Below are 144,179 nucleotides of genomic sequence, written 5' to 3'. Positions count from 1 at the left end.
AAGAATGTTTCCTTATATTTATTCACCAGCCAGTAAGCCGGGCGTTTATTTCAGCAAGGTAATTCCCAAACTGGTTTAAACCTCTCTATTATAAGCATGGTCTCACCTGGATGTTGCCAGGTGGCCTGATATTCTGAGCAATGAGTCCTCCACGATTGACTACTTTGAGGCTGTAAAGCAGAATGCTCAAAATAACAATGTTTACTTTAGTTCAACATGTTTTGATGTTTTACATTGGCATGAGTGAGGTCAATTAATGCCTTGCACGATTCATCAGCTGCTCTTGCTGCAGGGTCGTAGCCCTTTTGGAATTGAGAAACCAAGTTCCACTTTGTGGGACGCTGCCAGTGCTCATTCTACAGAGATGCTGGCATCTGTCATAAGAATGTGGAATTTTTCGTTCTGGCTTGAGGCCATCAGTGGAGATGAGCTCATTTTAATGGGAAGGCCTTTTAAATTCCATCTTATTTATAAGTGTTGGTGAACTTGATGCGATTTGTTTTTACATGCGTCTATGTAGAGGATGCAACCGTTCTCCTCTGCAACTCTATCTAAGCACAGTGACAGATCGCTGGTGGCAGCAGCAGAAATCTCTCTTTACAGTCCCCTTTGTTGAAAAAGCCCACAAAATTAAGGGCGAAACTACATTTTGCACTGTTGCACACAATGTGTGTATTTTCTACACAAGTTGTTGGTCTGAGCCTACCAAACCCCACAGGCTCAAAGACAATGTTTCATTCTTGGCCAACTGCCCAAAGACTAATCCCAGGATCTCAAACATACAACGCTATTCTGATGCTAATTATTTGGTGATGTTTTGTTGGCCAGTGGTGCGCAAGCACAAATAACAAAAAGTAAACTTTACACGTTTGTCAACAACACTGCCTTCTAAAGAAAAATTATATAAGAGGTGACGTTTCGGGCAATGGCTCATCTTCACAGCACAGAGATGCTAGAGGTAGAGTCACTCTAAAGTTACTCTACCTCTCTGGCCTCTCTATCTGTTGAGTTTTATTTATTTCTGATGCAAACTGATCTCAATACAGATCTTCTGTACTACCACCACACCGCTCGCCCCTGTTTTGGCTGGTTTCATCTCATCTCACAGTGCAAGTGTTAAACTTTATAATCACATGAGCAAAGTACTCTTGGTCACTGAAACCATTCTCGCACATGTTTGTGTACATTTTTGGGCTTTTGTTAAATTAATATGAGGCAGTGGAGTTACTCTGAGCAACGCTTCCCCTTGGGGCACTTGTATCCTGCGCATATTTCTACTTGCCATGTGCTTGGTGGATACAACTTTAAGATAATAAAATAACATGTTCAGCATTTGAACTCTTGTTTCACTTGCAGGTATTATCCACTCGTGTTGCACTTTTTAAGCCTCAGAGTGCTGCATGGAATATACTGCGGTTTCTCATTTGGCTGACCTCACTGTTTGGCCACGTTAACAAAAGGGGCCCTTATGCAACTTTGGGTCTTGTTAATAATGAGACTTTGTCTAGTTCCTTGGCGTTGGCAGAGAGGCACAGAGCTAATCACCAGCTCGTCTGCATGGCTAAAGTGCTTCGAGAGCTCGTAGAAATAGACCACAGACGGATATCCAGAGGTCTGCATTACTTTGGTGATACATTTTAAGATGTTTCACTCATGTAGAAATTCCATATTTGTTGGGAATTGTAATATTAAATGTGCACAACTGAGCGGAGCATAAATCTGAAGGTGCTATGTTTTGTGCATTCCTACTGCATTCACGTGTCCCTTTGTGTTCAAAGCCAGTGTATAATTCCCCCCCATCCCTGACATCAGACTTGGCTCATCCACAGCCATGTATGCAGGCATCTTCAATGGAAAGCATTAAATTAATCTTTAAAGTTTAGAACATAATGTGGTTTTAGGATTGGGTCGGAAATTTTAACCAATTCAGATGCTATCGTATACAAGTAATAGTATAGAAACAGGTTATTGCAGAGACTGGCCATTGTGTTATCCTTTGATGACTGTGCAGTGCTGTGGGAAATTAAAACAGGCGTAAGTGAGTTGGCAGTGTTGGTGTTGGAAAGCATTGTGGGGAGCGGTGGTGCAGCGGTTAGCATGCTGCGCTATGAACCCAGCAACCCAAATTCGATTCCCACTCAGGGCCAACACCAGTGACCATTATCTGAACCGGGCCTGGGCCTCTACCAAGTTCACTCAGCCTCATATGAGTACCTGTGTGATGTGAAAACATCGCCACTAGCAAGACAAAGGCTGGCAACCCACCCCCTCATATGTCATGCCAGCCTTCATAGGTGCTCGCACTTGCCCAAAAGTCTGTTGGAGTGTGGGGATGTTGTTGGTCTCATGATATACATTGCATAAGTGACGTCTACCTGCTGGGGGGGATATATACATGTTTAGGCTGCAAGTACGGGCAGGACGTATTTGCAGTTGTGAAGGGCATGGATAGATGAGTGTGCATGGTGGCCTACAGAGAGTATGCCCGAACATGAGGAGAGTGATAACAGTACGTTTGGAAGAACACATGGAGGTGACCGCACGCTCCCATTCAAAGTATATACGTGTTTACATGCAGGGACATCCCCTCATTCTTTACAGATACGTGCCTGGACGGCATATCATGGGCCGTCCTACTGCAGTTTGAAGCTTTGTTGAGAAGAAAAAATTAACCCGTAAAAACAAAGTTTTTCACTATAAATCCTTTATATGCGTGGCGGCTAGAGTCCTCTCGTCCTCTGGCTTGAGATGGCTGCCACATATGGGTCAGATGATTGCCTGCCACCATTAAGCAATTGGTAATTAAATATAAAAAAAAAATTCCTAACATGTGTAAAAATTTGGAAAAAAAATTTCACGAAAATTAATTGTCACGCACAACGAGTCTGTGTGCAAAATGTCAGCTCAATTGGATCACGGGAAGTGGGTTAAAAAACGACCGAAAGATTTGCACGGTCGTAAGCGCGCAAGCAAGCAAGTGAACTTAATATAAAGGATTTAAAAATAGACTTTAGAGTCACCATTTATTTTGGGTTGAGCACATTAACCACAGCACCACCCAGCCGGATATGCTAACAAATGAAAATATGTCATACTGTACGAATATATAGTATAACAAAACAATATCCTGAACCTATAACAAAATGAAAGCGTTGCGTCTCATTGTCTCGTGCATTTGCAGCCTGCTACGCGAAGAACTTTGGCCCCAAAGGCGTGGGTTACGGCCTGGGTGCTGGAACCCTCATGCATTCCCAGTGAGGCTGCTCTCCAGAGTGAAGATCGCCTCTTCGACACGCACGCATTCCCCCACAGCCTGGTGCAGGCCTTAGCTCCATACTTCACCGCTCGAGGCAGCCACATCTCCGCCCCCACAAGGGTTGCCGCAAAATGCCGATATCCACGATTTATTGCAAAAAGGTCCACGATAATCGTATGGCGTCTGTTCTACAAAATATTGTCATATCATGGTTATCAATGTTTTTAAATATTTGATTCCTCACAAAAACCTTTTTTTTTATATAACCTTCTCAAGTTTGACATATCCGAGCTCACAGTGGCTTTATTTACATGCAGTTAACAGTTTTTATTAGGTGTTTAAATCCTTGAGTGTTACCCTGGACAATAGCATTGTCAATCGTTTTAGGATACTCTCTAGTGCTTGTGCTCTTAAACGGTAACTCAGAGATGGCCACTGCCGTTTAACCGTGCACATTTTATAGTAGTTTTATTTTTTTATTCGAGTAAAACCTACGACCAAGTTGTTTTTGGTTTATAAAAAAACAGTGATCTCTAGGAATCGTATAGCCCTAAAACAAATATGATGTTCTTTGTAGGTTTTAAATAAAAATTCTAATGAAATGTCCTGGCATATTGTGTTCATGTCCACACCTTTGCTTATAACTTATATGTTAGAGGTATTATAAATATGGGCTTTCAAATATCTACCACCAAATACAGTATACATTAAAACGTAAATTAAGTCACCTCTGAATTGGAGTATTAATTAGAGATGGCAAACAATTCAAACATGATTTTTAAAACATAATTCCAGCATTAACAATTCTACCATGCATTTGTATCAACCTGTGGATCCAGCTAAGTTGCTGTCAATAATGCAAGTGCCTCGTCACACCAGACACATTTAATCAAAAGGTAAATGGAGCCCTTTTCCTGCTTTATCAATGCGGCCGAGCACTGCACTCGAAGCCAGGTTGCAATTGTCTGCACCCACACAGCTTTCTTCAATGTTTTACCTTGTTGCACATAACAGCGGTGCTGTGATTGGCTGCAAAGCATTTATCATGGTAGTGAGAAAAACAATCCCAACATATTTTTGTATGCATGGATTGTATATTTACTGGGACACCTGGATTAATGTGTTTAAGGTACTTGACATAAATGAAGGGATCAACGAGTGAAGCTTTGTAGAAACGGTAAGAATACCGTGTTAAAGTATAGGTGGAGTTTTATATGCAGGGACTCCTCTACTTATGAACGAGTTTCGAGGTCTATTCATAAGTCGATTTGTCCAACTTTACTCCTGTCGATTCCAAACATGTACAGCATGGACACTAAACACGGGGAATGGCTTTAAAGGTTGTAACATCTCCTGTAGATGCCACTGGTTCTTCATGTTCTGCAGATGTAGATACCACCACTGCCATCTATTGCGCGACGGTTGAACTTGCTACTCTCGTTCCGAGCAAGCAACTCAACATACGGACGGGTTTCTTCATATCTCTGAACGTTCGTAAGTCAAATGCTCGTAAGTAGAGTGGTGTCCTGCATATCTTTAGGTAATATTATCTTTGAAGTAAAACAAAAAAAAAACCCACTTGGATTCAAAAGTAATAATGCATTTTTTTGTAATCAAGTGTCACGTATTTATGAGTCGAATTTATTCAAAATCTAGTGTGCCTCTGTGGCCATGTCACACATGGCAAACATCTGCAAGACGCCTTAAGAGTGCGTACAGGTTATTACACACTATCTACGGAGAAAATCCAGAGACATCCAGTGTTGTAATGTTCATTGTGGTTATCAATATGATCATTAGTGTCTATCCGCTGCTGAATGGACTCATGCCATTGACACCCCCTTTACATAGACGAATCTCATCACTCCGCACCTGCGGTGGCTGTAGTCTTGGATCCCTTCTCTTCTTTGGTGTCCAGTCTGTCGCTCATCCCATCCATCAGCCATCCATTCCGGAGATGTGTCCTTTGCAAGCTCATTTTACTTGCCCTCAACATTCAATCTGAGGTCTCTGAATTGCATTTGTTGAGTGATCCATGCGTACGCTCCATGTGGCACCATGTAAATGACGCGTGACATTGTTGCAAATTCTTCAATATCTGTCCTGAGGGCATCGTGTCAAGTTGACTTGGCAATGCAAGCTTCGTAAATGTCCATCGCATAGAAGTGTGGCTGCGTGTCTGTCGATTTCGTTGCACGATTATAAAAGTGTAAAAAGAGAACAAACATTCCATATATAAAGCCTCAACGAAAAATGTAATGATTTTCAGTTTTAATTAACAAGATACAAAAACCCAAGGCAACTACATAACTCTCAATTCATAAGCCACCTAGCAGATTTATGAGCCCATTATAGACATTAAATTACCAACAATAAAAACAAAATCATTACATTGGCAATTTTGTAAAGTAACATTTCCAACTCAACATCCTGGTACCGACTTCTTCCAGGCAGAAAGATTTAGGTCTCTTCACCGAGGACCCTCGAAGGCCACCACGTGAACATTCACAGAGAACAGCCTGACGACGATGGCTGAGTGAGCACTTTCATTTTTCTTTGTTTCTAAAAGTTCAAACAGTGAAACAAAAAAAGTTGGATTATTATGATACGATACATTGACGACCATGTTCAACAGGTACTTGTGATTTCGATTTAAAGCTTTCGTGACTGCAGGGATTCATCTTCTTGGTTCTTTTGGTAAAGTCACGTAGAAGGGAAATAATAAAACAATACAAATAAAACATAATAAAATACAATTCTCACAACGTTTCGGCCACAACGCAAGCAGCCGTCCTCAGGTGAAGAACAGGTCTGTCGGAAAGACAGCGTCTGAATGACAAACCTGTTCTTCACCTCAGGACGGCTGCTTACGTTGTGGTCGAAACGTCGTGAGAATTATTTTATTATGTTTTATTTTTATTATTTTATTACTTTTCTTCTACGTGACTTTACCGAAAGAACCAAGAAGAGGTACTTGTGAATTAAATTGCTAATGTTGTGGGTTTACCTTTGAACACAACCGGTGTGTTGTACTAGTAACGAATTGGCACGTTCTGTTTACGTGACAAACCTTACTAACTGGCTGTGTCGGGTGCTGGCGGGTATAACGACACATTTACACTTACGCAATCTAACCCAAAAACCTCATGGATAATACTGGTCGCAAAAGCTTACGTGTTAAAGTTACATCTTGCAATGGATCATTTATGCAAACAAGTTGAGAGTCTGGGCGAGCGGCTCACACTGTGACGTGAGGCCGCCCCATTGTGCGCACCGCCACATTAAATACACAACAGCAATGACCGTGGTGATTTACGAGAAGGCTCGGAGAGCAACAACTGTGCTCGTGTACTTCCCCCCACGGTTTTGGCTCTCTCGGCCAGCTCTGCACATTGCACAAAAGTCTGGTGGAAACTGCAATGCAATGCCCGGCACTTTGCATGGTTGCTTGACAAACGGTTTCCGTAATGCACAGTATTTATGTGAAATCCGGTTGCATTCAGATGATTTACAAAACGAACTATTATATTGTATAAATGCACAGGCATCATTTATTTCAGAGAGAACAGGTGTGAATGCTTTAGTGGTTGGATTACTTGCACATTTTTTTAAAAATATCGTGGTCGCTGAGCATGCTCAGCGGCCAACAACAGCACAATGAACCGGGTTAATGATTCCATTTTGTAGAACAAACGGGACCACGGCCAGCATACGACGTGAGCGACAAGGCCCGAATGAGCGGAGCGGTGTTCTCACTTGTGAAGCGGTGGCATGTGGGGATGCGTCCCGTGCTCATGGTGGCAGCTCTTTTTACTGACGTACTCTTCTACCGTCATCCTCAGAACAAATATCTGTCAAGTATAAAAAGTCGGATCGGATAGGAAGCTTTACAAAACGATTTTCAACACACGTATGAAAAAATAAGAATAGGTTTTAATTTGATACTGGTAAAAAGGTCACATTTTTTAAAAACACAAACTGGTGGAGAATGTTATCCTTTCTGATGTGATAAACTCAATTTAAAACACAAACTATTGTCGAGTAAATTCAATGAACCTTACAACGGACTGAGGCACGCCGACATCAACCCAATCGCACCATGTGACTGAAGCTTTCGCTATGTATACGCTGATTTAAATCACATCACGCATATATTTGTTCATTTAATGTTCACTTAATGTTAAAGCTGAGGATAGCTGTATTCAATACAGTCGTAAGTTTCAGTTACATCGCTGGCTGGATTTTGTCCACGGGCTGCAGTTTGAATATCTCAGATCTAGTCTGAAGAGCACACGCTGAATGAGCTGCAATTAAGGTTTGTGATTAAATGGTTACATTTGGCGCCAATGAGAGGTTCCCCCAGCACTCCTGCATGTGTTCGTGCGCGCATTGAAGCACACCAAAACAAAGATCCCCCGTTCGAGCCTACGTATGCCTGTTGGGGCGAGTGCTGTTAGCGAGCGCCTCTGATGGCGGGCACGGCACGCGCGAGGCGGCGGCGTGGCTCGCGGGCCACTCTCGCCCACTTTGCCTTCGCGACTCGCCGCACGCACGACGCCACGGACAAACCTGGTAGAGCTGCGTGCTCAGCGCAGTCATCAACCACATGATGTGGAAGGCTGCGTTGAAGGCGGTCCAGGTGACCCACGGGGAGCAGGTGGTGATGCGCGCCACTCGGTTCCACGTGCCGTCCGGCCCTGAGGGGCCCCAACCCCCACACTCTGCATTCCAGACTGAGGGACCCCCCCTGCGTTCAACACTTCTGAGAAATGATGCGGCTGGATGTGGTATAATACGTAATTTTAAGAAACATTTTTGGGTCAACATGTTTTTGCTCAAATCTATGTTTTTGAGCACAGGGCCAAAGGCCCAAAAAAACCCAGCAATAAACAGCACTATTCAAGGCGTAATAGATGTGTTCATACGTTTCTTGAATTGAGAAAGGTTAGAAGAACTTGGGGAAAGACGTAGTACATTTGTGAAGCCGTAGAGTAGTGGTTAGTGCACTGCACCACGAACCTATGGACCTGAATTAGATTCCTAGCCATGGCTAATGTCAGTGCTAAGTGATATTTAAACAGGTCATGGTTGCTTGCTCCACAAACCCCACTTCATCAAATGACCCTCACCATTATGGCAAAGCATGGCCAAACAACCCCTGTGACCGACACGGCGTGTGGAGGCCTTCATCCATCAGTGGATTGACAAATGATTGTACCACCACACTGGTCAGTGTGAATTGATGGCGGGGATCATATGTAGGAGCGTAGAAGTGCAATACAACTGCTAATGAAACAACTTATAGACACTTCTACACTCCATCATTGTATCCTTTTAAACCCTATCTTTGTCCCATTACTTCACCAGCACTCCTTCCAAACTTCATTCTGCTCTTAAAAATAACACCATCTGCGAGCTGCTGCTATTCGTCCAAAGTTCGTCGCTCTTCATCCTTTCACAGAAAATACCTGTGCAAACTATTAATTCTACTTTTCTTATTTCTGGGTGGTATTGAGCTTCATCCTGGCCCAAATGTAAAGAACTCATATAATTCTGTAGATTTTTCTGGCAGAAAAGGTGTTGGTGTTCTACATGTCAACATCAGAGGGCTTTTGATTAAATTAAGTCAACTAAAACTAGAAGTAGCAAATCTTGACCCGGACATATTTTGCCTAACAGAAACATTTCTCACTCCTGCCGTCAATGACTTGCAGATTACGATTGACAACTACAACCTTTTTCGGCTTGACCGAGGATCTAAAGGAGGTGGAATTGCCATCTATGTTCGTAATACTATTGCATGTTCACCAGCTCACTCCTTGTTTAAAAAATGTTGCTTTGAAGGTCTGGCTCTCAGAATAACTCTCCCTAATAATCAACACATATTGGTAGTGTGCTGCTATAGACCGCCTAGTGGTAAGGATGTTGAAGCTGCATCTGCACTGAGAGAGCTTCTTGGGGGCCTCCCTAAAGGTGAAATAGTTTTAGTGGGTGATCTAAATTGGAATTGGCTAAACCCGCCGGCCGTGGCCACAAATTTTGCAGATGAATTTAACCTGTTTCAATTAATAAATGTCCCCACAAGACCCAACCTAAAAAATCCGGGACAGTCATCTCTGCTTGACGTCCTATTGACAAATGCCCCTCACAATTTCGCACTGACTGGTGTTCTAGGTAATAACCTTAGTGATCACTCATTCATTTTTGGGGTGAGATCATCAGCCAGACACAAAGCCCCCCCTAAATTGGTTGAGAAGCACTCCATGAGACACTTCAGCATACAGGCATTTACTAATGATGTGCTTCACTCGGATATTGACAAGGTCTGTGATATTCCAAACCTGACTACGGCTTGGGAGACCTTCAGGTACACGTTTCTACAAATTCTTAACAAACATGCTCCGTTGGTTAAATTTAAAACTAAAGGCAATCGTCCACCATGGTTTGATCCTTTGATTACAAAACTCATGAAAACTAGAGACAAGGCTTGGGCATGTGCTCAGAAAAGTAATTTGGTTAATGACTGGCTAGAATACAGGATTTTAAGGAATAGATGCGTCAAAAAAATACGGCATGCAAAAAATGACTACTTCTCTTCTACTCTCCTTGAATCTCATGGAAATGCCAGGATTTTCTGGAAAACAATCAAATGTATCGAAAAGGCATCCAAAACAGATCATCTGCCCGTTCAGCTTAACCGAAATGGGGAATATTTTTCAGATCCCCAAAAAATAGTTGACAATTTTAACCTTCATTTTTCTGAAGCTGGTACCCTATTTGATAATCTATTGGGAGTCACCCCTGCTCATGCAAATTCCTACACCCCTATCCAAACATTAAGCGAATTTAGTTTTCAGCCAATCCACGAAAGTAATGTTCTGAAACAACTGTCCTTCCTCAAAGGGTCCTCCTCTACCGGAGCAGATAGTATTCCCGTCTTTGCTCTACTAAGTGTTGGTCACCTAATATACAAACCTATAGCCCATATTTTCAACCTGTCCATCAAAGAAGCATCAGTTCCTCTAGAATGGAAACATTCCTATGTTCGTCCACTTCACAAAGGGGGCCCTAAAGATGATCCAAATAACTACCGACCTATCTCAATTTTGTCCCCGTTGATGAAAATTTTTGAAAAATTATTGAACTACCAAATTATCAGTTTCCTGTCCGCCAACAATCTATTACATCTAAAACAATCTGGGTTCCGAAAAAAATACAGCACCACATCTGCTGCATTAGACTCTATGAATCACATTTACAGTAGCCTTGATAATAAGCAGTACTGCGCCTGTCTTTTTCTTGACTTGTCCAAAGCTTTTGATACAGTAGACCACAACATCCTGCTTAGTAAAATAAGTTGCCTCGGTTTTTCCGAAAACACAGTAAAATGGTTAAAAAATTACCTCTTTTCTCGCACCCAAACTGTATTCACAGATGGTTGGAGGTCAAACAGTGTTAAGATAACAAAAGGGGTTCCACAGGGTTCCATTCTCGGCCCCCTCTTGTTCTCTCTTTATGTAAATGACTTGGGCACTGAACTGGATTATTCCAGGGTAAATCTTTTTGCAGATGACACGGTACTAATTACTGCTGGCCGCTCTCCGGATGACGTGATTGCTAAGCTCCAGAGTGATTTCAACAAACTACAACATCAGCTAGTTGCTCTTAAACTAGTCCTAAATCCTGCCAAAACCAAGGTGCTATGCTTCTCACCAGGACTAAAGCGGGAAGTTATTTTCCCCAAATTACATTCCTTAAATAATGATCAAATAGAGCAAGTTAAGATCTATAAGTATCTTGGGATCATCCTGGATTCAAAACTGAATTTTGAAGATCACATTGATTATATTGGGAAAAAGACAAAAATTAAAATTGGTTTTCTATATCGACACAAGCACTGCTTCCCCCCTATGTTCCGTTTGGAATTGATTAAAGCTACCATACTGCCTCTACTTGATTACTGTGACATTGTTTATAAATCAGCCCCAAGTACTGTACTGAAGAAGCTTGACTCAATGTATCACTCGGCCTTAAGATTTGCATTGAACTGCCCATATAGGACTCACCACTGTGACCTCTACATTGGGTCAAACTTAACATCTCTGAATGTTCGACGGCTTGTGCACCAGATCTTATTTATTCATGATGTACTTGCAAAAGAATCTGCAGATTACCTGCTGGATCTCATCTCTGTTTCAAAGAACAAATTTGACCTAAGGTCTACACTCATTTACCAGCTTAATATTCCCTATTGCCGTACATATACTGGAGGAAGGTCCTTTGCTATTGATGCCCCCAGGGTCTGGAATGCTGTTGCCAATAAATTGAAACTTGAGTCACTACCTATGAGATCTTCACTCAAAACTGCTCTAGAGGAGTTGTACACCCCTAGCTGCCAGTGCTATTCAGTGACCTAAAATAAAATGTTTCGCTCCGGATGATCGCTACAAAGTATGACCTGTGTTTTGATTTAGTGTGCTGATCTTAAAGGTGGAGTGACTCATGCAGCCAGCTATGGCTGCAGGGTTTTGGTAGTACATGTTGTTTATGCCATTTATTGTGAAAATTCTGTCACAGTTCCTATGATTGCTTTTTCATTGCTTTCATGGCTTTATTTTGGTGATTTCGAAAAGTGTATTGGTTTAGCCATGTTTGTTTGTTGTAGTACAGAGTTAGACTGATGGCCTTAATCTAAGCTGTCTTGTGGTTGTTGTTGTTGTTGTTTGACTTGCATCCCACTGGGATTTTTGCACACAGCGTTGGTGTACGGTGTTTTTTCTGCAATATTTTGCTGTCTTTTCTTGGATTTTCTGTTTGCACTTAGTCACATATTCACTTTAAGATGTTTTTTGTTCATGTTTTTGTTTTTTGTTTGTTGCGGTTGCACCCGATTCAAGAGCTGAATGGCTCACAGGGCTATACCTAATAAATGAACTTGAACTTGAATGTCTCTGCACTGCCCTCTGCTGCCCACCATGTAGCCCCGTAGCAACCTTCTGTGCATGGTTGCAGGACACCCATCCACGCACTGTCCACTGCTCAGCGTCCGAGATCTGACGAGACTGGGCTAGTTCCGGGTGCAATTTGGTCATAGGCAGAGTGACGACGATGAACCAACCGTTCATGACTCTGCGGTGTGTGAAGATGCACTCGATGGAACGAGGAAAAATGATCCGATCACAGTCTCTTGGTTCAAGAGGCACCATAATATGATAAAATCATACACCCGACAAAATAACTAATCAGAGATTTGCCCTCTCCCATGCACGGAAGGAACCGGGCGTGTGTTTGCCCACATATGGTCATTGCGGATCATTAATCGAGATCAATTGTATCGATTGCGCTCAGCCGACCCACAATTTACGCGCATCAAAATTATTTGGGAAAATCATAATTTGCGTGGTTAATCGTTGCGTCGATTTCATTGCGAATCGATCCACGGACCGAGTAATATTGGATTGGCTAATATCGGTGAGATCGGTAATTCCATCGCAGTCCACTTTCATTGTGACCACAGAGCGCATCACGCTCGAGCCACCAGAGAGTCCTTCCGACTCGTCACGCGTCACGGATGAAGGGCCGCCTCTACGCCACGCGGGGGCGCGCGCACGCGCGGGATCCTGCGCTCGTTACGTCAAGAAACAAACACAAGCAGCAGCAGTAGCAGCAGCAGGCACCACTGGCTATGGCCATTTCAACGCCTATCCATCGACTCAATGTGGCAGAGTTGGGGAATGTTATGTGGCACAAGGATGAGACAATAACTTGCACCCATATTAATATTTTGTATACATCGTGTCACTCGTGTGTGTGAATTGCAATGTTTGCCCGTGCACGGGCAACACATCATGCACTGGATTTCAAATAGGAAGGTGGAATAACAACGCAGATTATTCGAATCAATATGTACTCTAAGTCAAGTAAATTGTTCATCAACCTTTCGCCTCCCTTGTATGATGTTTAACTATTGCTGATATTTGTCTTTCTACATTATCCTGTTGTTTTGTTCAACTCTGCACGCGATTGTTTCATTTATCTACCGATGTAACTTGCTCTGTGATTTTATGTCACTGTCGACCAACCAGCTTGAGCTGGACACCTTAAGTAAATCTTCCATGAAAATAAACATTTATCAACTTGTATGCACTTAAAATATACGCCAGCGACCGTTGTGTTATCTAGACGCGACACAGGACCTCGCAGTTTAATTCAGAACATTTTGTGCAGAAGCATGTAACACATTCAACAGAATTTTCTCAACTCACAAAAGACGCATCCCCCAAGGAGCCATGTCAACCATGCCAGTGAAGACAGCATCAAGCCAAAGTAGTGCCTCCAATTCTTTGCACCTAACACAAACAAACAAACAAGCATGTTAGTTATCCCTCGTCACCAGGACACACAATTTTAATGTCCACATTCACCTCAACGAAACGTTTCCATCTAAAAATAAATCCCACATTTTTGAGCAAAGCTCATGCAATTGCAGCAGGAGCGTAAAGCAAGCACATGTCCTATCTGCAATCAGAGCATCACTGGGTGCCGCACTGCGATGTGTCCATGACTTCACACCGGTGTTAATTTTGTAAGTGAAATTGTAGTGGGAACATTCGTAAAAAACGTTCTATTTTAACTTTAGTCAACGATAGCTCTAAGTGGGTGTAAATAAATTAGGCTGAACGAAGGCGCAGACCAAGATAATTTAGCAATGGTATTTGAAACAGCAGTGCTCTGAGGGACACAATAATTGATCATTCGTTTTATAAATACATTTAACGTGAACGCCGATTGGCGGACGTGATGATATGTGGAATGGGGGGGGGTGGGGGATAATATTGTCTGCCGAAATGTTTTGACTGCTTAAGTTGGCTAGACGAAGGGGAATTACTACATAAATCCACAGACTAAGACTTGACTAAAGTTCCACAGGCTGTCGTCAACTAGGCTAAGACTCGGAACTAAATACAACAAAGTGTGGAGGAACCTCACACTTCCTCCGCACTCACCAACACAGTTTCCGATCCACCAGCAGTGGCTGTCGTAGCCCTCGATGCATCTGCCACACATGGGGCAGTGCTTGGAGAAGGGGGGCCTGGGTGCCTGGGTTGTGAAACGCAGCAGACAAGGGGGGGCGCCGAGTCACGTGACGCACGCCAACACGAGTAAAGCAGGGCGTGCGAATGAACATCTTGCAGCCACATAACATGTAAGAATTAAGGAGCCGGCGTATAGTTTAAATAGTCAAAATGTCAGATATGTTCGGTACACCAATGAACGTTGTGCGGTGGGTCATGTTTATTGTCGGTCCTGAGGCAATGGTCAAAATCTCACAAATCGGTATGGGAATCGGTCCATTCATTAGACCACCACTGTCGATTTCCCACAAAGTGGTACGCGTTTTATTGACCCCAGAGGAATGATGCCCTCAGGGATTTGACCTCACAACTTGTAAATGAGTCACACTCTTCCACAGCGCCACCCCGATTGCCTCTCCCGTGATTTATATAAATGCTGATCGTCACTGAAGGCGCCCTCTTCAGCAGGCTTGATGATTTAAGTAAAACAGTTTGGGTTTCTGGGAGAGCAGATTTTTTTTCGTGGTTTGTGAACCCCACCTTGAAATGGATAACAAGCATGTGGTACTCGTCCACTCTTAATTGCACGTGGAGAGGGAGAACCGGTGGGGAGATCGTGATGGGAAGATTGTGTTTGTGCAATGACAGCACAGCCGGATGCCATGCTCGCCTGGCCGCCCTCCACAGGGAGTACCCGGTAGAGCCCTGTAATTATGCCATGACTGAGACGGGAAGTTCGGCAGTGAGTGGCCTTGATTGACCCAACTCTCGCCTTACGTTTCTTCTCATATGGGCCCCAAATGTGCTTTATAAAGCTCAGCCAAACATTCCACTTTGCTTATTCAAGGTCGCTAAGTGTCCCCCCGCTCCCATCGCTGGCCCGCCCAGCGTTCAGCCTCGTCAAGAGACAGAGTGAAGGATGGAGTTAAGGATTGAGCAAGCGAAGGACTGAGAGCAGAGAGTATCATGCTGGGACTGAACCGTTCGGGGTGAACATACCAGGCAAATTATGCAATACGTGGACGCCGTGAATGTTCCAGCCTCAGCCATTTTGATGACCGTCTGCAAACCACGCACGCAATCGTAGTTTAATGCAACACACAAACACACCAACACAAATACACATCAATTTGAAAATACGCACGGCAAGTTTACCATCTTCACCATCATCATCAACGTCGTCAGTCCCATAACCATGGAGCTCGTGGGGGAACCAGTGATGCTTTAGCAATCAATTCTCTCCACCTTCTGCGCTCCTTTGCGACCGGCACGTCTACCCTATTTCCTGTTGCGCACAATTAAACTTGCCCACATTGACGCAAAATCAGCTCTGAGAGTGTCACCACTCTCTTGTAACCTTTTATGGTTTGATCGTGGTAAACACGCGAGCCCGGTATAATGAGCCGGTGTTTTCTGGGGGGGGGGGGGGGGGCGAGGACTGTCGGCATTTACTCAGGAATAACCTTAAGCGATAATTTACAGTTATACATCCACTGCTTAACGGAGCCGTCCCTACACCGTATCATTTGACCATACTACTGAAATGAGGGGGGTGAGAGAGGGGTTCCCAGGACCAAGTTAGGTATCAATAAACTCTGCACTAAGCCATGGCCAGGAATCGAACTCAGGCCAGCAGGTTCATATCGCAGTACACAAACCACTGCGCCGCTGATCTCCACGCCACTGCAGCTTCACTCTGAGGCCCGGTTTACTCACGGGTGGCTGAAATCAGGATTTGACGGCAGCTCGGTGCCCCCCGACACGAGCGTCAACCCCCGCGAGCCACCCAGCCAACGCGGCGCGGGCACACGCGCGCACCTCGTTCGAGACGGTGTTGGGTGCACGTGTGCAGACCTGTCTCTGCTCCTGCTGGTTCCTGGCGATGCCGGGTGGAGGGCGTGCCACCTTCGCGAGGCAGTAAAATGCCGCTCCGCTCACAATCACGGCCAGCGGCTGGGACCAAGCGCCACCCACGTGTGCACACGGCCGTCAAAGAAACAATTCACGTGAAGGCGCAAGGAAATACAAATGCCGCTTGGCAGCTAAATAAAGCTTTAACTGGTTGTTCTTTCGTGCCAATGAGCACCATGTGTTCAGCACTCTATAAAAACCCTGGCTTCCGGGCACCTCCAGCCACCACGTTTTTTATGTTTGGAGTTGGTGGGGTCCAATAAAATGTTTACGGCACCGACAAAGTGTTTATGAAAGTGTGTGGAACGTGTAAAATGACTCTACAACATATTGAAAATAACCCTTTAAATTTAGATTTTAATTACATTATACTTAATTCAGCGGGAAGGGCCGTGTAAGCTTTTAGGCTCTATTTCATGGGCGTCCGATGTTATGCAGCACAGATCTTGGTTACAAGGTAATTATTAATTGTGAATCCCGAATTACCATGGATCAGTTACATTTATTAGAGGCACGAAGATCTAGATGCTCTGATTACTTACCTGTGATGAGGTTACGTTGATTTACTCGCCACAAACCTGAGAGATGCATGCCAAGCGTCGGGAGGAGAGTTGACTATTCCCACATGGCTCTCTCTCCCCCTTGCCTCTACTCGCAGCCTTCACCACTCCCAAACTCTCATCCATTTCTCCCACCATGGATCCTCCTCCCCACTTCATCAATCCCTCTCTGCCTCCATCTCTCTCCCCATGCAATATAATTTTTCTGAAAAAGCTAATAACTCAGTGTGCTTTACCTGGTAAAATAAACACACATATATTAGTGACTTGCTTACCTTTCCTATACTTTGCACTCCTATCATGTTTTCATATTGTTTGTCGTTGTAACTTTCTGACCTACCCATGCTGGACATTTGTGAAAAAGCACTTCATAGTTCATCGGAATCCTACAGTATGAAGAGTATGATTCTGCGTTGTTAATTGACTTGCACATTCTATTCCAATAAGCATAATTTTACTGTTTTTTTTATTGTTTTGCGCTAACAATCACACAATTATGGTAACATACCTGCTGACATCGTCACACGTGGTTGTGTAACGCATGCTACAAAACTGCCACCCGTCCACAAATGACATCACCGCGTCAATGTAAGAGCGCCGGCAATACATGAATGCATCTCTGCACTCAAATACACGACGGCAGCCTTGAAGTGCCGTTATTGGCTTCCTCTGCGTGCAATAACGCCACAGCGATGTTTTGCCGAGACTGGAAGTGGCCATCGAGGTGTCGTGCATTGGACGTTGCATCTCGCACCGCCCTCAGCTCTTCCACAGGCGTGAGAGGCATGAGTTTTGACGGGACGACTTAATTCATTTCTGTGCTGAGAGCCACGCGTGCTGTCAATTTTTGAGACCTTTCAATACGAATGCGATCATTTTACCAAGAGGCTTTTGTCATCAAACACTACAACAGCTTTAATTGTAGATTTGAATCTTTCGTGACTGCAAGGATTCATACTCTTTGGTTCTTTCGGTAAAGTCACGTAGGGAAAAAATAAGAATTAAATAATAAATGGAAACAACTACATTAAATCACGACGTTTCGGGCGCAACACAAGCGTCCTTCTTCAGGTGGGGACAACGTAGCAAAAGCACAAACCTTTTAAGTGTGTCTCAGAGATGGCTGTGACACACTTAAGCGGTTGTGCTTTCGCGACGTTGTCCCCAGCTGAAGAAGGACGCTTGTGTTGCGCCCGAAACGTCGTGATTTAATTTAGTTGTTTTCATTTAATTTATTGAATTTTTTACCTACGTGACTTTACCGAAAGAACAAAAGAGTACGACAACAGCTAGCCGTGTCCAGTGTTGGTTGACCTACTAAGATGGAAAAAAACATATAAACAGCCAAAATCAAATGCGGTGCATTGTGGGTGAAAACACAAAGGATATGAGGCCACAGCCAAAAGAACCACGTGAAGTGCGTCCACAGCATGGTGGACGAGAAGGCAGCAAGCTGCGCTACCTTCTGGCTTTCCTGGAAAAACAGGAACCTGAAAAATATCACTGAGATGAGAGACAAAATATTCGCACAGTCTTTGCACACAGTTCGGGTTGCCGCCTGTCCCCTTGTTGAGGCAGCTGCTCGGGGAAGCCTGCGGCATTGTAATGCCAGAGGAAGATAACGGCCCCGGTTTTGCTTAGGCTGGTCCCGGTTTCTTGTCAGTTGTGTAGCAATGCACTTTTTAAGTAAGTCCAGATGCTAGTTATTGCGCACTCTTTTGAGTCCAGTCCATCACAAATGGGCACTGATCACACAGAGTAAGCTCTGTGAAATAACACATTATTTTAAGTCTGTTGCAAAACTGGCTCAGGATCAAGGATGGACACGTAGTTCTCCCCTCTTCCGCTATTGTGAGAAATCCTTCTTCCCACGATACGTCCCGTTTTTATTTTGGCAACCTTGCACACCATAGTTTTACACGATATTTGAAGATTGGAGTCAAATGGCTCTGTTACAGTATTCGATGAGCAAGAATCTAGATGCTGTACAATAACTTATTCGTGGTAAGTTTGTATTCTCTACTCGCCAAAAAAGCTGACAGCACAGCAAAAAGGAACTGCAGTGGTTTGGCTGCACAGGCCGGAATCCCTCTACCCACCCCTTGCCCTCCCTCGCCTAAAATGCAAGTGGAAATATCGTGAGGCAGTCGAGTGCAGTTGTGCATTGACATGGTAATTTTAAAGTCATGTATGAAAAAACACACAAACTAAATTTGAAGTTGATATGATTTTCAGCAAAAGCAGTGAACATGAAAGAAAACTATGCAAATATATTATGTCCTGTTATGGAGCATTATGTGGAATGCCCCAGATAAAAAAACATCTGGAAGCCCAGCAGTATTCACTTAACAAGCCTGACTGCTGATTAGACCCTGAAAATCAAAACTGGTTCAGTATATACCTTTATGTTGAACTTATTTCGCATTCAGTATATACCTTTATGTTGAACTTATTTCGCACCGTACGTATCCAACCGTGCTAATCAGAGGTGCAAAATACTTGTATTGATAACTTAAATCGGGAAAGTCAAGAGGTCGACGGACTAAATACTATGTTGTACAAGTGAATACAAATAACAGCTGGCTGAGAAGGCGAGATCATGTTGTGATCTAGGTCACCGAGGCAGCGGTAGGGTAACGCTGTAGCCATGGCAACTATTCTCCGTCCACTAAATTGTCACAATTCATTGAATTGTTTCTCATTTGTTCTGTGTCATTTGTACGTTCTCTTGCCACCCTGAATAAACCAGTTGGGCAGCACCTGCAACTGATTTTACAATGAGTGTAGTCTTGGGACTTTGAACTGAGCATTGGCAGCTGCATGGTTGGTGAAACAGTTTATGTGTGTATTACTGGTAGGAACCTCCTGGTTACACCAGCCCACAGGGGATTATTGTGTCCGTCCATCGTGCAGGGAGGGGCTGGGTGGGGAGGGATGGGCTGCGTGGGGAGGGGAGGGTGGGGAGGGAGGGGCTGGGTGGGGAGGGGAGGGTGGGGCTGGGTAGGGAGGGGAGGGTGGGGAGGGGCTGGGTGGGGAGGGTGGGGAGGGGCTGGGTGGGGAGGGTGGGGCTGGGTGGGGGGTGGGGAGGGGTGGGGCTGGGTGGGGAGGGGTGGGGCTGGGTGGGGAGGGGTGGGGCTGGGTGGGGAGGGGTGGGGCTGGGTGGGGAGGGGAGGGGCTGGTCACCACGTGGTGCCCTTATAAAACTTAACGTTTAACCTACTCACGCCGGCTTGTGCCCGCCCTCACAGTAGGCCATATTTGCGGAATACACCACGCCGCTATTGACCCTGGCCATTGACCGAGCAACCCAACGTTCCTACCAGCTCCCTCCGCAGGAATGTGTTAATGAACTGCAGTGGCCGGGCTTGGTGGATCAGTCAGGTAACTGAAGCATAGCAACTGGGCTTTGCAGAGTACATGGTGCTAAAGGAAAGGCTGCAGACTGGACCAATGAGTTGGCTGCACCAGGAGGAGCAGATATCTCGAAGCCACATGTTCTTATTTCTGTTCCTCAGCGAGTTTCCAACCGATCACCTCTGTTTGTGCCTATTTCGAACATTTTAGATGTTTTTTTATCCCAGGCCACCTTCAATAATTGTGCTAATGTACCATAAACATACTATAAAATAGCCATTGAAAAGTTGTGGATAAATGCGAGTATTTAACAGGTGAATAGATAGAAGTGAAAGAAGTTGCCTCGATTTCTCATTGCACTCCAGTGACTTGCGATATGGATGATGAGTGTAGAAGGCCGTGGTGAGTAAAATGGTAGTAAGCCTGAGGGGTGCATGTTTTGCCATCGTGGTACCTTGTGACTAAGGCACTGGACCCCCACACGGCAGACAGCAGAGTGCCTTTCAGCAGCCATGATTCAGAATTCAACGTCAGCACGCCGCCCACGAGCCCGAACGACAGCCCAGCAAGGAGCCACACCAGCACCATGCCTAGACTCTGCATGCACCCAGGAGGTAATAGCACTTCATGTTTACACCGGGGGTGTCATGATGTGGCATCGATTAGTAGCGATTCTTAAGCTCACGATGCACGAGACGAACCACTTGTGTAAGAATCGGTGTTTTTCATTCTCTAAATGATCATCTTGTTTATGCTATGGTGGTCACCCTGGCTGGGTACTAATAGCCATTGCTTGAAGAAGATGAAGATGAAAAATAACACAACGTTGACCCGAAACAAATTCAAGATTGGAACAGCCACATATTCCTTAAGCATGTTTTATATTTTCCCCAGGGTTATCCCATTTGAGCTATCTATTTTTTGCTGGTACCACTGCCAGCAAAAGGGCCTCTAGTGGAAAACTGGCCAATTCTTCCAGGCTTGCATGATGTCTCGTAAGAGGTGGGAGGACCCACACATCACTCCTCCACCAAACATGACCTGCAGATCATTGAACTGTTAAACTTTCTTCCCGACAGACCTGTTCTTCACCTGAGAATGGCTGCTTGCGTTGTGGCCGAAATGTCGTGAGAATTATTTTATTATGTTTTATTTTTATTATTTTATTATTTCCCTTCTACATGACTTTACCGAAAGAACCAAGAAGATGAATCCCTGCAGTCACGAAAGCTTTAAATCGAAATGTTAAACATTGGTTACACTATACTCTTTGGTTCTTTCGGTAAAGTCACGTAAGTATAAAATAATAAGAATTCCTTTCCAGTTCAGACCCCGCTTGCTTGCCCATCGCCACATATATAACCTCTTGTTCTGACTGCTCTCTCGCTGGTTCAGCAGTTCCACTGCTGGATTATATTTTTTCCGCCTGAGGACGACCGCTTGTGTTGCGATCGAAACGTCATGATTTATTTTATTTTCTACCTACGTGACTTTACCGAAATAACTAAAGAGTATGGATTCCTGCAGTCACGAAAGCTTCATATCAAGATTGGTTACACTGCATTAATGTGCAAGCCCTTGAATGTGCAAGATTAAACAATGGCAGGAAAACAATACTTGTGCACCTAAATAATGATTTATTGTGAAGTATTTTTATCTTTTCTAATCATTCCATTATTAAACAATGCTTACTGAATTCAGCCATGTGCAAATCTGTCTATACGCCTCATTCTAATAATGCTCTCACTGCCTCCCCTGAGTACCTGCTATGGTTGCCACCTGTTCTGGTTTTCCAAGGACATGTGGCAACCATAATACATTTACATGTAGCGTGTAGTTCATCCCTCTTCTGGAACTGTGAGATATTCTTCTGCCCGTGATATACACCGTTTTTTTGTACCCGAGAGGTGGCGACCCGCGTACACTGGCACACGCGGGTGCTTGTGCGCGTGCAAACACAGCGCAAGCTGCGCGCACGTTCCCCAGCGTGAAACTCGCCTTGCGGGACTTGAGTGCGTACATAAGGCGCGATCCGTGGAGGCCTCGTGTCTTGCGCCCCTCCACCAGCAGCCGGGCCACGAAAGAGGCCTTCATCCGTACGGCCATCGCCAACGGCGTTTCACCCTGAGAGGTCGGGAGGGGCGGGAGGGGGCATCGCGCCTCGTCTAAGGACACACACGGGCACTTGCACAGATGTAATGACAGGGTGCCATCTGTTGACCAGAGTGACAGGGTACCATCTGTTGACCAGGAGGGGTAATCACGAGTATGGGCGCGTTATATAATAACCAACTAGAAGGGGGGCGTAACTGGGTTAAAGGTAAAAGGCGGGGTCAGTTGGGAAGCTCTGGGAAGCTGCTCGAAGGTTCTAGAAGGAGGCGTGGCCGGAGGCGGGGCCTGGCCACGCCGAGGAGTATATAAGGGGGACGTGACCGAAGGTTTGGGGCTGTCGTGGGGTCCGGGTCCTGGCTGCCGTCTCTGTCTTCGCCGTCATCTCTCTTCATCGTCCGGCCACATGGCCGATCCTCTGCACGGCTCCCATCTTCGTCGTCGCTTTGTTAGTCAGCCAGCTATTTCGTTAGACGCTGAAGATGGGGCTGTGTAGATGGGTCAGCCATGCGTAGCCATGTATATATATGTCGCCCAGTGGTTGTGCCTGAAGTGTGAGAAATAAATAAGAAGCCCTCTACACGTTGTATCTCGGAAGTCGCTCACTACACAGGTGTGCACAGCGAAGTGAACTCGACAATTAAGCAGTGCTCGGTTCTGCAGAGATCAATGTGAAATGTCGTAATGGTCCACGTTTTGCTGGTAGACAGCATGAAGCATTTAAAATATTATTAAGTTGTACTTGTCGATCAGACTATGGAGATAAATGTGGGTCAACAAATATAAATAGTTTTTTTTTACACTTTCAAACTTAAGCTGAAAGCATTCATGCTTTAGATTTGTCTGTCTGTAACAGTGGGGGGAGGGGCACTCTTCACTTTTGTGAATATGGTCAAATATCAACCAACTGCCATAGAAAGTTGTATTGCTATTGGCCACTTGCCCTATTGAATTTAAAAGTAGTCAAATTTATCAAAGGGTTACCCAAAACTTGGAGAAACAAAAAGGATTATTTACACATGTAACAGAGCATTCCATACTGCCAATACAATACATTTAAAAGACCTATGCGATGGAAAAGCATTACATGAGCCATGCATGGGCATCATTTACCCACATTTTTGTTGTTGTTACACACAACCAGACCTTGTTTGTGTTACCTAAACTCGTAGCGGCTCGTCCGGCAGGGACCCATGCAGAGCGGTACCTCTTTGTTGACTATGTCGATCGGAGCTCCGGCATCGAGCAGCACCTGTGTGGGCATCCCCGCGCCGCCCTGCACGGCGTAGTGCAGCACCGAGTTGCCGTGCAGCTGGTCCACGCGCCCCAGGGACGCTCCGCACTGCACCAGCATGCGCGTCGGCTCCGGGCTACGTGCGCGTGAGTCCGCGCGTGCAAGACGTGTCGGAGTGGGTTTATACATTACATAGCATGACTTCAAATACGTTTTAAATATATATAAGGGATGACCACAGATGAGGCTGGTGATAGAATGGCAGCCAAATAAAGGAATGCACACCCATGTGGATGACCACTGCATGCGAGATGGATTACGGCATTGCAAGACCGTGGGGGGGCATGGCGACAATGTGGAAAGGGGCCTAATCTGGCAGTCGGTAGATCATGGCTATGCAAGATGATATCGACGATGATGGGAAGATTTACTTGAAGCCTATCGCGCTTCGAGGACAGTGAACATAGCATTCTTTTGTATCACCTTTAAAGGTGTAATTGTTTAGCGCTAATGAGGGAATTGAATAGAGCAGGGTTATACAAACTTTGTAAAATCTACTATTTTGGAGGGAATTCCAAAGTTGGGTGGTATGAGAAAAAAAGCAGAAAGATAAGTGGTGTGACCTGCAGTGTGGTGGTTTGATGCAGTATAGATGAGAGGAAACAGTGTCTGGTAGACTTGAGCCCTCAACATTGGTGGAGGAATCAAGAAGTGGAGTTTATTGGCACGGTAACCATGGTAGTTGTGATAGGATAGTGAAGAAGACGACTGACCACCGGTAAGCCAGTGGTGACTGGAGGGAACCGGTGATGGCTGGATTTGTTCAATCAAATTAGACGGTCGCAGTGCAACATTGGTGTGAGTACAAACTGCATTGTGGGTAATACAGGCTTCCATCAGTCCTTGCACGTAATAAATGTGATGTAACATTGATAAATATACATCATCCATACACTGTCAGTTAATAAATACATTAAGTCTGTGTATTTAACCATAATGCAATAACAACACAATTATTTTTCACCCGATATTGCTTTATTTTGTAATTAACCAGACCCCTTATTTGAAAAGAGAGTGCTCTTGCCAATAATTTCTGGCAACCCACCGATATTTGTTTCACAGGTTCTAACTCTGCTGAGTATGCACAGACAGTCGAAACCATTTAACCAAATATTTGCTCACGTAAGCAAATGCTGCTGGATGAGTCTGGTCTAGAAAGACCAACAGCTGATGAGACGAAAATACTGAAATTTCATGTAGAGACAAACATTTGTTTACTGTTCTGCCTGTACAAATATATTAGCAGCAATTTGAGTGCACGCGAAACAATGTATGTGCTGATAACAGTACACAATGCAGTGCCATGTGTACTGTACAGTGCAATAGTTTCCTGACAATCCACTTTTGCAGCAATATAAATTGTTGCACTGTGTACCCAAATGCTCCCACGGGTCTATGCTCTCCCACTGCACCACCCCATGCACTGTTGAGCATAAAGTATGGTCAATAACGTCAATGACCCGCACAGCGTGGGGAGGATCTCATCCAGCAGTGAACTGACCAAGGGCTGTACATATACATGCGATATTTTACCACGTGAGTTGACAATCCATTGTTGTAAATTAGAGGTACGCCAAAAATGAAAGGAGATACATTTTCGGATGATAGGCCTCACGGTTTCCAATGACAATTTTGTAACTGTGAACCTGGATTATTTTCATACTCCGAAATCATTAGCAAACCATCATAATCACGATCCATGGGCAGATAACCTATAGCTGTCCACTGCACATTTTATCATTTGTTTACACTTTCCTGTCTTGTGCCAATATACTCAAGTAGTGCCACATCTTTCTGGCACCAATATCTTTCGTCGTAAAGTCACTCTATGTTAGGTCTCCCTCGCTTTATAGTTCCTTCCAGACCATACTTGGCTTCAATTCCCTCCCTCCATTCTAGATTTGAAGCTTTCGTGACTGCAATGATTCATATTCTCAGGTTTTTTCGGTAAAGTCACGTAGGTAAAAACATTAAAATTAATGAAAGTAAAATAAAACAAAACAAAAATAAAATTCACGACGTTTCGGAGGCAACACAAGTCTCCGTCATCAGGTGGGACCGTCACAGCCGAATTAGCTGCATCAAGTGAAGCAATGATTCAAGATGTAATCCCTTATAAGCAAGTTGAAGGGAGGTGGAGAGGGGGGGGAGCTTATCAGGCTGTGGTAGCCAATGAATGGAAACGTATCGGGAGGGAGGAGGAGCGGTGATCAAAGACTGCACGCAGTGCTCAACACAATGAATGGAGACGTGTCGGGACGGAGGGCGAGCGGCGATCAAAGACATCACGTAGTGCTCAACACAATGAATGGAAACGTGGCGAGCGGTGATCAAAGAACAATGAAGAGATTACTGTTAAACACTGTGGATGTTAACACTCGGTGAAGTAAATTAAAATAGTGCCTGTCAGATAAGATGGTCCAAAAAGTGTAATTAAGTCTTTTTTGCGTGGTTAATAACATCTTTCCAGTGATTACTGAGTTTGTACCCATCATCACGGTTGAAATTATGTCTGTGTTTGTATATTTGTATGGCTTCGTGTACAAACCTTTGATGGTAGCCCGGAGGTTTGCAGAGAACCTTGGTCTCGGAAAAGACAATTTCATGAGAGCCCGCCGAGTTGTAGCAATGATCGGCAACGGCCGAAGAATCAGTTCTGCCGTGTTTCAGATCTGACTTGTGCTCGCGGACACGATCAGCAACATGACGTTTTGTTTCTCCAATGTAGCAATCACCACAAATGCAACTCAATTTGTAGACTCCAGGATACTGTAAGTCAGGAACGACATCCTTCACAGATGGAATCAGATCACGGATTTTATGCACTGTACTGAATCGGACTTGGATCTTATGTTTGTTTAGAATTTTGGAGATCTTTTTGGTCACGCCTGCTATGTATGGTAACGTGATAGTTTTGGTCGGAGTTTCATGTGGTTGTTTCTGTGTGGTGGGAGAGACAGCTTGGCGGATAGTGCGGTCAGAGTATCCGTTCATCCTGAGGGCCCGATGTACATGTCTTAATTCATCAGTCAGGTGGTGTTGGTCAGAAATGCCATGAGCTCTGTGGTATAGCGTTTTGATGAGAGAATTCTTTTGAGATGGGTGGTGGTGGGAATCCGGTTTCAAGTAGGAATTTGTGTGGGTGGCTTTCCTGTAGACAGAATGTCCCAAGGATCCGTCAAGCCTCCTCTTAAACAGAATATCCAAGAATGGTAGTTTACCGTCTTTCTCCACTTCCATGGTGAATCTGATAGATGGGTGTCTAGAATTGATGTGGTCCAAGAAGTGGTTCAATTCTGGGAGGCCATGTGGCCAGATGACGAAAGTGTCATCCACATATCTCTTCCACAGGGAAGGACGCAGGGTGGATGTCTGGATGGCGTCTGATTCAAACTTTTCCATGAACATGTTGGCTATAACTGGTGACAAGGGGGAGCCCATAGGGGTACCCTCATTCTGTTTGTAGAAGGTGCCATTCCAGGTAAAATAGGTGTTGGTGAGGCAATGCCTAACCAGCACAGGTACATCAGAATTCAATCCATGTTGGACTAAGTCCTCAATTATTGTTAGGGTGTCCGGTACTGGGACTTTGGTAAACAAAGATACTACATCAAAGCTGACGAGGATGTCATCAGGAGATAGTACCATGTCCTTAACCATAGAGACTAATTGGGTTGAGTTGAGTACTGCCGAAGAGGTCTTGCCTGTGAAGGGGAGCAGAGTATCTGATAGAAAACGGGCTAGTTTGTACGTCGGAGAGTTTATCGTCGACACGATGGGTCGTAGCGGGGTGCCTTCTTTATGGATTTTGGGAAGACCATAGAGTCTGGGAGGTCTTGCCGCCGATGGTTTTAGAGAGGGACGTTTGCTTGGTTCGATTAGGGAAGTCGAACTCGTGATGATACTGTTGGTTTTTGTCGTTAGGCTTTTAGTGGGATCATTTTTAATTTTGGAGTAACTCCCATCATTAAGCAGGTCCAGGATTTTGTTGTTGTATGAATCTTTATCCATGATGACCGTGGCATTGCCCTTGTCTGCCGAGAGGATGACTATATCATCTCTCTTTTTTAAATTCGCGAGTTCAGAGCGTTCGTTTTTGCTGATGTTACTAGTGGGTTTCTTAGCATTCTTAAGAATAGTAGCTATTTCAGCTCTTGCTACATCCGCATGGATGTGTCCTATGCCTCTGAGGGCTACATCAATCTGAAAAATCATATCCTCTACTGGTATATATTTAGGGGTGACGGCGAAATTTAGTCCTTTGGCCAGTACCGTTTTTAGATTGTCAGAAATTGGAATGTTACTCTGATTAATCACGGTCTTGTTAACATCCAGCTTTGCGATGTGTGGCTCTGGTTTCTTTTTAGATAGGAGGTTGAATTTAGAAATCAGGTTAGCTTTGCATTTGGCTGACATTGAGTCAGCAGAAGCAGAAGTCATGTTATCAACGTGGTTCCAATCAGAAGGTGACATTTTTTGTGTTAACATTAGATGTGTTTGTAAGAGAGTCTTGTCTAAATTATCGAGTTCAGATCGGAGTAACCTTATTCTCTCCGAGATTAGTGATAGGCTAGCTTTAAATAAGATCAGAGCGTTCAGATCTTATTTAAAGCTAGCCTATCACTAATCTCGGAGAGAATAAGGTTACTCCGATCTGAACTCGATAATTTAGACAAGACTCTCTTACAAACACATCTAATGTTAACACAAAAAATGTCACCTTCTGATTGGAACCACGTTGATAACATGACTTCTGCTTCTGCTGATTCAATGTCAGCTAAATGCAAAGCTAACCTGATTTCTAAATTCAACCTCCTATCTAAAAAGAAACCAGAGCCACACATCGCAAAGCTGGATGTTAACAAGACCGTGATTAATCAGAGTAACATTCCAATTTCTGACAATCTAAAAACGGTACTGGCCAAAGGACTAAATTTCGCCGTCACCCCTAAATATATACCAGTAGAGGATATGATTTCTCAGATTGATGTAGCCCTCAGAGGCATAGGACACATCCATGCGGATGTAGCAAGAGCTGAAATAGCTACTATTCTTAAGAATGCTAAGAAACCCACTAGTAACATCAGCAAAAACGAACGCTCTGAACTCGCGAATTTAAAAAAGAGAGATGATATAGTCATCCTCTCGGCAGACAAGGGCAATGCCACGGTCATCATGGATAAAGATTCATACAACAACAAAATCCTGGACCTGCTTAATGATGGGAGTTACTCCAAAATTAAAAATGATCCCACTAAAAGCCTAACGACAAAAACCAACAGTATCATCACGAGTTCGACTTCCCTAATCGAACCAAGCAAACGTCCCTCTCTAAAACCATCGGCGGCAAGACCTCCCAGACTCTATGGTCTTCCCAAAATCCATAAAGAAGGCACCCCGCTACGACCCATCGTGTCGACGATAAACTCTCCGACGTACAAACTAGCCCGTTTTCTATCAGATACTCTGCTCCCCTTCACAGGCAAGACCTCTTCGGCAGTACTCAACTCAACCCAATTAGTCTCTATGGTTAAGGACATGGTACTATCTCCTGATGACATCCTCGTCAGCTTTGATGTAGTATCTTTGTTTACCAAAGTCCCAGTACCGGACACCCTAACAATAATTGAGGACTTAGTCCAACATGGATTGAATTCTGATGTACCTGTGCTGGTTAGGCATTGCCTCACCAACACCTATTTTACCTGGAATGGCACCTTCTACAAACAGAATGAGGGTACCCCTATGGGCTCCCCCTTGTCACCAGTTATAGCCAACATGTTCATGGAAAAGTTTGAATCAGACGCCATCCAGACATCCACCCTGCGTCCTTCCCTGTGGAAGAGATATGTGGATGACACTTTCGTCATCTGGCCACATGGCCTCCCAGAATTGAACCACTTCTTGGACCACATCAATTCTAGACACCCATCTATCAGATTCACCATGGAAGTGGAGAAAGACGGTAAACTACCATTCTTGGATATTCTGTTTAAGAGGAGGCTTGACGGATCCTTGGGACATTCTGTCTACAGGAAAGCCACCCACACAAATTCCTACTTGAAACCGGATTCCCACCACCACCCATCTCAAAAGAATTCTCTCATCAAAACGCTATACCACAGAGCTCATGGCATTTCTGACCAACACCACCTGACTGATGAATTAAGACATGTACATCGGGCCCTCAGGATGAACGGATACTCTGACCGCACTATCCGCCAAGCTGTCTCTCCCACCACACAGAAACAACCACATGAAACTCCGACCAAAACTATCACGTTACCATACATAGCAGGCGTGACCAAAAAGATCTCCAAAATTCTAAACAAACATAAGATCCAAGTCCGATTCAGTACAGTGCATAAAATCCGTGATCTGATTCCATCTGTGAAGGATGTCGTTCCTGACTTACAGTATCCTGGAGTCTACAAATTGAGTTGCATTTGTGGTGATTGCTACATTGGAGAAACAAAACGTCATGTTGCTGATCGTGTCCGCGAGCACAAGTCAGATCTGAAACACGGCAGAACTGATTCTTCGGCCGTTGCCGATCATTGCTACAACTCGGCGGGCTCTCATGAAATTGTCTTTTCCGAGACCAAGGTTCTCTGCAAACCTCCGGGCTACCATCAAAGGTTTGTACACGAAGCCATACAAATATACAAACACAGACATAATTTCAACCGTGATGATGGGTACAAACTCAGTAATCACTGGAAAGATGTTATTAACCACGCAAAAAAGACTTAATTACACTTTTTGGACCATCTTATCTGACAGGCACTATTTTAATTTACTTCACCGAGTGTTAACATCCACAGTGTTTAACAGTAATCTCTTCATTGTTCTTTGATCACCGCTCGCCACGTTTCCATTCATTGTGTTGAGCACTACGTGATGTCTTTGATCACCGCTCGCCCTCCGTCCCGGCGCGTCTCCATTCATTGTGTTGAGCACTGCGTGCAGTCTTTGATCGCCGCTCGCCCTCCGTCCCGACACGTCTCCATTCATTGTGTTGAGCACTGCGTGCAGTCTTTGATCACCGCTCCTCCTCCCTCCCGATACGTTTCCATTCATTGGCTACCACAGCCTGATAAGCTCTCCCCCCCCCCCTCTCCACCTCCCTTCAACTTGCTTATAAGGGATTACATCTTGAATCATTGCTTCACTTGATGCAGCTAATTCGGCTGTGACGGTCCCACCTGATGACGGAGACTTGTGTTGCCTCCGAAACGTCGTGAATTTTATTTTTGTTTTGTTTTATTTTACTTTCATTAATTTTAATGTTTTTACCTACGTGACTTTACCGAAAAAACCTGAGAATATCCCTCCCTCCAAATAAATACATAAACGTAATAGGCCATACCCAACAACGTGGGGTTTCGTGTAATAAAACCGGCTGTAGGTTTGTTGAAATGCATACGTGTGTCTCTTTCTTCATCAGCTAATAAGATAAACACAGTGTATCTATTATTAATATTTTTCATATTGTGGCTCTAAAGAGGGATTTGGTGATTGCAGTGAAGTCGTCCAATCCCTAATGTCTCCGGCCACCACTATCAACTGGTGCGCTCGCACACTGCCTCCACCCTCTTCCATAACCCCGAGCACGACCCAAATAAGCCCAACCCAGTGTCCTGAGGAAGAGGCAGGGCCTAAACAGAGAGGCGGGGCCGAAAGAAGAAGAGGTGGGTCCTGAAAAGGAAAGGCGCAGAACCAAAAGAGGGAAGTGATGAAAGGGGCCCGATCATGAAGGGTTATTAGGGCCGTATCAGGAAGGGATGGGGGGCCCAAGGAAGAAAGGGAGGTGCAGCAGTACCACAGATGCGGCCACAAGCCAACTAATTTAATATAAATGTAGGCACTAAAAAGAATCAACCTTTTGCTTGGCTCTTGTCATAACAATCTGGCACGTATGTTGGCAATGGACGGCAACATGTATGGCAATCTGGTGGTGGAAGCTGACAATTCCTAATAACGTGAAACTGTTTGCAATGACCGTGGTTCTGTACTCACCCCTGAGTGCGAAGTGCCGCCAACATGATCGGTGTCCGCCCGTGCTTGTCAAGCAGATCAATGTCCTGCACGATAGACACACATTGTCACCGCTAGAGCCCCGCTTATTCCATCACACGTTCAGGATGCACAATCACAAGTACCCGTGGCTCAACATTGCACATTAGAAATTTACTTTGCTTCAGAAAGAAAAACAAACATTGACTTTGCAGACATCTAAACCGAATATTTTAAAAGTAACTTTGTAAGTTAGTTATACACAGATAATAACAATACTGTGCATATTTTATTGTTAATATTGTCCACAGCTTAGAATCATTTTGGTTTGCCCAATAACGAGAAAGCAGATATCATGCATGACGTCATGTACAACCAAACGAGTCAAATGACGAACAACAATCTCCATATTACACTGATACAGGATGTGAAGAATTCCATATTTCTTGAATTACAGTATATATTTATTATATCACCTATTAATGTGAATTACAATCATCAAATTTTATACATATGTAATGGGTTCCGGAGACACTTGTAGAGGTAACTTCTTTATTACAATCCAACACTCCAACAGTCCTTTTACTCTGTTATAGCCTAGGTACACAGCCTAGGTACACAGCCTAGATCCACTACTCTGGCTACGCTCTGGAACTCGCCCTCACAAGGACGTAGAGCCGGGAGTTCCAGAGTTCCACCACTGGCTCTCACAACATCCCAGGGTCCTGAGATGGCTGGTCTTGGCTCTTGGGTCTTGAGCTACAACTGGCCTCGATCGTCCAGGGAGCTGCCCTTTTATGCCTCGTCCCCACGAGGGGTGGGGCTGTGTGCGCCCCCAGATATCCCACAGAGCACACACAGCCCCCCCCCCCCCCCGTTGGTGGCGCCAAGGGGCTTAAGCGTCTGGATTGCCTGGAAACCTAGCGCCTGGCGCCAAGGGGCTTAAGCGTCTGGGTTGCCTGGGAACCCAGTGCCTGGCGCCAAGGGGCTTAAGCGTCTGGGTTGCCTAGGGTCCCAGAGCCCCCAGCAGCCCCTCCCCTCTTATGTCACTGCACATATATATTCTTGGGTCTTTCGGTAAAGTCACGTAGATAGGTTCAGAGAAAATAACAAAAAATAACAAAAAAACTACGACGTTTCGATCGCAACACAAGCAATCGTCATCAGGATTGCATGTCAGGAATCACATCCTTCACAGATGGGATCAGATCGTGAATTTTATGCTCTGCAATCTTACATTGACATGCTAATCTCTCACAATACAATGGCCACCTCTGCAGCTTTGTAGTTGTGGAGGTAGCTCTTCGATCTAACATTTACATTTCTCACTTTAACATCACTAGCCCTGCCCACTTCGATTATGACCCTTGGGCTACACCCATTTCAAACCTTTAAAACATCCTGCCTCAGCAGCTTTCCCGCTATTTTTTTCTCCTGACGATTACTTGTGTTGCGATCAAAACGTCGTAGTATTTTTGTTATTTTTTGTTATTTTATTTGAACCTATCTATGTGACTTTAACGAAAAACCCAAAAATATTAATTCCTGCAGACACGAAAGCTTTAAGTCAAGATTTTATACATATAAATACTGTACAGGGTGTTTAAAAAAGATCGACCCGATTTGAAATCGCTATATCTCTGCAACCACGAACCGCCCATGAATGAAACTCTTACCACTTGAAAGGGCGGGGCATAGAGAGGGCGGGGCACAGTGAGGGCGGGGCATAGAGAGGGCGGGGCATAGATAGAGCGGGGCATAGAGTTTCAAATGATTACCGCTAGATGCCTCTCCCAGCGCACAAACAGCCCCTAGCCTCAGTCATTCACAAGACGCGCTGCCTCAACGTTGGATAGGTCGCACGGGACCCCAAGACTTGGCGCTACACTCTTGGCCCCCAAGATCCTCAGACATCACACCCTGTGACTTTTTCTTGTGGGGATACTTTAAAGATCGTGTTTTTGTGCCACCATTAGCGACTAATCTGGATGACCTCAAGAACAGAATCACGGCAGCAGTGACTTCAGTGGAAGAAGACACTTTGAGAGGCGTTTGGAACGAATTCAACTATCGTCTCGATGTTGTCCATACAGCAGGTGGAGGGAACATAGAGCATTTATAAAATGGTTAGTAAAACTTGATAATTCATTAAACCGTTTGTAACTTTTTGTGTAATTGCAACATTTTGCCCTCGTGAAATATACTGCTTTGAAATTGGGTCCATTCTTCTCAAACACCCTGTATATAAAATCAAAAACCTCTGAATTTCCACAACATGTACGAGAAAGAATATTTCCAAAGGCAATATTATTTTGTGTCAGCATCAATATACTTCAGTGTCTGAAATCTGATCCGTTATAATTAAACTTGGAGGCACGAGCAATGCAAAGGAGCCCAATGGACCCAACTGACCGAGACATCTCTCTCACCTGGCCCTTTGCGAGCAGATAGGCAATGATGTGCGGATGGTCGAACTGCGCGGCTGTGTGCAGGCACGAGCCGCCCTCGTCGTCCCACAGGCCAGGGTCTCCACCAAAGGACATGAGCAATACCGCCATCTCCAGATGTCCCTGCCTGCAATGGACAACGGGCCAATGGGAGGTGGAAAGACAAGCAACGGTTGAGTAAGGGGGTCACCAGGGGGAAGTTAAGAAAAGAAAAAGAACTGCAAGTGATCCAATATAATCAGGAATTGTATTGGACTACTGTTTGTGCAGTTAGTCGATTGGCAGGTTACTTGTGTGTGTGTGGGGGGGAGGGTAAAGTGTGGGCAATCCCATTTCTTTGAATATATCTGACAGCCCAGGCTCAGTGAAAATGATAAAATAAAGGACGTGGAAAAAATATAGAATTATGGGTCGCATGAGCTGAGCACACACTCTGCACTACTGCATATATACCTAAACATTACAAATACAGTAGAATGCATTTGTAGTGACATCGAGGATGCCACTGTATGGTGCTGGCCTGAGAGGGCCAGGGCACACGATGCACTGTCATCACATACACTCTGTGAGCGGGTGTAGTACCAGCCTTAGCGGGGCTTGATGAGCGCTGGATAGCGCAGGCACCACACATGGCGTGCGGTGGGGGCTCCTACAAGAGGGAGCGGGAGAGTGTCAGCCTAAGGGCAGGGTTGCCCCAGGCCATGGCACTCTGGTTGACCCTGCAGACACGTGATCTAGAGTGTCCATAGAGAGGCCCCCAGGTGGGGGGACTAGGGGGTGATCACGTGTCCGGGGAAAGCTCTCGAGAGGTATCGAGAGGTAGCTAGACGGCTCCAGAAGGTGGGCGGAGCCAAGGGCGGAGCAGCCCCGACCGTAGGGGGATATAAGGCGGATCCCTGAGAGGAACCGAGGTCTCTGCATTCTACAAGCTGAAGCTCCACGTCCACCAGCTGAAGCCCTACATCTCAAGCTGGAAGCTCTATGTTTTTGAGGCAAACACGTGATCGCGGACCCGAGTAGGGACCCAACCCTTCGTAGCAGTAACTCCTCTGTATAGAGTAGTTAGCTGGGTGGTCACCACCCTAGGTTGTATCTGGTGAAGGGGCAGTTACCCCTTTGTGTTACAAAAAGGAACGTCTGCGACTCAGTTGGACTCACTACACATTGATGAAATTTTTTTCTAAAATAGATGTGCTGGTAATGTGATATCGTTCATGAGAGTAGAAAGTAAATAGGTTGTGTGGATAAGAGATTAATGTGATAAAAAGAGGAGGCTGGGTAACTCCGATGTGAAATTGCCGAGCTGGCGCCACTGAGACCGTGGAGTTCAATCCAGGCAGCCCCCTGGGATCAAACTGTGTTCTCAAGTCTGATGTGTTGATGGTCAAGTTACCAATCACTTCCTAAAAAAGCACCACGTAAAAAAAGATAGTTTTTTCACTTCATTTGGCCACATTCTAGCTCTGATAACTAAAATCTAGGAACCAAATAATGTTGAAAGAAGGAGAAATCAAGACGAGGAATGCATGAGGGGCCAACAAAACAGGATCTGAGATTAAATCAGATGTGCAAGGGCAATACATGGAGCAGTATCAACACACAGAAATCCAATACAATTCCTGAGACCAGAGGCCTGAAGTTTCCATGAACTGCCTCCTTGGTAAATAATGACCATTGCTCTAAGTGTTACTCTATGAATATTTCAAACTGCCACCAATACGGTGGCATCGGGCAGTAATCACTCCACAAGGATTGCGCTGTTGATGTTAAACAGTGACAATCTCCACAGAACCTTACCTGACAGCCCAGTGCATTGGCGTGGCATTCAAAACCCCCGCAAACTGGTTCACAACAGCTCCTTTCGACAGGTAAAACCTGGACAGGCACAGAAAACAGTGTTATCACCAGAATGGATACCGCTCACATACGCTTACTTTGTATGGCATAGCCGCATTTGTGATACAGAGATGATGGAAGAGTACGAACGTGGAGGGGATGTCACGCGGGAAAAGACGAGGGCATAAGTGTGTGCATGGACAGGTATGTATGTACATGCATGGCTTCAGTGGGTGCTGCTCCTGGAGTTGTGTCTGCCACTCGGCGTGGGCGAGACAGCGTGCGGTGAGACGGCCTGCTGCCAATGCCTCCGATGGGACTCGTGGACAGGCTCAGAGTCAATTCTAGAGATGGGATGGATTCGTCCATTAAGCTGACTAATCGACCCAAAATTGTAAACAGCTACGATTTTGCGATCAACTTCTCATGTACCAACAGCCTGCCTACTGAAGGTGGGAACCCCCCCCCCCCCCCCAGCAAGCCATGCTCAGCATGACGTGACCGTTATCCCAATAATGTAATCAAGCCCCGCCTAGCACCTCCCGTCCAGTGGCACACGTGGAAACAGAAGTGAGATATTTTTTTCCCCCAACTACTTACGTGTTATCCGATTAGTCATGCAACTCAACTGCTTATCGGTGGAAGTCGATTACTTAATTAACCAGATAGCTCAGCTCTAATCAATTCACTGCCTTTTGCATTCAAATACCTACACTGCAGACTTGGCCAACAGTGACGGTGAATGCCCTCTTCACAAAAGAGAATTGCACACTTACTCAAAGACAACCTATTTGTTGCAGGGGAATTAACCATGGTGATAATAAAGTGAAAGCTTGTGAAAAAGATGATGAAATACCATCCCGCATTTCATTGTGTAATTTTGTGGTGAATATTAAGACTAATCACGTCTCTTTAAGTCCGGTTATTTGGATGATAAGCTGGGAATTCTGAGGAGTGCATGAATATCCTCGCAACAGTTAGCCGTAAACAAGCTGGGACATTCAGATTAAATTGGGCTTTTTAGTAATCCCAAATGACACACAAAATCTTGTTTGGAACATGGTGACCCAAGGCATGGGAGGTAATGTTGCCTGACTTATTGGTGAGGAGGGTGAGGAGGGAGATGCATAACAATGCACAAATCAGAGAGCAGAAGTTTCCAGTGAGTTGTTACTTTAAAATAAATACCGACGTTCAATGAACACTGTAGAGTCTAACAGCATTTCAGGGCTACATGGGAGCTAGAAATGTCACGTTATGTTAAACTAGCGGTGTACAATCTACTGCCCACGGGCCGGAAAAAGAGCCCACAGTGTGGTTTTGACGAACACGCGACCAACAGGGGCACACCTATGCTCGGCGGACACCTCGGCGGGCTGATTACTAGGCTACCATGCCCACTTGCACCGAAGAGAGTGAGGTCACGTCTGTGAATATAATCACATGGCCTTCTTGGCCTGCGGGGATCTAAGAGACTCTGTAGGTGGCCCTCGCCTGGAATAGGTTGCACAGCCATATATTAAAACCCGTCGACTAGAATACAATCGGTGGAATCCAACGTTAACTAGCATATGTGTGACATCGTATCCAATTTTCAATTAAAATCAATTATTACGCTACATAATAAATGCATTGAATGGTGCGTGTAAGAATCCAATTGCTCGGATAACTTGTATAAGGCATCAGGTTCATGTGACCCTTGCTACTTCTAGAGAGCACACAACATTTGCTGCAAGAGAAAATTTAAAATAATTATCGATTGTAGAATGAAAAAGGGATCGTGAATCCGTCATCGTCACAGGCCACGAGGCTGCTCTAATCGCAAATGCAAGCCACTTGGACCACATTTGAGGCACACACACGGTAGTACGTGGGCAGTTCTTGCAAGGATGTTTTAAGGAACAGAATGTTGTGTGTGGGGTGGGAGGTTTATTTCACATCGGCTCTCCATACAGTAATAATGAGGTATTAAAAATATATCCGTAGAGATGAATTCCCAACACACTACTTTTTTTGGTATGACTATGTAAAAAAGTATTTGTAATGGTGCAATCTAAGACAGATGTCTGGGTAGAATTTAACGTGTGAGCAAAAGTGAAATGTGGTAAATTTAGTATCGAGACTGCGCCTAACACTGATGCAAAATAAGGCCATGCAAGTACAATTGTGCAGCGCATTGTCAATCCACTGCTGGATGATGGCCTCACCATGCCTTGCCATGCAGACATGAGAGATGTTTTGAATGTGCGGCAGACATGCGATACTGTGTTTGAATGTCCACAATCGCCTACCTAAGCAGATGCTCTTTGGTCTGTTAGAATAAGGAAAACATTTGCAAGGAGAAGGGCACAAGGTACAACAATTATCTGAAGCAGACGATGAAAAGTTGCTGCACTTAAAACATTGGAGCAGGTAAGAGTTTAGTGGGGAGCCAAGACACACGAAGGAACAATATGTTTCGAAAACTGGCGACGAGTAAGCGATAAAACAGCAGCCGGTGAAATAATACCAGATCACACGCTGCCTATCCTGCACCGACCCACACGGGCATCAGAGACTTCACGGGAAAGAGACGGCAACCACCGTGATGGCAAAGGATCGTCGATATCGACAGAGACGAAGAAGAACACACTGCAAAAGCGCACTTGGCCACGTCTATGCGGTTGTTGATGGCGGCCCAGTGAAGCAGGGAGATGCCCTCGGCGTCCGGCTCCCGCACGTCTTTCCCGGCCTCCACGAGCTCGCGACATCGCTCCAGCAAACCATACCTGGCGGGCGGAGAGAAGCGGCACACGCCCACATCTCTCAAATCAAACGTGCTGGGTTTTATTTCGAATCGAGTACTTGAACTCTGTTTAAAAGAGACACAGATCTATGCGGGATACTGAACTCCAAATAATGTCATGCCTCATGCTCAGTCGTCAATGTGCATTGTTATATCCAGATCTTACAGCAGCCAGGGCCACGTGGCACTAGATTACCTCGGCATGCATTTGGATCTGCACACAACTGCCCAAGTGAGTGTGTCCAGTCGGCAGCACATGGTGACCCGATTGGCCCATGCACCAAGACATCCCTCGCAGGCTTTGCGGTGTTCGGCACGTCTACTTGGAACTCGTTACCGGTTGCTCTCGGGAATGTGTCACTGTCAGCCAGTTCCGCAGTAGACTCAAAACGTAAATGTTCTCTGAATCTTACAATGCTTAAAAATAGCACCTTTGCAATAGCGTATGTGCTCTAAGAATGCCAGTGAATATCAAATGTACCGATTCAGGATTATGACGGCTATTTACTGGGTCACATATGTACGGACCTCAAGTGCCAGACTTTAATTCGGTGCTAAAAATCCGAAAACTCTCACACTGGGCTTCTCAGCAGAAATATCCCCATGTGACGTGAAATGGCACACTCTTGATACCTGCAGGGCTGGAATGATTTAATTACAAAAAAATCCCAACCAGCAGAATATGACACACGTGCAGCCTTTATTGCGATTCCAACCATGCGCGATGCCCCATCTACACCGTGCGCCGTGGGGGTTATTTGACAACACGTCACTGTGAGGAGCATAGACGTGGGCGCAAAGCAGTGGTTTTACGCAATGCCCTCTATATAAAGACACAAATACAAACAGCAAGCAATGGAATAATAATAATATACCTTGCTGCACTACAGAAACAGATGATTATTAATTTAACGTCGTCAAATTTGCCTCATTTGCATACGGATACACGATAAGACAATTCACAATCAAAACCTGAAATTATGCATCCCAGGACGTTGTTGTGGATGTAGCTGCAAATTCCAAAGAACTGGAAAACCTGGTTTTTTGCAGCCGCACCAGCTGCTGCAGTGCTTCTATTTAAAGCGCTAAACCTGCCCTCATCACAAGTCAAACATTGCGAAATAGCTGAATACAACAGGGTTTGGGATGGCAACAATTGAACTCACGGGAAGGAAAAAACGTATTTTATTCGCGAGACGTTAACATGCTGTATTCCGATTTAAAGCTTTCATGACTGTAGGGATTCATATTCTTCGTTCTTTCGGTAAAGTTACGTAGAAGGGAAACAATAAAATAATAAAAATATGAAACAATAAAATTATCACGACGTTTCGACTGCAACACAAGCAATCATCATCAGGTGTGAAAAACACAGCAAGAAATTTTGAAAAAAGTGGCGTTTTTTTTTTGCTAACGTTAAGAAAAAACCCGCCACTTTTTTCAAATTTTCTTGCTGTGTTTTTCACACCTGATGATGATTGCTTGTGTTGCAGCCGAAAGGTCTTGAGAATTTAGTTTTATATATGTATTATTTCATTGTTTCCCTTCTACGTGACTTTACCAAAAGAACCACGAATATGCTGTATTCCGTTGTACGTGGTTGGAAAGCCTATCCACAACGCTTAGCAACTGTGATGTCCTTTACTCGGAAAAGGCTCACTGAGCCTTACGATTCATTTACAGCTGGATCCCCGCGTCGAGATAATTGGCCGGTGCGATTAAGGGAGTGGTTTTGCAATTTGGGAGAAAAAAAAGTTCCTTAAAAAGAGCCGATGCAAATGAGGGGGGATACAACTGAAAGCTCCACAGAGAGAGATATGAGACCAAACTAAACACCCACTGCCGCATTCCTAATTCCTGGCCACCTGGCAGCTAAAGTCTACAATACCAAGTTTGCTCAGTTATTAAGATGATATGTTGATCTGCTCCTCTTTCTATCAAATCGGGGTTCTACACTTGAAAATTGTGACATTGGCTGCCATTGTCACAGGCAATATGAAGTGGCCCAAGCGTGAAGGTTGCTGACTTAGTCTCTCCCGGTGATCTGTGGTTAAGGTGAAGTGAGTATCTTTGACATTAAAGTCATGACCAATGTCTACAAGCAATTCGGATCGGATGACATCTGTAGTTTTTGAAAATATTGAATTGCTGATAAAAAAGAACTGAGTGGGGTTTTATGTGTTGCTTATAATGTGTTCTCCATTACAAACCCCTCTTTTCTGTGGCATCTTACTTAGTTACTTTCACAGAAAAGAGACATTTCCTATAAGTAGAATTTCTCTTGGATGGCAAGAAGATATTTTTTGACAAATAGCTGTCTCCCAAGTGGCATCCACATGTCGCCACAGTTAATGACTCACTTGTGCAGAAAGCTATTTTCTGGTAACAACAAAGCAACGTGTGCTATGATCAAATAGTTAGGAGCGTTGGTGACCATGTACATTATAGTTGAACGTGGCCTTTATGTATGTGGAGTTAAACGATGAATCTCGCGCAGCGGTCTTCATTGCAAGGCCTGCAGGTCACTGGTGGCCTTTAGTGCGGCCTATGAGGTGCGGCCGATAACGTGCGGCCCCCGACAATACACAAATGTGAAAACACCCCCATCATGCTGTCAAACCCAATAGTTAAAAATGTGTGGCGGCCCTCAAACTCGTGATGTGTTATCAGCAGAAGTGCCCCTCCTCTATGAAAATTAGTGAAGAACACTGATCTACCGCATTAACGAAGCCAGTTCGTTGTAACCGTGCAGCAGGAATACTCACTGAGTGGCCTTGACAATGTCCCACGTACGGATGTCAACTCCCACTTCCTGCTGCCACCTCTGAGGCTGCTCTTTGTTTCCGTGCTCACAACCCATCTGCACACAGCATCACACAACATCGGCAACACCGGCTTACGCACACGGACAAATTTAAATCAACCACTTAGAGCAAACACACTTCTCTTCCTGCTTCTGTCCTTGTGTCATGGCAATAGAGGCCTTCATGCGGTGTGAGGGGACTCGTCGCCACGGGAGGTAATGACAGGGGAGTCAGTTGTGGGTACGAAGGGACTGGTGGCTATGGGAATATTCGAGAAGGGAGTGTGGTTAGGTGACGGAAGATGACGGTAGAGTCTGCCGGTGGAGCGAGCGTCCAGTCAGCAAGAATGATCGAGAAGGGAGGCGTGGCCTCGGTTGGTAAAAATTAACCCGTAAAAATAAAGTCTTTCACTATAAATCCTTTATATGCGTGGCGGCTAGAGTCCTCTCGTCCTCTGGCTTGAGATGGCTGCCACCTATGGGTCAGATGATTGCCTGCCATCATTAAGCAATTGTTAATTAAATATCATTTATTTTTTCCTAAAAAGTGTAAAATGTTGGAAAAAAAATTTTCACGAAAATAAATTGTCACACACAACGAGTCTGTGTGCAAAATGTCAGCTCGATTGGATCACGGGAAGTGGGTTAAAAAACGACCGAAAGATTTGCACGGTCGTAAGCACGCAAGCAAGCAAGCAAGTGAACTTAATATAAAGGATTTAATGAAAGGGAGATGCGCGGGAGACTCAGGGCTGTTGCAGTGGGGGGGGGGGGGTCTCTGCCTGATGTCAAGTGAACGTGTCTTCAATAAAGTGCCATCTCAAGAGAAGTGTCAAGTCGTCATTACACTTGCACTGGTCGATTTTGGAATTCCCTCCCACGGTCTCTCCCCCCCCCCCCAGTTCTTAGAACCTTGCTCAATTCAAGAAATATATCACCGGTTACACCTTCGATAATGCTGTTTTGTTGTTGGCCCCTTGACATTTGGGGCCTGTGGTACCCTGTGCTCATCAACCATGATTAAAAAAAGAATATATTTCGTTTCAAAACTTTTGTTTTACAATATTTAACCGATGATTACCTATCACCCATCTAATACATTATAATTTACAACGCTTTGTCAATCCACTCGTGGATTAATTCCTCCTCATGCCATGCCCATCTTGAGGGTTGTTTGACCATACTTCGCCACACTGGTCAGTGCTGCTTGGTGAAGGAGGGGGCCCAGGACTGGTTCAGGGTATCACGTGCCATTGATTTTAGTCGTGGCTGGGAGTTAAACTCGGGTTCCCATGTTCAGAGCGCAGTGTGGAAACCAATACTGTATCAGCACCACTCCACCCAGTGAAGACTCATCACGATGGACTCTGATGACAATGTATGATAATGAGAATGATGAAGACGGATGATAGTGACGATGATGATCACGTTAATGACGAGGGTATCACACGCCACACTACTTCCATATCCCTGTTAGCTGCGACCACAAGTCCCGACTGGGCTGTACTGCACCAAGACCCGGCTGAGTGGGGGGGGGTCATTGCTGCTCTTGCATTTGCGTGCCATTTTCGCAGTCCATGGCAATAGCTCTGCGCGTCGCTTTAGCGTGAGGACGCGCAGTTACGGTCAAGAGAGCACTTTCAATAGAAAGCTACAAACAGTACTGGCTAATGCCACGAATTGGGATGTACATTTCAGATACTTAACAAGCGCGGGTGATCACGAGTGCAATCGTGATGTGTTCGTTTTACTCGGGCAATGTATATGACCCATTGGAGGACTGTAATTCAGGTATTACAAAAAATATAATTTGTATCTTTCTCGATGAGGGACAAATGCTCAAAATACAAAGCTGTCAGATGAAGTTGAGTTTTTTTAACTCACGCCTGGATCGTGAACGTGAAATTCAGTTTCGTGAACGCGCGTCAAAAACTACCGGTATATTTTTTCTAAAAATAAAGACGACTGCCTTTGAAGTTCCAACTCCACGTACATTAAAAACAAATGGCTGTTGCGTTCAGAGTAGGGCGTAAGGCATACGAGGCGGCCACCTCAGCCGAACCGTAAAATCGAATCGTAAAAATACATCGGCATGTTCTTTTTAGGAATTTGACGTAAAGATCGCGGAAGTGTTTTACCCCAAAGCTCGTGGACACACTTGGGAGCAGCCGCCCACTGTGCACCGTCTATTGGATACAGGTCACGTAAACTGGCCGCTTCTTTTCCCCAAGCAAATCACACGAGCACCATTTCCACGTGCACCGCATGTCCAGAAAAACGTGTGTGCTGACCCCGTGCGCCAGACTCTGCACGTGCCGTCGCTCGCAATTGCCTTGTGAACGCAGAGGACAACTAACTTGACTTTACAACCCCTTGGTAAATCATAACCTCCCAACCACCACCACCACCACCACAACAACTCCAGACGGTTTACTCCACGATAAGGCCACCCCGTACAGCCACGTGGGTCACAATTGGCCCGCAACATCCTGCCGTGCCAGTGCTCATCACAGGCACGGCTCAAGCCAACGGGTGGCAAACGCGATAATAGCGTGATGCCAGGCACGGCGAATCGTAGAAGTGGGGAACCACGCTCACGACAGCTGTAGGTGTGTGAGACACAGTACACATTAGCCCATCCCAAACATCGTAACCCTAAACTACTGTACAAAGTGCTCCAGATGGTCTTGTGACCCACCCATTTCATTCTCTAAAACGTAATGAAGTTGCATTCCAATGGGTGTGAAAAACAGAAAATGAATAAGCAAAGGGGAAAATAAATGTTAGGGATCAATTAATTGGGGGCCACAAGACAGCTGGACCACACTGTACAGCGCTTTTATTGAGAACCGGCTGGTACACATGCAATGCATTTGCAAGTGGTATTAGGGCCGCGACGATTAATCGATTTAAAATCGAAATAGTTTGAAACAATGCAATTAGCAAATCGCAAAGGCTGCGATTTTTTTGCGATTTGAAAAGTCCTTTTACTTTCTTATTGGAATTGTTTTATTTATTATTATAACTTTACTTATTTAACTTAATTGTTCAATGTTTGATTGTTCTATTGCAATACAGACATTTTAATAAATACATGTTGGAAGCAATTCATATATCTTAAGTTATCATACTTTCATTAGAAGATATAGAGCAGTTCAAATTTTGATGGTACCATGTGGTAATGCTCCATCACGTGTTTTAAATATATTACACACTGAATATTGAACTGAAGTTTAACTTAAACAAATTTAATCGCAAATCAAATCGCAATGTCAGAAAAATCGCAATTAGATATGTTCCCCAAATCGTTGAGCCATAAGTGGTACTACTCTCGTGGTATAAGCATAGTAGGGTAATAGAGACGCACGACAATTGAGACACATGGCGTAGATTGCAATTAAATTTGTTGATCGAGCCCCAGTGCTCGAGACGAGGGCGACACGCCGGCCAGTTCGCTCACCTGTCCCCTTGATGCCGGAGCGCGTGGCTCCTCAGCACACTGGAACCTCACGCCTTGATGGGTCCTCACGCTGAGATCTCACCTTGAGACCCCACTCACGCCGGTGAGGGGGACCTGGATTCACCAATATCTCTGGATCTCACGCCGTGACCTCACGCTGGGACCTCACGCTGGTGGGGGGGGGGTCCTGGATTCCCCAGGATCTCCGGGTTTCACGCCGTGATCTCACGCCTCGTGCCTGGCTGCTGCTGTTGCCGCACGCACTTCCTCGTTTCACTCTGCGTGAGTGGAGGCGGTGGGTGGCCACTCCTCCCCGCAGTGTCACGCCACATGAGAGCATTGCACTCTTTGCTGTTGGGGACAATGAAGATCCAACCCGTCTCGTCGTGACGCGACTGCGAGGAACAACACTGAAAGGCTCGAAGCGACACTTTTTAAAGGGACACGAACCCCCCATTGTGGTCCTGTGGTCAGCAACCGTGGTTATTAAGGAAACAACACAATTGGGGAATGAGTTATATTATAAATAACAGCCATTTGCCAATCCAATGCTGGCTAGATAGCGCGCGCCTTGCATCGTTCAATTAGCGTAACTTTTCCGCGCTTCAGGTAGAGCTTTAAACACGCACACTTAGCGAGGTGTTCGTTTTTAGTTCAGGTAAGAGATGCTTTTGGGGCTATCTTCATGCTGTAACATAGACGCTGACAGTTACAACCACATCACTGCCGATGCGTACGGCTGAGTGGATTCGCCGCCTGTTGTGATGGGAAGGGCAGTCGCGCATGCGGTCCGGTGAAAAGTGTAACGAGTTGTGCCGCGTCACGTGAGCCCCACCACACTGCACATTCACATTGGCGTTCACACGCACGGGCGCGATGATATTGTAGCCACAGCTGATTTAGCAAGCGGGGTTTTTGTTTTGTTTTTTTGCCCCCACCCACCCACCACTGCCCCTCCACCCACCTACTGACCCTCCCCACCTACCCATCCACTGCCCCCCCCACCCACTGCCCCTCCCCCCACCCACCCACTGCCCCTCCACCCACCCACCCACTGCCCCTCCCCCCACCCACCCACTGCCCCTCCACCCACCCACCCACTGCCCCTCCCCCCACCCACCCACTGCCCCTCCACCCACCCACCCACTGCCCCTCCCCCCACCCACCCATCGCCCCTCCCCCCACCCACCCACTGCCCCTCCCCCCACGCACCCACTGCCCCTCCACCCACCCACCCACCGCCCCTCCACCCACCCACCGCCCCTCCCCCACCCACCCACCGCCCCTCCCCCCACCCACCCACCGCCCCTCCACCCACCCACTCACCCACTGCCCCTCCCCCCACCCACCCACTGCCCATCCCCCCACCCACCCACTGCCCCTCCATCCACCCACCCACTGCCCCTCCCCCCACCCACCCACTGCCCCTCCACCCACCCACCCACTGCCCCTCCACCCACCCACCCACTGCCCCTTCACCCACCCACCCACTGCCCCTCCCCCCACCCACCCACTGCCCCTCCCCCCACCCACCCACTGCCCCTCCACCCACTGCCCCTCCCCCCACCCACCCACTGCCCCTCCCTCCCCCCACCCACTGCCCCTCCCCCCACCCACCCACTGCCCCTCCACCCACCCACCCACTGCCCCTCCACCCATCCACCCACTGCCCCTCCCCCCACCCACCCACTGCCCCTCCACCCACCCACCCACTGCCCCTCCACCCACCCACCCACCCACTGCCCCTCCCCCCACCCACCCACTGCCCCTCCACCCACCCACCCACTGCCCCTCCCCCCACCCACCCACTGCCCCTCCACCCACCCACCCACTGCCCCTCCCCCCACCCACCCACTGCCCCTCCCTCCCCCCACCCACTGCCCCTCAAACATCCCAGGACCCTCCTGAAAAACCACCTTGAGACCCTTCGTTACACGACGTCACAAAAAGTCAGACCCCCCCTCAAATATGATGTCACAAAGCTCTGCCCCCCCCTCCCAAAAATAATAAAATATGCTTCAAATCGCTTTAAACTATTGTCATTGTAGTGCGTATTTAATGTGTAAAACGTGTTGTCTATATTTATTTTAAGTTGCGCATTTTGATGTGACGTCACATTTCTCAAACCCCCCCCCTCGTCACACATCGTCACAAATGTCTCACACCCCCCCCCTAGGTGCGTGACGTCATTTATGGACGGCCCCTAGGGGCTGGTCAGAACGTCATTACAACAAACAATACAAAACACGATAGGAATGCAAAGTATATAAAATGTAAGCAAATCACTAAAAACATACTTTTTTTTTACCAAGATAATAGCCCACTGAGCTATTATCTTATTTTTCAGAAGCTACTGGCCACAAATTAAAGGTCAAAAATTGCTTATCATGTGGACATTTATAGCAGTGAAATAACATAAATTATAATCTCAATGCGTGTTTCTAAATGTGGAGGGGAAAAACCGAGGACCTGGAGAAAAAAAGTCCACGCATCCACGGGGAGAGAGACACGGAAACTCCAAATTATACTGGTAGGAACCTCCTGGTGACATCAGCCAACAGGGGATTATTGTGTCCGTCCGTCGTGCATCCAAAAATTGGAGGGGCTGGGTAGAGAGAGGAGGGTGGGGAGGGGCTGGGTGGGGAGGGTGGGAGGGGTGGGGCTGGGTGGGTGGGGAGGGGCTGGTCACCCCGTGGTGCCCTTATAAAACTCAACGTTTAACCTACTCACGCCGGCTTGTGCCCGCCCTCACAGTCGGCCATATTTGCGGAATACACCACGCCGCCGTTGACCCTGGCTATTGACCGAGCAACCCAACGTTCCTACCATTTCCCTCCGCAGGACAATATGTTACAGGCGTCAGGGTCGGGATCGAGCTCCCGTGGCGTGATGTCTTCACAGTTCCATCCCTGCTACCACGCCTTTTATAGTCACTACTGCGGGTGTATTAAAAAAAATAAGTAACATTTAAAAAACTTTTTTTAAAAACACGCTTTAATGAAATGTACCGTACTAGCAATGGAAGAACTCCATGACTCTAGGAAGTGGCTCCGAAGCTTGCCATAAAGTAAGGGACCGTGGTCAATTACAGCCAACGTCAGATGAGCGTGGACAATTAGACCCAAGCCGAAATATAACATCTAAAAAATATGGTTTAAAAATATGTTTTATATTTTTTTATGATAGAATATAGTATTGTCATCAGTATGACATAAGTATACCAAGTTTGCAGTCGATACCACGTTGGGAAGTGGGTTAAAATTGAGTTATAAGATTTGAGGATACGACAACAAACAGAGTGAGTTAAATGATAAAAGCGTGTAATAAAGACACGCTCCATGTATTTCCCAGCGGACGTTATTCGAATAAGAGTAGGCCCACATTTTCCAAGTTTAAAATTACCTTACAAAGTACCTACTTGGATAAAGCCACATACGCATTATTGCCCCGACTGCAAGGCAAGATTCTACACCCTTGTGAAACCTGGTACCTTCGTCATAGCCTGGTGCTGTACTCAAGATGTGATAGGAACGCTGATTTGGGCGGGGGGGGGAATGTAACGTACCAAACAGCCTTTTGTACGGCAAAATGAAATAATATCCAGAGCCACTGCTATTAAAGATCCACAGCGAGAGAGAGAGAAAAGTGCATTACCTTCCTGACCCCGTGGGAGAAGGTTACCTGAAGGAATTTGCAGAAAGCCCGTCTCTATGAAGCCATCTCTTCCCACATAATACAACCCACATGCTCACGAGCAGCAGCCACACTGAACGTCTTACTAAGTCGCACATTTCAAAGGTCACTTGTTTACGATCTCTCCAGTTCTTTAAGATTGAAATTTTCAGCGTAGCACAGTAAATCTGCAACAACGTGCGCTAATATTTGGACAAATGGGCACCAGACGTGAGATCGAGGAAGAAGATATCAGGTGATGGAGTAATTTCGGTTGCACAAGCCTGATTATCATGATGAGTCAATTTAGAAATTCTGGGAATGACCAAAATATTTTTTGTTTAATTGAAAACTCATTTATTTCGAACAGCTTGTTGTGTTTGTTGTTAGCATGCCTGGCTACACCCAGCACACACACATGTTCATATGTTTTCAAATTGTCGCGGCAGCGGTCCCCAACCTTTTTTGGACCAGGGACCGGTTTCGTGGAAGACAGTTTTTTCACGGACCGGGGGGCTGGGGGTCATCATTGGGTCTTTCCTTCTTTTCAAAGAAGCTCTCCAGCGACGTTTGTGTTTTACTCATTGTGGCTAGGGGTTAGCAGCTTGTGGGCTTAGCAAAACTGTGACAAGTGCGCAGTGCGGGAAAGAGGCACGGACGAAGTAGTCAATAACACTAGTCAACACACTTTTTCTGGCACAAGGTATTCCAACGGTTTTAACGTAATTTTGGGGTGCTGATTCCAAATCTGGCATCAGTTTTTGTCTATCACGTCAGGTTTTTGAGATATCAAATATTGCATTTTCAATAAAAACTTCAGAAGAAAAATATTTAAAAAATGTGGATATCTACATAAAATGATATTATAAACACACTATCCTAAAAATACAGCACCATATTTTAACACTAAAGCAGTCACTGACTCGCAACAACTTGCAATCATAAGTGACAGAGTTAATTTTGGGTAAAATCAATTAAAATGGGGTATGCCGATAGCATAAAAATGATGTGATAGAGCAAATCTGAGATCAGATTTGGAATCAGCAGCCTGAAATTAGTCTAAAACAGCTGCAAAAGTCCAGGCCAAAAAAAAATGTTTTTTTTTTGTTGACCAGTCTAATAAAACAATGGGGGCGGGCCACGCGCGGACTCACCGCTCTCACCTCCTGCTGGTTCCTAACAGGCCACGGACCGGTACCGGTCAGCGGCCCGGGGGTTGGGGACCCCTGGTCTGCGGAACACCCAAGCTAACAGAGATTGATCAACGAGGAGTATTTTATACAATGCTTGTTCGTGGGATATGTTCCAAGTTAAAAGGAGGTCCTCTGCTTGGCTAATTAAAAATCATGTTATCATATGGACTGAGAAAGGATCCCACTCCACAGTAGTATGTTTTCCTATAACGCGGTATTTGCGTTCCTGAAAAATCGCGTTCCAGTATAATAAATAATAGAGAGTATAATATAGGCTAAGGAACACGTGAGATGCGTATGCAGGCTGAACAAACACTGAGGCGCGTGGGTAGCATCTAGAATCATCCAGCAATATCCCGCAGTACAACCGCTTATTCCTACTCACGCCACGTAGTTATGTTCACTCAATCGCATTATGTCTAATTCACATCCGCGTTATATCCAATTTGCGTCATGAAAAGACGCGTTAAAGGAAAACACACTGTCTGTACTGGTGTTTGTAGCAAGAGAGCTGTAAGGAGACCACGGTTTTGTGAGCTCTGCCTCCAGCCTTTTCCAAATATTCTTGTCTCAACTAGCCGTGTGAAAGCATCTCAGGCCCCAACCGCAAGGTCATCGAGTTCCTGCAAAAATAGAGGGGTGCCAATCCTTCATTGATTGTTGTAGTCAATTCAAATAGTTGATGCAGATGATGCTATGGATTCTGCCACGGTGTCATGGTTAGCCCGTTAGACTTGTAACCCACGTATCGCCGGTCTGATCTCCTGGTGGGGCAGTTAAAACAATCGGCACGTTTCTTAAATCCCCTGCTACTGTTCACCCAGCAGTATAAATGGGTTGACCACAGTGACTCTCATAATCACATACTTTTGGGTTAGATCCTGTAGGTATGATGGCAGTTTTGACAATGTATACAATTGTCAAAGTTTTACTTGCTTATCAACATTCCGGTTTTCTGAAAAACCAAATCGATGGGCACGTTTGACCACGTGACAACTTGGTTTGATTGGCTCTGTCAGGTAGTGGAGGGTACAGCTGGAAATCGGTATTATACCTACACGATGCTCGAAATCAAAAATAAGTAATTACGAATCATGACATTGTTCGTGAAAGCCTAATGTTATTATTAAAATGTAAGGCAGATTACGTCCGGTGGGGTAGAGAATGGATGCACCAATCACCTCGCAGGAACTCTGGCACGCATAAAAGAGATGGCCAAAATATTCTCAAGAGCGATGTTCTTCACTAATTTTCAGGCAGCGGGGGGGGGGGTCACTTTCGACAATAAGACATCATGAGTGCGAGGGCCGCCACACCGCCACGTGTTGCTGTGTATTGTCAGGGGCTGCGCGCCAGGGGCCGCACTAAAGGCCACCAGGGGCTGCCAGTGGCCCGCGGGCCTTGCAGTAAAGAACGCCGCTCTCGAGGGATTCGCTAGAGGTATGTATAGTTTGAGGCCCTTCCGTCATCAAGTGTTTGCAGGGCCTTTAATGATACTGCCGTGAGTGAGGCGCGTGTACGCCTGCGGCACAGCTTTGTACCAGTAGAGGGCGTCGTGAGAAATATTGGTGAACTTTGACAATTTAAGACGGTGATGTGCGTGTGTGTTCGTTGTGGGCTAATCAGGGAGGGCTAGAGGAGTGATGTGGCTACTGTCCAGGGGACTCCGATGGTTTAGTGGATGTATCGTATATTTAAAATAAATATTTGTTGTGTGGAAAACGTAAAATATGCTTGCTTTTTTATTTAATTTAATTCGAAAACCCTGACATGAGTAAAATGTGTTGGTTTTGCTGAATTGTAACTTGTAACACAATGCGCGCACATTGTTCGTGAATTTGTGACACTTGGTTCTCGGCAATGTCAACCGTGTCTCATGCAGACCCAGGATTCATGGTTCTCGATCACTCCTTAAGAAGCCCTTTAAAACAACCACGTATGTCTTGTGATTGTATTAGGGCGCTTTCCCACTGGAAGAGAGCCTTTAGGGAAGTCTGAATTTATCCAGTTTGTTGTCAGCAATAAAGAGACTCAAAATGTCACGGATGCATTATTCTCACATTATTTCTGTGATATTTGTCTCATGATCATTGCCTAATGGAATACTTCTCAGTGCCCATAGACACTTTGTGCACGACACAAGCTCGTGTTTCACACATTGTATGTATTGTGCACGACCACGGGTAAAACATAACCAAGACAGCCTTTCTATTATTCATAATAAAGGTTGTTGGGGTTAGATTGCATGAGTATGAATGTGTCGTAACCCTCCAGCACCCAACACAGTCAGTAAGGTTTGTCACATAATCAAAACGTGCCAATTAGTGACTACTTCAGCTCACCGGTTTGTTGGAGAGTAAATCCACAACATTTGCCATTTGAGTCGTACGACGTTTTACTGGCAATTACATCTATCGTCATCGGGCGATTTAGCATTCTGGCAAATCATCGATGATGCTGGATGTAAGACCATGGTATTTATTGATACCCTCGTATAACCTAAACGTACACAGAAAAAAAACATTACGAATAAAACGTGTCGCTGCTAGGTATTACTGGGCAGCTACAGTAGATGGTGCTGTACGGACACCTCAAAAAATTGAAACGCATAAATCCACCATTGGCGTTTTGAGTGCAAGTTTAATTTCCAGCCTAATCTCTCAGTCGATTTGGGCGAGTCCGATTTCAAATGGTAAGAGTTGGAGCCCTGCCCTCTCAGTCCGCATAAACAAACCACATTCAGCTGCTTTATACCGCCTCGTGGTGAACAGGGACTCAAAGTCCTTTCCTAACGACACGAAACACTTTGCAGAGTCAACAACATTGCAGCAGTGCGAGGGGGTGCACCCATTGGTGCAGATTCGAATCATATCCCACCTGATATTCCCCCCCCCCTGAAATAACTGAATGATTATACTGGCCATGCATGGATTGGATTGTGATATTTTCAAGGCTGGGGTCACGTCCTGATCATGGCCCTGATATTTAAAGGAAAAAATAAGCACATGTGAGGTAACCACACAGCCCTCTCCACAAAGAAGAAGAAGTTATTAAACCATCGGGCTGCCCTAATCCTCCTCTCCTCTCTCTCCCCTAGCGATTTTTTAAGGCGATATATTTTCACATATGCCTGCTAAAAACATTGAACACCACCCATCATTATCCCAATCACACCTGACTAGAAAACTATTAAAAAAAAAATTACCCTCTAAACTATATTTATTTGACCAGGTATGGCCTCCTGAGCTATATAGCTATTTTTTAGAAGCGACCTGGCCACAAATGATAGCTTAACGAAGTGGCTTATCACGTGGAATATTTCGCAAACAAATACTCTAAACGCATGTTGATTCTAAATGTTGCGGGGAAAACCGGAAGACCCGGAGAAAAATCCACGCGAGTACACAGGGACAGAGACATTCAAACTCCAAATATACAGCAGCAGGCGTCAGGGTCGGGATCGGGATCGGGATCGGGATCGAACCCACGACCTCCTGTATACCAGGCGAGAGTAGTTAACATCTCGCCATTGTGGCACCCAGAAGGTTAACAATTCCTTATAGCTATCGGTTGTGTTATGCAGTATTTTGTTCACACATTTGCAAACGTCTCCAAACACGGGTAGTTGTATCAAACGCATTTGTAGACTTAGCAGGACGTTTTGTTTAACCAACTTCTATAAGGGCAACGTACCTCATACTTTGTCAAGCAAAGAAGTCGAGGGAGCATGCACAAGGAGATCTAGCAACGATCCATGCAAGTGAAAGCCTCTTTTTGTCCAATCCATAAAATAAGCAGCGTTTAAAAAAAAATCTCCTTGAAGAACGGAAAAATGACAAGTACTGGAGCCTACGAAGGAAAATTCAGTTCGTGAGTGCGCAGATGTTTTAGTTCAGGCAGCGAGGTTACACAAATAGAAGAGGCAGAATAACTGCACTCAACACAAGAGGAAGCCGATTGTGAATGATCTTGCATCGTCTGCAACGTGACTTCACGTTGCAGACGATTGTCAAATAGTCGGACACTGATGTCCAACTGGCAAAGTTTGCACGAGACATCAAACCGCACGTATTGTTTGATACGGGAGCGGAAACCCGAAGACAACATTTCGATCCGCAGTATGTCAAACGCAGAAGTTGGTAAAGGTATGTGTGTGGCGCTGCATTTGCGAAATTCGAATTCTGGATGCCATACAAACCGGTGTTTCTGTTCCGCAATTTACCGTGTATTTTGATGAGCTGGAGCATGTCAAATGCCCTTATAAACAACAACAGCTCTAGACTCGTGACATTAACAAGCTACGGCTCGAGAAATTCCTGCAGAGGTTTGTGAGCCTCAGGCGAGGAATGTTGCTGTCAATTGGAATGGACCTCAGCATTCTACTCCTGCCGTACAGAGCATCGCAGCATCACCGAGGGGGCTTATAACAAGGGTACTGGCAGCTACACCGACGTTAGATTTACATATACTTCGTTGAAGGAAAGCTGTATTTTACGTGGCTATAGAGTGAATCGATGCCAAACAACCTCAGGGATTTGTTGGTGGAAGAAAAACAGAGTAACGATGATTAGGAAGAAGCCCCTAAACTCGTGATCATGGCAGATACTATCTTTCAATCTGAATACTAAAGTGACTCGCTGGCTTAATGCACTTTGGTTGAATAATATTGAGACCTTGTTTTAAATGTATTAAAACAAACACTCTTAAAAGTCTTACCGCCTTGTCAAAAAGTATAAGACTTGTGATAAATTTAGGCTCCGAAACTTAACCACAAGGGAGATGCAGTTTTTGATGATGACAGCCACTGGGCCATGAATCTAAAGTTGTATGAATCCTTAGAATCTCCAGCAGTGCAAAAGCAAAAGTAAAACATGACGCATTTTAAATACAGTCATTGTTTTCTGCGTGCACAATTCAATATATATATAGATCGTGTATAAATGTATTAATTTATCATTTCATGCACAATACATACATTTGGGAGAACAGCGGTGCATTGGTGAGTGCACTGTGATATGAATCAGCGATCTGAGTTCGCTCGTGGTATCTGAACTTGTCCCGGCTACCTCGCACACAAACCCGCACTGAGCAGTGTGGTGAAGTATGGTTAAACAACTACATCATCGACACAGCATGGGGAATCTGTCAGCCAGCATTTGCTTTGCAAAGGGCTGTAATTTATTATCTGTTAAATAAGCAGATAATCTGTATATTTGTCATGAAAACTCCTGGACCACTCCAGCAATTTCCACGAATGAATTGTAATGTTTAACCTCACGTTATGTAGTTTATCCAAACCAGGTCAAAATTACGAACACAAATTTGACCTTTGAGCCGATATAATTGGCACTGGCTCTGCTTATCTCTTCCTCCGTTTGAAATCGCCCACGATGTGATGCGAACTACATTCAAGACCATACAACGAATAGGCATGAGTGCCATTGGGGGTGGAGGTTGATGAGATACCCATGACCGCGCACCTCCTGCAAAATCCCAGTACTCAAAAGCAATCCTATTGAAAAAAAACCCCCTAATTTTTCGGAGAACGCCATTGAAGTTATTTATTACCGTCGAATCTCACCGGGTTTCCTGCGGGTTAATTCATAGGTGCTTCCCAGTAATCCCTGATGCAACAGCTGGTGCTGCACTTTTGTGTTATTAACTAGGATGCAACGATCCACTCGTCCACAATTCTAGGAATTGTCATGGTTTAATGTGAAATTATGTGTTTTGCCATTGCAGTGCATGTGCAAAATGCCTAGGTCAGTGGCTTCCAACCTGACGAGATGTTAATTACTTCGCCTGGTATACAGGAGGTTGTGGGTTCGATCCCGACCCTGACGCCTGTATATTTGGAGTTTGCATGTTCTCTCTCTCTCTCCCCGTGGCCGTGTTGATTCTTCTCCGGGTCGTCCTGCTTTTCCCTCCACATTTATAAACGTGCGTTTAGAGTATTTGGCTGCTATAAATTTCCACACGATGATAAACCACTTAATTGAGCTATCATTTGTGATAGCCAGGCCGCTTCTGAAAAAGAGCTACATATCTCAGTGTTCCTTACCTGGTGAAATAACAAAAAAAACTTTTAAAATACCAACTGTCTGCGTACCCCTGCCAGACGTCGAGAGGTGATATACCTTCAGTGAGATTAGAGAGCTCAAAAAATAGATGTGTAGTGATTGAAGACGGCTTCTAGCGATTTTACGAATTGTTCGCGAAGGTTATTGGGAACGCAATAACGAGACATTTTGAGGCCAACCAACCACGGGGTCAAGCAGTTTTGGAAATTATTCTCTACCATCAAACCACACGAATGCTGTTGATCCAATTCTGGGGGGATAAAAAGAATGACTTTCAACGACCGTTATTGTACCGTGCCTTTGAAAACTATGGAAATACAATCGCCTTGGTGGAAATGATGCAGTTTTCAAAGCTGTCACAAACCAAGGCTTAAAAGAAACGGAGAGAGAAATAAGAATACAATATTTATAAAAACAGAACAGACACACTAAAAAGAAAGTACATGAATACCATAGTGATGCAAATTACATGAGGCGTTTTTCTGACAATTGGATCGCAGAAACACAGCCATGAACAAAAATACAGAAAATATTAACCATCTTATATGTGCTGACGATATCAACATTATAACGTCCAATTGGAAGGAATTTACAAGAAATGTTAGAACAGCTGAATAAATAAATAAATAAATGTGTATAGTCGGGCTCGGGATAAATGAGCAAAACAATCAACGTGTCCAACATGTTCGCTAAGCAATTTGAGGTACCTGTTGGAAGGGCACATCTGGTAAACAGTCAAATGTGTGCCTACGATAGCTTTTGAAAGCGGACCGGAATTCAAACGTTGAAATAAAGCGACAGACTTGAGCAGCCTGGAGTGATTTTAGAAACCAGAACTTGCATAATGGCAAGCAATATATCCATTAGACTCAAGAAGAATGTTTTCTAATCAGTGTGCACTAACTGCTATGATACACGGATCAGAAACATGGACTTTAATGAAGAAAATGCAGCAAAAAAACTTAAAAGTGGCAAAGAAGCATGGACATGTGCATGCTTGCAATTACTCAGAGATGAGGGGATTAGAAAACACGTGCAGATCAATTACATAATTTAGCTGCTAATAAAAGTACGCGTGCTTGGGCAGGACATGTCGTGAGAAGGGATGGTGACAGAGGGCCAAGACTAGCGATGGAGTGGCAGCCAAGGGATGGAATGCATCTGAAAGGACATCTACCGGAGAGATGGAGCGATGAAGTCAGCTCATATGCAGTGCAAGTGCCATGTTGATATTTTGTTTGACATTGTGGGATTGGGAGGGTGGCGATGGCTTAGGGAGGCCTTCGTCCAGCAGTAGATTGATCCTGGCTGATGTGATGAAAGTGTTCAGATGAGACGTGGGAGAACGATGGCACCCTGGCTACCCCTCCTACCCCCGTTTGTTTTGTTCCCACAACCAGCAAGTGACTACAACGGTCACGTATACCGTTGCGGCCACTTGCATTAATTAAAACTAATCAAATCAACTAAAGCACAATATATTATTACGTAACTATCCAATTTCACATTCTTTTAGCGTGAATTATTCGCCTGGATCCTTAATGGTAAGAATCGACCAAATATTAGAAGGACCCTGCAGAGAAGTGGGCATTCAGTGCGTCTGTGTGAGACGCGTACTCGGTATGCGCGAATGAGAGCACATCAATGCTGGCCACGCACATGGAGTGGAAGAGTCACCAGATCCAATGTCCTCCTGCCAGCCACCGACCTCCACCGCATTACGTTCGTAGATGCAGCCGGTCTTGAGATGCATCCTTATTTCGACGTTACATAAACTCAAATTGTACTGCGTTGTATGTATTAGCTATGTGTACATTTCTACAGTTCCACTAATAGTAAAAATACAAACGCTGTGTAAATAGTAGTTGATGTTTTTTGTTTCGGTTATATCGCCAAAAAACCTCTATTATGGATGATATTGGTCACGACAGCCTCCATGTTAAACTAAATAGTATTTGTAATAATATGAAACAATTGTAGTTCCTTGATTAATCCATTGCTGGATGTAGACCTTCCCAAGCCACATCAGCCAGAAGGTTTTGTTTGCCCACACTTTACTACCATGATGGTCAGTACAGGTTGGTGAAGCTGGGATGCAGAAGAGCTCAGAAATAGTTCGGACATCACTCACCCGTGATGTTAGTTGAGGCCGGGCTGGCTTCATGTCACAATGCGCAAACCACTGCGCCACTGCTATTCCCCAAATAGGTGCAATATATTTATTATATTTTAAAGGGCATTTATGAAATGTTCCACTCCACTGGTATTAAAAGCAGCCAACCAACCCAATATTTACGGTCTGGTTACAAATGAGATACTTACAAGTGTCATGGCATGAAGAGTTCGATATATTATTGCTTTAATGCAGTGGTCCATAATAGAGGTTTTTTGGGGTTAGATCGCAGAAATGTATAAAAGTGTCATTAAAACCCGCCACCACCTGACACAGCCAACTAGTAACGGTTGTCACGTAAACAAAACGTGGCCAATTCGTCACGAGTACAGCACGCCGGTGTGTTGGAGAGCCAAGCCACAACATTTACAATCTGAGTGTACGACGTTTCGCCAGTAATTACGTGTTTCCGTGACAACCCTTACTAGTTGGCTGTGTCGGGTGGTGGCGGGTTTTAACAACACAAAAGTCTCTATTATGGATGATATTGGTCGCGTAAGCCCACTACGTGTTAATGCAGTGGTTCTTAACCTTTACTGCAGCCTTACTCCCCTTTAGTTCTGAATTGTAAAAAAATGTATGTTAATAAATATATAGGTTTGATGAAACAAAGTAGTTATCCACGTCTCGCACCCGCAGACAGGGCATCTCGCACCTCCAGGGGGTGCGTGCACCCCAGGTTAAGAACCACTCATTTAATGTACACGTGAAATACTGTCCAGACACTATAATTACATCTTGGTGAATCTACCTGAATCAAGGCTGCATGGTTGCCAGAAAGCAGTTCGTGCGGAACGCGTCTCTCCACATGGTCCCTTCTCATCTCTGGGGCCAAAGTACATTCAAGCGCTGTAGTGCAACTCCACAGCGAGTCTCTCAGTATATTCAGACGCTTAAAAATCAAGTGAAATAAACAGCTCATTGTGTTTTTTAAAATATATACAGTCTATATAGTCAGACTCCTTAATGTTGACTGAACTTAACTGCCGACCTAAAGAATATAAATACATAAACGTATGAACTCTCGTGAAAAAAATAAATTTGGACGACCAACATTCAGATTTAATTGCAAATCTTTACGTCACTTCCATAGTTGTTTGGGTTTCAGCAACTATAGACAGTCAATTATGGGATGCACCAATTGGATGTGTCTAGGCAGCACTTCCTAAAATAACCGATTAATGTCATCAAACAATGGAGCCGCTATTTGAAGTCGAGAAAAAGCACACTTTTCCTGATACACATTGGCAAGGGAAAGTGACCATCTAAATAAAGCTTCAGTGTGCACGGTAAATTAAATACATTACTTGTCCATCCTCTATGAATCTTGGAACAAGCATGTCAGCTTAGGAATTCAACCATTTTAAGTTTTCCATTTCTGGTTCAATACAGAATGTTTAGTAATACCACATGTCGGCTTCTGACTTGACGATGTGGGGGCTCTGGAAGAGCGTTATGCTGAGATTCAAAGCAATGTAGGATACAGTAAGTCATTTACATTCCCTTTTGTCCACAAGTCAATTTATCTGTGACTCCTGTTATCTGTGGATCCAAATCGATTGGCAGAAATTTCCGCTATCGCCAGGATGATTCTTCTCTATCTGCATTTGAAGAAATTTCGGATATGAGGAGTCACCTGGACGTGGTCACGGGCGAATACTTAAACCTTATTACGTTTTTTGGTAATTCCTGCGCATAGGAGGACCTAGATTATGATAAAGATGCCTAAAATTATGATTATCATCATACCATGAGTGCTGTTTGTTGCCTTTATTGATGCTGCAGCTGCTGATGACATACATGGCGCACAGTTGCCAGCTTGTGCAGTCTCACGCTCTGCGTAGCCACCACTGTGCAGACTGCACAGTCGTCTGCCCTTGTGTGTGGGTACAACTGGTGGCGAATGGCAGCCAAAAGAGAAACGGCGCCCGAGAGTGCAATCAGCGCGAAGATGGAGTGATGAGATCGGCTGGTGTGGAAAGGAGTGAGATGCATTTGTATCACGTCGCAACGGACAGCCAATGCAGATGAAGAATATTTTAACGAAGGATGAAGACGTTGATAATGACAATATGGGGAAAGTTGCCTTTTTCTGTCGCCGCCGTCTTGTGATGGAGCTGTGAGGTGCGGGGCGCTCCTGCACAACTCCGTCGCAGCAGTGCACTGGGCACAGCGAACTAAGCGTGGCTGAGATGAAACATCACCTCTTCTGTTCGGCTCACCCATTGCGATGTAAACCTCAACAAAGTTGTCCTGCTATCCACGGGGAGGGGGGACCTCAGACAACAATATGTCCACGAATAGTCCCGGGGCCGTTCGCCACATTTCACTCGCCAAGATCAGCAAATGAGATGAGTGTGGTGCAAAATTCAAAGCGACTTCCTGCTGAAATGGACATCGAGGTGCTCATCTCTACAGCCCTGAGCCATTGTTGCAAATTCCACATTCCAGCGTTGACTTCCCCACAAGTGGAACTCATTTGTTGACCCCGGGAGGAATGATGGGGCGGTCAAAACCCGACCAAGATTTGAACTCGAAGCGTTACGACTGCGAGCCTCTTGCTCTACCGGTGAGCCACCTGGCGGTTGACCCATCTGTGTTGAAGAGGAAGTCCACGGGATTAAACCTCCAGGCGGTGGCAGTGATGGGCAAAAGCAAACCAAGCAAATGCTTAGGACCCCCAGCACCTAAAGGTGCCCTGGATTTCTGAGAGAAAAAATGGCGATGCATAAATTATGACATAAAATACTAATAATATAACCAGATAATTATGTTTTTATAAAATAAATCCAATTAATCGTTCTTATCTCGATCATGTCTGCATCTGTCTTCTCTCACCTCACTATATCTCTATGCTATCTCATTGCATATTTATTTTAACAAATCAACACTGAGGGTTGTTTCTCTCTCTAAACCTTTTGTAGATTGTTTTCTTAATGTGGAGGTTTTGCATTCCACACTTGATCATTTTATAAAAATTTGACTTGCTGTTGTGTATCTTTAAAATTTAATTTGAAAAAATATAGCGAAAATAAACACGTTTTTTGTTATGTTTCCACAATTTAGCCCAGAGCAAAAAAAAACAGATTTTGGCATCGGCTACAAACCAGTCTGGGACGACCTGGACAAGCCTTCTCTCACGCCAAACAGAGGACGACTGCTGCAGCAGCAGCAGCACTTCCCAATTTGGATCAGCTGCTGCACCAGTGGTTGCAGTCTAAGTGTGCAGATGGCGAGTCCCCTTCAATGTCCTTGCGTTGTGCGAGAAAGCCAGGGCTCTGCACGCATCCCTTGGTGTGAACAGCAGGTGTTCCACCAACGCCAAGGATCGCTTTGTGCTTTCCAAGGAACGGCACATGATCCATTGGCTGTCGATGCTTGGCATAGAGGTTTGGAGCAGATGTGAAGGCCACGGGTGACTTCAACAATGGCAGACAGTGGTGGAGGAGGAGAACGCCTCACTCTGAACATTTTATGATGCAGCAGCGACAGTGTTTTTTTTTAGCAAACCCTAGAAAAATAAATGGAGAACAAGACTCTGGCTACTAAGTAGCAAGTAGTCCTTTCAGATTAGTGCAGATTTCCAAATTCTCAGTTTCCCAAAAAAACGGACAATGGAGGACGCGGGGGCGGGAAGAGCTGACCAATTGATGGAATGCTGGACGGTGCTGGCACACGCTTGCAATCCAGCACTATGGAGACAGCGAGGGTTGGTGAATCACACAAATCTTGCGAAATTCCCTTCCCGTCGGTGTCGATGTGACATGCCCTGGCTTGTCAAGAAAATGCGGTACAGCAAAAAACCTGGGCTGATCTCCATCTGTTCCATCTATTTTGTATCAAGTGTTGCCCCCTCTCTCACGTGGGTTTTCTCTGAGTGATCCAGCTACTATAAACACTCGTTACGCTACGCCACCGCTTCGGGCCACGGAGAAAAGGGGTCACGTGATATCGACATTAATTTGACTGCTTCGACAACCTTCTGACAATAAGCAGTAATCAGGTTTCTGACCTTACACTACCTTAAAGTGTACTCAGAGTATGTTCATTAGGGGAAAGTGCCCAATCAAGAGTAATTGATAGGTGCAGAGTGGAAATAGCAGAGTGTAATAAAGAGGAGTAGCCGAAAGTGTAATAATTTCCTGGACCCATGGTTTTGTTTTCTCTTGAGGACTGGCAAATTATGATCGCGTCTGGACAGCACGCTCTGCGTTGCCACTAGTTGACATCGGGGACATGGCGTTTCTACCCGCTGTACGAGAGCTGTCATTTCATCTGGAAATGTACTAATTGCGCATCCAATTTCGATGACGAATTGCGCCTGAATCTGTACGAAACACCGAAGCAACCAACACGTGGAGTGTGTTGGAATACCGTGAAACCAACCGGAGGATGTCATGTCATTTTGCAAAAATGTCCATTGAAAAAGCACATGTTTGACAAGCCCACGCTAGCAGTTCAAATGTGGTGGTGCAACAATGTCGAATGTTACTTACATCAGTCCTTAATGTGCAACGTGATTCCCTTGACGGCATGAAAGTAATTACGAGCTCTGAGTTACAAAGACATGAAACAAACACAAATCAGAGACTTCATATCGATGTCTGTTTGCTTCTTTGCTGTACTTCACTTCATATGTTTCGCTTTAGTCGTTTTGGTCACCCAGGTCACTCATGCAAATGAGACTATCCTGGTTTACTGAGTTCCTTACCAGATTAAGCTACATAAACTTGACACTTGAACTACTATGAAGGAAAGTCATTGGCTTGCCGGAATGGTAGCAAAAGCAGCGAGAACACAAAGATGGATGGAGCAATATTAATTCAATTTATTTTTTGGGGAAGAACTCGCCCCCACTAAAGAGAACATCTCAATACTTTATCGCAGAAATTAAACAAAGGTAGTCCTACCTATAAAATCGAGACACATATAATAAAAAATATATATAAAAATGGGAAGACAAACTAGAGAAAAAGCTAAAAGTAAAAAAATAGTCTTGCAGAGTTTCCTGAATTGCTTGGTGCTCGGAGGCAACCTGAGGGCCGGCGGTAGAGAGTTACAGATCTTAGGCGCCACACTCGAGAAGGCCCCCGACTACTACCGCCGAGCATAGAACGAGACATTCTAGATTGAGCTCGAAGGGCCTATAGCCCCAGGAGCGCACGGTATGTATCTATCAGACGTCGTCTAGGGGGCAAGAGGGGACTGCGGGCACTGAGTACCAATGCGGTGTTGAACTTTGTAAGTCATTACAGCTTACTTAAATTGCATGCGAAAGCTGACTGGTGGCCCAGTGCAAATCACGGAGGATGGGTTTTATGCGCTCGAAACGGCTAAGACGTCTACACATGCAGGCAGCCACATTCTGCACCAGCTGCAGTTTCCGAATCAGTCCGCGAGGCAACTCAGCGTACAAAGCGTTTCCGTAATCCAGACGCGTTGACACAAAGACATGAACCAGTGTTTCGAGATCACTGAGACCAGTTCGTGCGCAGCAGTGAGATGGACTGTGGCATCTACGGGATCATGAGCGATGGCAACACTGTGGCCAGGCCTTCATCCAGCAGTGGCTATACAATGGCCGATGACAATATTAATCAAATTGCATTTTATGGAGTGAAACTTTATTGGTACCAATATAATCTATTCATCGATAACTTCGTTGGGAAAAAGTGTGAGGTTACATCAGGATGCCATCTTAATATTATATAAATAGAATATGAAAATTAAGATGGGTTAATATTCACCGTATCAGGTTTGAAAACATCTCGCACTTAGTTTGCGCTAGTGCAGCATGCAAGGTAATTATATTTACCTAAAAAACATATACCTGCAAAAATGAGATTTTCATCATATTAGTAACGCTTGCAACGTAATTAGATTTACCTAAAAAAATACCTGCAAAAAATAATTATTCATCAAATTAGCAACACCATACCAATGTCGAGGTTTTTTGCAGTTGCGCAGTACAGCTCTCCGGTGTGTGTTCAGGTTGCACCGTGTGTTTGTTCAGTTCCTGAAGAAGCGTCCAGCACGTGGAGTGAAACGTCGGACATCATGCTGCACAGCACGCGGTACAACCCGAAAACACATCGGGGATCAGCATATCATACGTAACTTTCTGCCCGAGACAATGTCGGTGAATCATTATCCGTTTTACCGATGTCACGTGAAAATAATACTCTGGGGGCATGAACAGACAGAAGACTGAGCAGTAGAAATAAAGGATGGCGCACATGGAACACACACACGTACTGCATCTTCACGGAGTTGTTGTATTGTGTCATCAAGGGAGGCATCCATGGAGCACTCGTTGCCGAATAGCTGACAGTTGTAAAAACAATTTTCATAGCGATGCGCAGTCGGCTACGCATGGGGAGATCTTTATTCAGCTGTGGAGACTGCCTGCTGCTGAGATGCACAACCATTTAACGGTGTTTACTAACGCTGTGTAAACAGGTATGAATCGTCGTTCAGTGATTGTATACACACTGCGCGATGAACCCGGCGAACCTGCGATAAATTCACAGCCACAGCCAGCGTCAGTGATGGGTGATGTACCCTCTTGCACGTCCTTCACCAAGCCGCACTGACAGGGTGGTGGAGTGGTACTGTCACACGCCGCGACTGACGTGGCGCGGAGCTGGCATTCATCAGCTAGCAGAGGGTTCACAAAAGGATGAACATGACGACAACATGTGCATATCATTTGCAAATGTTTTCATGAATATTTGCATAATTGAAATTTACTGGAGGTACAAACCCCGCGAGTGGCGTGTGTGTAGTAGTAATAGTCGGGGTTATTGGTGTGTGGGCAGTAGGAATTGTTGGTGTGTGTGTGTAGTAGTAATAGTCTGGGTTATTGTTGTGTTTGTAGTAGAGATTGCTGGTGTGTGTGTAGTAGTAATGGTAGGGGATATTAGTGTGTATAGTAGTAGAGTTTGTTGGTGTGTGTGTGTAGTATTAATAGTCGGGGTTGTTGGTGTGTGTAGTAGGGATTGTTGGTGTGTGTGTACCAGGTGGGGTTGTAGATGTGTGTGTGTGTTTGCAGGGTGGGGTTGTAGGTGTGTGTGTGCAGGGTGGGGTTGTAGGTGTGGATGCAGGGTGGGGTTGTAGGTGTGTGTGTAGGGTGGCCACGTGGCATGTTTGAACGCTCACTGCGAAGGAGAGGCTGCCATTTCTATGTCGGGAGCTGGACCGGTATTGCCTGGATCTCTGTGTTATTCAGGAGGTCCGACGGACTGGCTCTGGCTCCTGCCACCATGAGGGGACAGTCATCTACTCGGGGTAAAAGACTGCCAAACAACAGGGAGTGGCTCTTCTTATGAAGGGGGTGGGGGAGCGTGGCGGTGAGGTGTGGGAACCTATAAGCCAAAGGCTACTGTGGGCTCGCCTTCCCATCAACCAGAGGCGAGGAGTGGCGGTGGTTACTTATGCCCCCACCGAAGATGAACATCAGTGGAGGGATGCAGACAAGACCGATGAGACAGATGCCTTCTGTCACAGGTGCTAGCTGAAGTGGCCCCTCGGGATAGAGTCATCCTGTTGGGTGACTTTATTGCCCGAGTGGGTTATGATGCTGGCACCTAATCTGGAGTGATTGGAAGGCTTGGGCCAGATCAGCTCAATAATAACGGTAGGAGGCTACTAGACTTTTGTGCAGCCCATGGGCTTGTAATTACGAACACGCTGTTCCAGCATCGGCACATCCACACAACGTCATGAATGCACGCCTGGTTCAAGCAAGAACATCTGCTGAACAATTTAGTAACAGAACAACAGATGCGGGCCCATGTCCTCGATACCAGGACCTACTGTGGAGCTGATGTGTGCACTGACCATCGGCTGTCATTTGTAAGATGCGCCTGCCATTCTTCCACTGCGGTGGTGGATGTCCACCCACGACCCCTTTCAAACCCACATTGGCCTGGTCTCAGCTCGCTGATTAACGTTTCAATCAAGAATTTCATCATCGCTTGCAGCTGTGGTTGGCATCATTCCTCCCTCCTCCTCATGCCGAGGGGAAATGGGCGAGGTTTAGGACTGTGGCTCATGCAGCTGCAATGGCTGCTTTGGGTACACGGTCCAAACCTCCCGAGAGACCCTGGCTGACATAGGAGGTGTTCCGGTTGGCTGAGGAGGCTTACCGCAGCCTTTTTCCCAGAAGTTCGGAGAGTCATGTGGCGCTGCAAGGATGGGTGGTGGTCGCGGGTTGCTGAGGAGATGGAGTCGGGCTCATTAGCTGGCAATCACAAATCGCTCTTTAACTCGATAAAAAAAGTTACTTGCAGCGCCACACCTATCACCATCATTAGGGGAAAGAAAGGTGATCCGATCTTTGACCCCCAGGAACAGGTTTGCAGATTTGCTGAGCATTTCTGTGAGGTCTTGGGGGAGAATAAATCCCTCAACCTGTAAAACATCATAGGGCAAAGTGGGGATGATCCTGTTGAGGCTGCTGTGCCTCAAATAATGGAATAAGTAGTCACCCCCTGTGGGTGGCTAGCTGAAGTGCCATTTGTTGAAGTACAGACGGTGATCCAGAGTCTGAAACCAGGAAAAGCGCCGGCCAGAGATGATCTCCCAAGCGACGTTCTGAGGGTGGATGACGTTTGTGCGTAGACTACTCTATATTAACATCATAATAACAGACTGGACCACTGGGTGGGTTTTACAGGACTGGAAGTATGCCCTGGTAGTTCCCCTCTTTAAAAAGGGGGACCACACAGACTGTAACAACTACAGGGGTATCTCCCTCTTCAGTGTGCCGGGAAAGGTCCTGGCATGGATTATTCAACATCGCCCTGTCAGGCACGCTGAGGAGAGGCTTGTGAAACCCCAATGTGGTTTCAGGCCAGGGCTGCCCTGCACAGATGTCATATTTTCTGTCCGTCTGCTCCAAGGCCGTAATTACAAATATGCTCAAAATGTCCCGCCCCCAATATATTGCTATAAAATAGATTTCTGTTTAAATGATTGTGGTTATGGTTATTCTTTATTAATCCCTAATCTCTGCCATTACATACAATGAAACAAGAAAAGGTAAAAAAGTAAAGACAGAGCAATGTAATACAATACACTATTAGACATTATTGTAAAAATTAATAAAAAGTCCATCCCATGTGTTAGTGAATTTTTTTATATTTTAGGCAGGAAATGCCAGGAAATTCGTTTTCAAATTTAGATGTTTTGTTTTGGGGGGGGGGGGGGACCCCCAGACCCCCTGGAAGATTTGGTCCCCCCCAATGTTGACTCCATAGCTACGGCCTTGGTCTGCTCCAGCAGAGGTATAGCAAATTCCAACAGAACCTACATATCTGCTTTATTGACCTGGTCAAGGCCTATACTACCATTAGTAGGCCTGGGCTCTGGGTTGTTCTTCATGCTTTCGGAAACCCTGACTTTCTGCTGACGATCATTAAGGACCTTAATGATGGTGGGCAGGCCCGAGTAAAACTACATGGTCGGGAGTCAGAGCCATCCCCTATTCACCTTGGAGTGCGACAGGGATGTCCTCTGGCTCCCACATTGTTTTAAAAAAAATTCGACCACGTAGTTCGTGAAGCCTTCGATGGCTGTAGCGGTGGAATTTCCATCTGGTGCAGATACAATGGGAGGCTGATCAATGCCCGGTTGCGGTCAATGGATGGCTCCATATGGGTCAATCATATTATGTATGCTGATGATCTAGTGATTGCTGCTCACTCAGAGGAGGAGTTGGAGGCGCTGCTGCTGAACCTGCAGTGTGACACTAAGAGGTGGGGACTTACCATCAGCCCCACCAAAACTAAGCACCTTCCTGGGTATTTTGTGACATCAAACACTCCACCTCCACAACTCCCAATTGGTGATAGGGCAGTTTTGGAGAGAGTGAAGAGTTTTACATACCTGGGCAGTGTGCTCATGACCAGCTCCGTTTTGACAGCAGAGACCTCACTCTGAATCAGTCTCGCAGCATAATCTTTCATCGGCTGCATAACGCTGTGTGGAAGCTACCTGGTCTGTCGCTCCGCACGAAGCTTCAGGTCTTCTCGGCCACGGTCATTCCCTCCCTTCTCTACGCTTGCGAAACGTAGATCCCTCTAATGGAACATCTTCACCAGTTATAAACATTTAGGCTGGCCTGCCTACGATCCATCCTGGGTTTAACTCGGCAGGATTGTGTGAGGAGCTCACGAATCCTTGAAAGATCTGGCCAAAGTCCTATCGGTGAGCTCCTCCGACATACAAGGCTGCCGTGGCTGGGGGGTTATGTAGCCCGCAAGCCCATCCACTGCATGCCTAAACAGCTTTTGTCTGGCCGGATAGAGAAGGTTAAATGGACGCGGAGTGATGTGGTACAAGAGGATGTGGAGCTGAATGGACTTGCTGATGACTGGTACCAGCGGTATCAAGATCGGCCTTTGTGGAGGAGGCTCGTGAAGGACGCTGCTGGGCAGTTGGAGGCAGTCGCCCTCCAACAACAATGGAGGGCGGAGGAGCGACGCTAAAAACAACGAGCGGAGCGCCAGGTGGCTAAAGCACAGCAAGTTGGCACAATAGGGGGGTACAGGTGGTGCATCAACCACTCATCTCAGTCATTCGACCCGTGGCACCTGGGTCTGCCCCGTGACCTTCTGCCAGCGGGCGTTTGACACTTCACGTGGCCTCAATGTGCACATAGCCTGGCACAAGCGTCGTGGTGACGTCACCGCCACTTAGTGGCGAATGGCGGCTGTCGTTGTTGTTGCCGGGTGGGGCTGTGGGTCGCCGCTTCCTCGCTCACGATCCACGCGCTCAGCAGCAATCTGCAGTGACTCCTCTCGCAGGTGGCAACTCCAGAACTTTGCTCACCCCTTGCCGAATTGCGATGGAATGAGCAAATAATGCCACGCAGTATGCAAACCATAATTATTGTAGGATGATGGAAAAGTTTCGCATTTGCTCATAAAACACCGCGTCATTGAGACTTTTGTTTTTATCAAATACGGATTTTTTTTTTCAAATTCAAACAATTGATCGCTTTGCATTCGGAACCTTACTATCGCTGCCCTGCTGCGTGACGTTGCCTCTCTGCTGTCTTAATGCGACCGAAGTGTTCCCTGCAGCAAATGCACTTACAGCGAGGGCCGAGTAGAGCAAGAAGGTACAAGTAACACTTTATCATAGGACAGGCAATTTTGTGGTGTGAAACTTAACACTTTGTCAAGAAGCTTATTGTGGTTTACTATTTGTACAGCGTGGCCAACTGTTGTGTATGTGTGTGGGTTTTTCTCACGTGTGGCAATAATATTAAAATCTCACACACATACACAATCGTGTAGTGGTGATTTGGAGGAGAATTCTCTTCTAAATAAAAAAAAATCTGGACAAATAAAGCAGGGCAGCTGCAGTGCTTCCATTCATCCTTCCCTTGACATCTGGATCTAATTTTCTTGCTGTGAGCAGGGAATGTGGATTTTGGATTTGCTCCACCATGAGCGAGCTGTGGTTTTTAAAAACAAAACGGGGTGGGGGGGGGCAGTGGAGTGGTGGGGGGGGGTCGATACTATGGAAAGACTGCTACCATTATCCGATCACTTTCTTGTGGGAATTCATACAGTGTGTGGGTTGCAAGTCGGCTACGTGAACTTGGGTCCACAGCACCTGAAGGAACAGCTGGAGACTAATACAGGGCCATGAACCCGCACATTTGTTCGCTCGCGTTCACCAAATGCCCGAACTGTGTGTGTATATATATTAACGTGAAATATAATGAAGGAAAGCAAACTTTTGTTTTTCACATGATGCACAATGACCTCATCACGGCCCTCGTGGGACAATGGGCAACTCCCCAAAGCCGAGTTAAAAGTCGGTGATCTGCGAGCGTCGGTGCAGTTTTCCAGACATTCCTTGATGTAGGCAGTCACTCGCAACTGTCACTGCAGTGCAGTTGTACAGAACGCTTTTATTTAAATATTGCACTCTCAACGATCAGCACGCACATCCTGCGCACGTACGCCGAAGTGTTTCAGGGCTTCGTGCTTGTCTTGGTGTGAATGTATTTAATTGCATACCTTTAATCATAATCGTCTCCCTGCAGAAAGGTCACCGTGTTTCTGGAACTGGTGTAGGTTCTGTTGTTTTGGCTTCCCCTGAATAATTTTTTATCGTTCCTCTGCAAGCGAACATGTTTTCCATAGCTCATCACCAAAAATAATAAACATCAGCAACGAAGGCTTCCCCCACGCTGCTGTCCCATGGGGTCAGCGACGATGCCGCGATCATCTCGCTCGCGCACGCGAGATGAGCTCACTCGTCCCTCCGTTTCCGCACTGGGTCATCCGTCTGTGCCTGTTTCTCTCTCTCTCGACTGTGGCTGCCAATCCCTCGCCGTTCCCGTCAGCAATCGTCTCTTCGAGTGACGTGTCTTGACTTAGCCCACTTACTTTCCTCTGGAAGTCAATAGATAATGAGGTCTTTAATTTGATAGCTAACAATAGCACTCTTAGAAATAAACAAAACCCCCCACTTCTACAGCTCATGCATACGGACCCAATCTATTTATGGAATCGTAAGCATGCACGGTAATTGCTTATGCAATTGTACCGTAGCATAAAGCTTTAGCCCATTGTCATCGTCAAACAAGTGGCACTCACGCACTTGGACGCTGTGCGCGTCCCTCCACTCTGCCAAGGGCTCTGTGCGTGTCCCTCCAAGGGGCTCCTAGGTCCATGTCGAATGTGTCACCCGAGTTCATTCTTGGTTCAGTGTTTAGACAACTGCACGCAAACACATTGCTCGTTTATCGCTGCCGCCACCACCGCCACTGGCTTTACCCTCACCGCGTTGGTTTGTAATGGGTGGGTTCATCCAGCTCTCCACTGAACGGACTGCTGCTTAACGATGAGTGCAAAGACTGTACTCTGTTTAAATGCACACGATTGTTGCAGAAAAAACACATTCCTGCGGAGGGAGCTGGTAGGAACGTTGGGTTGCTCGGTCAATGGCCAAGGTCAACGGCGGCGTGGTGTATTCCTCAAATATGCCCGACTGTGAGGGCGGGCACAAGCCGGCGTGAGTAGGTTAAACGTTGAGTTTTATAAAGGCACCACGGGGTGACCAGCCCCTCCCCACCCAGCCCCTCCCCACCCTCCCCTCCCCACCCAGCCCCTCCCTCCCCACCCAGCCCCTCCCTGCACGACGGACACAATAATCCCCTGTGGGCTGGTGTAACCAGGAGGTTCCTACCAGTATAAGCTGCAGGCCAATTTTACGAAACTTACGGGTTCTGAAAACAACATGAAAACATTCCATAACTATGATGCCCAAGTAAAACGTGTAAGCCTAATCTCTCCTATTATCAATATACTTCGAGGGGGAACGCCTCTCAACTTGTGACTCCTGTAATCGGTGACCATCCATTATATCCACAATTCCTATTATCTGCAGACCTGAGATAATCCGTGGATATCCCCGTTAGTGGCAGCCCCGTTAAATGATCTCACCCACCACATCTTTTTCGCAAAAGACGAAGCGAGTTTACCCAGCAGTGCAATGCAGTGGTGGTCATCGTGGGCGCGCCGCGCTCATCCACCGTTCCGTGGAGGGCCATGCAGAAGAAGGTGACGAGAAGTAGGGGGGGGGGTGCTAAGACGCGGGGGTCTTGATAAGAGTGGCAACGTGCCCCCCATTACCATCCCCCCCCCCCCCATGCCATGGACAAGTCAGGCATTTTGGCCGCGCCAACGTATTATTGATCGAACTCACAGAGTTGCGTCAGCAAGATTAGATGTCGGAACTGCATTCCTCTTTGCCACGAGACTGCGGTACGGCAAGTAGGTCCATAACCCCCCCCCCCCCCGCTTGTGACGAACGTCAATTGTTATCTCGTCGTGTGTGTGTGTGGGTTTTCTCCAGGTACACAATTTCCACACCCCTCCCCACCTCCAGATGCATACCTTTCCGAATGAAGAATGGACTGTGTAAACAATCCAATGCAAGGACCCTCTTGAGAACAGGTCTTGATACTCAATAAGGCTTTGCTGGACATGCTGCGATTTGATCTTCTTCTGCACCGTAGCCAACCGTGCTAATGCAAGGTGCGGGGGAAGGACAACAAACAAAACACAAACAGCTGTTCTAATTAAATGAATTTACAATATATGTGATTTAAAAGTGCGTAGTTCCAGTGGCTTCCTAATATCATAAGGAAGAATGTTCCAGACGGCCTCAGAAGATTAACATAATAATCATCACCAACAACATCTGAATCAGGTTCGTAATGATTCAGACTCCATTCCAGGAGCCCATCACTTACAATCCCCCCTTTTCCCCCCATCCTTCTGAGGCCTGAGCAGTGCGGGGTGGGGGCTAATATACTCAAGGCCCCCCCCCCCCTGCTGAAGGTTCAGCATGGTGGGGAAGGGGGTGGCTGCTCTCTTTTGTTTGCATAAGGCCATGCTACAGGGCTGGACGAGGGCACCCCACAATTCTAACGCGATTGATTCCGAATCAAAATGATTATTTATACCGGAGGAATCCGATGATCTATAAAGCTCTTTTTACCACACATGTCCAGTAGATTCTGCTACCGGAACCACGTCCAGGCGAGTAAACGGTCACAGCGGGTTGGGGTTATGTCAGAGCTGGGGGAAAGCCACAGGGGGGAGGGAAATGTTCTTCCCCAGCTCTGCCATAAATGACCCTAACCTGCTGCGACCCATTCTGTCGGTGCTGTGAAGGATGAGGAGTGGGGCACAACGCCCATTCGAACTGCAGGATGGGGCCAAGTTTGCCGCAAAAAACGGCGGCTGTCATCCTGTCAAAAATGTGGCAGGGAGTGACGGGGGAAATTCTGTGCATGAAGGGGGCCCATTGTTTCTGGTCTACTGAAGAGCTCCACTTTTTGTAGAGAAGCTAATTCGTGCTTGTGCTCAATTGCAAGTCTGAAAGTGCCTTACATATTTTGGAATAAATGTTTAATTGATTACTACGCTGTGTTTTCTTTAAAAATCTCTACTGCAGAGAAATTGATGGTTATTTAAAGGAATTCCAATCGAAAATCGCGTCACCTGATAAAAGTGTAATATTAAGATTTATACAGACAGTTGCGTCAACGAAAAGTGGGTAAGACCGCAAAGATTGTATGAAAGTGACCATATATTCTATGGGAACCTCATTTGCCAGTAAAAATATGATAATTGGTTCTTTACCCTTCTATCTGGCAACAAAACTGACACCTTTTTACAAGGAGTCATGTTTGCATAGACCGCAATACCTGCAGTCATAATACAAACAAAAGAACATAACTCTGATAATGTGCACTGTCCTTGAAGTTGATTGGTCCACACCCGAGACAGCTTTCCTTAGAGCCTAGTCTCATATGGGTTGGACCAGATGACGCCAAAAGGCGCACAACTCAAGGACAATGCACCATCAGAGTATGAGAGCTCGGGGCAAGCATCTACACTATGGGAACCTCATTTGCCAGTAAAAATATGATAATTGGTTCTTTACCCTTCTATCTGGCAACAAAACTGACACCTTTTTACAAGGAGTCATGTTTGCATAGACCGCAATACCTGCAGTCATAATACAAACAAAAGAACATAACTCTGATAATGTGCACTGTCCTTGAAGTTGATTGGTCCACACCCGAGACAGCTTTCCTTAGAGCCTAGTCTCATATGGGTTGGACCAGATGACGCCAAAAGGCGCACAACTCAAGGACAATGCACCATCAGAGTATGAGAGCTCGGGGCAAGCATCTACACTATGGGAACCTCATTTGCCAGTAAAAATATGATAATTGGTTCTTTACCCTTCTATCTGGCAACAAAACTGACACCTTTTTACAAGGAGTCATGTTTGCATAGACCGCAATACCTGCAGTCATAATACAAACAAAAGAACATAACTCTGATAATGTGCACTGTCCTTGAAGTTGATTGGTCCACACCCGAGACAGCTTTCCTTAGAGCCTAGTCTCATATGGGTTGGACCAGATGACGCCAAAAGGCGCACAACTCAAGGACAATGCACCATCAGAGTATGAGAGCTCGGGGCAAGCATCTTCACTATGGGAACCTCATTTGCCAGTAAAAATATGATAATTGGTTCTTTACCCTTCTATCTGGCAACAAAACTGACACCTTTTTACAAGGAGTCATGTTTGCATAGACCGCAATACCTGCAGTCATAATACAAACAAAAGAACATAACTCTGATAATGTGCACTGTCCTTGAAGTTGATTGGTCCACACCCGAGACAGCTTTCCTTAGAGCCTAGTCTCATATGGGTTGGACCAGATGACGCCAAAAGGCGCACAACTCAAGGACAATGCACCATCAGAGTATGAGAGCTCGGGGCAAGCATCTACACTATGGGAACCTCATTTGCCAGTAAAAATATGATAATTGGTTCTTTACCCTTCTATCTGGCAACAAAACTGACACCTTTTTACAAGGAGTCATGTTTGCATAGACCGCAATACCTGCAGTCATAATACAAACAAAAGAACATAACTCTGATAATGTGCACTGTCCTTGAAGTTGATTGGTCCACACCCGAGACAGCTTTCCTTAGAGCCTAGTCTCATATGGGTTGGACCAGATGACGCCAAAAGGCGCACAACTCAAGGACAATGCACCATCAGAGTATGAGAGCTCGGGGCAAGCATCTACACTATGGGAACCTCATTTGCCAGTAAAAATATGATAATTGGTTCTTTACCCTTCTATCTGGCAACAAAACTGACACCTTTTTACAAGGAGTCATGTTTGCATAGACCGCAATACCTGCAGTCATAATACAAACAAAAGAACATAACTCTGATAATGTGCACTGTCCTTGAAGTTGATTGGTCCACACCCGAGACAGCTTTCCTTAGAGCCTAGTCTCATATGGGTTGGACCAGATGACGCCAAAAGGCGCACAACTCAAGGACAACGCACCATCAGAGTATGAGAGCTCGGGGCAAGCATCTACACTATGGGAACCTCATTTGCCAGTAAAAATATGATAATTGGTTCTTTACCCTTCTATCTGGCAACAAAACTGACACCTTTTTACAAGGAGTCATGTTTGCATAGACCGCAATACCTGCAGTCATAATACAAACAAAAGAACATAACTCTGATAATGTGCACTGTCCTTGAAGTTGTGCGCCTTTTGGCGTCATCTGGTCCAACCCATATGAGACTAGGCTCTAAGGAAAGCTGTCTCGGGTGTGGACCAATCAACTTCAAGGACAGTGCACATTATCAGAGTTATGTTCTTTTGTTTGTATTATGACTGCAGGTATTGCGGTCTATGCAAACATGACTCCTTGTAAAAAGGTGTCAGTTTTGTTGCCAGATAGAAGGGTAAAGAACCAATTATCATATTTTTACTGGCAAATGAGGTTCCCATAGTGTAGATGCTTGCCCCGAGCTCTCATACTCTGATGGTGCATTGTCCTTGAGTTGTGCGCCTTTTGGCGTCATCTGGTCCAACCCATATGAGACTAGGCTCTAAGGAAAGCTGTCTCGGGTGTGGACCAATCAACTTCAAGGACAGTGCACATTATCAGAGTTATGTTCTTTTGTTTGTATTATGACTGCAGGTATTGCGGTCTATGCAAACATGACTCCTTGTAAAAAGGTGTCAGTTTTGTTGCCAGATAGAAGGGTAAAGAACCAATTATCATATTTTTACTGGCAAATGAGGTTCCCATAGTGTAGATGCTTGCCCCGAGCTCTCATACTCTGATGGTGCATTATCCTTGAGTTGTGCGCCTTTTGGCGTCATCTGGTCCAACCCATATGAGACTAGGCTCTAAGGAAAGCTGTCTCGGGTGTGGACCAATCAACTTCAAGGACAGTGCACATTATCAGAGTTATGTTCTTTTGTTTGTATTATGACTGCAGGTATTGCGGTCTATGCAAACATGACTCCTTGTAAAAAGGTGTCAGTTTTGTTGCCAGATAGAAGGGTAAAGAACCAATTATCATATTTTTACTGGCAAATGAGGTTCCATAGTGTAGATGCTTGCCCCGAGCTCTCATACTCTGATGGTGCATTGTCCTTGAGTTGTGCGCCTTTTGGCGTCATCTGGTCCAACCCATATGAGACTAGGCTCTAAGGAAAGCTGTCTCGGGTGTGGACCAATCAACTTCAAGGACAGTGCACATTATCAGAGTTATGTTCTTTTGTTTGTATTATGACTGCAGGTATTGCGGTCTATGCAAACATGACTCCTTGTAAAAAGGTGTCAGTTTTGTTGCCAGATAGAAGGGTAAAGAACCAATTATCATATTTTTACTGGCAAATGAGGTTCCCATAGTGTAGATGCTTGCCCCGAGCTCTCATACTCTGATGGTGCATTGTCCTTGAGTTGTGCGCCTTTTGGCGTCATCTGGTCCAACCCATATGAGACTAGGCTCTAAGGAAAGCTGTCTCGGGTGTGGACCAATCAACTTCAAGGACAGTGCACATTATCAGAGTTATGTTCTTTTGTTTGTATTATGACTGCAGGTATTGCGGTCTATGCAAACATGACTCCTTGTAAAAAGGTGTCAGTTTTGTTGCCAGATAGAAGGGTAAAGAACCAATTATCATATTTTTACTGGCAAATGAGGTTCCCATAGTGTAGATGCTTGCCCCGAGCTCTCATACTCTGATGGTGCATTGTCCTTGAGTTGTGCGCCTTTTGGCGTCATCTGGTCCAACCCATATGAGACTAGGCTCTAAGGAAAGCTGTCTCGGGTGTGGACCAATCAACTTCAAGGACAGTGCACATTATCAGAGTTATGTTCTTTTGTTTGTATTATGACTGCAGGTATTGCGGTCTATGCAAACATGACTCCTTGTAAAAAGGTGTCAGTTTTGTTGCCAGATAGAAGGGTAAAGAACCAATTATCTGACCATATATTGTTGGAACCATACTGTGAAAAACGGATAAAAAAAATCAAAAAGAAGAGATGTATTAGGACAGCAGTCACTGGACATTACAAACTACTATACTTTAATTTTATTTTAAAAGTGGCCAAATATGCAGATTTATGTGAAGCATCTGGGATGAATCAATGCACACGCCCAGTGGTATTCTTACAGCAACTCCTTGTGCTCTCCTCACGTTGTCAAAATACTAAACATGAGTTATATTATTTGACTTTGCATCTTCAAACATGATGGAGTTTACATTACTGCGCAGAATCAATCCATTGCAATGCTCTGTATGCATCAATACGACTATGAGAGAGCCAATTGGCATACCGTGGGGCTAGGCCTATAGCCACGGGAAGCCCAGGGGGGCATGACCCCCCCCCCAACCACGATAAAGTAGCGCCTGTGCCCCCCTCCCGCTAAAACTGGAACTGCCAAACTACCCCCGCTGTGTTGAAGCTGCACGTGGAATTCTCCTTTTTGGTTGAAGTGAGGCTGCATATTTTGCCTGCCCCCTCTGTCTCCATCTCTTCCCGATTCTCCGTGTCTGTCTATGGCGCCATCATATCTGTGTATCTTTCTTCCTGTCTCTCCAGGTCTCTCACACCCTGTCTCTGATCATTTTCCTGTATGTTCATGTCTTTTTGTTTCTCCCAATCTCTCCTTGCTTGAGTGTCCCTCTGACTCATAGTCTGGCACTCCATGTCTATCTCCATATGTCTTTGTCTCTCTCCCCGTCGCTCTCAATCTCAATCTCGGTCGTCATCGTTACCTTCACCAACATCGTCAGCCTGTAACTAACCACCACCGTCACCTCCATCAACAAGGCTATCATCATGATGAACATTTTTAGCATTAATCATCCATCATCATAGAGCCTCGGCATTGCCTGCCTCCCACGTGGTCGCCGCCGCCCCCCCTGCTCGGGTTTAGCGCCCACCGACGACTCCGTCTTGGCCGACGATTGGCCTCCACGGACCAGATTCACACATTAGCGAAAACACAAGTTCTGCCATTGCAAATAGACGGCAGCAATGTAACAATTTTATTTATTTATATCAAAAATATACACAGAAACCTCCTTTTCACCAGCGCGTGGGACAAGTCCCATATTCCTTGCGAGAGACAACGTGTCCACTTGAATAAGCATCTTTGGCAACCATTACAGCCTTTTTTCAGTGGGATGGAAAGTCACCGTCCATTCCGCAGTGGCAAATCATATTCCTCCGTACCTCGATCTGCCCGATGGGATGGGTGAAAGTGTGTGCAGAGCTCGGGCAGGGCTCGGACAGGGCTCGGGCCAGGGCCTCCATACGTTGCTAACTTGTCTGAGCATCGCAGCTTTGTCTTTTGTACACGAGTGGATATAGCTCCTCAGGAGTGGAGAGGACGTGCTGCTCCATTGTTTTCCGTCACACGCATTCTGCCGAAAATGTTGCCAGAAATTTCACCACAAAATCCCAAGGGCTGACACCTCCCAGGATGGGACCATACGTGGAAAAATAGGTGCACGAACATACAGATAATGCCGAGCATGTAAATGATGATTATGATTGACGAAGGTGATAATCACATTGCTAATTGATTATTCACGTGCAGACGGGTGAGTGGTGATGGGTGAGACTGGTGACACACTCTCTCGCGGTAGCCTGAGCGTGGCGGTGTGGCTGAAGTGAACGCGGGCCCTCTCTGCGGAGACAGAACCTGGCGGTGCACCGGTAGACACTCGGTAGACACTCGGGAACCTCGTGTCGACAGTGGTGAGGATGGACGCCTATAGATGGCTACTGGGGAGTCAAGTCTACCGTACCTGGGGGTGTCACACGGTGGCTTATAGCATGAGCCAGAGTCCAAACGCACCTTCAGTGGTGTTGCGGCAGGCTCCAAGGTCATTGGCCCGAGCCGTGCGCGTGTGCTGCGTCTCGGGCCGCAGACCGAGTGACCGCACTTGCTTGAGCTGCAGTGTTCATCACTTGTGGCTAAGTTGGCAACGGCAGCACTCGTACATCTTGGTCGCAATCTGCCATATCCCGTATCCTCAGTAATTGTATTGTGCTTCGTCCTCAGTACCATGGCGCAACGGTTGAAAATATTGTGGTCAGCTCTGAGCCAAGTGGAGTGCACGAGGCGTTGCGTCTGCCCTCGTGAGGTCCGTCCCACATGCAGTTTCTTGTATTTTGCCTTCGACGTCAGCTTGGCCACGTGGTGGATTTAGAACGTCCAAACGTACATAAAATAATTTGCATTACGAGGAATGATAAGGTGCGCTGCGATGTAACTAAACGATCTTTACCTTGAACAAGTTTGCCTCTGCTGATGAACCCCAAAAGACCGAAACCAGTGCTTGCTTATGCAAATACTGATTGATGATATTGGCCTGTAAAACCAAATACAGAACACGGATGGTCGAAATATATATTCATATGTGGAAAGAGAACGGAGTTCTGCTTATACATATCCCCCCCCCCCTCCACTACAATACTCCATGGCAACTTGTGAGTTTGCGTACGGTTTAATCCTCATAAATTACTTCATAAACAATTAACTCGCTCACAAAAAACAATTTGACTTCATAAACGGGCCCTCGGGCATCTGCGCAGCACTTGAAGCATGTGCTGTAGGTGGAAGTGCAGACAAACAAAGTGAGTGGCCTGCTACAGCTTGCCCAGTGCACTGAGTAATGGGTCCTGTGTTTTACTTCTTTTCAGAGGGCACTAAGTGCCCGGGGAAGGAAGCTGCTCACTTAGAGAATAACAAGGGGACGCCGATGCCAACAAACACAATTGCTACCATGGTAGTGGCCCCGATGCCCGTTGTTGAGCCATTTGCAGTTGTTTTGAAAGTGACGGAAACGTCACGTGGACTTGTCGATGAAGTCATTCAATATCACACGTGCAGGGCGGCGTTACGTCTGGTGACCTTTAACCTTGTTAAGCACCATTACATACTCGCTACCACATAAATTCCGGCAGGATATTTAGCGTTTCTGACAGGATTGCTGTTTACATATCTGGTATAAACGGAAAAGAAACTGAACTTCGTGCTGTGAATTGTACTTTGATTACTGTTCCGCCGTTGACTTCACCCCCCACCCCTTCCACTCTTCTCCTCTCCTTGGGTTTATGCGTCGAGGCGCTGAAGCTGTTGGTTGCTGCTGCCCAAGCCAGACTTGCACTGGCCATTTCCCTCCGCGTCCCTGTCGCTATTTCCACTTTTATTTTTATTTTTCTCTCCATCTGCGTTTGGACCCTTGCCTGACCTCTCCTCAACACCACCACCTTCGTATCAGTGTCCAGGGCATCGTCTGCCCCTGCAGCTTACCAGATACTACTTGATGCTGCTCCGGCTGCATGTGGGAATTATTGGCGATGGCTCTTTTCATGCATATGCATGTACATTGAACTTGTATGTCGGTATGTTTATCTTATTTAGCGCCGTACGTAGCCAGCCGTGCTCATCGGAGGTGTGGCGGAAGGACAACGGACTGAACACAAACCGCGGTTATAAAAAGAAAGAGTTCAATCTCGATTTGAAAGTGCATAGCTGCCGTGGCTTCCTCAAACTGTTTCAGAAGGAAGAGCCTTCCAGACGGCAGCAGGAGCGCATCTGAAAGATTGCTCCGGGACTTGTTGAAGCTTCCTTTTCTGTCGCGGTTGCCCCTGGGGATTGTTATTCATTACGAACCGCGCGGTTGCTTCATCTCGCGTTGTGCCACGGTGTTGCTCTCTCTCTGTCTCTGCAATGTTTCTCAGCCCTGGTCTCCCCCCCCCCCGCTTTCCTCCCTCACTTTTGAGAAGTGTCTTGAGATGTGGTTGCATTTATATGCAACATTCATTTAAATAGTTGTTGTATGGCCAGGATGCTTAGGATGAGATTTCCATTACGGCCTGGCCGCTTCTCTCTGGTCCAAACATACTCAAATTAAGCCAATAACCAGGCATTAAAGTGGACATATTTTGTCTTCGGGGCATAAGCTCGTCGTGACTGGATGTGGTCAGTCGTGGTTCTTGCGTAAATGGCAGCAAACAAGAGCGATGACTTGAAATACGTGGCTATGGAATCCGTGGTAATTCAGAGCTATCAAATGACATTCCCACAAAACTCATTATCACAGTGATTTGCTGCTCAAATGAGTTTTGAGGTGGTGTTCATTGCTATTTACAGCTCTGAGCCAGTGGTGGAAACTCGACATTCGTATGGTGAAGGCGAGTATCCATCGGACAACTACTGTTGACTTCCCCACAGAGTGGTACTTGTTTTAGAGACCCCAGAGGGATGATGACCCGAGTCAACCCCCAACCAGGATTTGAACGCACAACGTTCTGAAATGTGCCATAGATGTGCGTAGAACAACTGGAATTGAGACAACCTGTACTTTGGAAGACATGAAAGTCTAAGACATTACTCGTGTCAGGGCAAGCGTCAGTAATCAAAGGCGTGGTAACTGATGGGCATTGCATTTGATGGAATTGCCTCCAGTAGAGTTTTAATGCTTGAGGATGACGAAATCGAAGACTGATCATTGCAGGGAGTGAGATGGATAGAAACTGAGCAGATTTATTGATGGTAACTTTTATTTTCACAATGCTAAGAAGTCATCTCAATGCTCTGAACACATGCAATAAATTATGCTGCCTTTGTTTTGCTGAGGTTTGTGAGTATGGAATGGCTCAAATAGACAGCTCATACACAAAAAACAAAGATCTCCCTGTATAGCATAAACAGACTTTTGGGGCAAGTGCTGTTAGCGAGCACCTACGAAGGCCGCCATGGCGATGTTTACACACTGCACTAGGTACTCATTTGAGGCTGAGTCGACCTAGGGGAGGCCCAGGACCGGTTCAAATAATCGTCACTGGTGGTGTTGGCCGTGAGCAGAATCCGAACTCGGGTCGCCGGGTTCGTAGTGCAGCTCGCCAACCGCTACACTACCGCTCATACACAGACACAACAACAACCGCCCTTCGCTACCATGTGGCGGTGACGTCTCCACGGCGCTTGTGCCAGGCTAGGTGCACTTTAAGGCCACGTGACGTGTCGAACGCCCGCTGGCAGGAGGGTCACGGGACAGACCCAGGTGCCATGCGTTGAGTGGCTGAGATGACTGGCCTCGTAGCTACCACAGCGGCCAAATTGGGGCTCTGCACGGGTGCGAGGGTCTGGTAACCCCTCCACCTTCAATTCGACTACCACTGAACCACGTGAACAATATAGAGACACAGCTCACAGATGCGCGGAGCGCGCAGACCACACACACACACAGCGCAGACTCATCACACGTCGTGCCCTCACTCCCACGGCGGCCACGTCGTCACGTTCACGCGCGCCTCACGGCTCTCAAGCACCTTGGTATGGCCCTCTTCAGCCCCATGCAGGCGGTTGGAGAAGGGCACCCCCCTCCCTCCTCCCGACCTTCTCCCTTTTAATTGACGGGCTTCTTGTCTTGATATACAAACTATCTATATATGGATGGAAGGGGCTGGATAAAATGGCAAACGAAATTGTAGAATTTCGCGATGGGCATCGCAGTCTTTCCTTTCACGCAAACTGGATGAGAGAGAGAAAGAGTTTGATCAGAATGCAGTATAGACAGAGGCATGTAATACCATTACTCATTCCATTTAGTATTTAACATTTGGTTAAGGTTTGTTTAACATTGACTGTCGTGCACTGCTTTTGTATGCTTCCCCTTTAAACAAGGTCACCCCACAAAGGCTGACCCTGATGGAAAGAAATCTTCAGGGAGGTTAAGATAAATACGAATTAATGACAATATCCCCTGAATCTATAACTTGCTATAATCCAAATTAATTAATTAAAATGTAATGAATCAATAAAAATATTGAGCGGCATTTGTGAACACATTATAACACTGTATATTAAGCACATGTTATTGTAATTAACTCAAACTTATGAATCGCCCTTTTTTGTTGGTTTAGACGTGATGAACATTATGTTAACGTTATATTAAAGCACCGTATTTTCACACACGTTGTCCAGATGCATGTCTTTTATTTTCAAAGAATATAATCGTCGGTGCAAACGTGCATCAATCTTCCCCCTTCAAAATGTCCAAGACAGCTCTTATAATAAGAACAGCACGTTTGGAATACTAGGCTTGGACGCAGTGGCAATGACAGTATGCCCGTGCGTCAATTAATAAGGGCTCTGAGGAAGAATGATTTTTGTGAAGAGTGTCCTGGCACTTAGCACGGTAGAACCCACAGCTAAATGCCAACACACACTTCTCAGCACCGTGCAACAGGAAGTTTGAGTAGAGGCCACTGAAAAATGCGGTTTACAGCACTGCTTCTTAGCATTCTCATATGTGCCTTTGTCATGGTGATTTAATATTTTCTTTGATGTCCACCACGCCAGCTGGATTTTGCCTTCCGCAAAAAAAATTTAAGTCGGTAATTTTTAAGTAATGCTTTTGACTTCTTGCTGTGACGACTCGTGGTATTCCAGCGAGTTCCAATTGGATTCGTATTACAGGAGTGGATGCACCATTAATCAGCTTTAGACATTGTGCTTTGGTGTGTGCCATTATATTAATTGGAAACATTTATAACCACCAAGTTAAAAAAAACGTTATTTCCCAAAAAAAAACAATCTTGCATTCACTGTGCAGTAGGTTGCAGCCTTCATTACTTAAGACGGCGAAAATTTCGCCTGTCATTTTAATTTCTCATACCAACAATTTGTACCACGTGGCATGAGGAACTGCTGCTTTAAAACGTTGATAGCGGCATTCAGTTTCGTGGCACACCGGGATTCCGGTATTCAGGTGCACGACAGCAATATATCTTCTTGGTTCTTTCGGTAAAGTCACGTAGAAGGGAAGTAATAAAATAATAAAAATAAAACATAATAAAACAATTCTCACGACGTTTCGGCCACAACGCAAGCAGCCGTCCTCAGGCAGCCGTCCTCAGGCGAATTTCTTCGCCTGAGGACGGCTGCTTGCGTTGTGGCCGAAACGTCGTGAGAATTGTTTTATTATGTTTTATTTTTATTATTTTATTACTTCCCTTCTACGTGACTTTACCGAAAGAACCAAGAAGATGAATCCCTGCAGTCACGAAAGCTTTAGACAGCAATATACCGGGATAGCAATCAAAAAGAATACTGCTTCAGTTTCCGATTCAGTGGGGAACTTGTCCCAGTGAGACTCAATGGTTGCTGTTTGTTTCTGGGGCACTCTTCCGCAGCCCACACCAGCAGGTCGCTGTGGCCTACATTTCTGTATAGAGGTAAACGGTGCAGCCCTGAAATGTTTTGCTCACGCCACTGCTGATAGACGGGCTTCCACAAGAGAGAGAGAGAGCTCCTGAGAGAGAGAGCTCCCGCGAGCTATCTTTAGTGGGAGCTCTTGTGGGGGCCGACATCTGCGGGGCGGTGGGGCGGACGTTTGTCCCTTCCACTCCATCCTCCACTCCCTCCTCCACCGCGTCGATCGGCTCCCGCCGGGTCCCTGCCGGACCCCCGCCGACCGGGTGATCGTCCCCCCCGTGCTGGTGCTCTCTCTGAGGGACATGGCTGCAGCGCTGGCTCACCGCCGCACGGGGTTACTCCGCACACGCCCACGTACACCACCACTAATACGAAGGTGGCTGCGTGCACACGCGCGCCCCTGCAGGCGCTTGTTTCACACAAAGGCTCGCGCTATGAATATGCGTACGCATCTCCGGGTGGTTAAACCCTAATCCGCTTGCACACAAAGGCGAGCGCTAAGGCGGCTGTATGAATATGCACGCCAGCGGGTGGTCGTTCGCTACCCCGCAACTGCCCTAATACTCGCGCGGCACGGCTGCATGGACGTGCGAGCGTCGGCGGCCGTTTATGTTGTAATACACGCGCGCCTCACACACACACTCAAATTACCAACACCACACCGAGGGTACCCCCACACACACAAATCACACTGCACCGATACTCTGTACTAAAGTTTATGAACGGCGTGAATACACACTACCTGGGGGGAATATTTTGCGAGAAGAGCTTAGCCTGACTCTGCCTACGAACCCAGTCACTCAAACGTCCTACCACGTGCCTCGAAGCTGGACTCACGGCGTCACACGGACGCTGTGAGAGTTGGAGGGAGAAGGACGAGAGAAAACTTAACCTATCACTGCCTCGTAGCAGCACTCGCTGGCATCACACGGAGGCTGCGAGAGGCTCCAGGATGCAGGACGGCAGGGAGTGGGTCTTGACGGCCCGGAGGTTGAAGACAACTGACCAAAATCGTCCTGGGCCACTCTTTTTATCCCTTAAACTTCAAAGGCCCAGGGTGACGTCGCCCCGCACAGCCAATCGTGCGCTTACCTGTGGTTACCGCCCCCCTGTTACCGTGGACTCTGTGTTGTCAGCCACCCATTGTCCCTCGTTGCCCATTGTCTAGAAGGGCGCCCGGCTTACGCTTTTCTTGCTTAATATTCCGCCCTCCGTCCTCCCCCCAATGTTGTGAGTGACTCATTGCGGTTGGCCCAGTGAACCTTTCCTTTCTGCGCCCATACAAGTTGAAGCCAATTTTAGGGGCATCGCAATGTAAGCTGTCCTGCGAGGATCGGCCAATCTCCTGGCACTGGGAAACCGTGGGACTTCCCTTCTAAGGGCCCTTCGGATTAAAACCCGATGTGCCAGGCAATCCCCCGCCAGGACACTGCGTGGATGCGCTGCGTGCGGGTGGCGTGTTTAGTGCGGGGGCCGGGAGGGAATCGCGGCGCTTGCGGAGTTGCTCCGTGGCCGTGGCACCACACTCTCGGGAGCTCCCCGAGGGGCGTATTTCAGCCTGCTCATCCATGCTGGACTAACATGTTGGAAGAGGTGGGGCTACCCACACTTTACCCCTTCACAAGCCACCTGCCAATTGAAACATTGTGGTGATCCCATTTATGCTATGCACTCGGTGGAAAGAAGAGAAGTAGAGTAACAACATTTAAAAAGTTTTAATTTCTTAAGCCATGCGGTTTGAAATCCTTTCAGCCTGTGGCATGGATACCGTGCAGCAAAATGTATTAATGTGTGTATGAGGAATGCCAGTGGCACGATGCAGCAACACAGACTAATATGCAACATAAACCAAATGCCTACATTGACTCTTGTCCTTCCCCTGCACCTTTTATTAGCACGGTTGGCTGCGTACATTGCGAAAGAAGTTCAACGTACATGTGATTTATGTTGCAATGTGGTTCCTGTTGGCTTAGGGTGGGGTAAACCAAGGGGGGGGGGGCGGGCAGTGTTCTTGAGTGGGGGGGGGGTCACCAAAAATGTTAAGAACCAGTGGCTTAGGCTATCTCAAGCCAGTGCTTCTGTCCTTTGGACACACTGGCACCTGCCTTAGAAATGTGGAATATATACCCCTGGCTCCGGGCACTACCCGGTGCAGAAGGCATACAGGCAAGTGGAACACGTGGGTGTGGGTGTTCCACATGACCGAGTGTGCACTTGCCGATGATGCCCAAAAAAGCTCTCATTGTTTTGTGCCAAAAGAATATCAAGGAACATCCCTCTGAAATAGAATGTAAGGCAACTAATTAAAACACAACACGTCTGTTAACAAACAGAGATGCAATGGGACATTCGTGCCAACTATTTCCCTTCCCTGCTCGGATCTTTCTCGACCAAATTTGAAAATAGTTTTGCCATAAAGATTTCACAAATAGGAACAAAATGAACACAAAGTGCTGCTGTATAGCCAAAACGGGTCAGTCTTTGGCAGTGTCACACTTATTAGAAGGCCTGGAGTTCAAATCCCCGATCAGAGGTCAATTGACGCGTTTGCCACCTGTCCTGGCGTTTCCTAGGATTGTCCTCTTTTTCAGATCGTGCTCCTGAGAAATACATTTTTTAAAAACCCAAGCTGTTGTAAATTACATTAAAATACCTAACTTCCAACTATGGATTTTATGTAATTCTCCCCTCTTGAGATACAGGTTGTTTCCCTCGCTTTATGTGGTAGATGCATTCCAAGAAAAGGGTGCACGAGGCGACACAGCACGAGACAGCTGCCTGCTGAGTAGCGCATACAAAGACAAAGCTCCCCCGTATAGCCTTAACATACTGTAGGGGCAAGTGCTGTTAGCGAGCACCTATAAAGGCCGGCACGGTACACTAGGGGGTGGGTGGCCAACACCATGCCCGGCCGCCTTTGTCTCCCTAGCGGCGATGTTTACACATCGCACCAGGTACTCATTTGAGGCTGAGTCGACCTAGGGGAGGCCCAGGGCCGGTTCAGATAATCGTCACTGGTGTTGGCCATGAGCGGGAATCGAACCCGGGTCGCCAGGTTCGTAGTGCAGCACGCTAACCGCTACACTACCGCTCCCCATATAGCGAATTTTTGGCAGCAAATAGGTTTGCCACATATACACGAAATCGCACGAACCGAACCCACGTAAAGCGAGGGAAACCTGTATTCTTCTTCTGCCCATTTTCTTCCTGGGTTATTTGGTACCTCCGAGGTGGCAACCCTATCAATCACCATGGGAGGTGCAAAGTCAAAGGTCAGAGTGATTTTCTGCGTTAATGAGAATTGAGGCGGTGATCATCTCCCGTTCACAGTCCTGAGCCAGTGGTCAACATTTCACATTCCTACTGCGGGGAGAGGATCTCTCCAAACGACACCACTCTTAACTCCCCCACAGTAGGTACACATTGTACCGATCCTGGAGGGTTGATGAGCTGTGTCAACCCCCAAACTGCACCTCCGATTAGCACGGTTGGCTGTGTACGGTGCGAAAGAAGTTCAACGTACAACCTGGATTTTAACTCGCAATTTTCTGATCACGTGACCCTGAGCACATGGTTTGTTTGACGTTGTAGTAAAACGTTAAATTGTTCCCACGAACCCACTGAATACAACACATTAAAGGTGATATATTGCAAATAATGCACATGAAGACAAAATTCGGTTTATTATAAAGTGGGCATTTATTATTTCAGACATTTCATACATTATTCTTAAAACACACTAATATTGGCGGTACAAACTATCTTTCAGGCCACATAACAAGTTTGGCAGCTTTCAACAATGCAGTAAAAAATACCGTATGATTTCTTCAATGAACCGTATATGTGAAATGATTACTGTACTCGGTGCATCCTGATTGTTTGCTGATTTTTTACTGAAAGCGTACACGCAATGTGCACGTTGTTGTTTTCCATTTAAATCTCACTTCGCAGAAATAGTCGTGAGCGTTCTTGTTGGAAATGGGATGTTTTCATATGTACAAATCAAAGATTTACCCATTGATGTTCTCGTGTAAACAGGTTTCAAATCAACAATGGACGAATTGGGTAAAACAAGGATACATTTGATAATGCGATTTGTGTGGAATGTACTTTTTCCATCTGCTAACATTTTTCGGGGGAAATATCTTTAATGAAAACATTTCAGTGGGGAATTTAACTGACTACATCATCCAATGAATTATTTCACATAAGCATAGTAGCCTTTAAAAGTTGGTGAAAGGCCAATATATTTTTCCTACTGAAATACTTATTCAATCCAACCTTGATGAGGTCACCTCCATTACTCATCACCCTCAATACTCACCACCTCCCTGCTCCTGTTCAGCTGATTTCCCTTAAAAGTTATGACTTTTATGTGCCTCCATATTTCTCTTTTAATGGCCATAAAGTTAACGCCATCCAGAATAAGCGACATGCTATTTTTTTTTTTGGGGGGGGGGGGGGTGAACATGGCATCCAAATATGACATGTAGAAAGACCCGACACATCCACATTAAAATATGGAAATTGGTGATCGGGAAAGAATCGTCGCTAACAGAGCTCATCTGTCACTTTCTCTTAAAAAAAACCACGATGGTTCAGCCCCCTGGCTTTGTGTTTCGTCCCACACCCGATCAGAATAAATGGGTAATTTTAGAAATAAATACTTATTTACAATCATACAGATTTCCTTTTTCATTCCTGAAGCAGCACAATACCACCAACTGGAGAGTAATCAGAATCATACACAATTGACATTGACATGAAAATAAATAATTTAATTCATACATAACAAAACGTTATCTACAGTGGACTCAATCTTTCAGTTCTGAAACCTGAATATGATTCCCAGGTGAGCTGGATGTTATGTGTAAAAATTTTGCTAAGAAATTTGCCGCACATTGCTGTTTACAATCAACTCTTTGGACACGCATTGGTCTTGCAAACTTGACAAGATGTCAATGTAAAAAAAAATGCAAGTATAAAATGATTTCTTAAATAGTCCGTATATGTGTTTTTTTTCCATTAATTTCAAGCATATAAAGATAACATTGCAAGTTTGACGTAACATCTTATATTTCTACTCTACATTTATCAAAATGCAACAACATCCATTATTAACACCTCAAGCATCCAACATCTTCAGCATTTTACCGAGGTACTGTATACTTTGGAAGTTTAATCAACAGATGGCATCAGTCATACGTTGAGAATAATGCGTAACAATTGCTTAATCACCACAGCTATATGTTAGAGGGGAGTCCACTGCCGTATCTGAAGTTGAAATATGAAATTGCTGTGTGGAGTCCCCTGTGACGTCGTTACATTTCTTGTACTCTAGCTTTGCTTCGGATAAAGCTGCGTCACTTGGAACGAGTGATTCCTGGTGAGTTCTACATTTGTGTGAAGGTATACAGAAGTATAACCCAAACGTTACATTGAATACACCCTCCATTAATGTGGTTATGTTTCAGCCAATCACTCGCTGAATATTGATCGAAGCATTTGCAAGGTAGCTTTGGGAAAATATCTGGTACAATGGCTGGTACCTTTGTCTCGTTCAGGTTTCATCTAAGAATCTGTAAACAGAGGGGAATAGAGTGAATTGTCACCGGCGTGGAAATATTAAACGTGAACGAGCAATATTTGTAGTTCTTTTTCAAGATGAAGGTGTAAAAAACAAACTCATAGAAGCCTCACCTTTGCAGCCGTACTTGAGGTCTGAAAAGTAAATCATCTCCTGGGAGAACACAAAGAGCCCAAGCCGACCACCCGCAAATGTTTTGTCGTAGATGGGTCCCGAGTCAGCCAAGACCTGCTTTCCCTCGTGCATCACAACCCTGCAATAAAAGCAGATGAGAACGGCGCAAGTTATGAAATCGACCATGAGCCACTTTGCGAACAAACTCAGAAGGAATGATGGGTTTGTGTAATGCGGTGGTCTGGATATTGCATTTTAGGGGTGAGTCATGGCGCACGTTGTGACACCTTCGGTTGTTTAGTCTACTCGGGCGTTTGGCTGGACAATGCGGCTTTTGTAACGGCGTGGAAAAAAAAGATAGAGTCTGCGGTGGTCTGGGGCGCAACGCACTTGAGGTGTTGTGTTACCGTCGGCAGAAAATTTTAACATTTTCACCGCAGTCCATAACAATTCCTCAAATGAAACAGTCCGATGAAAAGTGCCGTGACATTTCTATTTTATTGTAGCTGCCTCAGATGTAGTTTTATTACATTCGTCTCTGATTTATAAATCACTCGTCTCTGAACAAATTACGCCAGCTATGAGTACACTGGTACCGGCCAGTGGAAAGTTTCTCACATTCCAAGAGGGGTTTCCTGCACCGTGTCACTTCACTTCTACTCTCGCCTGCGGTGTGCCCATTTGCCCTCTGCTATCTGCTCAGGCGACGGCTGCTCCATCACAGCCACAGGGCCGTCTTACCGAGGGCTGCAACCCCCCGGGGCCTCGGATTTCAAACCCCCACCCCACTGCCTTACCCCCAAAATATTTGCTGCTTTGTAACTGTTGAAACACAATCTTGGAGCACGATGATATAGGCAATGTTGTTTTTAAATAATAGCATCGTGCCAATGATTTTTAGTGTGCCTGACACAATGATCTGGCTTCCACCACCTCAAAGTAAATCTGTTGCTATTCTAAAACAACATCAGGCATACTAAGAAGAAGACTGCAAGTTACATGCAGACATTAAAATAGTTTGTTAGTTTTAACGTTGATATAGCTTTACAATTTGTACAATACATTTAAAAGCAAGTACTAAAGTAACCAAGGTAAACAGTGCTTGACAATCGACATTGGAGGTGGTGATGTACTGTATGTTGAACTTCTTTCGCACCGTGCATCGCCAACCGTGCTAATCGGAGGTGTGGGGGGAGAGAAACAAACTAAACACGAAAAGCTGTTCTAAAGAAATTGGTTTTCAATCGAGATGATTTAAAAGTGGATAGCTCCAGTGGCTTCCTAATGTCGGAAGGAAGAGCGTTCCAGACGGCCGGAGAAGCGCATTTGAAAAGCGTGCGGTGCAGTGACCGTCTTCGTTCGATGGCGAGCCAAAAGCCGCTGTGAGGATGATCGGAGTTCACGTGATGATTTATGTTCCTTGACGAGATCAGCGAGGTATTGTGGTTTATTTGTGGCAAGCACTTTGTGTGCAATGAGTGCGTTTGTAATGAGTGGTAAAAGTTAAGAGGGGGCCCACAATCTATAACAGCCTCGGGCTCCCATCAAACTAAACTGAACCCGCCACCCAGAGACCGGTTGTGTGGGTTACATGACCCAACAACGCAGCACACACCCTCTCACACACTCGGTGCCTCGGCTGCGGCTGTTACTGTCACCCTTACAAGCTGGAGCGTAAGAAAGTTAATGAAGAACGCACTCCCAAAAAATATGGAGCAATAAACATGACTGCGACCGCAAGAATGAAGGCAGGGATTTAAAAAAAAAACACGCTCGGACACGCTTAACGGGACTGATGCAAGCTGGACACCCTGGGCACTTGAGCTGCCTCTCTGTTTTGTTGTGTTTTTTATTAAATTGACCTTGTATTTCCCACACTTTCTCCGTCCTGGTGACAACACACTCTTATATCGAAGTATACGGACTTCGGCTCAGACTGCAATTAACCAGATGCCTTTGAAGTGAAAGCTTCACGAGCGGTGTGAGTGAGTACCTGATGAAGCCAGTCTTGGGTCTGTGGACAAGATGCCACCTGTAGGCTGTGAAGTCTTTCCAGCCGATCACCTTAGGGTCGTGCCACAGAGTGCGCACCTACAATAGCAGCAGCAGCACGCCGTGTTAGCATTGCGCATCAAACACCGACCACTAGTTTTCACGCGGAAGATTTCCATAAAACATGTTCTACTTTAGATATGTTACAAGGCTATTTTAGGGAAAGTGCGGAACGCCAAACATCGGTGGCGAGTGACATTAACGGGTCTTGCCTTCCAACTGGCACTGACCAGCGTGGTGAAGTATGTTTAAAAAAACTGCAATGATTGACATGGCCTTGGGAAATTTGTTATAGGAATGGAATTGTAAAATCTTAGTCCAATGTATAGAGAAACATTTTTAATATGACAGACACGGAGCAGTATGCGCAAACGTTACGTTACCTAAACGAACGCAATAAACATACGTAATTTTTAATGATAACAAACCGGGACGTTTTGTACATTTGTATTCATAAATTGGGAAAATCGTATCCACGTTTGTTCAATGTTATTGTGTGGTTACCAGGTTACCAGTGTCTGAGTGTGCGTCACCGGACATAGGCGACAGTTTAGGAATTATTCGTGAAAATGCTTGTGATACAAAAAGCTCTTACTGTTTTAAACACATCGGACATATTTCATTCCAACTATTTAACATTTGCCCAGCTAAATTCCAGAGCGGTGCATTTCGGTGTGATGTGGTGCACTGTTGCAAGGTGTGGCTGTATGTGATGTGACAGCTCTTAGCTAAAAGGAATGCATTTAAATGCTGATAGTAAGTGTTCGTGTGTAAGTGATATTTATTGAACAGTAAGTGTATGTGTGTAAGTGATATTTATGGGATAGCAAGTGTACGTATCGCACCTCCGATTAGCACGGTTGGCTACGTACGGTGTGAAAGAAGTTCAACATGTGTGCAGGTGACGTTAATTGGATGGGAGTTAAAAGTGTACGATGGTATGAGCTGGAATGTGTGATGGGGTAGTTTGAAAATACAGCGTGTTCGTGAAGGAATCGTCTGTTTATTAACTCGTTAAAACTCGCACAGCAGTTTGAGCTGGGTCGACACAACTAGACACGCACGACGAACGGCTCGTATGAAGATTCCATCGTGCGAGTTCACATCCCTCGAGACCTCCACGTCTCCGCCACGGGGTGGCGACGAGGGCCCTCGCGATATTTGAGATTTTCGCTGACACCCCCCTGCCTGTTGTTATGTGCGGCCGAAGGCCGCTCAAGCTTTTAGGTTTAAAAAAATGAGCAGCAAAAATTGTAATCGCACCGTTCAAAACGCTCTCTGCAGTTGCTTAATAATGATACCTCTTTGAACACTCTGTACAATACATGAATTTTATACAGTGCATTCATGTATTTCACTCCAGGCGAAGCAACGTTTGGTTGGATAAGAGTCATGTTGTCGCTTTTGTGATATTTTCTCACTCCCCCTTCCTCCCTCCCTCTGCTTAAGTAGAAAATGCCCCCCGCCCCCCAAATGAATACACTCTCTTACAGGGAGAGTCTCCAGCCCAGAGGACACAGCCCGCAGACTGCACCCATTCGAATCTACTCTCTCCTGCAACAACGGGCGTCCAATCAAATCCAATAAAATAAAAAGAGACTTGTGTCGTGGCGAGGTTTCGGCGTTACCTGTCCAGGGGTGTCCCCCGTGTGCCAGAGCGCGTTGCGAAGGTTCTCGCTCGGTCCCGTGGACGAGTTGACGACCTTGATCTGCAGGCCGGCGTAGCCGTGCGCCACCGTCGGCTTGTTCTGCCAGTAGGTCTGCGTCACCTGCTTCCACATGACGACGTAGAAGCGGCCGCTCGACTGGTAGCCGAACACGAAGCCGGCGTAGTCGTCGTCGAGCTCCGTGTTTACAAACAAAGTGCCGCTGAAGTCTACGCCGTTGAACTCGTCGTACCCTGGAGAGGGGGGGAAAAACGTTAAGATTGTGTTCACCACAAAGTACGTGTGGGACTTCGAGGTAAAGGCGCCGCCCCGCGATCGTTTGCGCACGTCGCTGCTGGTGGAAGAGTCTCCACCGGAAGGAGGTCTGAAGAGCCCCAATTCCCCTTCCACGCTGGCCACTTGTCTCGGACGAGGTAGGAGTACCCATACTGCACCTCTCCGCATAGACACGACCTGCCGTCCAACCGTGGTGCACCCATGCATATTGCCAGCAGATCGAACCAGTGACCTCTGGATTGCAAGTTCAGATTGCGGCCCATGATACCACGGCACCATCCTGGCTATAAGTTCACAAATTCACGAAAGATATCTGTTCATTTCTTTCAAAAAACTTTACTGACTAAATAGGCGGTATCATTACAATGTTTTTTTTATAATTACGACACGAATAAAAGTCTTTGAACAGTTGACGCAGCATGGACGACGTAAACATCGCAGAACAGCTCAACAAGAGACGTGTTTCTTACTCCGAGGTGCGACATTGAGGAATGAATGAGGGCGATCGTGATCAACTCACCGATGGCCATCCCTGGGTCGCTGTTGACCGTCTGCACGAGCTCCTTGCCCTGGTGGCGCACCGCCCAGTTCGGGTCGATCTGAGCTGTGCCCTTGGGGTCGAGGGGAACCACCTGGAACTTACGCAGGTCTGTCCGGAAAATAGCCGCATTCTCAGGGCAGTTGTCCTCAACGTCCGGTATTCCGTCGTTGTCAAAGTCATATTTGCAGGCATCGCCTCGCCCATCGCCTGTAAATTGACATACAGCAAATACCATGACAACACCGCTGCGGAGGTGATCGCAGTCCTGCTGCATAGCTTTAAACGAACCCCACACGGAGGGGTACATGGTACACGTTGTTCGTGAAGAAGAGATGGTTAATCCCGTGGATTTTATCTCTCTCGTACATCTTTATGAGCAATAAATGTTAAACAAATTCCTTTTTTGTGACTTCATGGAACAAAGCGAGATCCTGCTTTGAGCGCCGTTAGCATCGTATCGTACATCATGCACGGCGTTTTACGGCAGGTAATTATACTGTTGTGGAATTATTCGATGAATCATGGGAGACTCATCGCGTGTTGCCCGATTTCTAGCAGGCAGAGATGACTCTTTCCCCCCCCCCCCCCCCCTGTGTGTGTGTCTGCATGCGCTCTCCACCAGTGTTTATTTCGGGAACAAAATTACGGAGGAACACGAGAATAGGTTTAGATTTAAAGTTTTCGTGACTGCAGGGATTTATATTCTTGGTTCTTTCGTGACTTTACCGAAAGAACCAAGAATATGATCATAGGTATCTGGTGTGGACCAATATGTTTCATGGACAATGCACATATTATCAGAATATGTTTTTTGTTTGCATTCTGACCACAAGCATTGTGGTTAATGCAGACATGATTCCTTGTAAACGGTTTCAGTTTGGTGTTTTAACATCTTAACACCTGTTTTGTTGCCAGAAAAAAAGGGGAAAAACCTATTATCATATTTTGGTACTGGAAAAGGAGGTCCCATGATAGGGGAGGGACATATTTGGCAATGGGTTTTCATTTTAGTCAAAGTCAGCGATGACTATGATTGGATGAAAATCATCAGGCATACTGATCACCACGGCTACCCACCAACGCGTGCAGTTTAATGAGTGTGGATCAATATGCAAAGTAAGGTAATCTAGTAAACCATAAACGGTGCTTGTCTCTATGTTTATATAAAAAAATCGAGTTAGTTAACTGATTTGCTGACCTGATTGTATTGAGGGGAGGGGAACATGCACACCCCTCACACCGACATTTAATAGCAGCGGAGAACGGGCTACATTCTTGACTGCTTTCGTCTACTGGACTAATACAATGACTACATAAATGATCGGGGTAAGATTTGACGACAACATTCACAGGTTGCTGTTGTTGACCGGACTAAGACTACGATGAAATATGAAATGCTGACTAGATCAGCACAGCTCGGCAGCACGCGTAGCACGGGGAGGATGTCACCAGCAAGCCCCGGGGCTCCCTAAGGTCCACAACATCACTGACAGGGGAGAGCTCTCCGCTATTGTTACGACGATTTGTATTAATTTTACATTTATTGAGATTAAACTTGGGAGCCTGATCTCCATTAGAGTTATATCATCGATCAACTTGATTCATTTCGAATATCTCTCTTATGAAGATGAATGACACGGAATGATAAGGCATGGGATATTCGACATCAGTCCACATGCTGTGTGTGGTCAGTGTGCAGCCCAGGGTATCTTGTAAAAGACCCTCGGGGTACGAGTACTCTTTTTATAAGTACAGCACTTTATTATTTTGACAGGTGCTAATTTCATCAACAATTTAAATGGAATTTTGCAGATTTGCATAGCCAAGTGGTAAACAGTGAGGGAATTACTAAAGCACTTATGTTGTGAGGGAATTAACTTAAAATATATAACAAGGAGCAAGTAGCCTGATGCCTGTAATTATGTGCGCTTTATGTCCACTACAAGTATGTGCGAGTACTTGTTAACGTGCACAAGTGTGCTTGTGTGTGTGTCTTTGTCACTGTGGGGAGCGGTGGTGTAGTGGCCAGTGCCCTGCGCTACAAACCCAGCGGAGCTGCTTTCGATTCCCGACCATGCGCAACATCAGTGACAATATCTGAACCGGTACTGGGCCTCCCCTAGGTTATCTCTACCTTAAATAAGTACCTGGAATGATGTTTAAACATCGGAACGGGGGAGACAAAGGTTGCCTGAAGTGCTGCTGGCCAAACCACCCCCTTCGTGCAATGTGCCGGCCTTCATAGGTACTCGCTAATAGCTCTTGCTCCAACAGTCAATAAGCCTATACGGGGGATCTTTGTCTTTGTGTGTCTACGTGCGTGTTGTACCATCAGAGTCGAGTTGGTCAGGGTTTGCCACGAGTCGACAGTTGTCCTTGTCGTCGGGAATTCCATCGTTGTCATCATCCCAATCACAAGCGTCACCTTTGCCATCTTTGTCATGGTCAGCCTGATTAGAGTTTGGCACATAGGGGCAGTTGTCCAAATTGTTTTGATGGCCATCCTCATCAATGTCCTGATTGTTATCACACTTATCTCCAATGAGGTCAGAGTCTGTGTCCATCTGTAAAAACAGAAGAATTAAGTGTTATCCGTGCACAATGTTACGCCCGTGCTAGCTAGCCAGTTATCCCATGCACCATTGTCATGTGCTGCAGGGACAAAGCTGGCCTATAAACACGTTAAATCATCCGCGACTTCCCTGCTACATTTGCGCAGAAGACAGCAGAAGACAGGAGCTAAATTAATCTATAATGCGGGTTTTTGTGGGGTTAGATCATGTAAATATAAATGTATCGTTAAACCCGCCACCACCCGACACAGCTAATTAGTAAGGTTTGTCACGTAAACAGAACATGCCAATTGCTGATGCTAGTTGTAAGTACTGGCGAAACGTTGTACTCGGATTATAAATGTGGTGGATTTACTTTCCAATGTACTAGCAACGAATTGACATGTTCTGTTTACATGACACACCTTACTAATTGTCTGTGCCGGGTGGTGGCGGGTTTAACGACACATTTATATATTTATGCGATCTAACCCAAAAAAAAACTGCATTATGGATAGCATCAGAAAAATTAATCATTGGGATTAACATATATTTTTTATGATGCATCTCAAAATTCCTTACAAAAACACATAGGGAACAACTTAAAATTTCAGGGTAAACATTCCAGGGAAAAAATATCGGCAGCAAGCTGTGGAACATATGATGGAGAGAAGTGTGAAAGCAACCGTTGCATCGTGAGGTGCACTGCCAATTGACATTCACCGTGAAAGGGCGAGTTTTTACTGTGATTTGTGATATTATGTGAATACTGTACTGTGCAATACGAACAAAATGGGATAAAATTGTCAGGAATTCATAACGGGGCCAATGAAAGCATGCATATAATTTAACTAACCCCATGCCTATGCTTATAACATGACACAGTTTATCAGTTTACCACCCCCCCCCCCCCCTATTATAAATACATTCCTGCAGAGGGAGCTGGTAGGAACGTTGGGTTGCTCGGTCAATGGCCAGGGTCAACGGCGGCGTGGTATATTCCGCAAAATATGCCCGACTGTGAGGGCGGGCACAAGCCGGCGTGAGTAGGTTAAACGTTGAGTTTTATAAAGGCACCACGGGGTGACCAGCCCCTCCCCACCCAGCCCCTCCCCACCCTCCCCTCTCGACCCAGCCCAACCCCTCCCATTTTAGGATGCACGACGGACGGACACAACAATCCCCTGTGGGCTGGTGGAACCAAGTGGTCCCTACCAGTATGACAAAGCCTACCAGAGGCCGAGGGATCTCATGAGACACATAGGGGGAAGAACCCTCACCTGCTCTGGGTTGTGCTCCAGTGGACAATTGTCGCACATGTCGCCAACACCATCCTTGTCCGTGTCCTTCTGGTCCACGTTATAAATATAAGGACAGTTGTCTTGTTCGTTTAGAATACCTGGGCAATGAAGACAAACAGTTAATGCCCTCGGGTGTTATTGTTTACTTCACCTTGACATTAAACATCGATCAAAACAGCCACCACATCAATGCATTCTGTTATCTGATATCCAACTGTAGCACGATTTCCATGTTGTTGAAATGCATCATGCATGATGGCCCATTCTCGTTTTTTAGCAAATCTCATTCTCGTGAATTACACGTTTGTCTCTGTCATACACTCTTGGTGTTGTGGGGGAAAGCAGGTAATTATTGCTTGTAAACACAAATGACAGTTCTAAAAGTGGATTAATTGATAAACTTGAATAAACATTCAGATATCATGCAGGAGTGGATTGAAAAAGGGCTGCATCTCCATCGTCAGTCTCGTCCATCGGCCATCATCCCTCTATGTGATTTAGGAGGAAGGATAAAATCCGAATTACAAAAATACAATACGTGTAATAAAGCAGAACTATCAAAAATGAGAACAGATTAAGCAGTGTATCATGACCTTCGTGATAAAGTAGCGGTGCAGTGGTTATCAGACAGCATTATGAGTTGATTTCCCTGCAAAAGCAAACATCAATGTCCAGTGATATCTGAACCCCTGAACAATCTCACACTCCCCAGCATGGCACGTTATGGGGAGCCCTTTGTCTAGTGCTGGATTTGACAGAGGGCTGTCAATTATTGTTGTAATAATGAACTTGCTTATTATTTTGAATTGGTATAGGCGCCTTTCAATTGACAAAGAACATGACCTGTGACGACCTCACTGTACAAGATTTGTGGTTGTGATCGGTGTCAGATTACAACGGTGGGCTTGAGGTCAATCTGCCCAAAATCCGAGGCATGGGAGCCTTGATAAAATAAACACGTGACCAGTCTCAGTGCTGCTTAAACGATGGGCAACCTCCATGGCATTCAAAAGGGAAAAATAGTTTTTTTAAAATTACGTGTATATGAATAGACAAACTCAAACCAGGCAACCACTCATCTCTACTGGTGGCCCTAGACAGCATCAGACTTTTCACATTTCTATGCCAGGGTTCAGTTCTTCCACATGAAGACCACTGTTTGCTTGCCACAAAGTCGGTACAATTTACTGGCCACAGAGGGTTGACGGACGGGCTGCGATAACCCCCGACTCGCAATTGACCTCAACATTCCGATTCTGAGCTGCGCGCTCCAATTGCAGGCTTGCCGACATCATGTTTATTTTTTTGTAAGAGGTGACTTAATAACTTGGAGAGACTTGTGTGAGAAGTATTTACTCTGAGTGGGATTGGTTCCAGCTGCACGAGAGCAGAAACGGGGGCAAAAGGGACGGAGGGAAAATTACAAACGAAACAAAAAGGATCTCAGTACACTCCAGTTTATTTGACCAAATTCAGCTGGCTGTGGTTTGCTTAATCCTGGACTTTAGTTGCATTGTGTGTTTATTCGTCACACGGATCTCGTCACCGCATGCATATGTGACCTTGCTCTAACCCCTAATAATAGAGCCATGCTTAAATTATTTAAGTTTCGTTACGGTCACTCTGTCAAACGGCAGCAGTAACCTGTGCAAAAGGAAAGATTTGGTATAAATGACACAATACTATTTGCATAACTGAAAAAAGGAAAGAGAAATATAATTACATTGTGCTCTTCTGACACCATAGGCACCAACTCATTTTAAAATAAAATCCACGCATGGGAATCTCATCATCTAAATCAAATGTGTGTGGCCAAGGATAAAATATCCAAAACCTTTAATGCAGCCAAAAGAGAAATATTAGGTTATTAATGCATTATGCGGTGGGGGGGGGGGCTGAACCCCTAAAAATGCCTTTTCAACCCAACCAACCGTGTAAATAATAGAGCAGCACAGACCAATCACTGACCTTTAAACAAATGAAGACGGAAAAACAATTAGGAGAATATTTTACGCGCACTCTGAACAATTAGTGCACTTCACGTTGCCTGTGATGTGGATGCAAGACGATGCATCCTGGATGTGGAAATTGCTCGATTATCACCAGTGCGAGTGCGAGACGTAGTGAGTGCTGCTTGCTGTCAGTAGCCGGTCTACAGCGCACATGCGGATGCTGTCAGACGCAGCATCAAACGTTGTTGCCAGACATTAAAAAAAAACTGGTAAAAAAATAAAGTGTCCATGGATAACAAGTCACACAAATAATTAATTAAGATGACCAAACTGTCGAGAGTAATGTGACTTATGGCTGGGATATGTTTCAGACTTACAATCAGCTACAAAACCCCTGTAAAACTGGGAAGCAATGCTTTTTTGGAGCACTGCACAAGCTATCTGGAATTGTAATTTGTTAGAAATTCTGATTATTATTATAGCCAACTGAAAAATACATGATGTTAACAAAATTAAAATATACGCTTGTTGGAAAAGCGGAGTCATTTCTATTGTTTAACAAAAGGAGCTGTGTTCTTGTTGGGGCACAGTAGTTGTGCAATGATTCCACGGTGTTATTTGAGATCTCCTTAAGGAGTTTTGAGCTGTGGTTTAGATTTTCAAAGTGAAGAATGCCTTCCCGGAAAGGTCATGTGCACGTGTGGACAACATGACTTTATCGCGCCGTGTGCAGCATGCCAATTGCTCCGATCGACTCGGCTTCGTTTTGAGAAAACGTCTCGGTCATAGGAATCCAGGAGGAAAAAGCAGAAACACGCAACTGTTTTGGGAAGGCCCGCAATTCCAGGAAGGTGTGCAAGCGTTTACTTCCTTCCCTCATGCGTGCACTTGCACAATGTTTTAATAAACGAAAATTTATCGCATGAAGCCCTTCAAGTTATCTGGATGTTTTAAGGCTGTGGTTATGAATTAAAGACAGGCCGTGTGATCTGAGTAATCCCGTTATTCTGAGTATAACAGGATATACACACATATATAACAGGAGCAGGGATTTATTGTATGGTTGTGAATTGGAAATTACTCTCCAAGGTAAAAACGTGCGCGTGTGTGTGTGTGCACGCATCAGCCAGTCGTCTCAGTCAGTCGACCCGTGGCATCTGGGTCTGCTCCGTGACCTCCTGCCAGGGGGCGTTCGACACTTCACGTGGCCTCAAGGTGCACATAGCCTGGCACAAACGTCGTGGTGACGACACAGCCACTTAGTGGCGAATGGCGGTTGTTGTTGTTGCACGCATTCAATGGAGTCGTTGTGATACTCTCTCTCGGCTTGTAGCCATGAAGTTGGATCGTTCTTATGCTTAACAGTTAATTAAAGATGATAGTTTAAAAAAATCCAATGATTTTCAAAGCCTTGAAAGATCGAGGATTGTCGTATCAATAAATTGACGGTATAAAGGATCAATTAATGTGAACATTAAGAGCAGTTGAGTGCTAATTGAGAGATAACTTCATAACGTTATCCACAAATTGTGGATTCTTTTTACAGGTCACACCAGTGCAGGGGCGGCCCGTCCATATAGGCGAACAAGGCGGTCGCCCAAGGCGCCAAGTTAAGTGGGGCGCCAAATTCGACGAAAAAATACAAATTAAATAACGAAGATGTCATGATTTCAATTCGCATGCACGCACAGAGGGAATATCGCTTAAAATTTATTTCTCAACATTTCTGAGAATGTCTTGGTTGGACAGACGGACAGACGGACAAACCTCTGTTGAAAAAAAAATCTGCTAAAAAAACATTAAGCAGAAAATAGGGACAAAATGTTCCTCAGTTTACCAAAAACCTCAGCCTTGATCGGCCCTTCGGGTTCGAGGGTGGGGACGCCGATTGCATGGTTCGCCTAGGGGGCACCAGTTGCTGGCAGCAGCTCGTCAAGGGCCGCCCCTGCACGAGTAATATATAAATCTATAAATTACTCTTGGCTATTACACATATACGCATCTTGATAGACTTTGCAAGCGCAAAAACTACTGGTATGAATTTAGCACCAGATGGAAGCTAATAACACCCAGTTGGTTGTACTCATGACTTCTAGATTAGAAGTTTTCGTGACTGCAAGGATTCATACTCTTTGGTTTTTTCGGTAAAGTGACATAGGTAAAAAATTACAATAAATTAAATCACGACGTTTCGGAGGCACGTCGTGATTTAATTTATTGAATTTTTTTACCTACGTGACTTTACCGAAAAAAACAAAGAGTATGTACTCATTACTTTTAAAGAAATGGCCATTTCAAATCCTCATATATATAATACGCCTTTTAAAAAAGAGAACAATATATATATTATTAATATCTGTTGACATAAAACATGTGCTTTACATGCTATATGCATGATAACATAGTTATAATAGTGCTGCATGCACCAGAATAAAAGTAATACAAAGTTGAAACAACACAAACGTCTATAAAATTGTGGTCTTAAAAATGTAATATACAATCGGTGATGTTTCAGCCAATGGCTCTTCTTCATAGCCACATAGGCCAGAGAGGTAGAATTTATTTAAACTGAAAAAAATGCACTTTCCATTGTCTATAGCAATTGAGACAACAGCTACTCATCCAATTGCTGTTTTTGTTCCCACGTGCATTTGTAAAACCGAGGTTTTTTAGTCTTAGCTCATGAAACCGCAACGTTACGACGTCAGGGGGAAATGGCACGGCGCGGCGCATGAACGATCTCACTCCCTGGTGGGTTGGCGGGTCTGGCCTCGCACTTCTGAACTATTGGCCACTACGATAGCCCCATGACGAATGCTCACGGCATAAATAACCCTCACATTTTCCTACGAATGAATTCAGGAGTGAGTATTTAAAGAAAGTAAAAAAAAATCACGTGGGAAAAGTATACAAGACCAATAAATAGCAAAGCCACAACTATCAAATAAATTATGACAATTGAGACAAACAGTACTGAAAACTTTACACTGTTAACTTTCTCACTTTTCACGTGACACTATCAATGTGTACTAATAATGTTAACTTGATTTTTTAAAATATATCACTAATTATTTTACCATATCAATACTTAAAATACCCATGGCTTGCAGTCCTGCATTTAAAGTGTGGGCTGGGAGAGAGCTGCAAGAGGCTGTGAATTGTGCTTCACCGCTTTCCAGAACTCACTCGTAGTGATAAATAAAAGTTTAAGAGAACAACCCCCCCTCCAACCCCCAGAGAGTGCTCCAATTTTCCAGTCAGGTTTTTTCCCAAGATTTTAGTTTGTAGGTCAATTTTTAACACACCTGGTGTGTTTAAGACTATACATATCCATAACTAAACAATCCAGGCTTGAGGCATTCTGCGAGAAGTTCTATCATCCTGCCGTCCTGTATTCTATGGATTAGAGGCCACACTTGTTTGCCGTTTAATTAAAAGCAAAAGTTGAGGTTGCATCTTATAGTCCAGAAGGTATGTGTGTGTGTGTTGTTGGCCAGATTTGTATAATTTTATTCACACTGGGCATAGGTTTTAGGGTGTGTTTTTGTTTGCTTCTGAAGTGTCCTATCATATAACAAACGTGCTAATAATGGTTTGAGTAGTGGAATAAATGTCCCATATTTGCTTCTATGTAGCTGCGTTTTTACTTCTGAATGATTGTACAGTATAACATATTCGGAATTAATAACCTATGTCACAGATGCTGAATGACTGGGTGAATGCATGCCATTCCATCTAGCCATGTTTTGAATGGACTAGAAACAAGTAAATGTTGACCGAGGGACTTATGGGATCACTGAATAACGCGTTATTATTTTCTCGTTGATTGAAATACAGGCAGGCAGGTGGTTTAGGGGTCACCGAGCATATGTCAGACCTAATACTCTCGAACATTGTATGGCACAAAAATTACCTAAATGCCTGGAAGAAGCAATTGTGTCCTAGAGATAGCTGCATCACTAACATCTCCTAGTCAACTCACTGCTTTAAAAACGTGTGCCACTAACCTAAAGTTAATGGTATCGTTGCAATCAGACACATCATCGGCTGAATGCGAATGCTTCCGTATCAATTACTGCTTGAGGGATACACGCACTCTGATGATCAAAGGTGGGCGATGCTGCACTGGCAGTGGTGTGCAATCACAAACAACAAGCAAGCATCTGTCAATGCTTTGATGCGAATGGTACAGCAGCGTTCAGACAATAAACATTGATAATCTCATGAAGCAAGGAATTGACTGACCCATGCATGATTGGGTAGGCAATGCCTTCAATCACCATAAAACATAACACATGGTAGGTGACAGCAGGATAGTAGTTGAAAATTATTTCATGCATAACAGGAATAAAACTAAGACATCTGTGCCATGATCCACAATACTTGACTAAAGTTGCCACCTCGAGGGTCCAAAAGACCGGGTGATATTATGTAAATAAAATATCTCACAATACCAGAAGAGGGGAGAAATACATGAAAATGCATCGTGTTAAGTGGCATATTAATACCCTAATTTACAAAAACCGTGACTTTCAATGTCCCGGTGAGACTTGGAGATTGTCCAAGGCAGCTGCCTCAACAAGAGAATGATCCTGGGAAAACCCAGGACAAGTGTCAACCGCGTACTCGACAGCTGAATGGGTAAAATGGAACGGGCGTGTTTTACCGTCTCCATCGATGTCCACGGAGCAGGCGTCCCCCTCCCCGTTCCCATCCGTGTCAATCTGCCCCGGGTTGTGGTTGTACGGGCAGTTGTCACAGCGGTCTCCCACGTCATCGCGGTCGTAGTCGTACTGCCTCGGGTTGAACTGCAGTCGGCAGTTGTCCTGTACAGAGACGCCACTGAATATGAATCAACTGTGCTGTTATTATCATGGCCGGGACGTTGCCACGGAGTCACGGTTCGCGCACCGGACCTGCAATCCAGAGGTTCCATTTGATCTCCTGGCTCGGCAGTGGAAACAACGGTCAAGATTTACTACTGTCTACCCAGCAGTACAATCTGGTACAGCACAGTTAGTCAAGCGGAAGGTTAATTGTGTTGGGGTAAAGTGTGGGTACTCTCACTTCTTCCAAGACGTCTGATCGGCGTGGAAGAGTAGGCCAAATACCAGAGGTGGGACAAAGTCATTGTTATGCAAGTCCAAGTCGAGTCGCAAGTCATCAAATTCATGACTCGAGTCTGACTCGAGTCCAAGTCACATGACTCGAGTCCACACCTCTGCCAAATACCCTCTAGAGGGGCTCTCTGGAGCTCCTTCCAGTGGAAGCCCTTTTGCCAGTAATGCTGCATCTTTCACCTGTTTATTTTAGTGGAATGCTACATTAATAGTTGAATTATAATTCAGAAGAAAACGTGTAAAAATAAAATGACAGGACTTAACATGAATGACGATCACGATGATGCAACAACAAAAAAACAACAGAATGAAGGAGGAAAATAAAAACAAAAGAAATATAGAAATGACACCTTTAAAAAAATATCACACATTAGGGGTACCCCAACAAGCACATTAATACTGCAAGGAATATGTGGAAAATGCAGACAAAATAGACACTCGAGAGACTTAAATAAACGGAAGGGAAACAGGGTGAGAGAGGTGAAGATGGAGGAGAATGTGGCAAACAGAAACGGACGATGTTGTTGCAGCATCAACCGCAGTCTGTTTCGACATTCCACCACTCAGCACTTAGGGAACCAGTTCCATTTTCAAGGGATCTGGTTCCACTCTGTGGCACTGGATACTCACGACAACATCACGGGTTTCATGTTTTCATACCTAACCCAGTAGGTTTGCTGACCCTCTGTAACAAAAGTGATCGCGATAAAGGTGCAACCCTGCATCTCCTTGCATACATCACTGCTCGTGGTAGGGCCTCCACCAGAGGTAGCTATAAAGAGCCCCTCTAGAGGATACTTGACCTACTCTTCCAAGCTGGCCAGATGTCTTGGAAGAGGTGGGATTACCCACACTCTACCCCACCACACACGACCTGCCAAACAATTAACTGTGGTAGGACCCAGTTATGCAGAGAGAGGTGGGGGTGGTTTTGTTTAGGAAACTTGTCACATTGTTTTAACTGCCACGTCAGGAGGTCAAACCTAAACGATAACCTCTAGATTTAAAGTCCGGTGTACTAACCATTCCACCATGGTAGCGCCCCTAGCATAAGTCTGGTATGCAGGAGGTCGTCGGTTCGATCCCGACTCTGACACCTGTGTATTTGGAGTTTGCATGTTTTCTCCGTGGTCACGTTGATTTTTTTTCCTCCGGGTCCTCCGATTTTTCCCTCGACATTTAGGAAAAGACGTTTACAGTATTTGGCTGCTGTACATTTCCACGGGATAATCCACTTCAATGAGCTACCATTTGTGGCCAGGTCGCTTCTGAAAAAGAGCTATATAGCTCAGTGGGCCTTACCTGCTAAAATAGAAATAGTTTCTAATTTATAAAATTTTCCCAAAAATCATCTCCGAATGTCAACATTGCTATTCAGGAGACAAAGATGTTGGGCCATGTCTATACTGTGCAAATCAGCACGCGATAGGAAGCTGTACCACCCAGACGTAAACCTGCACATCCATAAAATAGATCAGCAACTGAATTGCTGCGCTTTCATCATATTTACGATACAACTGTACTTACTACGTAGTTTCACAACGAACAACCATTCGAGTATTTGAAATGCAAATAATTATTATAGTCGTTAAAAAAATTGTACAGCAATCCTCTGGAGTGAATAAAATAAATACCGCTTTTTTAATTAAACAGTGACCACAGTGTGGAGAGACTGGCAACCCCGAATGGGAAAGTGGAATTTCTCGAACTGGCTCAGGGCCACCATGGGGCTTGAGGGCCATCTAATTACTTACTGGGGTGGGTGCCAACAAATTATGACACTCTTTACGCTTCGACTGTATTCACCAAATTGTTATGTGTCCGGGTGGAGAGTAACGGTCGGCGATATATTTATTTCGAGTTATAATTAGATGATTACATGAAATTAGGCCGATTTGTTATTAATTGGTTTATGCGTTGAGCTGGGCACAGGGACCGTCCATAAATGACGTCACGCGATTTTGGACGATTTTTGCCCCCCCCCCTCGTCACACGGCGTCACCAAAAGTCAGACCCCCCCCCTCAAATATGACGTCACAAAACTCTGCCCCCCCAAAATAAAACATGCTTCAAATCGCTTGAAACTATTGTCATTGTAGTGCGTATTTAATGTGGCGCTGCACTCTGATGTTGTAAGAGAAAACATTTATTAAAAAGTCTATTTAATTAAGTAGAACGTGTTGTCTATATTTATTAAAAGTTGCGCATTTTGATGTGATGTCACATTTCTCAAACCAACCCCCCCCTCGTCACACATCGTCACAAATGTCTGACCCCCCCCCCCCCCTCTAGGTGCGTGACGTCATTTATGGACGGCCCCACAGCGGCACGCGTTGATGAATGGTACACACTGAGAGGCAAGAAGCACGTGGGGTGTTTCAGTGCCACTCGTTTTCCAAATGCGGTCATTCGGGTTAGGCCGCGTGTCGAGCATTTCGTCTCTCAAGCTTGAAGATGGCCGCCGCCATAGCAGCGGTAAGGGCTGGAGAGAAGAAACTGCTCAACACGAGGCCTAATCCGGAAGGCCATTCTTGGATGAGAAACAAGAATTTGAGAAATCCTAATCATCACTGAATTGGAAAATACTAATAGAGTACAGCAGGACTTGGCACGAGCAAGGATGACTATCAACAGACTGGTCTAAGGAAAGAATGCATCCAGAGATTGGAAATGCATGAAGGCAAAGGAAACGAGTAGACTGAGTGCTGATATCAAGAAAATGTTGGCGTGAGATAAATAACACCTGCGCAGACCTATTGGCAGCGGCAAAAGTGTGGATGGCTTCATCCGTTATTGGACCGGAAAAGGCCATTGATGATATCCATCATAGTAGGTGCAATGACAGAATGAGGACAACATACCATTTTGTGAATACACTACAATGTTGGATATCCAACTCCTTGGGGACTGTGGTATATTGATGGATATGTGAAAAAGGTCATAATTGTGAACATCTATGTAATATGACAGAAGATAAAAATAAAGTGTTAACTGTTTTAACCACGGGAAAATTCTTTACATTACTTTAGATGTAAGAAAATGTATGCGATATTAAGAACACATCTATAGATAATGACATTAACAGCCATACACAAAAACTGCACTGGGTATTGGAAATTCATTTGTCAGGGTGGATATGTGACAATCGCATATGTGGTGTTGCAATGCATGTAACACTTTCACAGCATTTCCAGGGAAGAAAAGAAGACACGCTAAAGGTTATTTTTGATGATGTGTAGAGACGGTGATCACACAATTGCTACTAATCATTGGTGGCAACACAGAGGACATGATCCAAATCCAACCTGGTAGCTAACAGATTTTAATTTCCAAATTGATCAAATGGCCTGCGAATGTCTGTCTCGTGCGATGTTAATACACTTTAGGCATCCGTTGTCGCATACCTTCTGTGCAAGCCCTATCTTGTGCCATGCTGCAAAATGTGTGGTGTGTTTTTACGAGCCACCATAGCGCCACAGAATTAATTGCAAAATAAGCGACTTACCCTGTCATCGAGAATTCCATCGTTGTCATCGTCATCGTCACAGGCGTCACCCATGTTGTCCTTGTCATAGTCCTCCTGACCCGAGTTAGGCAGGTGTGGGCAATTGTCCTTTGAAAAGAAAACACAGCAACATTATTATGAGAATTCGTAAGTAATGTTGTCAGAATTTATATAGCACGGTAATCGAGGCGCTTCGCAAAGAATTAACAACGGTATTTGTGAATGTAACGGTGGAGGTGAGGTGAATGAAATAGACGAGAGGAAGCAATGGGGGCGAATCTGTGATGATGCGTGAATTCGGTGAAAGCGAAATCAATAACAGTAAATGATGATGATGATGATGATGAATGGATTGCACGAATGGCGAATGAGTGATAGCTATATAATGAGAATATGAAGAGGGAACAGTAACAGTGGCGGTGGTGGTTATGAGGAGGAGATTAAGGTGGGGTCATGGCGTGAGCTCGGGAAAATAAGCGAGTTTTGAGTAAGGAGCAGAAACTAGTTTTTAATTCTGATGAATAACTTAAATTAACCAAACCAATATATACAATGTCAAGTTTTGCATGACTGACCAATGAACACACCGAGATAGATAGTCAGAGTTGTCGCTGACATTCCTAATTTTGTTTTTCCAGTTTATATAGAACAGACATAACTAAAGCAGATATTTGAACAACGCATAGTTTCCGTGATGCTTTTATATGTACTTTGTTTATGCGCACGCCAGCTGTGTAATTGTCGCTGTGGATGAACGTCAGGGGCATTTCCATTACTGGCTCAGGACTGTGGAGAGGAGAGTAGTGGCAGCCTTTCCTCGATGGAGAAAAAAACTACTGACAATTCATTGTGTGTGCATACTTCCGTGTGTGTGTGTCAAATCTTTGCTTGTCACAACTCGTGGCCTGATTGGTCGGTGCAGCTCAGGGCTGGGTTTACGAGATGGCATCACGAGAGACTCAGGCAGACACCGTACACCCTGGCCCTGCCGCGAGATTCGCTGCCATCTGTGCAGGAAACGTGAGCTCTGCCTATTTTTTTTAATCACGGCTGGCTGAATCCAGAAAACGGCTACTGGTGAAAACTTTATGCCATGACCTTAGTCTCTCAAAGTTATTAAGCAAAGGGTCTCGTTCATGTTGGAAAAAGGGCAGTGTTCACTGATGTACGTTATGGATGGCCAAGTCGCTGCTATTTCTTGCCGGTTTGGCCTCTTTCCCACTGAGAAGAAGCAGTTTTCTCCAGTGCACGAATCAGGCAGTACATGTGCATTGTTATAGGATCCATTGTTTTGCTTAATTGCACCAACATTTGCATTTTAGTTTTCCAACCGCAGATGAAGTGCAATCTTGTTTTGATACCATTCCTTCGGTAGATAAGACGATTAATAACAAGTACATATTTAAACGTTTAACTGCATTCGAAAGACTGGGACAAAAAAAACTAATTTTTGTAATTTTGTATGAAAGCAAGTGCCATCATAACAAACATAATGCAGTAATATGAGTTAAAAAATTTAGTTGAACAAAATATAATGAAACCCAGATGTGGCGGTGAATTTGTATTCGTCATTTAGGCAAAGAAGGCCATGAAAAATCCCATCTGGCGGGACTGTGTGCATGGCTGTAGCAGTTCAGTGGCCGCGGCGTGTTTGCCTGCTGCTCCCTTCTCTCCCTCCAGCCCTGCCAGTTTGGCGCAGAGCCCCCCCCGCCCCCCATCGCAGCCCGCCCACATCCCCACCTCCTCTCAGGAATGCATTAACCTTTCTGGCGGCATGGGTCACGCGCATTAATCTGCCAGTCCCGTGCGTTCTCTACCCTCGTGCATTCCTTCAGGTAGCCTCTCCCACCACTGCTGTCTGGATTTTGACAGCCGCTCAGACATGGCATGGCAAAAATAACGTTTCCAGTCTTCACCCCCCCCGCCCTGCTCCCCATGCACCCTGTAAAAACTTCCTGCACTCACTCTGAAAATGTAAACCACCAAAAAATCTATAGATCTATGAACAATATGGAGCAGACTGCGAGTGCTGACTTTCCCTGTAAGTGCAAAAAAATGGGCCGAGCCCTTGAACTTGTGAGAAAACACCTGACCTTATTGGCACTTGCATCTAACACTGGTCTTGTTAAATGCTTTTATAAAAAAAAAATATTTATCTTTTATTAATTCGGAAATTTGAGAAGTAGTGGAGAGAAAATTAATTCGACATATGTGTGATATTGCAGCTCTGCATATTTTTCCATTCCTCAAAATATCCCCGAAAGTTTTTACTACAATAAAATGGCTTGACAAAAAATGATTCTCTTCTTACACCTTTCCAAGGTAAAACGATCCTCTCACACATCCTCAATAATATAATCCTTACACCATTTTAAGGCGAGGGATCACTTGCAGTGATTATGCAATTGGCAACAGCCTTCCTTGTTAAATGTGTTTGTTTTGTGGACTTACCAATGTAAAAGCGGGGGACATATAATGGACACAGTTAGTCAAAAACCTTGAGCTTTAGCATCCAGACATTGGGAATGGCATGAGACAGTGCCTCCAAACTGACCAGTTTACTGTATATAATAATTATCGCTATAATCTCCATGCTTGCAGATAATTCATCCTGTTTGTTCATAAGTTCGAAAATAGTTTGACTTAAACATATTTCGAATGCATACTCTTTGGTTTTTCGGTAAAGTCACGTAGGTGAAAACAAAATAAAATAAAAATAAAATAACACATTTTTTATTTTATTTTGTTTTCACCTACGTGACTTTACCGAAAAAACCAAAGAGTATGGATCCTTGCAGTCACGAAAACTTCAAATCTAGAATATTTCGAATGGCCATATTTTGCTACCCATTTCACCATTAAGCAATGTAAAACAATACAAAAGTACTTTAAAAGGCAAGTTATATTCCCTGACAGATACTGTGCTATATTTCATGTCACACCCAGCTACGAGAGCGATGGCACACTGATGAGATCCTTGGCAGTCTGTGCCAGGGGGTGGCTGGCTGACAAGCCCTTACGTTGTTAGCTACTTATGAGGCTATATAGAAATGTGTCAGAGCTGTCAGCAACTACAAACTACCTTTTTATTTCTCGTGACAATAAACTTTGCTGAACTAGCATTGACGTGAGCTATCGCACAGCACGTACATAACTACAATTTTCACTCTTAGTTTTGCTTTGTTGGTGCTTTCATCTGTATTCTTTTTCGCAGACACTTTCTCTTTAGATTTTGAGATGTTTTCACGTTGTTATTTTCCCCCGTTATCAATATAAACATCTTAAAAATATTTAGAATGGAAATGTAATTTAAGATCAGGACTGGGACGCAAAACGGGTGCAGGTGGTGCAATGTTGCCAGGCAGGATCCCAGGGATGGAAAGTGCCATCTAGTGGCACGTCTACTCACGCCTGGGTGGTAGTAGTAGGTGCTCAAAATGGGAACACTCCTAGGAAAGCCAGGACATGTGGCAACTCCGAGTTACATGCCTGAACGTGTGAGCACGGCGGCTGTACAGGGAGCCTCAAAGATCAAAACATTAGGGTCAGGAGACCCGCATGTCTCAACTCGGCCCAAAGCTGAACTCCGTGCAGCTCTACGCATTGGTCATGGAGGCCCTCCTCCACAGGTGCCCCCGCTCTGTGCTGTGTCAGCGTGCACCAAGGCCTCCACATTCCTTCATCTTCTACCGCAGGAGATGAACCAATTATGGATGGATGAAGACAAACATAACTTGTTTTTAGAACAAATACAATTTAAACTTCAGTTTGTGGTTGTTGTTTTTTTGCATCAGCATGATGAAGTTTGTATTTGAGTCTAACCAAATTCCAAGAATGTACATGTTCATTGATGGCTCCAGCACAAGGTTTGCGGTTGAAGAATGGGTGGGTTTTGCCAGACTCGTCTTCAGGGATTTGTGAAAGCCAAATATTTCATTTAGTCTGGATGAAACAGTAGCTTAAAAGATACAATTCCTGCTGAACAGTGCTAAAGTCTAACTGCACAAGTGTCCGTGTCTTTTAACTGGACCTTGCCGCACGTCCGGTGGAGAACAACATTCTCCCAAGAACTGAAGACGGAGAACAATATTCAGAGTTTGGGGAGAATTGCTCAGTCGGTTACTGAGAGCAGTCGATTTAAGCGGACCAGAAAGTGTGGCAGCATTGTCAGTACGAGAATGACAGAGAATGTAATGGGCTTTATGCAAGTCGAAATTTTATAAGAAGCATAAAAGCTTCATTTGGAATGGAGTCAAGAGATATTTTTTGTCAACCACAAACGCCTGTAAAAGAAAAACGCTCCCATACTAGTTTTATGCGGATGCAAGTTGACGTTATTTATTACTTCACAATAAATAGAATTACCGGGGTGCGGGAAATCACATGATTCACCACCCATATAATTTGTTCGAGTGAATTAAGAAATAAACTAAAATCTATAAGTACATTTTTCGATTTAAAGCTTTCGTGACTGCAGGGATTCATCTTCTTGGTTCTTTCGGTAAAGTCACGTAGAAGGGAAGTAATAAAATAATAAAAATAAAACATAATAAAACAATTCTCACGACGTTTCGGCCACAACGCAAGCAGCCATCCTCAGGCGAAGAATGAAACACCCCAAGCTTGGAGCGTATATTTAAGCTGGGTTAGAGGGGGGGGAGGTGGGAAGAAGAGCGCCTAAACAAAATAATTTGCATATCAAGAGGAATTCAGCATATGGAAAATGCGTAGGAGGTGGGCAGGGGGGGTTCCAAATCAATACTATGCCCGTGCATTATGCAGGATTAGCAGCATCAAAGGGGGGGGGGGAAGGGGGGGAGCATTAACAAAGGAAAGGAATGTTAATAGTATGTAGCTGTAGTTACTAAACAACCACGTAAAAAACTACAGTATAAACTGCATGACAAACTAAAGTATAAACTACATAGCATCATCAGTAAACTTACTATACTCTACAATAAGCTGAGTTACTAACAGTAAGTAATACATGAAAAATTCTACGTTGTAAAAATTATATAATATGCTTCCATCTAAACTTTATTCTCTTACATCACACGCGTCTATACCGTACTATATACTTCCATAGGCAAAACCAACATTAAATTACATACTGTATTGCTATAAACCACCCTATACCTTATACATTTTTAATATAACACTATGTATTATTCTACCCACCCTAATGTGTATCAAAATGGTTTATTACGTCCTTCCAGTGATTGCTAAGCCAGAATCCATCTTCTCGGTTAAAATTGTCTCTGTGTTTGTAAATGTGGATCGCCTCATGTACGAATCTCTCATGATAGCCAGATGGCTTGCAGAGAACCTCTGTCTTGGAGAAGTCAATGTCATGTGAGCCCACTGAGTTGTAACAGTGATCTGCCACGGCTGAGGTGTTTGTCCTACAGTGTTTCAGGTCAGCTTTATGTTCACGGATGCGGTCCGAGACATGTCGTTTGGTTTCCCCAATGTAACTGCTACCACAGAGGCAACTTAGTTTGTAGACACCAGGGTACTGTATGTCTGGAACGTCGTGAGAATTGTTTTATTATGTTTTATTTTTATTATTTTATTACTTCCCTTCTACGTGACTTTACCGAAAGAACCAAGAAGATGAATCCCTGCAGTCACGAAAGCTTTAAATCGAAATTTAACCGCCTCTACGGGGAGGGTTTCCACATAACTTTGAGATCCTTCAACAAGCTCCGGGACAAGAAGGCTCAGCTAATCGAGTCTCTCACCTTTCTGAAGAGATGCCGCGACTCTAAGGTAATACCGAACGCATTTACACTAACATCTGCTGCTGTAACTTCTTCTAATGCGAAACGAATTCTGTCTAGAACTAGCTTAGCTCTTATCTCAGAGAAAATCAGACTTACGCGCACCGAACTAGATCAGTTAGACAAGACACTCTACAAATCACACTTATCCTTGAGTGCAACAATGTCCACATCGGATTGGGAACATGTGGAAAAAATGACTGCCTCTTCAGCTGCCGCTATGTCGACTAAATGTAAGGACAACTTGATTTCCAAATTCAACCGCCTCTCAAACAAGAAACCGGACCCACACATTGAAAAGCTAGATGTTAACAAAGTCGTAATTAATCGCAGTAACAGTCCTATTTCTGAAGCTTTGAAATCCGTTTTAGCTAAAGGACTAAACTTTGCAGTCACACCTAGACACATACCAGTTAATGATATAATTGCTCGAGTAGATGTAGCTCTCAAGGGCTTGAGTCACATCGCTGCAGACGTAGCAAGATCGGAAATCTCTGTAACCCTCAAAAACGCTAAGATGCCAGCTAGCAACATCAGCAAAGATGAGCGTTTTGAATTAGCTCAATTAAAAAAGAGGGATGACATTGTCATCCTCTCAGCCGACAAAGGCAATGCCACTGTCATCATGGACAAAATAGAATACAACAACAAAATTCAAGAACTACTCACCGATGGCAGCTATACAAAAATAAAAAGAGACCCCACCAACAGCCTCGTCTCCAAAACCAACAACATCATTTCTGCTTCAACCGCATTAATTGATCAGACCAAACAGTTCTCGTTGAAACCTTCTGCAGCCAGGCCACCAAGATTGTACGGCTTACCAAAGATACATAAAGAAGATACACCTCTTCGTCCCATTGTCTCTACTATCAACTCCCCGACTTACAAACTGGCTCGTTTTTTGTCCGAAATCCTACGGCCTTTCACTGGAAAAACCACCTCTGCAGTACTAAACTCTACTGACCTGGTATCAACAATCAAAGGGATTGCCCTGTCCCCAGACGACCTGCTTGTCAGTTTTGATGTGGTTTCCTTGTTCACCAAGGTGCCTGTGCCTGACACCATCGCAATCATTGAAGACTTGGTTCATCAAGGACTGAATGCTGGGGTACCCCCCCTGGTGAGACACTGCTTAACCAATACATACTTCACCTGGAATGGAACCTTCTACAAGCAAATTGAGGGCACCCCAATGGGCTCCCCCTTATCTCCGGTTGTAGCCAACATCTTCATGGAGAAATTTGAGACGGACGCCATCCAGACTGCCACTCTACGCCCGACCTTATGGAAGAGGTACGTAGACGACACTTTTGTCATCTGGCCACATGGCCGGCATGCTCTAGACCAATTTCTCGACCATATCAATTCCATACACCCAGCCATCAGATTCACCATGGAAGTCGAAAATGATGGCAAGCTACCCTTTTTGGATGTCCTAATCAAAAGGAGACCTGATGGTTCAATGAGCCACTCTGTCTACAGGAAAGCCACCCACACGGATGCTTATCTAAAACCGGATTCCCACCACCATCCATCCCAGAAGAATTCCCTCATCAAGACTCTATATCATAGAGCCCAATGCATCTCCGACCATGAACACATTTCCAGTGAACTCAAACACGTACGCCAAGCTCTTAAGGCTAATGGTTACTCCGACTACACAATCCGCAAAGCCATCACTCCAACCACCAAGAAGGATCCTGTTGAGGAGCCTTTCAAGACCATCACCTTACCCTACATTGCTGGGGTCACAAAAAAGATCTCCAAAATCCTGATTAAACACAAGATCCAGGTCCGATTCAACACAGTACATAAAATCCGTGATCTGGTACCGTCTGTAAAAGATGTGGTTCCAGACATACAGTACCCTGGTGTCTACAAACTAAGTTGCCTCTGTGGTAGCAGTTACATTGGGGAAACCAAACGACATGTCTCGGACCGCATCCGTGAACATAAAGCTGACCTGAAACACTGTAGGACAAACACCTCAGCCGTGGCAGATCACTGTTACAACTCAGTGGGCTCACATGACATTGACTTCTCCAAGACAGAGGTTCTCTGCAAGCCATCTGGCTATCATGAGAGATTCGTACATGAGGCGATCCACATTTACAAACACAGAGACAATTTTAACCGAGAAGATGGATTCTGGCTTAGCAATCACTGGAAGGACGTAATAAACCATTTTGATACACATTAGGGTGGGTAGAATAATACATAGTGTTATATTAAAAATGTATAAGGTATAGGGTGGTTTATAGCAATACAGTATGTAATTTAATGTTGGTTTTGCCTATGGAAGTATATAGTACGGTATAGACGCGTGTGATGTAAGAGAATAAAGTTTAGATGGAAGCATATTATATAATTTTTTACAACGTAGAATTTTTCATGTATTACTTACTGTTAGTAACTCAGCTTATTGTAGAGTATAGTAAGTTTACTGATGATGCTATGTAGTTTATACTTTAGTTTGTCATGCAGTTTATACTGTAGTTTTTTACGTGGTTGTTTAGTAACTACAGCTACATACTATTAACATTCCTTTCCTTTGTTAATGCTCCCCCCCTTCCCCCCCCCCCTTTGATGCTGCTAATCCTGCATAATGCACGGGCATAGTATTGATTTGGAACCCCCCCCGCCCACCTCCTACGCATTTTCCATATGCTGAATTCCTCTTGATATGCAAATTATTTTGTTTAGGCGCTCTTCTTCCCACCTCCCCCCCCTCTAACCCAGCTTAAATATACGCTCCAAGCTTGGGGTGTTTCATTCTTCGCCTGAGGATGGCTGCTTGCGTTGTGGCCGAAACGTCGTGAGAATTGTTTTATTATGTTTTATTTTTATTATTTTATTACTTCCCTTCTACGTGACTTTACCGAAAGAACCAAGAAAACTATAAGTACATTTTCAGATTGGTGAATAACGTTTGTATTTATCAAGTACATAATCACACCTTCAGTTTTTAAGACTTTTCATCCCCCCCCCCAGTTTATTGTGCTCCTGTACCGGCATCGTGTCATGAGATGAAGCGTCACATTACGTCTCCCATAGACAACGCATGTAAGGGAGGCATCATTTTGTCAGCAAGCAGTGTGCCCAATGTCTGCAAGGCATTCTTAGTGACGGGAATCCCTGCTCCATCTCCGAGTCAGGGAGTGCGTCAAAAAACGTTTTGAGGACTCAGCACGAGCAACCAGCTGGATACAATCACGGCGCATAAATATTTTTCGACAATGAACACACGCTAAGCTGGGTTAAGCTAAATACACATTTCAGAGACACGTTTATTACACGTGGCAGCTTGGAAAATAAGTAAGGGTCTGCTCTAGAATTTGTTTTTTTATAATAATACAACATCATATAAAGGTGTGTATGTGTGGTCAAGCTAGTCCCATCAAATATAAACGCGGCGCTTACCTTGCGGCAGTGATAAGTGGCATTGACCACACAGGTCAGGTTGTAGTTGGGCCAGCCGTCAAGGTCGGTGTCCTCTCCACAAATGACCCCGTTTCCAGCGTAGCCCGTGCGGCACTCACACTTGAACGGAGGCTCTGCAAACTGGCCCAGATGGATGCACTTGGCGTGCTTGTGGCAGTTGTGAGTGCCATCCTTGCAGGGGTTTCTGGGCTCGCACGTCTAAAAAAACCCGTAAACAATCACATTTGTTAATATTGACACGTATATATTTTTTAACAAAGTAAAATTAATTTGAGAAATTCACTCCCAATAACATGTACATTTGGGGAGAGGCTGCACAGTGGTTTTTGCACCACAGCACAAACCTGATTAGCTGAGTTTGAGTCCCAACCATGGCTAACACCAGTGGTGAGTGAAATCTGAACCAGTCTTGGGTTTCCTGACTTCACCAAACCCACACTGAAGTTTTGTCAAGCAACCCCAATGACCGTAGGGCATTCCTTTAAATCAGCAGTAAATTGATAAAAGCAATATTTCCAGATGCCGGGCAGTGCCGTCTTTCCATGTCCCAGCCCGCCCCACCACGCACCTGCTTCGCTCGCTTGGCATCAGACAGTCCCACGCCGAAGGGCTGGTTTCCACCGTAGCGCGCCGGGCAGGGTTGGCAGTGAAACCCGGGTGCTGTGTTCTCACAGCGATGGATCCCGTTCAGATGGAAGCAGATGTCCTTCACCTCTTCACACTGCCCATGCAAGAAAGGGTGCCGTTACCGGATCACTCAAAGCGCAAATCAAAACGTGATAGATTTCTCGAGGGTCTCCCCCAACTCCAAATTGCACCCCCGCACCCCCCACCACCACCACCACCGCCCTCGACAGCAATGGGAGAGTGAGGAAATAATTTCCGGAGCCCAGCCCCATCAGAAATTAATCCCCGATCATCCTCGTGTATTCCTTTTTATACCGCAACTCCCATGCAGCACATCCCGAGGCACCAGAACAAAGGGGGTATTTGCGATAATTAGTCAGCGAGGAAGCGAGTTCGCACCGAATATGGTGTCCAAAAACAATGCAGTCTCGAGAACATTCACGACAAATGAGAACAAACAACAATGGAAAGCGAAAATGTGCTTGAGTCTGCTCTCGTTTCTTTTTTTGTGCACCTCATTTATCTATGTTACCTATTCCCGCGGGTAAAAGTGTAAACACGGCAAATGACTTTCACAGAGGAGCGTCGAATCACGTGCGGTGCATACCTCGTTAATGTCAAGACATTCTGCTCCGCTCCCACGGAAGCCAGCGGGACAGGGGCCACACTTCCATGAGCCATCTGGGAAACTCGTGCATTCTACGCCCGTGAAGCACGGGCTGGAAAGGCAGCCATCTGTGACGCGCACAAAGTATCACAAGAGACGTCACACACACACACACCGCTGCGTTTACAAGTTTGTGTGTACGCAAGGTGGATGTGATCGCCTGTATGAGTATATGAGTATGACCTCTAGAGTGACCCCCGTTCAGAGGGCTTCGAATGAGCGAGCCGCTTGAGACGTGAGAAGAATGAGGAATTGAATTTGTAACGCATTAAACAACCCCCGTGGTGTAATGGTTTGCACACTGGGCTAGCAATACAGAGATCGCCAGTTCAAATCGATCTCTCGGCGTGGCGGTTGGTCAGGCTTTGTAGATCCACCCAGCAGCATTATAAATGGGTTACAAGACAGTTAGTCCATCGGCAGGTGGGGTAAAGTAGGGGTATTTCCACTTCTTCCAAGAGATTTGGCCACCGTGGATGAGTAGGCCAATACACTCTGAGCGGGGCTCTCTGAAGCTCCCTCTGGTGGAGGCCCTTCCGCATGCAGTAACATCAGCATGCAATTGCAGAGTTGCATCTTGGTCTTCACCTCTACGTCCCATGAGCACAGCGGCAATGTGAAGCGTGCAAACCGAGTGAGGGGAGGCCGCCGTCCAGCCGTGTGTTGACAAAGGAATATTTATAAAAAAAAAACGTTGAATTACTTCGCATCTCAGCAATCCTATTGCAATTACACTTTGGTTGTTTTTTTGCACAGCTGAATAAAGGCCTCTTGTGTGCACACGCTTGCACAATGTGAAACAAGTTGACTTTTGTTTAAATATTAAGCTTTCTGTTGACAGCATGATGCTGTGCAGCACAATTAGGTTTCAACACGTTATGACTCATTGGTTTGTTGATACTGCGCAGTCTATTTAAGTAAAGATGTTTTTAGAGCTTTATGGTGGTATCAGAGATGTGAGATAAAGGTGCAGCCCTGCAACTGCTTAGCCACACCACCGGCCGTGGAAGGGCATCCACTATCGGGGGAGCTCTATAGGACCGCTCTGGAGGGCATTTGGCCTACTCTACCACGTCGGAGACAAGCATCTTGAAAGAAATGGGAGTCACCCACACTTTGCCCCACCAAACTAAACCCGCTGTTCGACTAACTGTGGGCTACCCATTACGACTGCTCGGTGGACAGGGGTGGGGCTGGGGGGAAGGATTCATAAACCTGAGCCACTGTTTCAAATTCCGGTGCTGGGAGATTAAAAAAAACTCCAACTGGCGACCTCAGGATTACAAGTCCAGCCTGCTAATACCACCATGGTTAGTGTGCTAAGCATGGTGGTATTAGTATTGCTACTATTTGTTTTAATATCCCACACACATCCAGTACATACAATACATGCACGCAAGCAATATGATAATGTTCACATCACCGCGCAGTACTCGACAGATGCCTTGTCACTTGCGGTGGTCGACTAAAACCGGTGCAAACACAAATCTGCGTGCAGGATTCTTCGGATCCAATGCAGTGCCCTCTATTTCACGTCTACACAGACACACGCATGTAAGGGCTGCAGGAGAGCTACGTCTGGTTCGCGTCCACACGCTCGTGTTCTGCCCACCGCTGCTGGCGTCAACGTCATCGACAGCGTTAGAGCCTCGTCCTGACGCTGCCATCAACAGCGTCAGCTGGGATACGGACACCCGGAGCTGTGCGTGTCCCAGCAGTCGGAGTTCATCTTGTCACTCGCTTCGCCACCACACCGTGCGGGTTTGCACTTTTACCGCAAATTCAGGTGCACGTTTGATTGTTTAATCACACGAGTAGCGTTTTCATAGAGAATTGATCTCACATCGAAACACGGTCTAAAATGAGGAGTGAGGAAATGGAGTTCGGTCATTTCTGTGGCAATAACCATAACCACACTGGGCCACAATCACGAGAAATTATGGAACCACAAAGGGTGACTGCAGAATTTTGATGAATCAGCATTAACGATACAATGGGTTCAACCCTGCCGTTTTATGAGCCAGAAACGGCTGAGATTTTGTGTAGGAATGTAACAGTTACAGCTGCTTCATGCTATATTTTTTTTATTCTGACATCTCCCCATGGTAATGCTTTCTTAACCAATTAGGGAGCCTTAGAATGCTCAGCACTGTGATATTAATGTTCCCAGTCACTCTAGTTCGCTCTACAGATTTGTTTTTAATGTTAAAAAGGTTATACCATGTTTCCCTTGCAAAATACGTTTTGAATTGTTGGTAAGTTGTGACCTCCATCAATAAAAAAAAAACTATTACTGTATTTCATTAAAAAACCTCAGACTAATCAAGAACGATTCAAGCTCACTGTCCATGTTGTACACTTTCATAACCTCTGCCTATTTCATATTTGGGGGAGAGTTGGTGGTGGAGAGGACGATGAATTCGGCTACTTCGCTTCGATTCCTGGCCACGGCTAACATCAGTGATGAGTGATATCTGAACTGATTCTGGGCTACCCTCTTCACCAAACCACACTGAGCAGTGTGGTGAAGTTTGGCAAAATAACTCCCGTGGCTGATACGGTATGGGGGGAGGCCTTTATTCAGCAGCGAACTGCCAATAAATATATTCACTCATATAATCCAACGTTAATCGTGCTGTCTGTTGCTAGTCACGTGGCATATTGGGAATTTGGGCCTGTGCTCAGCAACTGTGCATAAAGAAGTAGAAACAATAACGTTAATTTTTCTTGTTGCAATGCTTACAGATCTGAGCTCCTGTCAACAACCTGATGATGCTGGATGCATTCTCCAGTGAAACGTCGCACCCATTTAAATGTTGTGAGATAACTCTCCGACAACAACAACACTGGTGGCGCTGCTGAAGCAGGGATACATTTGGCCACGTTTGATTCACGTGGCACTTATTAATTGGCTCTGTCTGGCGAAGGAGGGTTAATGACACACAATCTTTTTTACACGCAACCGAACAGAAAACGAAACCAATCATTAATGAGGTTTCATGTTCTTAACGTGTCTGTGGTAGACAAAAAGAGTCACGTAAATACCGATGGGGCATTCTTCCTTGTTGCAGATGTCTGTCTCACGTCCGTCTCCCACACATTTCTTGCCGTTGAACTGCGGCTCGGGGTTGTTGCAGAGGCGCGTGTGCTCACGGAGACCCCCGCCGCACGACACGGGGCACGGCGACCACAGAGTCCAGGGTCCCCAGTTGCCATCGACTGAAATGACACAAACACCCGAATTACACCCTGCCTACCAATGGAACAAGTGCTCTCGGTGAACACACGCGATACCAGCCTTAAGTTAAAGAGTAGAATACCTGTGGCATTGACAAGCATTGAAAGTGTTATTTCGGACAAAGGAACAAGGTTGTGGTAGTCGTACCCACTGTGTTTATTTTTGCAGGGATTCTTGTCGTCATGTAATGGGCAGCGGCACTGGCCTTGCAATCCAAAAGTTTCTGGTTCGTTCTCCAAGCACGGCAATTTGAAACAATGTCCAGCCGGCGGTATAAATGGGTTCGTCGCAATTCGTCGATCGGCCGGTCGGGTATGGTGGGGTAACGTGTGGGTACAGCACTCCAAACTCTTCCAAGACGTCTGGCCAGCATGGTTAGAGCAAGCCAATTACTCTCTAGAGGGCCTCTATAGAGTCTGTTACAGTGCAGGCCCTTCCACCGTTAGTGGCGTGAGTGACCAATTGCAGGGCTGCACATTTATCTTTTTTACCATTTATATTTATTTATTACTCGGCAAAACAACCCAACATTGCTCTTTGGTTCTTTCGGTAAAGTCACGTATAAAGAGAAAATAATAAATTAAATTAACCCAACGTTGAACCACTGAAACAATAAAGTGTAGTGTCAAGATTAGCATGAAGACAATGGCACTCACTCGGACAGGGTTCTTTGTTGCAGGGGACGTTCTCGCGGCCCTGCCCGTTGCACTCGCGGCCGCCCAGCACAGGGACGGGAGAATTGCAGAGACGGATGCGCGTGGAGACGCCGTCGCCACACGACACGGAGCACGACGACCAGGGTGACCAGTGGCTCCAGCCGCCGTCACGTTTCACTGCGTCGCGCGCAGAGACAGAAGCAGCAGCAGCATGACACCCCGCGGGTCAACACGACCATCAACCGTCACCTTCACGGCGAAAAGCTGCTCGCCTTTAAGGATAACAATTGTTGCATGTTTAGGGCGCTAAAATGACTCAGCAATTCAAAGTGCCCTCAACGTCTCATCTCAACCGTTCCAATACCCTATTGCAGTCGAAACAAGGGGACACCCCCCCCCCCCTCTGCCATGGCAGCTGTCCCGGTGCAGCACAATGTAAAAAAATGGAGTGTGTTTCAAAAGTATATTTCTAGAAGGAAGTCAACAATTTTTCGTGGGATATTTTTTTAATGTGTAACGATAGTTCCAATGTTATATGTCTATGAGCAGGATACAAATAGATAATTTGTCTCGAAGGTTATGGTGACAATAATGCTGGTCAAATTCATTGGAAATTATTTAAATCTAACAAATCTGGTGCGCCGGCCCAAATAAAGCAATTATATTTTTTATTAAATGTGGCACATCGGAGCATGTGGTGTGACGATTTGAACTGGAAGCAGATGGGACCAGTTTTAATTTTAAGCATTTATATAGACATAAAACTTTTGACTGGTCAAAGATTTAGTTTCATTCTGAAAATTATCTAAACATTTTAACGGTGATACATTGCAACAGTTAAAATGGCATACTGTACACAAGCGCTTTGAAATAAACTGAGCAAATTTACAATACTCCATATGTTGTAATGTCCAAACTAAGTTGTTGTTGAATACACAGTGTAATCACGCAGTGTGAAAGATGTAGGAAAATGTGAGTAACATAAAGTATGACTTAACATGTAGCTTCGTGTGGCCGACATTACAATTCGTAAACAATTATCAGATACAAAGTTGATTACATGGCACAACTTAAAACTCATGAATGCACAACAAACGGTGACGTTATCCGTACAGATTCAATACGTAAATGCAGTGCATATAATACAAATTGCTAGCTCAAAAAAAACATTTAAGAAAAAATAAAATGACAAAAGATGGAAACCCTCAACATTTAAAGTACAGTATTTATTATTTAATAAAAAGATTAAATAATCAACATTTGTATTTAGATTTCCAGTAGTAACTCTCCTAAATGTCTGCGAGATGCTACTGTGACACCTGTCCTGAATAAACCACATCTCAGTACTAATTTCCCATTGAAGTTCTCGAAGGTATTCTGTTTTAACACCTGCCTATCTAACCTCTGATGACCTTTGCAATCTGTTTTCCATACTGCCTCTTCCATTGAAGCCAATGGTCCTCATGTTCTCAATTAAATCTGAAACTTTGATCGTTATTCCCCCCCCCCCGCCGATATTCTGCCCTCCACGACCTACACACTACCTCGGATATCGCTGGCCACACTGTTCTCCGCAAGTGTCATAAGCACAGTGCGTCTGATTCATGGGCGAGTGGAGGTTGTTTCATGTGGGCGGCAAAGAAGCCCGAAAATATTGTTAGAATTTTTCGCCGATATAAACTTGGCTCTGACATGTGGAAAGCATTGAAATGTAAAAAATAAAAAATTGCAAGGAGACCGGTGCAGAGCAACGCTGGGAGCAGAGCAAGAGGAAGATGATCCTGTCTTCCGCCAAGCAGAATGTCTCTCTCTCCGCCCGCAGGCATGAGCACCGCAGGTCGGGTGGGCTGGGTCAAGTCGTGGTGACCCCTTTCCTACACATTGCCACCTGACTCGATGGTCAGCAACAATGTCTAACCAACCTTTCCAGATGCCTTGAGTACCAACGGATAGGGTATTTTTTTACACCCCCAACCCCGATGGAAAAATGCCCCCTCTTTTCAATTGGTGGCAAAAATGTTGACACCTTGAACAGAATTTTATTGTAAATATATTCCACTTTAAAAGCCATAATTTGGCTTTCATAAAAGTGCCTTCTTCACAGTGAAGTTGGGGACCCTCAACTGTGAAAAGATTTGTGTGCAGAGTGCCGGATCTGCCTACTTTTGTGCTGTTTAGATTTCATTGGTGGTATAAGAGCTGTGATTAATAGACCTATTATTCAGACTTCCAACATCAAAGACACCAAGTTATAATCTGGCACGTCTGCCTCTTGTTCTTTAGACAACTTTAATTTAAAGAGCTTGACACAGAGGGGTAAAACATAGAGAGGTGGTTTCTTCCCTTCCAATAGTTATTTTTACAATGTCTGTTCGTGAAGAAGCATATTAACAAAAACTGAAAGCTATTTCTTTTACCTCAGTTTTACTGAACATCCTGTGATGAAAAATTATATGGTACATATTTAATGACGGTAATGATGCACTGAAGCTGATCAACACTGGAGCATTTAAAACTTTTACTATTCCACCGTATGCAGGATTTATCACTGTAAAAGTAATGTTGGAGTTACTATGCAAAAAATGCAAGCGCCATAGCGTGAAACTTTACCAACAAAATAATATTTCCTCTTTTGGGAAGAGTTATTATTTGTGCTCGTGCACCACTGCCAGTGTAGTGGTTAAAGGGTGCGTGTCTGGGAAATCACAGACACTTTTATGTAACTTACGATTAATAATAAACACATAAAGAACTTTCAGGTACAGGAGAGCAAAGGTGTCATATAATGCATGATACTAAATAAGTAAATAACTTTGTATTAATTTTATAACAACATAATAAAACGACCCAGTCAACACGCAAACAATTCATTATGATCAAGATAAGTATAACCTTGTGACTATGCTGATCGTTTAGCAGAGATAGCTAATGTAGTAAAAGTTATGGAGAAACCTGACGCTATTGTTAATGGCGAGAGTACATTTGAAGGTGAAGATGATAGTGATAGTGCTGCAGGAAATGACGTAAGTTATGTTATTATTTTATTCGACCTTTAGAGTCTTAATATGGCCTCACCAAATAGATCCCTGACAGCCTTAACAGAACCCACAGTATAGTGAAGTATGGTAATAAAAAAAACACATGATTGACATTGTGCCCGTCGGTAGATTGAGAACGGCTGAGAAACATATGTTCTCAAGTTTATTTTCAGATTCTATGTAAAAATAATGCAAATGTGAAAGTCGAATTATATAATTGTTTACATAAGCGATTTCCAGAACGATAGCATCTGCTTCTGGTTAAATGGTGACTATTATTCCGCTCTGATCTGGTGATAAATATGAGGGCCCGGCACTCGCGGCTACTTTGATTGGGTGCCATTACTTTAATAAGTCTATTGGACACAGTGAGCTGGCCTGAGCCTGCCCTGATTCACACCATACACCCGCACTCATCCATCAACTCAAAGCTGAACATTATTTTGTTATGTCCAAGAAAAGAGACCACCTTCATCACGTTTCAGTGAAAACCACTGAAAATTATTTCGCAGTGTATATGTCGGTGTAATTAATTTCAATCATTCTAAAAATTTACGTGGTTCTATACCTCATCTATGAGGTGAAATGTATTGATTCAAGTTGAAGGAACCTGGTGAGCTTTGAAGCTGTTTTTCCCAGGTGTCCAGGCCATGCTGGAGTCGGCAATGGTGGACACATTCTTTCGTGGGGAAATTGTACATGTAAGAAAGCATTATTCTTTATTTGCACATGTTATATGCAACTTGTTCACGTGACCCCTGCAGCCACTGGAGGTGCTACTTTCCCCAATAATGTAAGTATTAAAAGATTCTTGAATCGTGCCTGATTGGTTGCCGTGCATTTTGTCCTGTCCTTGTGCCACTGTTCTTGTATGTCTTTGTCTCTCCTCTCTATTCTCTTCCCATTCCCCAGTGATTTTGTATTCCTAAGATGTGTGTGCGTGTTAAAGCGCTTGGAGACACTTTGTATTTTAGCGCTCGATAAATCACGATGGCCACAGCCGTTGATGCCACCGCGCCCCGCCAGCGCTTTTTACCGTCTGCCAGATCCCGCAGCCCTTACAGTATTTCATTATCTGACGTTAGCTTTTCCCTTTGGTCGCCGGACTTATGGAAATAATTGCAATGTTTTAGACGCAAAACAAAACGCAGATGCTAATTTGCGATAGCCACCGTTGTGATCGTTGTGCGTGCACAGAGTGACTGACGCTCACCCCTCTTGTCGCAGTTCTTGGTGTGGCACTTGCGAATCTGGATGGAGGGCCCCTCGCATGTGCTGCTGATGCGGTCGCAGGAGCGGCCCCTCTGCTGGGAGCCCGTGCCGCACGACACGGAGCACTCGGTCCACTCCGACCACGGGGACCAGCCCTCGCCTTTGTCGACCGCTGGGCAGGAACGCGTTCACCGCAATGAACACAACACATTAGCTTTCCGGACCTCACCTTTGCAAATCGCCAAACCAAAACGCTTTCTTCACGGTTAAACATAGCGTGGACCCCTTCACAATTTAGATGGAACATTTTTTTCGGATAATCCCCGCGGATGGTCATGTCTTGTGTTGAGTTTGAGGTTTATTAGTTCGTTTAGAAATTTGCTTTTTTAATCACTGTTGCTGAGAACAAATTCAGAGGTCCAATATGCCAAGTGCCCAACAACAATCAGCACTATTGGAAAGGTTGTAATAGATAAGAGTTAATATCTATTGAATCTACAGCAATGTGTTAGTCCACTGCAATCATGGAAATATTTTTTTTTAAACCAAACTACACTTTTTTCTTTCATTGAGCAAGGTTATACAATCTTAAGAAGAAAGACAGTGGAAGGGAATTCCAAGATGTGGACTCTTTGTTTATCGAGACAGAAATTTAGCGAATAAAAAATGCACGAACACTTTAATGGCAGTCATTAATTCGATATTCTAGAACTTTGGTTAAGCAACCAGTGCAAGGTTGTGTGGCGTACTTATGCAGGTTGGGCAACACTCTCCCTCCAGCACGACGGCATTCATGCAGGCAACAGGGGAGCAGGACAACTGGCGACACATTGTCTTGGAGTCCTACCAAGAAAAATTAAAAACAAAAATGACACAAGTTCATAATTACTGTCTTATTTGCCATGTGACCACAGGAATGCAGTACAATTTAATACACTTAACTGTGGAAAACTATATATTCTTGGGTCTTTCGATAAAGTCACGTAGATAGGTTCAAAGAAAATAATTTTAAAAATAACGGAAAACTACGACGTTTCGATCACAACATAAGCAGTCGTCTTCAGGAAAAGGGGGGGTTAGCTTCCAAGGGAAACTGTTTCTAAGGGTTTTAAATGGGCGTAGCCCAAATGTCAGCAGCCAATGATAATGTAAGTGTCCGGCAGCGAGCCCAGTGGTGGTTCGTTTTCCACCAATCAAAGGGTTGCCAGGTGAAAATTAGCATGTTAAAGAGAGATCAGCATGTTAATGGCAGATCGCAGAGCCGCAACCAAGGGGTCGGCGCGCGAAGTGACTGTGAAAGCGCAAGTTTGAAATAGGCATAAAACACAACTAACATCGGAAGGTGGTAGGATGGGAACATCATAGCCAATTAAGACATAAACTGGTTGATAACGTCCTTGCAATGATTGCTCAGTTTGTACCCATCTTTTCCGTTGAAATTGTGTCTGTGTCTATATGTATGGATGGCTTCATGAACGAATCTTTGTTGAAAGCCAGTGGGCTTGCAAAGTACCTTCGTCTTAGAGAAATCAATTTCCTGTGAGCCCACCGCATTAAAACAATGATCAGCCACGGCTGAGGTATTGGTCCGAACGTGTTTGAGATCTGCCTTATGTTCACGAACACGGTCCGAGACATGTCGCTTAGTTTCCCCAATTTATCTACTGCCACAGACACAGCTTAGTTTGTAGATGCCGGGGTATTGCATGTCAGGGATCACATCCTTCACAGATGCGATCAGATCACACATTTTATGTACTGTGTTAAATCGAACCTGGAACTTGTGACCCCTGCTATGTATGGCAAGGTGATGGTTTTGTTTGGGTCCTCAGATGGTTCTTTTTCAACTGTTGGGGTGATAGCCTTGTGGAAAACTGCTTATATTGTTTTATGCTTAGGTAAATTGTGTGGGGCTTTACGGTAATGGTGAGTTACAGTAATTGATTAAATAGAAACAGGTAAGTTGTTTAACAAATCCATGGAACACAAATGACAAATACTCCTTGAGAAACATTACAGTTCTTGTGAAAGGCTTATTAGCCAAAGTATTACAGAAATTGTCGTATCATTTGGTGCTTAGAAATAATATGTATTTTCTCGTTAATATCACAGCTCACCGAAAGAGCGCAGCAATATTTTGCACACTTGCTATTTATTGCTTAAACCCAGCTTGTTGGCCCTCAATCATATCACAAACTCATTATGCGGGCCGATATTTTACATGGAGTGCTGCTGCCAATAACATCTGGTAATTCAGTGACATGTATGTATGTTGAACGATGTATGTTGAACTTCTTTCGCACCGCACGTACTTAACAAGCCTGACTCTGCTGATGGGACCCAGAACATCAAAATCGGCCCAGGGTTTGCCTGCTTAAACAAATGGTGCTTGATATTGTTCAGGATATCCAATCGGCTGACGGAAAACACGTGTGTATGCGTATGTATATCTATTTGTATGCTGTTGAGCTTTCATAAACACCGAATTGACTTCTGCTTATATTCGATCGTACCAGTTGCATTGGTTTAAGGGATCAGACTCGGTGGGTTGAGTCCAAGGCAGCTTTGTTTATAGAACTGCTGCCAGGATGCATTCTGTGGCCTCACAGCCAGAGACAAGATGGGCACCACACCAGGCCGGCTACCACACTGACGTGTTGAATCTGACTCATCCTTAAAGAACATCGTCTACTCGTGCACTTTGTATCAAATCACGAAACATTTACTAACAAAGCATATATTTGTAGAAAATTAACGATGCATGGTTGCAAGAAAAAAAACACCTCCCGAGGATTACGAAAATGTAAAAAAAAAGCGCACACACGTTCTCCAAGGCATTTATTAACTGCAAAGGCTGCTTTTTGGACTACAGTCCAGGACCATGAGTTATAAATGAAAGAATATTTTAAAACACGTAATTTTGCATTTGTTTTTTTGGAACAATTCCCCCAATATTTTTCTGAAAAATGTACAATTCTCGCTTGAATAGCAGGATGCTGCCGTGGTGCGATGGTTATCCAGAGGTCACCGGTTTTATCTCCCGGTGCGGCAGTTGAAACAATGGATGCATTTCAAACCCCCCCCCCCCCCACCTCTATCCACCCAGCATTATCAATCGATACACCATAGTTAGTCGATCGGCAAATCACTGTTGGTGGGGTAGTGTGAAGTGACACCCATCCCTTTCAAGATGTCTGTCCATTGCGGAACATAAAATCCAATACCCTCTAGAGAAGCTCTCTAGAGCTCCCTCGAGTGCATTGCACACCAGCAGTGGTGTGAGCAAGCTATTTGCAGGGCTGTATTTATGTACGTTGGAACTTCTTTTGCACCGTATGTAGCCAATCCGTACTTGATTGGCAGCCACTGGTGACTTCACTGAAGTACTGTTTGTGGCTTCTTTGAAACCACGTGGGCATGCAGTCGCCCCACCCACCTGGCAAGTGCAGGAGAAGCAGCTGTCCACCGTCCACTCGGCGTGGTTCTCGTAGACTCGTCCATCGTGCCAGCACATGCCCTTCTCTGTGATGCCCAGGCTGCGATGCAACTTCGTATTCTCATCACTCTGCTCACCGGAAATGTACAGAGAATAATAATAATAATGATGATGAGAATCAACAATGTCATTTGTTCATTCACAATACTCGTTTTCAGGAGGGTCCTGCCTTTTAAAGGAGCGTATCATATTTGGGAGGAGAAAAGAGTGCACTGAAACAACTCACCACGCACACTCAGACGGGCCGCACAGACACGCCATAGTCATCGCCAATCTGCAATCTACCAACCTTTGCCTCGAAAGCGCTGAATTACAGGCACACGCATGCTGTAAATTGTTTGCCCCACTGTATAACGATACAAGTTTTATTTATATATTTGTCTGTGCTCAAAACGTGGAGGGGTCGACTCAGATTTCCTAAAGCATTCCAACTCACTCGTCCAGCTCTTTATTTAATAATTGTTGGTCTCTTTCCCATCTTCAGTTACAACTACGAAAGGTGTACATGCTCGCCTATGTTTTACAGCTGGGTCCCTCTGACAGAAAACTAGCCCTCTGTCTCTCTGCGATAATCTACGGTGATTTATCTATAGATTGATTAGCCCCACCATAGTAATGTGGAATTTCCACCACTTGTTCGGGAACATAAGTGGACGTGAGTATTACCCAGCATGTGTGCGACACAGCACAGACTTTCACACACCGAGAAATCTCACAAAGTTGAACGAGTGCTCATCACATTCCAAGTGTGGAAAAGTGATCCTTTCCCTGAGGCCCAAGTAATTTCTCCAGGATAATTGTGTTGGGATTGCACATATACACTTCATAACTTGAACTCTGCTGGAAGCCATCAGTATTGGCTTTGTTACATGACCAAAATTGGAATTAGAAACCCTTTTGGCGGTATTAGTAATCCTGGCCTCTTCATTGAGGCTCATATCAGCGATGTAACCAGGGTCTCTGTCACCTCAGAGATATTACTAACGCCAGGCTTTGTTTGTCCTTATCAGATGCCAAAGAAGATGATTCAGACTTTATTTAATTTAGAATAAATGATTGCAATCCTCTTCCGATTGGAATATCTGACTTTACAAGTCCTGGCTACCAGTTGTACAACATGTTCTGCCAGAGATCTGACAAACGTTTGAAAAATTGTTTCACGTGACTCCAATTCTGCCCTTGCTGCACAGGCTCATTTTAGTAGAATATATCAAAGGTCTGATTTTCATTTATAATGCTCTGAATGGTCTCAAACCTTCTTACCTGAGCTCCTGATTCTTTATGTTCTAGGTTATTTGTTATGTTGACAAGACACTCGCCTATTACGGCTGTCTTGGTTCAAAATACAAACCACGGGGGGTGGATCATTTTGCCCATCTATGTATGTCCTGATTTGAAGCTTTCGTAACTGCAGGAATCCATAAAATAAAATAAAATGTTATACCTACGTGACTTTACCGAAAGAACCAAAGAGTATGTATGTCCTGTGTCGAAGGTCTATTGCTCAAAACGTCGTCGTTCTATAAATATATTTTTAGGCAGTGTTGTTGATGAACGTGTTGATTTTTTGTTAATCATGTTTTCAAACGGCACAAAAAGAGACAATTAACAATAGCACATAGCATATCCAACTCGCTGAACGGTTTGATTTGTGAAAATCTAAAGAATACGACGTCATAGTTATACATGTAAATAACTTGATGTTTTTTTTACAGAACAAACAAGGCCTATTACTCGAGTTGGAAGAGTGAATGGAGAGTAGACGCAGGATGCGATGTGCCATACCAGATTCTGGATGCCATCCACAAGGTTGCTCACGATGACGCGGAGTCCCTTCATCTCGGAGAACATGTGTGTAACATCCTTGCAAGAGTAGTCACAGTAGCCAGCTGGCTCCAACGTCTTGCCCATCTTCTGGCCCAAGATGTTATTGACAATGGCAGAACTCGTGCTCTCAAGTCCAGCCTGTTCCAAGGGAGCAAGGACCAGGCCATCTGGGAGAACATAAAGCAGTGGGGAATGTCCTCTGTGAAAAACCCGCCACAGCAAGAAGCCAAATCGCTGACCTCAAACCGTATCGCATGACAAGTTTCGCTCATATCTCTTCCTGTAAGAAACATCATAATTGTATCACATATTATGCAATGAAACTCCCCGTCTGCAACTCTGTTCTGAGCAAATCCTCGAGATCCGTGGGTACGACTCGATAAATGACAACCGTTATCTGCAAATTTATTTTTCACCATTTGTGAATAATCACAGTTTAGAGGAGTAACACAGAAGTGATCACAGTGGGAGTTAACTTCATCTTGTTATGCGCGGGGTCCACGGATAAGAAGACTCCATACGGGGTTGATTTTGATTATTATATGCAGATCTCCTAAAATCTACTGACCGCCTACACTCCTGGGTAAACAAGCATTGGAATAATTATTTAAACACCATTGTAACTCATTGTGGATAATTAATTGGCATGTATTCAATAACACGGCCCTATTACAATTGTGCAGTTTGGTGCAACTTGCTCAACAAATGGTTTTGCACCTCCTGGGGCCCAAATTCTCGTTGCGTTTTCGTCTGTCGTTTCGCTACTTTCTGTACTGGAAATTTCTCACCTTTCCTTACGAGTTTATAGGGTGGAGATTCCTTTGGAGGTTTCTGAGAAATTCTACTGAGTGTTTGATTTTTTATGTTTATTCCACAGGTCTGGCCACACTACGGTTTGCACAGCAGGGAGCCGTCCCCCATAGCTGATCTGTACGCCACATTTGTTTTGCCGCTCTGTCCTTGCCAAATCTCCAATGGTTTGTGTGGCCCTCGGGGGTCCGAGAATGCTCAGCTGAAACTCTTACTTTCCACGCATTCGTTGAAATAAAGTGGGGCAAAATTTCACGGTGGCTTAGTCTCGGTTAGCACGGTTGGCTAGGTACGTTGCGAAAGAAGTTCAACGTAAATACATGTAAATAGAGGCCTGCTAGTGATTTTGCAGGAATTTGTAACGTTCAATGGAATGGTATACCAAAACAATCTGTCACATCAGCACAAATATTGTATACCTTCACTCACAGAAAGAAATGGATATATTGATGAGCTCAAATGTCAAAGGTTTACATTTTTATATAATTAGAACATGAGGTAATATTTCAGTCAAGGTGTGCTTAAAGCATGTGCTTTGGCAATCTAGAGCCAGTGCTGGAACTTGCATATTCCTGTGGTATTCATGGAACAATAAAGTACGGTATTTAACATTATTCCATCTCTGACATCAGCTAAACGGGGATAAATGTAACTGTAAGTAGAAAGTTAGGACGTATAAACCACACACCTCGTCCTCGAACACAGAGAGCAAAACAGAATTTCTCAAACAAAGTATGTGCTCATTATCGGTTGCTAGTTCTCAACAGTTTATTTGGTGATAACTTTTGAGACCAGAATAGTCCTTTTTTCAAGAGTGATCTGGGCTTGATGTGAGTTCCAATAGGTGATTGGAAGTCTGATGTTGTGATCATAGGCAGAGTTGACTTCTATATTTGGAGGGGTGGGGGGGAGGGTTCGCTTTGTCCCTCACATTAGGAATCGCGGGTGCATATAAATAATGTATGTTTAATCGTAATTGTAAACTATTGAAAATAAATTCATAAAGGTGTCCAGTTTGGGAGTAGGGGGAGCCGTGCCACCCATGGTTGTGATAATGAGATACCGCTTGAGACTTGCAACATTAAAACTGCAATATTTCTGTGACATTTAGATGCAGGTTTAACTGAAAATACCTTTACTTTTTACAATATGTATCACGTGCTATGTACGCAATGATGCTTTTATTACAACGGGATCACTCAAGTAAAACACGAAAATAAATAAGGAAGGCAATTTAATTTCAACAGAAACCTAAATGACCCTGTTAACATGATTAGTATTTTGTAATGGCCTTTTAAAAAGTCACGGCTGTCGCTTTGCGGACGTAGAGGACGTGTCCTTGGCATGCTTGCTGCACAAAAAGTAAACAATAGAAATAAACAATGACAGTGGCTATGTTTGATTCACTCTTTGGCGGTGACCTCCCGAGCCAACGAACCTTCAACCCCCAGCCCCAACTAACTCCATCCAATCCCGACCTCCATCCCGTGGCGCCGCTTAATCCAGCATCTGTGCCACTTCCTCCACCTCCTTGTTCATTTTTTGATTAGAATACCACTTTTGGAGCTTGCAACACTAACGTTGATGGTGGTTAAGGGCTTTGCAATTCATATCTCTCTTGGTTGTGTGAAGTGAGTAAGCATCTGTGTGGTGTCTGTACGTATACACGGCGTGTTTTTGGTGTAAAAGATTTCTGATACAAAAAAAATGCATTTATACCATACACAGTTCATATCAAATTCCCACCTAAATGTTGACGCCATTTATATTTCTGGTCCTTTAGAAACATATGTTTAGACAGGTACGTTTGCATTGTTGTTGTTGTTATAATTAGCAGTGATTATTTGGGACGGATATGAGGTAGCATGATGGCAGTTCTGGACAGTTCAATTTATACTTTTATATGCTAAACATCCCGTGGCAGTAGACATACCACAGTCTTAAACCCTTCTGGAAGAGTTTAATATTGAGTTGAATAATTGTATATACAAATGGATATACGTCATTTTACCAACATTTATAACACAACACAGTCTGTGTTGGTAATGTCACCACATTTGTTGTCTCGCGTGCTTTCTTACAGCGGACATCAAAATGAGAAGACCATATTTCATTACAAGGATAAAGGTGCAGCCCTGCAATTTTTTGCTCATTGTACTGCTGGTGGAAGTGTTCCCCACTCTAGGGAGCTCAAGTGAGCTTCTCCAGAGGGTATCGTATTTGGCTGACTCTTCCATGCTGGCCAGACATTTTGGAAAACGTGCGAGCATCCACACTTTAGCCGACCACATGCGGACTGCCGATCAACGGTCTCGTAACCGTTTGTAGAGGCGGGGGAATTTAAGAAATGTGTGTCCATTGTTTAACCAACCACGCCGGAAGATCGAACCGGTAACCTCTGGTTTGCAAGTGCAGTGTGCTCACCACGCTGGAAGCATTCCAGTTAATACCAAACGATGAATGTTTTCTCGCATGCTTTGGTACACAACAAGTTCTCATGCTAATCTGGACACTCCTATAGAGCCACGCCTCACGGATGTAGCTTTTACATAATACCCAGACCTTCAAGAGATTATCCACTTTCACCGCTTTAAAAAAGGGACCACGCGGCATTTGCACACACGCACCGACGAGCAAATGGGAAACAAATGTAAAACATGCGCCCCTCTCTCCACGTTGCGCGCTCTCACCGGGCTGGGCAGCGAGTGGACATCCTCTGTTGCGGAGAAGCTCCTCCACGGCCATGCCAAAGATGAAGTGCATGTTCTGAAGCGAGCCCTGAACACACAGAGGCACGGAAAGGTGTCACTTGCAAACTCGCAGCCAGGGCTTCAGTTCGCAAACGAACCCTCCTTTATTTCCACATTTATTTAATAAGATATACACGGGTTGATGGATCACACAAAATTTTGTGAAGCTCTCTTCCCATAGGCGTCGATGTACCAAACCTTGGCTTTCCAGGAGAAAGCAGAAGAAAGCGCTACATGAAATGTAAACACCACCTGTTCCATCTGTATGGGATCGAGTGTTGCCCCCTCACACACATGGGTGGCTTTCAGGTGCTGTGGTTTCCTCCCACATGTAAACACTAATTAATTGGCTGACAGCACCTTAATATGTAGAGAACTGCGAGAGCTTGGGGGGAATTTGGTGCCGGCTCACCCCCTGGCTACTGCTGCCACCGTACCGCTTGATTGTGGCTCCTCAAGCCTCTGAATCGTCCTCTCTCTCTACTCAATAAGTGTACAAATACGCTGTTACGGTGCATTAGAAGGTGAAATTATCATGATAATTGTGACAATTATTTATTCTGACTCGATATTTTCCCTGTACGCTACTATGCTGGCTTGAAAAAGAGATTCTTGGCATAAGGCATTGCCATGAGAGTACAAGGTGCATCTATCCCTAATCATCCCATATTATTGTATCCAATATCCATGTAATCGTAAACAGAGGTTTATAAACATTAGATGCCTGGACGTCGAATTTGGATGGAGTGTGCCAAAAAAATTCTCAGAACAACGTTCTTGACTATCCCAGCTGAAATTAATCAAAACCAGAATCTTTGTTTATCCTGGAAAAAAACGATGACTTATGACGCTCTTTTCACAGATGTCTAGTGCTCACTGCTTGCACACACGCAATACATTTCACTTTCGTCTGCACTAAAAACGTGCGGATGTATTACTGTTATAAGAGGAAACAATTTGGCACGTGTTCGTTTAAAACGACTTCCCTGCTGAATGAAAACCTCTCAATGCCGTGGAGTGGTGGCTCTCACCTAACTCTGATTTCACTATGAACCCTGCGAGTGATTTCTGAACTGATCCTGGATACCCCCCTTCACTAACCCTCCCTGACTAACGTGGTGAAGTATGGTCAAACAACTCCCATGACATGCAGTTGTGCGAATACCTTCGTCCAGCAGTGGATTGACGAATGAACACATCGCAGATATTTATCAAGCGCACAGTCTTGCAAATGAGTAATGTAAAGTATTCCTTCACTTTATAAGAAAACGCCGACGTGATTGTGCGAAAGCACCACAAAATGCAGTATTTCGCCACGCATCACTCGTAACAAAGGGTCCACCAAGTGGAACTTCCAAGATAATCGGCATCGCAGCAGGGAGTTCATCAGACCTCAAAGGGAGGCGTTGGTTGTGTGGCTCACCTTGAAGTCGTCATCCTTGACCATGCCCTTGGCGATGTAGAGACGGCTCTGCGGGCCGGACAGCTGCTCGTAGAAGGGGCCCTCCAGGATGATGTTCTCGACGAGGTCGCAGCCGATGAAGAGCCTGGCGTGCTCGCCGCTCACGTGCAGCGTCAGGTTCTGCCAGTCGCCGTTGGCCAGGTCTACGTCCTCAAACGAGACGACGCTTTGCATGCCCTCCACGGAGTAGGCGAGGTCCAGGGTGTTGGCGATCCCGTTGGAGACGATCTGAAAGCGGCGCGCCGACGAGGCCCCGTCCTGCGTCTGGACGCTCACGAGGGCGCCGCGGGTGCGCGCGTCCTGCTGGATGGAGGCGACGAACACGAAGCCCTCCTCGTCCCGCATGAGCGCCAGCAGGCGCTGCAGCTGCTTGTCCGAGGCAGCGGGGATGCGCTCGGGGCGCACCACGCGGTAAGCGGAGCTGTCCGGGTCGGGGCCCCGCACCAGCCGCACGCCGCTGTTCCTGCGGTTGAGCTTGCTGATCTCGAACAGGTCAAAGACGGGGTTCTCCTCCGTGCCCAGGTCTGTATCGTCGGCATCGCGATCACCGTCGTTAGTCAACTTCATCAACGACATCATCAGCAGCAGCAGCATTGCTATCATCGTCTACCCTAGCCACCCTTGCAAACGATACGTTACATTTGAAGGGATGATTATTATCCGGGTAAAAATACTTTCATACGTTAAACCAAACAATGAGATCACAATAATCGACAAATGATAACTCATTCCGCATGAAAACATATGGAAAAAACACTATTCCCTGCATTCTATCCACATATAAACACAAAAGTTTGATCCGTAATATATTGGTCGCGAAAACCTACGTGTTAAATTGACTAAAGTTTGAGTTCGTCAGCCTATCTATATAGCTAGTGGCTTTCCAGACATTTGCGGAGCGCACTTTGTTAGAATTGCAACGTGGAAACAATTTTGTGGAATGTGAACCAAGTAACGGAATCGTCTCGTGTCCGTTCAAGATATCGTGAAGAGCGCGACCGCCACTCACCTGAGCCGTGCATCACGGGGAAAAATGCTACGAAAAGGGTCAGGAATGCCCATCTCTTCTGCCGCATGGCGTCCCCTGGAGGTTTGCGGTCTATTCCCGGAAGGCACACGGAATGGGAAAAAAACGAAACACATTATTTGGTGACGCGTCGGCAGTGGTATGCAAGCACAACAAGGACAACAACTTATACACTCAACACATTCAACAAGAACACTGTTGCTCTTGAATGACAATATGTGACGTTTCGGGTAACGGCCCTTCTTCACAGCACATTGACAGTTAGAATGAATAAGAGTTGAAGACAGCATCATCATCATCATAGCGTCAAGTATGCTCAAATTACCCCTCTCACGACTCAAACACAGCTCAAATATACAGCGGTCAGCGTGTACTGCAAATATTCAAGCCGTGCTCAATGCAATCCGCGCTCAAGAATGTAGCGCGCTCTTCCTTCCGACATCAGCCACTGGAGCTATGCACTTTTAAATCATCTATAGATTGAAAACTCACGCGTTAAGAACCGCAATTGGTGTATTTAGTCTGTTGTCCTTCCCACGCACCTCCGATTACCACGGTTGGCTACGAACGGTGCGAAAGAAGCCCCAACAACGACCATGCTACGTACGGCGGACGAGTTGAGCTTTTGCAAAAATCAAAAGTCCCATCCCTACCTCGCGGCAGTGCCGACGCTGCAACGCGCGTTCCTGGAGCCGAGACCCACTCGCGAACGTCGTTCCTCGTGAAGCCCCCTCCGCAAACCACCCCCCTGAGCCGCTTCAAACTGCGCGAGTTTGAAGTCGACACCGAACTTCCAATTCTCAACTAGCGAGTGCCGGGTGGAACTCGCGCGTGTGCGAGCGAGCGAGCTGCAGATTCCTCTCGCCGGAGCCTCCTCCCTCTCCGCCTTTTATAGACTCGACGCGCCTCGCCGAGGGAAGAAGACCCCCCCCACCGCCGCCGCCACTCTCCACCCCCCCCCACCGCGTGTTGTTCCAGCGCGTGGAATCCGGGGCGCGTCATAACACAGCCAGGCAGCAGCAGCAGTAGCAGCAGGGAGGTCTGTCTGGAGGGCACAAGGGGGGGGGGGGGTAGTGGGGAATTCTCACCTGGTTGGTGTGGGGTGGGGATGCCTTAGGCAGGGCGCTCACTGTGAGTGGGGTTCACATTGACGAGGGTCGCTCCGTGTGTGGGTGTGCTTACTGGGGGGGGGGGTCACTGGGAGGGTCATTGTGAGGGGCCGGGGGGGGGGCTTACTGTGGGGGGTCGGTGAGGCTACTCTGGGTCATCATCATCATCACGATCCATGGGCAGATGGCCTCTTGGTGTCCACTGCACATTTCGCGATGTATTTCCACTTGCCTCTGTCTTGTGCCAATATGCTCAAGTAGTGAAAATCTTTCTGCCACCAATCTCTTGAGTGTGGGGGGGTGACAATTTGAGGACGGGTAATGACTGTGGAGTGGTGAGTGGGGTCACTTTGGGGGCCACGGTGGCTAGAAAATGTTAACTATCTCGCCTGGTATGCAGAAGGTTGCGGGTTTGATCCTGACCCAGCTGCCTGTATATTTGGGGTTTGCGTGTCTCTTTCTCATCATCATTACGGTGGCTAGGAGATGTTAACTACCTCGACTTGTATGCAGGGGGCATGGGTTCGATCCAGACCCTGACGCCTGTTGCTGTATATTTGGAGTTTGCATGTTCTCCTAGTGATCGCGTGGATTTTTCTCCGCCCCCCCCCCGACATTTAGAATCAACATCACGCGTTTAGAGTATTTGGCCGCTATACATTTCCACGTGATGATAATAAAGGCACTTCGTTGAGCTATCACTTGTGGCCAGGTCAAGTAAAATAAGTAACAGTTTATAATAGTCGTTATAGTTTACTGCATGTGTGTTGGGGGGCTCACTCTGGGTGTGGATTCTGTCTGGGGGGGGTCACTTTGCGATGAGTGGAGTCCCCAGTTCCCCAGCAACACGAGCATGGTACCTGCCGTAGAGGCCGGATCTGCCGTGCTACTCTCTGTGTGCCAGTGAGGGCATGCGGTCGGCCAGGATAATTCATATTTAATTACCCCCTTAATTGTTGCTCTGCACGATTAACTCTGGGAAGTGGAAGACAGCCACCGCGTGTGAGTTAAGCCCAAACGCATTTGTGTTGCGTTTGGAAAGTGCCGAGGCTGCCCAAATTCTACCGTCGGTTGGGCGCCCCCTATCAGGGCGAACCACGCCAGCAGCCGCAGCTGCTCCCAGTTGTCATTAAAGTCCTCATCACAACGCACCCCGACATCAACACGATGAAATGGTGAAGCGACGCGCAGCGTTAACTGTTATGAATGCGTGAACGGGATTACGTTGCAGAATAGGTTCTAGGCGATCGTGACACCGGACCGCCATCTCAAGATACACTTTGCCTTGGTACACTACACGATACATTGTTATTTTGTATATATATAAAAAGTATGGGATGTCACCATGGTGTTTCTTGGTTAGCACACTGAGCTTGTAATCCAGATGTAGCCGGTTCTATCTCCAGGCGCGGCAGTTGATCCAATGGGGTAGGTTTCCTACATCCTCCTGTCTCTGTCCAGCCAGCAGTATCAATGGGTAGACCACAGCTCGTCGAGATATCTGCCTGGCCTTTGAACCCACACAAGGATTAGCACGGTTGGTTACGTACGGTGCTAAAGAAGTGCACCGTACGTACATGCACGTATGGTGATTTGTGAACCACCCTAACGGTGTATATTGTGTGTCACCCACAAGGGTGGACATTTCCACAGGTTTTTTGTTTTGTTTATAACTATGAGTAGTAATGAGCCATATCCTCTGAAGAATTCTAGATTTGAAGCTTTCGTGACTGCAAGGATTCATATTCTTAGGTTTTTTTCGGTAAAGTCACGTAGGTAAAACATCAAAATTAATAAAAAATAAATTAAAGACACTTGACGCAGCTAATCTGGCTGTGACGGTCCCATCTGATGACGGAGACTTGTGTTGCCTCCGAAACGTCGTGATTTTACTTTTTATTCAATTTTATTTTTATTAATTTTGATGTTTTACCTACGTGACTTTACCGAAAAAACCTAAGAATATGAATCCTCTGAAGAAGTGAGGCTGGATTATTTACAAACAATCTAAACTGGCCGCCCATTGCAGGCAGGTGGAAGCCACAACACCGTATGTCACAGTAGCCAAAAAAATAAAATCGTTTTGGACAATATCCCTGCATTCATTTCCACCTCAATTAAATGAAGCATTTTAAAGATGGTGTGAGTGTTCTGAATGTACTGCGAGTTTTGAAACTCGAACCAAGTTGTAACAACGTGTACACTTTGATATTTCGAACATTTTGTAGTGTGCATAACTTTCATTTGATCAATGTGTCATTTTGTCGACCATTTCATATGTTAATAAATGAAAGGGCAAATAATTGTACAAACAAAATACTTATCACATAGCTAACAGATAAATCGAGCATCGGTTTATGGGAAATGGCAGGAAGTAGATCATTTGAAGTAACATTCGGAACCGTTCTGTCCCAGTCCTGACCTTGTACTCACAATAGTTTTGTTTTGACTAACACTGCTGCTTGGCACTCCAATTGAACTTTCATCCTTCCTTGGCTGGACAGCACAATCCCTCCTGCTGATGAAGCTCCCCGCTTCCATCTTGGCACTATGAAGTCCAACTAGCTTCACGGTGGTGTGTGTGTGTGTCCAAACAACGGAAACATGGGTTTATAACGCTGGCCTGAGAGACGACAACATATATATTCCGGGAAATTTCTGGCTCTGGCTGTTCTTTATTGCCGTTGCCTGAAATGTCACCTACCGCATGGTTCCTCTTGAGGGCAGTGTTCTTGACGAAAGTGTTCCGTTTTTGTTATTTGTGTTAGCCAATGCAGCATGACTTTGTTAATATCCAAATACATTTGTGATTGCAAATTCCCTTTTAACTGTAAAGTGCCGACATTACGAGATGCACACGGGAATCAGATGTTACCTACTGGGTATTTTATAGTTCAGCTGAGAAATCTACAAGACCCACATGGTAAAGTGCGGTCAAACAATCCCCGTGATTGACAACAGCGTTGGTAGGCATTTATCCAGCGGTGAATTGAATAAAGGGCTGTAAGATATGTGTACGTATTTATTTGGTATGTTAACAAGTACTGCCATTCAACGTGCAAGATTAAATTGTCCATTCAAGATCTGGCTTGGTGGCGCTTGTGATTTGAGCACGGGTCTCACAATTTGAAGCTCGTGAGCTCACATCCTGGTTGGGGGTTGACGCAGCCTGAGTTCATTGAGTCCACTTGGTGGGGAATCAACAGGGGCTGCCCTGTAGAACGACTGAACTTCACCACACGAAGGAGGAATTTCCACTGCTGATTCTCGTAACACGACGCTGATAGTACAATAGAACAAAATTGAGGGGGGAAAACGAGTATGAATTCGTGAAATCAATTAGTGGTATAGCCATTTATACAGAAATGAACTTGTAGACCTATCTGCATAGAGGATTGAATAGTCTTATATATATGTGTGTGAGTACCCTCTTGTAAACCGGTTTTGTTAATACAAAAACACTATGAAGAATTTGCCAAATCTAGAAGAAGCGAGGATGATAGTGCCAATAACACCACGTTATGATGGCAAAGTTAGGTCCAGCTACATTAAATGATGCGCATCATCTTGGGAAACTCTACGACTAACCCCTCTACTATGGCTTCTAGTTCTGAGCAACATTGCTGCCCCCAACATCCGATGGGAAGTCGCAACTAGCGAGCTACTGGAGAAGATCAATGCCTGCAACAACCCGAAGATCTCCAAAAAGAAGTTCAACATACGTACATCATAACACCCTCTGCTATCCACACAGCCGCCAGGACTGCTTGGCAGAAACTGTCTGGCAGGAGGAATAGAGGGCAAAATCAGCACTAAACCATTTCCTTTTCGCAGACTCTGCAGTCTGTCCACCTGCCTGCAGCCTGCCAAGCCGTAAGTGAGCCCTACTGAACATGTTCCTGACAGTCAACCTCCACGGCTGAGGTCTTCATGACCTGCTGCTTCAGTGAGAGCTACATATGGCGAGATCTACAAACGAATCTTATGGCGGGACCCCGGGGTCCCATAAGCCCCCCGTTCTCGCATAAACTGCGTTGCGACGTAATAATACGTCTGTTGAAGGCGAATGACACGGCAATCTATTCCTCTCGATGAGCTCTACACGATGCGCTAAGCAAGGTTTCACAGTTTTCTTTATGACGACGGCATTCGTCCTCGCTGCTGCGCTTGGACGACATGACAACAGAATGATCCGTGCCAGGTGGGTCGTGGCGTTTATGTGCGCG

General features: G+C 45.2%; 3 protein-coding genes across 4 annotated transcripts in view; 1 reads left to right on the top strand and 2 right to left on the bottom strand.

Moving 5' to 3' along the window:
* The window catches only part of LOC144933400 (cysteine and glycine-rich protein 2-like), a 14,977-nt gene extending 10,991 nt beyond the window's left edge, over positions 1–3,986 (top strand). The window contains exon 6 of one of the 2 annotated variants that reach the window (XM_078858121.1): positions 3,182–3,986. In XM_078858121.1, the coding sequence (XP_078714247.1) occupies positions 3,182–3,258 (77 nt within the window). In that variant the 3' untranslated portion in view covers positions 3,259–3,986. The remainder of the gene's footprint in view (positions 1–3,181) is intronic. The other variant, XM_078858120.1, reaches the window with a different exon arrangement.
* A 1,611-nt stretch (positions 3,987–5,597) lies between these two features.
* Positions 5,598–45,129, bottom strand: LOC144933401 (palmitoyltransferase ZDHHC17-like). Its single transcript, XM_078858122.1, has 17 exons — positions 44,907–45,129; positions 41,409–41,503; positions 38,504–38,626; positions 35,820–35,897; positions 34,005–34,149; positions 31,579–31,643; positions 23,473–23,635; positions 22,155–22,280; positions 20,611–20,753; positions 18,192–18,292; positions 16,186–16,307; positions 15,331–15,393; positions 14,263–14,356; positions 13,522–13,605; positions 7,826–7,989; positions 7,013–7,107; positions 5,598–5,818 (listed from the first exon to the last, which is right to left on the bottom strand). The coding sequence occupies exons 2-17, from the start codon at positions 41,501–41,503 to the stop codon at positions 5,803–5,805; spliced, it is 1,677 nt and encodes a 558-aa protein (XP_078714248.1). The 5' UTR covers positions 44,907–45,129; the 3' UTR covers positions 5,598–5,802.
* A 42,689-nt stretch (positions 45,130–87,818) lies between these two features.
* Positions 87,819–139,704, bottom strand: LOC144933399 (thrombospondin-1-like). The gene is made up of 22 exons (XM_078858118.1): positions 139,498–139,704; positions 138,827–138,916; positions 137,779–138,341; positions 136,296–136,383; positions 132,754–132,962; positions 130,909–131,037; positions 128,222–128,315; positions 127,474–127,644; positions 123,223–123,399; positions 122,374–122,547; positions 119,269–119,396; positions 118,603–118,755; positions 118,014–118,232; positions 108,811–108,918; positions 104,852–105,011; positions 98,213–98,331; positions 96,710–96,944; positions 94,360–94,587; positions 93,525–93,796; positions 91,838–91,935; positions 89,844–89,983; positions 87,819–89,722 (listed from the first exon to the last, which is right to left on the bottom strand). Exons 2-22 carry the CDS (start codon positions 138,891–138,893, stop codon positions 89,715–89,717), a joined length of 3,540 nt encoding a protein of 1,179 aa, XP_078714244.1. The 5' UTR covers positions 138,894–138,916; positions 139,498–139,704; the 3' UTR covers positions 87,819–89,714.
* Positions 139,705–144,179: the final 4,475 nt, after the last annotated feature.

Source organism: Lampetra fluviatilis, chromosome 7 (genome assembly GCF_964198595.1).
Source record: "Lampetra fluviatilis chromosome 7, kcLamFluv1.1, whole genome shotgun sequence".
Classification (NCBI taxonomy): domain Eukaryota; kingdom Metazoa; phylum Chordata; class Hyperoartia; order Petromyzontiformes; family Petromyzontidae; genus Lampetra; species Lampetra fluviatilis.
This window is presented reverse-complemented; position numbering and strand designations above follow the sequence as displayed.

Bases quoted from the DNA above. Each gene is read 5' to 3' on its own strand.
- LOC144933399 (XM_078858118.1), bottom strand. From the start codon at position 138,893: ATGCGGCAGAAGAGATGGGCATTCCTGACCCTTTTCGTAGCATTTTTC. The intron at 132,963-136,295 runs GTGAGAGCGCGC...ATGTTCTCCCAG, and splicing joins TCCACTCGCTGCCCAGCCCG to ATGGCCTGGTCCTTGCTCCC. The intron at 105,012-108,810 runs GTAAGTCGCTTA...GTCTCTGTACAG, and splicing joins ATGGAATTCTCGATGACAGG to GACAACTGCCGACTGCAGTT.
- LOC144933401 (XM_078858122.1), bottom strand. From the start codon at position 41,503: ATGGGTTGTGAGCACGGAAACAAAGAGCAGCCTCAGAGGTGGCAGCAG. The intron at 38,627-41,408 runs GTGAGTATTCCT...TCCGCCCGCCAG, and splicing joins GACATTGTCAAGGCCACTCA to GTATGGTTTGCTGGAGCGAT. The intron at 7,108-7,825 runs GTTTGTCCGTGG...TATACTTGACAG, and splicing joins TGAGCACGCAGCTCTACCAG to ATATTTGTTCTGAGGATGAC.